The sequence below is a fragment of the Ruditapes philippinarum genome, unplaced genomic scaffold (genome assembly GCF_026571515.1).
Source record: "Ruditapes philippinarum isolate M1 unplaced genomic scaffold, ASM2657151v2 ctg1975_1_1_1_1, whole genome shotgun sequence".
Taxonomy (NCBI): Eukaryota; Metazoa; Mollusca; class Bivalvia; order Venerida; family Veneridae; genus Ruditapes; species Ruditapes philippinarum.
The window spans coordinates 7,171-135,415 of NW_026864515.1; the positions used below are offsets into that span (position 1 = coordinate 7,171).

Below are 128,245 nucleotides of genomic sequence, written 5' to 3' on the forward strand. Positions count from 1 at the left end.
AAATGTTTATTATGTAACTACTTAAGAAAATTTTCGGCTGGTATTTACTTTATCAATCAAAATTGATCTTCTCCAAACTTTTTTTTCCATGATTGTTGATATTATTTATATATGTTTATGTCATACACTGTTCGTTATTGTGCATGATTTATGTCCTCATGGGCTTTAAAGCCTATTGGAATAACATAAAATGTCTACTGTCTGTCTACTGTCGTATTCTGACGAATCTTGCACCATAATAAACTTCAGCTCTTCGATTTTCCGGTATCACCATAAAAGTTATATTTAGAAACATAACGGGTAATTTTGAGAGGCCCTGGAAGAGGTACGTAAAAAGGATATTTTTAACGCGCGCGAGTAGATAATTCCGGCTCTTTGTTTTTCTTCTTAAATGAGTAAGTTAAAACGTAAAATAACATGTTTAGACATTTTATTATTTCTTTGCTGTTCATTTATGTCAAATAAAAAATATTTGTAAATTTGTTTAGCATTACGTTAGTATAATAAATATTTATGATAACACGTGTTAATATGCAATGTACTATGTAACATATAAATCATTTTTACGTAAAAACACATGTATTATCATTTATTAATGTATAACGAAATATGAAGTTAAAGAATTAGTGATTCAAATTTATTTTTGCTTAGCTTAACAGAGTGAAGAAGAAATTAATTTAGTGGTATTCAACCTACAAAATAACATATAAAAGGAGCATATAACATCAGTCTTTCAATCCATTCTACATAAAGATTACAATTGTGTAATCAGCCTTTTAGACAAAAGTGAGTCTGAATTTCATCTACAAAATGTATACGTAAACGTCATCTGCTTTACCGGTAGTCGGTCAATATATAAAAGTACCCCTTTGCGGGCCTCAAAATGAGCACCTGCTGCACATGCACACAACAATGGGATTCCCGTACTTTTTATAGGCATGTTTTGTAAACAAACAGGTAAAAGTCTGTGTTATTTTTTAAATATGTTACCAAACTTGACAAAATTTCCAGATATTGTCGAATTCTAGCGATAGTACGAGATGGTGAGCTTGATTAAATTAAAAATTCCGATAACTCGATTTAATCATAAAAAGCCGAGTTTATCAACCAGCCGAAGTTATCTCCCCAACCAGTAGAAGTTATTTTCCTGAAGTCGTTTGGTTTATTGACGTCATATCTGACGTCATATGGCATGTTAGCATTCCGTCTCACACACGTATATTTGAAAGTTTTTTTATTCTAAAAACTCATTGTTTTTGAGGAACACAGGTATTACGTCGTTTTTCGGAAAGCCGTGACAACCGGTCGTATTTCATGTTTAAGAGTGGTAAAAGACAATGGTCAACTTATATCAGATTTTGTTACAGATATGGGCCTACTTGAACGTAAGTAAAATACGAAGTTGGGATATAAAAAATAATTATAAATAAGCTACTGAGTATTATTGAAAATGCGAATTGAGCGGTCAATATAAAATGTAGCAAAAGCAATTAATCAAAAGAACGAGATCGTTAGAAATTTTAAAATCAATACAATTGAAGATATTAGAATAGCGCTGTATGTGTTAAGGATTGATTATTTGACCTTCAGACGTACATTTTCCATCAAAATAAATACATTATTACTGCAATCAAATATTTACAAACTATCCTAATTTAAGGGTTAAATCTATCTTAAAACATGTGTAAAGTGACACACCTGTTCACATTATCGCATACTGTCTTTTATTATACAAACATAGATTGAAATGTTCTGTAATCTAACATTTTGCTTCATGGTTTACAGAGATAACATTAAAAATCAATATGAATTAAAAAAAAATAACTTCAATCTTATTACCTGTGACATCCGGTTATCGTTCTGTTACAAAATGAAATGACAAATCGATGATTTTTTTCATGCAAAATATTTACCTACTGTTTGTTATATAATTGACAAAAAGCATATTATTTTTAAATTACTGCATGTTTGTAACGTCTCTTTTCATTGGATAATCGTGACGTTTTTATATTTTCTATACACGATTTCTGTCCATTTATGAAGAAATCTCACTTCTGTCTCTAAAAATTGTTTTATTTCTTTTTTATAAATGTGTCCGTATATAAACGGTTGTTTGCCATGTAACACTTGCCTATCGGCTCGGGCTATATATCCAAAATACCATATATATAGGGCAAAATAACCTGTCAAAAATCTTTATAACTAATATAATAACCGTTACTGTAACAACAAAATGTTTCGGCGATAATGTAAATTTTTACAGTCCTCGTTGACCTGCAAAGTTGTTATATTTAATCAGTTCTAACAATATGCATGGAAAATGTTTTATATTAATGCTTGTGATTTGGCTTCTATAATATTACACTTCACCTATAACAATTTATTTCATTTACCAAATAAGAGTTAAATGGTGCTCTTGCATCGGTTGACCTTTTCTTCACTACCAGGATATTGGATATAACTTTCTCATAACAACAAAGGTTTCTCTCTTATAAACTTCACAAACAGTTTATCGGCTATTTTACACCTATTTGTCGTATGCTGATGGAAAAAAAACTCTTAAGTCCTACACATCCTCATTGATGTTAAACAACCGAACAACAACGCACAGAGTATCATTCACAGAGCGATATTATTGCTAAAAAAGTCATAAAAAACAACAGTTAGCTATATAGAGGAAGGGAGAGAACACTGGCCGACATATTTTTTTTTTTTTTTTTTTTTGTTTGTTTGAATATGTTCTCTATATTTGTGCATGGACATTTAATTAAGTAGTGGTGCATTTTACTGGTATATAACTATACATCTTTACATAGATGTAGATATTATTATTATATTCTTTATTATAGTCTCATCTATACACATATATACATATAAAACATTTAAAACATTAAAATTGTATATAGCCATTCTCGAAAGAATTACAAGAGACTTGTTATAGCTAATACTAAGAGGGATAACTCCACAATCCATATTATAGAAATGTATAATATGATTGTAGATTTACCTCCCTTATTTATGTATATTCACATTCTCAACATTTACATCATATAAATCAATTGCAATAGGATGACATAATTGCACATTGTCATTATTAAAAAGTTATTTGAGACATTTAATTACAAAATTATAATAGACTTTTTACATTCTAAAAGTTTGATAACCTCTACTGACCTTGTCTTAAAAACTTCCATAAGAAATTATATTGTAAAATACTAAATATTGTAATAAAAGCACTATCAAGCAATATAAAAAATGGTTTTACAAAATCATTTGTCACTCATGTTAAGACAATGGATGAACTGTTCAGTAGTGATTATCAAAACATAGGGATAAAACTTATTTATGGAATTAAAATATATCATATTCTATATTAAAATTTCTATGTGTTTAAAATTATATTAACTGTTCACTCCAGGCAGGAGGTGAGATACAGACATAACATCACATTCTTGTTTATGAATGAAGAAATGTTCTAAAGACTAACACTTATTTAACAAATAAAAATAGAATTGTCAGTGAAACAAACATACTAAACTGTCAGTATCTGTATGTATACCCCATCTCCTACATAGAATGAGATAATATAACTTTGCTTTACACTATTTACGCTACTAATACTTATAATAAAAATGATATATGAGTAATCCTGAAATGTAGTCTGTTAAACTATTTATATAAATGATTGTTTCTGGCTTTTAAAATCAAAAAGCACGTTTTGGAACTTACTTTTAACATATGTTCATTTGAGAGTACAAAGTTTAATTTATCCTGATCACATAAATTGTTAAATGAGGCATCAATCTCAATAGCTTTATTAACAATATCATTTCTGAGACTCTGATACAATGGGCAATGAAATAAAACATGAACTTCATTTTCCACTGCAAGTTCACAAATCGGACATAGACGCTGTTCTTCTGGGATATTTTCATATCTCCCCGTTTCTAAACGGAGGGGGGCAACTCCACATCTAAACTTAGCTAATGCACACTTGTATTTACTAGACAAAGTTGAACATTCAACATACTTTTCAGTTTCATAAACAGATTTAAACTGCGTATAAGTCCTAAGTTTATTTCTACCTCTACCAGAGGGACCCGTGACATTTTGAATACTGGTTCTCCAATCATGAATGAAAGTATCCATGGTACACTTACTTATCTTATCACAAAAATATTTGGAAGACATGTTAATACAATCGTTAGACAAATTCAATAAATTGTTTGACAATAGATGTTTCTTATACAGAAATTGCCAATTTTTGCAACTATTATTACTCTTACTGTCACAAAATCTAAAAATCTTGAAATTAATTCTCTCACTATCCATTGACTTTACTCTATGCCAGTGTTGAGACACAGATCTCCACTGTTTCACATGAGGGGGTTGCCAACCTAACTCACCATAAATGGCATTAATAGGGGTATATTTACCCAGCCCCAGAAAGAATCTCATTGCTCGACTCTGCACTGCATTTATGCAAGAATAGGATCTTGTTCCCCAAATAGATGCCCCATATGCAATAACAGGCCATACTGTACTATCGTAAAGTTTTGTGAATGCCTTATATGGCATGCCATCATAGGACTTGGACTTTAGCTATAAGGAGACCAAGGGCTCTACCAGCACTCTGAGCAACAGATTTCACCATGATATTAAAAATCAAGCATCTCGGTCAGTAACAGACCTAGGTAAGTGTAGTTGGCAACAACTTTCAGAATGTGGTCACCACATGTGAAACTGTATGAAGTTCTGGGAACAGAAACAGGTCTAAAATGCATGATATTACTCTTCATAGGATTCACAATCATAGTATTCTTGTTACACCAATTATTTAACATATCTAACATAAACTGTAAATCTTCTGCGTTTTCAGCTATAAGTACAATATCGTCTGCATATAAAAGGATGCATAGTTTTTCATTATCAATACAAATACCCTTTCCTGCTGCTTTTATAGATACTGCCAGATCATTTACGAATAAATTAAATAACAAAGGTGATAAAGAGCAGCCCTGTCTTAAGCCACATTTAACATCAAACCAATCTGTATAAAAACCGTTAACCCTAACACAAGATGTAACTTGACTATATAGAGATTTCATAGCATTCATCATTTTTCCATTAACACCAATTTCCGAATTCATCAATTTGTCCCATAAAATAGTCCTATTTATAAAATCAAAGGCTTTTTTGAAATCAATAAATGCACAAAAAGTAGATTTTTTGGCCTTTTTTCTAGTATCAATAATATTAGTTAATGAAGATATATGATCAATTGTACTTCTACCCTTTCTGAACCCATTCTGACATATTACGATAATTTCAAAAGTCTATAGATAATGATCGGCGTTCTATTTACACGTACTTATTGATTTTGATATTTTATTCTGTATTTATATATTTGCAGAATTACGTACATACTATTAATTGGACTTGCAGCAATATTTCTCACCTGCAGAAATTTAATAAATGAAAAAAAACTTTCTTTTTCAATATCATGAACATTTGAGCGATCTTCCAGTAACAGTTACCAGATTCATGTAGAGCAATATTGACTTGCTCCGTTCATTTCTATTTTTAAATTTAATTAATATTTAAAATTTTCAAACTAACAATAAATGAAAACACTGCCACTTCACAAATAAACTAGACAAATAGACTGGTAATACAGAAGAACCGTTAGTGAACATACAAAAACGTCATATAAACAAAACCTGCTGTTGATTTTCCTAGAAATGCGTAATTAATATAAACATTTAGGTACATGTTTGTCATATAAATATTTTAGAGACCCCCTCTCCTGGCTGCAAAGACTGGATTTGCTTCTACATATTTAAACATATGAACAAAAGTGCAAGAGGAGAAATATATCGTTATCCTATTTTAGAATACAAAATACATAGCAGAGAAAATGATAAACGCTCTAATTCATACATACAACATGACATACCAATGGTGTGTTAAAATTTCACTGTTTTGAATTGTCAAATACATTGAAATATCAAATGTTTGAAATAACAAATTAAAGAAAAATAGTCAAATGTATTGACATTTAATTATATATGTCAAGTGTAATAAAATGGCACAATGCTTAAGATTACCTATTTTTTAAATTTATAACTTTTCAAAGTATTAAAATAAAGAGAATGTCAAATGTTCCGGAATATCAAAATTAAAAACATAATATCGGTCCGATCGGTGTTTATCGACTATTAAACACCGGTTTGGAGTTTTAATGAGTAGAAATTAAGCACGAAGGCCCTAAGGCCAATAAAGAAAAATGAGGAGAAGATCACTTATGCTATTTTTTCAACGGAGACTACTTATGTCGATTTTCGTACAACCCTGTTTGAATTCGCAACCTGCTGTTGCTAAGATAAGCTTAAGCAAAACAAATAATAAGAAAAAAAGTTATTTTATCAAGTTTTCAACAATACAAAACTTACGTCATTAGACTGGATTGTATTGTGTTTACATCAGTGCTCAATTAATCATTCTAGGCGCTAGAATGACGTCATTTTCAACTAATATAAATGATCAATACACCGTATTGTATGCAAAAGAAGCAATAAATTATTAAGTTATCATTTATACAATCGTTTTTCTTTTCAAACACATATTATATATTAGCAATGACCTTATTACTACCAAACAACCTACAAACAAAATGTTAACCTATGTTTTCTTTTTTCGAGACGGTTTGCTACGCTTGCCTTTTATCTTTGGCCGTAGCCTTTTTCCTAAGGTAAGTAAATCCAGACATAACACAAAACTTCCTAAAGAACATAGGACTATTATAGCTACACTTCCCATTACTTTTGAGGAAGTTCTTAAGTCAGAGGCACACTTTGACTTTGATTGTTGAAGTGAAGTTGATTTTTCGTCAATTTTAATATCGTTTACAAGTAGTGTGATAATTTCTTCTTTCGTCATGTTAACAAATGTTTTATTAAAGTAGCAAATACACGGTGCAATAAACAGCTTTGGTAATGGGGCACGTATACTTGTTGTGGTCAACGAAGCTGTCGATGTGGTCTTTGATGTTGGTGTTGTTACCGACGAAGCTGTTGTTGGTGAAGTTGATGATGATGATGATGATGATGGCGACGACGATGATGATGATGGTGATGATGGAGATGATGGTGATGATGATGGAGACGATGGTGATGATGATGGTGTTGGTGATGTAATCGCTTTCGTTGTTGTTGGCGTCGTTGGTGTAGTCATTGCTGTAGACATCGTACCTTTAAAATAAATATTGTTGTTGTTGTTGTTGTATGCTAATTTGAATGATCATCATCAGTAGACAAGAAAAACAAAACTTTCATGTTCGTTTGTTTATTAATTATAGGTTTGTTTGTTCAAACGTGTGTCCGTCCTTTGTTTGATCATAAGTACCGTCTTTGTTTTGTATTTCCAGTTTATATACAGTTTTGTCATACATTTATTTCGATAATTTGGACAAGTTCAAAAGTCACCTGACTATCAATGGAACCGACCGTGTAAAAAGATTCCAAAAGAAAAGTATGCCGCAATAATATAATAAAACTACATGGCTCGAGTCAATAGAGTTGTAAATAGCAAAAGATTTTAACAACTTACCTTACAATGTTATAATTGAGCCGCGCCATGACAAAACCAACATAATGGGTTTGCGACCTGCATGGATCCGGACCAGCCTGCTGATCAGGATCCATGCTGTTCGCTTTCCAACTCTTTTACAAGTAGAGAAACTGATTGCGAACAGCATGGATCCTGATCAGACTGCGCGGACGCGCAGGCTGGTCTGGATCCATGCTGGTCGCTAACCCATTATGTTGGTTTTGTCGTGACGCGGCTCAAAATAATAAGCAACATATTTTGTTTTTGTTATTTTGTGCCCTCAAAAAAAGATGTTTTTGAAAAAGGTTGAAGTAGAGTAAACGGATGGGGTAATATGTTTTACATTACTTATTGTTATAAATGTTAAACTGTTTCTTTATTTACGTCGTGCATAATGAAATCGTTTTTTGTTTATCTCAAAAGTGTTTATTTAAAGTAAAAATAATAAATGTTACAATATATGTTAATAAAACAATAAATATCAATACATACTTGAAACATAATTACTATTTATAGATATTTGAAAAACCTGATCTATAACGAACCTGTAAGCTGGTTTCCGCAATACTTCTTATAAACGCTAAAAGTTTCTGTGGCTGGTTCCATACTACAATTATTCTGACAATCGGTGTACACATTACACACTTTGTCGACAGATTCATACGATATTGTACATCCCGAGCTGCTTAACAGACAGTGAGCCAAACATTCCCTCATTTTTGGGCCGTTATCACTAAAGAAAGTGGTTTCCAATGCTGATACCGTAGTATAGTTTGTTTTAGTGAGCGTGTAATCTGCACATGCTATGGAATTCGATAAGAAAAAGAAAATTTTGTAAAACTTTGTATCTTTTTCGACATTAAAGACAGAATTAATTTTTCTAAGCAGGCATTGATCTGAACTCGTGCAAATTTTTGTTTTATGTTATCATGTGAAGTTAATTAAATCAGTGAAATTATCAAACCAAATGCATAAGAATTGTTGCGAGAATTTAGCATAACTTGTGGTCAGCCAATTAAGGAAGCCCATAAGTGCCATTTTGTCTAAGGACTTTGGCTTTATGACTTATGTCTTATGTCACTAATGGACCTCCGTTACAATAGATAAGAAAATTTCATATGCTTGTTTAGATTTAAATTAAACTAACACTGTCAAGGCTATATGACGACTTTTCAGCTCCTCTGTTAGAGAAAGACTTCAGAATAACATTTGTGCAATAGCTCAGGCATAAACAGGCATCAAACATCACGCTAGCTGGCGTACACGTTACACACGTCATTGTGAAAATGAGGTAACTTCAGCAAATTTAGCTTCTCGGTCTGGGAGGCTCCTTATAAGAAATAGTCTGGTACTAAAACAATTACTTAATACACCGCTATGGAAAAGATTGAAACAATATCACAGTCTGAAATTTAGTTTTGTTCTTGTAAATACAAGTAAACCTGTATGCAAACATTGGTATATCCAGCGCGCTTCAAGTGGTACGTTAGTATAATTGGCATATGCTTTGCATCAAAGTAAGTGTTTAAATTTTAAACATGACACTCATTATCTCTGTGCAATAGCTACATATCGTGGAGCATTTGTTATTCTGTCGTTCTTGAACTTTGACAAAAACAAAAAACAAAACGAAAACAAAACAAACAAACAAAAATCAAACAAAATAAAGACAGGTAAATTATGCTTGCGACCTGTGAAGTCTTGTCATATACTAGATGTAGTTGTATATATTTACTTTTTCTGAAACAGATATTTCAATTCCGCCAAACAATCTTATTTTAACTAAATCTGAAAATATACAAATGTTACGTATTTTGGGAAGATTCGTAGTAAGTGTATTTACCGGAAGTGTCACAAGTTTTTCGATGAATAACCGATCCAGCTTTGTATTCAATTTCAATATCTCCGCAATTGCTCTGTCGACAATATCCCGTTGAATAGACATATTCTACCGACCATATAGTTACATGATTTGTGAGCTCTAGCAGGCAATCCTCCTCGGAAATGTTATTGTATTCATTTTGTGCACAACCTGGTACAACGGCGCAGTTGTAACACGTCTTGATGTTGCTCGGACATGTCGGATCACCGCCAAAAATCACGTGTGCTGAAACAAATTTAGGTCACTTATAATATAAAGTGTTTTCTACGTTTCTGCTACATAATGTTGGACAAAGTATTATGATGTAAATACTATTTTTGGAAGTGTTTTCAAAGGACATTTTTGTAGCAAATCTGTCTTTTTCTTCTCCAAAATTTGCTTTTGCAGTGGTTGTGTCTGTGCATTGATATTTCTATTTTTCATTCCCCAACCCACCTTACCTTATTTAACTTACGTTCCATCAAAATTTGATCAGCCTTTTCTTAACCTGTCCGCTTTAGATTTTTTCCTTTATGAGATGCCAAATAATCAGTCGGGAAAAACGAATAAATCCATCGGAGCCCCTAAGGTGACATTTTCGACACTTTTTTCTCGGCACTTACAATGTATTTTGTTTTTACGAAATATCAATTCGTAATTATGAGATATTACTTCGTTTTTACGAAATATTTATTCGTTTTGTACGAGATATTATTGAAGATCATTGTTAGCCTGACAAAGAAAATTCTAACCTCACAACCAAAAGGTTGATTAACATTGCAACCAAATATAACGATTATAAGCCTAATGGTTCTCAAGTTATTATAAGTAAAGTGAACAGGGGTTTGAGTGAGTAGTCATTCTTAATCCAGTCCAAAATATCATCTCTTTCCCATTTTCTGACATATTTCTTTAAAAAAGACACGAGCTATATTATTACTTTCTTTTATCATACACATTAGTAAAACTTAAAGGGACTGGCCTACAGATTTTCACTAAAAGTATATTTCCTTACAATTTATGTATGGGCACCGTGCGATCATAAAATATGATATTTTATTTCAAAATTCAATAAAATTAAAAAAAATAAACAGAAAACAATGTCCGTGTCTGGCACAATTTTTCTAGAACGTGTTCGCGGCAACTCACCAACAGTCGATTATTTCAATTTATATGCAGAACTGTTATACTGTCGCGTAAATGTATAATACTTAGTGAGGAAAAGTCGCATTTTATACTTTGTTTACACGCTTTACATTTAGTCAGAAGCCTTCTTTATAAATATTACTAAAACCCTCTAAAATATTAATTCGTTTATACGAATATTTCGTAATAACGAAATAATATTTCGTAATTATGAAATAATATTTTTTTAAAACGAATTAATATTTCGTAATTACAAATAAATATTTCGTAAAAATGAAATAATATATTCGTAATAACGAAATAATATTTCGTAATTATGAAATAATATTTTGTTAAAACGAATTAATATTTCGTAATTACAAATAAATATTTCGTAAAAATGAAATAATATATTCGTAATAACGAAATAATATTTCGTGATTATGAAATAATATTTTGTTAAAACGAATTAATATTTCGTAATTACGAATAAATATTTCGTAATAATGAAATAATATTTCCTAAAAACAAATTTATAATATTTCGTAATTACGAATTAATATTTCGTAATTACGAATTTATATTTCGTAAAAACAAATTAAGTCCCGGGAAAAAAGTTTGGAAAATGTCACCTTAAGGGCTCCGTAAAATTCCTTAGACAACTGTCAACATGTTCCATACTACATAATTTAAACACATGCATTTAGCAATATGTTAGGATATATAAAATTATCTTTTATAATTAGCTCATTTTATACTTTGCTTAATTTTTTTTTCAAATATTCTTGACACAATAAAATGTTCGATAACATTTTTTTTTGAATTTGGATTTCCTTCTTTTTTTATTCAAATTTACGTTTAAACCTACTTATAAGAAGTAAAGTCTAACCGATCTTTTTCAGTCGCTTTATCATATCATTCAATATTTGATATAAAACATTAAATTATCGACATACTTCGGCCTTATTGTAATTCGCTTTACTGAAACTAAGAATGTCGTGTACAAATATGCATTGCTATTTATTCAACAATTGATCTAATTGTCTTGTTACAGTTGAGGTATTGTCCTCGGTTCCATTATTTGATCTATCATTTAACCGAAATATTACGAAAAAAAGACCCTTCTATGTGTGATATTTCAGATTAAGGTAGAACGCGACACTTTGCGAACTTTCGAGTAGCGTTTTGAAAATTGGCATACGAAAAGTCGACCCTATTTCTGATTAGATTCCGTGGATTTTATTCCAATAGTTTCAGCTAATTTTTGGACACACGACGTCAAAGTTGACCATCAAAGCCCGTTTTTGAACATTACGTCGTTGGGTATCCTTGGCAACTGTAACGGGTATCACCACGCCACGAGCGAACAAAATATATTAAATTCTACAGCATCCGACGGAAATTAATTTTTCCTTTAAGCTAATATAAAATTGAGCGTTTTACGCCGAAAAATGTTTGAGAAATGGAAACAAATTGTCAATTTTGTGTAAAATTTGATGTTCAGTTTAGCCGCTTTTACACGGCTTATTAAAATATTTTTTAAATATATTTCTGATTTTTTTCTTTAATCGTCCTTTAAAATCTATACTTAGTCAAATCGACTAAAAAATAGGGGGTCACCGACTAAAATTTTTCGGTACACGATTTGACGCATGCAGATACGTTTGAAACTTCAAAGTACGGCAATAATACTGAGCTTATCAGTAGAATTGTTCTAGAGTTTTACTTTTCCTAAATATATAAAATTAACAACAACAATGTAGTGGCAAATGCTTAAAATTTAGAAATGAAACCTTACGATGTAAAAGCATATTTATATTTAAAGTCTTAGTCTGGGATTTCGGCGTTGATATTTTTTTATTCATAACATACGCGCTCTTTTGTACGAGCACGTCACATTTTCTGATAGATATATTATAGTCGATTTGCCGAACAGAAGCAAAGACTGGAACACGGGCTTGTAAAGTCTAAATACAGGAACATTTCAATATAACGTGTTACTTGAGCAAAAAAGAACTGTCAGTAGTGTGTGAAACTTACTAGATTTGCAATTTTATTGAATTTATTATCGCTTTTCCATTTTTTGACGTTAATGTTTGCTAAAAAACTTTTGTACGAAAAACAAACTTTCTAAAAGAAAAATGTTGAGTTGTACACAAATCCTACTCCACCCCCAAATAACTACTAGGCATGAACAGACGCGGTTTTTAATAAACATACTCTTTTGGATTTATCCTTTTAAGTATTTCTATTCCCTAACTCTACTCATGGGGACAGAGGTTTGCCCTTAACCGCCCGTGCGTGTGTTCGTTCTAAAGTGCTTGACACATTACAGGAATGTTGATCAGCACGTGAAGCTGCGCGCCTGAGGTTTGCTTGTAGTATTTATTAATATTTATTAAGTATTTATAAAGTTATTGCCCTTGATTAAGTAAAAAATTGCAATTTTCAATTTGTGTACCGCGTAGCTCAAAAATGTATTTGACCTAGAGTCATGTACTATTACAGAAATGATGGACATTGTATGACGTCATCATAAGTTTTCGTAAATCGTATTCATTACTCACTGTGAATTTATAATGTAAAATATGGGCCTGTTTGAACAGCAAGTAATGCGGGTAGCGGTGAATTTAAGCATCTCTGTAAAATATCTTATATGCAGACGTATAAAAATTTGCAAAATGTTGCGTATATACAGTAACTGAAGAGATCTACATTATAAAAGTGCGGTTAAACGTTTCAAATTTTAGCGATCAGCGTGTTTGACAATAAGTCTTACAGGTGTCTTTAAGCTTAAAAACCGACGTTAGTGATGCGTTAAAGAATTACATTACGTCGCCGCAATATCCGCTTCATTTACTCGCAAAAACACGGTATATGTCATATGGCAACTTTCCAGCTTTACCTCGGGTACCTTTGTGCATTATATCAGGCACAAACGGGCACTTGAGTAGAACCACCGATGTTCCGTCAGCTACCTGAATAGTTTTTTTTCACATGAAAGAATCGAAGACGGTGGCGCGAGGTGTTTATGTTATAAGAACAATTTTATTAACGTCCAGAACGACATTATTCAATAAGTCATGACCCGAGAAGCATAAATGCACACCCTACAGTGTTTGCTCAAAATATTTATGTCATCATAACAACATGACAAGTTTGAAGAATATCTATTGAACAATATAAGTCCTATAATATATCTATATGAAAACATCCGAACACGCAACTCCTTACACAAACATAGACAACCGCTTCATGTGCCATTTTCGATATTAATTATAATCATAATAAAAATATTAATCATAATACATGTAATAAAAATAATAATTAGTATTATTACGTACAAATTTGATAATACTTTTAAAACATTTAGCCATAATTACTTTTGTTTTAATTAACTAATTTAAAAGTAAATTTACCTAGTAAAATCAAAATATGTCCGTTAAGAAGAAAATATTTTAAGTCCATTCCGTCTTTTGCTCTTCCTTTTTTTAAATATTTGTAAAAGAATGTCTATAGATTATTATAGATTTGTGTGTTATTTTTCATTTCTATGACCTTGTGAAACATATGACGCTTGTTTTTATATAAATGGAGCTCTTTTTCGAATTCGATTGATATAAACGTGCTATAGTATTTCTTCAATGTCAACGGAGTCTGTAAAGGCCTCTATAATTGGATCAATGACCTTTTATTAAATTAATATATAGACATGTAGATCTACCCACGATGATTAAATTCATTGATCGGTAAATCTAATCAGACAAGTAATTATTCATCACAATTCCAGTTCAGATACAACTAATTTTATCATAAAACTAATCATTGATTAGAAAACAGATATCAACTCTGAGTGCATTGTTCTAGAATAATTCACGGGTTGAGTTCAAACGCCAAGGAATATCATCACGAAGGACGATAGGCCTGAGTAATTAATTACAAAGCATTTGAACAATAAACCGTGCATTTTTATACTAAAATGCACAAATAATTAATATATATTTCCATTTTAACATTCTAATAAAAAAGAGAATAAGTATTGATAAAAACAGGTTGAACTGCATTGAGCGTATAAGTAATTTTCCTGACGTTGTTTGGTTTATTGACGTCATATCTGACGTTTTAATAAACTCGATAGTATATATAGTGACAAAAATTGCCTAGTATTTCAACTGATTATGATTATATCACGTGGCCGATTATGAGGCCGAAACTGATAATCGTAATCGGCCGCTGAACACGAATACGTGCAGAAACTCAAACAATGACGTCACATTTAACTCATCAAAACAACTAAGTGAAAAAATGAAAGTAGGCTTTAAGCACGAATCATTTGATTTTATGATTAAGAATTTTAGCGTTATTTGTTTTATTGAAATTAAAAAAAAACAACTGTAGACTACAAGAATTTTTTTCTGAGAAAATAAATCGTGCTTTCTTAATTTCAGTGAACTTAAGGGAAACAACTCTGTAGAAGTCACTGTACCGTAGAAATCAACAGAGACAGGAATTTCAACGAAAGAAATAGCAAAGTAATTAAAAAAAATGTTTCTTTAAGATTCATCAAGTGTACACACGTCAATGACAGGCCGGAAAGAGATTAATACACGGCAGAGTAGGGCCGCAAGGTGATAACCTCGAGGGCATTATCACTTTTTAATATGGCTTGTTAGCATTCCGTTTTTATGCCTTTACAAAAAGATACACGTATTTGAAAGTTTTATTCTAAATGCCCATTGTTTTTGAAGAAACACATAGATTCTATATTACAGTACGTCGTTTTTCGGAAAGCCGTGAAAACCGGTCGTATTTTTATGTTTAAGAGTCGCAAAAGACATTGGTCATTTTATATCGGATTTTGTTACAGATATGGGCCTACTTGAATGTAAGTAAAATAATAAGTTAAGAAAAACGTTTTTAATGTAAAAAAAACAATTAAACTATTATTTTAACTGCGAATTGAGCGGTCAATATATAACAAATATTGTATTAAAAACAATTAATCAAAAGATCGAAATCGTCAGAAATTTTCAAATCAATTAAATTGAAACATAAGAATAGGACTATGTTCGCTAAGAATGGATTATTTGAACTTCATGTTTATTTTACATTAACATAGATACATTATTAGTGTTATCAAATATTTACAAACTACATTGTATCTAAATTTCAAGGTTAAATCTTTTATAAAAAAAAATTCAAGTGACATTCCAGTTAACAGTATCGCAAACTGTCTTTTTATTATACAAACATACATTAAAATGTTCTGAAATCTAATATTTTGTTTCATGGTGTACAGAGATCACGGTTAAAAACAATATGAATTGAAAAAACTAATAACTTCAATCTTGTAACCAGTGACATCCGGTAATCGTTCTGTTACAATCGTCGATTTTTGAATGTAACATCATCACAAAATATTTACCGATTGTTTGTTATAGAATTGACAAAAAGTATATTGTTATCATAATACTTCACATTAACTTGTTTTGTCGTTTTGATGCGACAAAATTAACCACTCAGGCCTACGGCCTTCGTGGTCAATTCCTACGCATCAAAACTCCAAACCGGTGTTAAATAGCCGATATACACCTCTCAGGCCGATGTTATTTCTTAATTATTGTACCAGTTTTTAAGAAAGGTGATCAAAATAATTTGAAGTTGACTTTTCTGCCAGCAATGCACTGTGTATTGGGCGTTGGGGGAGATTCCGATATACACGTTTTTTAAAATATATTTGTTTAAAATATTACAAACCGATTATTGTGTTCTGTAATATATGTGCTTATGTTCTTTTGAAGACTGTGAAAAGGGTGAAACAAGCTGGTCGTCGAACGTCAACATGATTTAAGACAAGTATGGTTTATACCATATGGGATAACCGTCATTTGCTAAAACGAGTGGCGGCGTGGCCGAGTGGTTAGTGCGTCGGGCTAGTAATCTAAGGATTGCTGTCAGAGGGCAAACCGTTGTTTCCTTGAAACAAGGAAACCGTTGTTTCCAAGAAACTTTACATTTATTGCTTAGTTCTGGTTGGTTCCAGGAACTGATTCGAGAGTGTTTCAATAAGCTTATAGGTTCCAACACTATCGAACTAATATAAATTTGTATAAACTAAAACAGAAACTTATTGATAATTTTATGAAAGAACGGCGCGAAAATGTTAAATGTAATCGTGATATGAGTATTTTTTACATATATCTTAAGCCTGCATTTGGATATGCTACTTATTTAAATCACAGGCACGAGTATCGGACCTGGGAAGAAAAAATATGACCAGATTGATAAAAAAAACCTGTGTTCATCTTAAAAGTGTCAAAAAACCAAAAAAAAATGTCTATAGATTATTATAGATTTGTGTGTTATTTTTCATTTCTATGACCTTGTGAAACATATGACGCTTGTTTTTATATAAATGGAGCTCTTTTTCGAATTCGATTGATATAAACGTGCTATAGTATTTCTTTAATGTCAACGGAGTCTGTAAAGGCCTCTATAATTGGATCAATGAACTTTTATTAAATTAATATATAGACATGTAGATCTACCCACGATGATTAAATTCATTGATCGGTAAATCTAATCAGACAAGTAATTATTCATCACAATTCCAGTTCAGATACAACTAATTTTATCACAAAACTAATCATTGATTAGAAAACAGATATCAACTCTGAGTGCATTGTTCTAGAATAATTCACGGGTTGAGTTCAAACGCCAAGGAATATCATCACGAAGGACGATAGGCCTGAGTAATTAATTACAAAGCATTTGAACAATAAACCGTGCATTTTTATACTAAAATGCACAAATAATTAATATATATTTCCATTTTAACATTCTAATAAAAAAGAGAATAAGTATTGATAAAAACAGGTTGAACTGCATTGAGCGTATAAGTAATTTTCCTGACGTTGTTTGGTTTATTGACGTCATATCTGACGTTTTAATAAACTCGATAGTATATATAGTGACAAAAATTGCCTAGTATTTCAACTGATTATGATTATATCAGTAATACACACGAGATTCGAGTTTCAAACATTTACACGGTCTTTCAATCGCTTTCTACGCCATTAGGCATCCTTGTGTGAAACGTTGCGGTTTTCGTTGCTATTGGCCAATCAGAAGACTCGTTACAAAATATCGAACAGCTGATTGACAATGGCGTAGAAAGTAATCTAAAGACCGTGGAAAGGTTTGAAATTTTGCGTGTATCAGATGCTTCTGACGGTTGTGAGTGGTCCAACTTAATGTATTTAGTAATATTATTTAGTAAATTCAAGTAATTTTGACCCGTAGTCAGCTGACATACATGTATTAGTCTATGTTTACGTACCAAATTGTTGTGCCGCAATTCTGTCTACCAAGGATTTTTAGCACGAATTCGCTCGTTTCCTGATAGATATTTCATGAACGGGAAGGCTAGAGACTTGGGGTTGGTCTCATTTTGAAGCTTAATATAAACGTGAAATAGTGATAAAAGTTTTTTTAATTGTCTGGCCAATTGTTTTCACAACGGCCCGGGAAATGAATCCCTTGCTCGTAGGCTCGAATCTGGAGTTTCCGGCCTTCTCTTAATATATAGTATATTTTTAAAGGGGGTCGTTATTTACATTTTTTTTGACACTTTTAAGATGAACACAGGTTTTTTTTTATCAATCTGGTCATATTTTTTCTTCCCAGGTCCGATACTCGTGCCTGTGATTTAAATCTGACAAAGAATAAACATTATCGATATACGCTTAATCAACTTGGTGAAGAGTAGCAACTGCCCGCTATGGAAAGAAAATAGCGGCAAAAGACGAGAGAGAAATGTCTAATTTGCTAAATTACGGCAACAATGAAAATAAATATTCGTTTGTTTTTATTTGTGAAATATATAACGTCATAAGGGTAGAGTTTATTTACCGAGAAACATATTATATTTTAAAAACTTATAAACCCAACTTTTCTCTCCGCAATACTTTCCCTCTGCATTTTGTTGTGCATTTTTTTCCAATCTAGCTTTATTTTTAAGATGGATTGTAATGTTTACAATTTCTTCGGATACTTTTTCAGTCCAAAAATTTAACAAATCACAATTAGGCTTCAATTCGTCTGACCGCGACGGGGTTTAAAACGTCACTGGTCTTTAGGGGTACATCAAACCGCAGTTTTATTGCAACATGAAAAGGAGTATTCTACGGTGAAAATTCCTCTCTTTTTTGGCTTTTTTTGTCTGAAGCATTGAAATCATTTGGTTTCAGAAATGATCGTAACATGGTGGTCGTTGTATAATATTAAAGCCGTTTTGTTTGATTTAAATTTACGCTGTTCAAATAAAACATCATCGTAGTGCCAACTGAGGAAGTCACTTTTATCCCACTAACAGTTATCCGCAAAGTTATATTAAATAAGGCACAATGACACAATAGGTTTAGAGAGCGTAAGCAATGTTTAACATAATTAATTATTAATAAATGTGAATGTGAATGTTTATTCTTGGAAAAGAGGACTTTGGGTTAGAGATATTTCTCAAGAAAGCAAAGGTTGAAAACAATAATTTTCATCCATTTAAATCTTTCCGGCAAATAAATCAAACATTTTACAATTTTAAAGAAGCAATCAAAAAACCATTATAGATTAACAGTTTACAAAACGCAAACAACGATCAAAGAACAAACTCTAATTATATTCTAACGCATGGAAGATAACCCCAGTAACAGCTTTTGTATTTTTTCTGAAATCATTTCTGACAAATTATCTAAGAAGACCTTTAAAACATAAGGGATTTAATAAAATCACGTACGAAAGTTTTTTTTTTTGTACTGCATTAAAAATAATTATCGTACCATAAGTTGTGTGAATATGTTTAAAAAAATGTAAATTGATTTTACATGTGTTCTTTTACAACATGTTTTAATATCTTGGAGTATTATACATTATTGATCAAGAGCGCTTGCAATACCATGTGCATGAGGGTTCCTTTGCCCGAAATACTACAGCAGCTGATACCCAATGGCAATTTGTGATATGTAGATAATGGTCTAGGGAATAATAATAAGGAATGTTAATGGTACCAAAAGGGTGTGAGGTTTTATCTCATTATTAATTTTTTGTCATTGACCCTTTTTGTTTTAAACAGGGGTTTTTTGGGAAATTTAAATTAAAACCCACGAAAATGGGAAAGTGTGTTTCTTTAAAAATGGGTTTCGATCTTCAAAATAATTTAGCGTGGGTTTGGGGAAAGGCGTATCGTAAAATTCCCCTTTTTAAACCCCAATCATTGGGGAAAAATTCAAAAACTGTTTTTTAAAATTTCCCAAGGGTTCCCCCTTTTACGCATTTTTTAAACCCCAATTTTTTCTTGTTTTTCAAAGGGTTTTTTTTAGTTTAAAAAGAATTGACATTTTTTAAAAAACTGGTTGTTTTTTTCCCTTCCCTTCGCCATTTTGAAAAAACATTTTATTTTAAAAAAAATTTGTCCCCCTTTTAATTTTCCTTTTGGGGCAAAAAATTTCCCGAAACCCCTAAATTTTTTGGGAAATTTAAAAAAACTTTTTTTTTTTTCAGTTTTTTTTTTACTCCATTTTTTAAAGGATTAGCAAGAATCTTCTATTTTGGGGTGGGCCCAAAAATTTTTTGGAAATTCCCTTATTTAAAAAATGTAATTTTTTGTACTATTTAAATAAAATTTGGAAAAAGGAAAAGATTTCCTTTAAAAGTTTCCTTTAACCGGGGTTTTGCTATAAAACCAAAATTTTTTTCTATATTAAATAAAAAAAAAGGGAAAAAATTTGGGCCCAAAAAAATTTTTCCCCCTTTTAACCGGAAAATTTGCTTTTAAACCGAGTTCGCTATAAGTGGGGGTTTTTATCTTTTATGGGGAAAAACTTGGGTTTTAGGAAAGGGTTTTTTATTTTTATCCGTTTTCTTTTTCAATGGGTTTTTTGATGCTTAAATTTAAAAAATAATTTCCCCAAAGGCCCAAAATTTGGCAAAAAAATACTTATTTCCGTTTGGGATTTTTAAAAAGGTATATTTAAATTTAAAGGGCATCAGCATCAGGTTTTTCCCCTGTCCTTGGGCCAAATTTTTACATACGAAAATGCTGATATTTTTTGGGCGTTGTTTTCAGAAAAGGGGTTCATTTTAAAAATAGTGAAAAAGGTACCTGGGAGGGGCCCGGGAAAAAATTTTTGCGCATTTTGTTTTATATTTATATTGTGAAAGATCCCAGGATTTGTTTATAGACGTAAACTGAAGCCGGGTTTATTAAAAATTAAGCATCTTGTTTTATTTCCCCGGTTATTGTCCTTTTGTCAGAAAAAAAAATTATCAATTTAAATTTCTAACCCCAATATGTTTTTTTTTCACAAAAAGTAAGCTTAAAAAGAAAAAGGGTAGAATTTTTTTAAATTAAAAGGTCGAAAGGAAAATTTTTCCCGTTAAATTTCATGTAAAAAAAAAAAAACAGGGTTTTTTTTTTTCTTTAGTTAATAATTTTTATATTAGGGAACCTGTTTTTGTTTTTTCTTTTTCACTGGGGAAAATGAAAAATATTTTCAAAACCAAACTGTTTTCATAATTTAAAAAATTTTTTTATTTGAATTTTTTGGGCCCGTAATTGAAAAATTGGGAAAATTGGGTCTAAGGGAAATTGGGTTTTTTTTAAAATATTATTTAACTTTTCTTTAAAGATTTTTTTAAGGGATTTTATTTTTATTCCCGTAAAATAGTTCCCCTTAAATGCATCCCCCTCCACATTAAATTTTCTGGTTTTAAAAATTGAATGTGGTTTCCCTTGAACTTGACCCCTTTTGGGTTTTTTATTAACTTTTTGCAACAAAATGGTTGGGGTGGAAAGGGTTAAAAGGGGTTTGTTGGGCCAAAAGCTGGTGGGCGTTTTTGCTACATTCCCTTTTTTCCTTTTTTAAAAGGGCAAAATTTCAAGGGTTTTGATTTTTAGGGCCCCATTTTTCCGAATTTAAATAAAGGGGCCATCTACAGGCGCCGTAAATTTAAACCCCAGATTAAATGTAGGCCCCCCTTTGTTTTATTAAAACTCGGAAAAAAACCAAATTTTTTTTTTTGGGCCCTTTCGCGGACGAGGGCAAATTTTTCGGTAAAGGGATTGAAGGAAAAATTTGGGGAAATGAAAATTTTTTAAAACCCAAAAGGTTCCCAAAAATTTTCCCAAAAATTTAAACCCCCTTTTTCGACTATTTTTGGGTGTTGCTTTCCCAAAATTTTTTTAAACATTGATTTTCCCTGAAATTATATTTCCCTTCGTGAACCCTTTCTTAATTTTAATTTTCATTTCAAATTTAAAAATTTTTTTCTATTTTTTTATAAAAATAAAATTCCCCTGTTCGCATGTTTTTCCCTTTAAAGACCCAAAATTCATTGCCACATGGGTTTAAAAACTTAATTTTATCGCCTGTAAGTCCCTTTCCCTTTGGTGGTGGGTTTTTTGGAAATTTTTACAGGCTCTTGATTTGAGTTTTATTTTCCCCACCCCAAAGGACAAACAAAGCTTCCAAAATTTCCCCCCCTGACCCAAACCCCCATCTAAATAGTCCCAAAAGTTTTTTGAAAAAAATTTTAAATTTTTGTATCTTTACCCCTTTTTCATAGGGAAAAATTGTTTGTTGAACTCACTTTTGGACATATTAAAATTCATCAGAAAGTCCATAGTATTCAGAATATAGATTTAAGGGAACAGACAGCCCTTTAATTTGAAAATTTTACTTTAATTAAGAGGTAAAAAATAACCAGTAGGGAGCCGGGGGGAAACAGTAAAATTGTTTATAATTAAAAAAAGAAAACAATTTAGTAAAGAAATGGGGAAAAATGTTTCCCCTTTTCCATTTTTTTACTTAAAATAAAGCAATTCCTTTTAAAGATGGGTTTCCTTTCTTTAAAGGGACCCTAGTGTTCCCCCCTCCCCTTCGGGTGGCTATTCCCTTTTTAAAAGATCCATAGTTTATTTGGTTTTTTCCCGCCTTCATTTTTTCTTTCAGAACGGGAGTTTTAAAGGGGGAAAGGAAAAACCCCCGGGCTGCCCTCATAATTTTCATGAATTTTTAAAATTTTCCGGTCCCCGTTTTCAGCCAATTTTTAAATTACGGGAAATGTTGTTAGTATTTACCCTGAAACGAAAAAAAAGTGGTTTTGTGGCGGTATTTAAATAAAATTTATTCTCTGAGACTTTTTCTAAGTTTTTTTTTCAATAAATTGGTGTTTTTTAAAAAAAAAATTGTAAACTAGTAATTGGGATTAATTGAAATGATTTTATTATATATATAAATTTTAAGCAAAAATAAAAAAAAGGGCTAACAACAACCAAATCTAAACAAAAATTTGTAGGGAGGAAAAAAAAAATTTTATTATTTCCCCATAAAGCAATATATTTTAAAATTTTCACATTTCTCCTGGAAAGCACAAGGGCGATTTACTCATTTTTGTCCCCGAAAAAAATGGTTTTCCATTTCCCCGTTCCCGGTGCTGGATTGGAAAATTTTTCCCCAAAAGTTTGTGCTGAAAATTCCCTATATCACACGAGCTTTAGGGAGGCCCCCCCCATTCCCAAACCCAAACCCGGGCCAACCCCCCGTTTTTATAACAGGGGAAAATGTTTTTGGGTTTTTTAATATAACAATGTTTTTCAAATCTCATTTATGAAACGGGAAATTTCAAACAAAATCTTTTTTTACAAAAAGCACTAAACCCGAAAATTTTAAAATTTGATATTTTTAAACTATTCAATATCTCTGTTTGGGGAGTTTGTTTTATAAAGGGTTTTTCCCCCCCAAAATTTAAAAAATTAATTTTTCTAATTTTTCATTAAGAGATTAAAAAAGAAAGGGTTTCCCTTTTAGTTTTTTTTTAAAAACCTTTAATTTAAAAATTAAAATTTTTTCGGGTTTTGGGCTCCCGTTTTCAAACCCTTTTTTACCCATTATAAAAACTGATTTTTTTAATGGGGTTTCTTTAAAAAACCCTTTTAAAAAAGATAAAACATTACTACTATTTTATTTTTGAGTTATTAAAAAACCCGGGGCCCAAAAAAGGGTCTTTGACTTTTCCCTTTTTTTCATTTTTTTTACCAACGGGAAAACCCAAAACCAAACCCTTTTTGCAGGGGGGTTTGTAAAATTTTTCCCATTTTCTTGATCCCTGACCCTTTTCCGGGAGTTTTACATCAAAAAACTTTACCAAGGAAACCCAAACTGCCCCAAATTCTCCGTCAAATAAAATTTTTTGATTTTTTAGGGGCCCGGTGTTTTGATAACCATATTTTTTTTGTTTTCGTTTTAATTTTCATTACCTCAAAATTTTATTCAAAAGAATGGGTAAAAGTTTTACAAAAACTTTTATTTTTTTTTTGCCCAAAAAATAAAAACGGGAAGCAAACACAAAAAATAAACCGTTTTTTCAAAAATCAAAACTTAAAGCAAAAAACCAGGTGAGTATTTAAAAGTTTTAAAATTGTATTTTTTCGGAAAACCCTTTAGCTTTGGAAAAATTTCGCTGGTTTTGGTTATGGAAACCAAAAGGAATATAATTCATTAACATTTGTTAATTTTTCTTGGGGTGCAACGACGTTTGCACGTATAATTTTTTAAAATCAGTGATTTTACTGAATACAAATTTTTTTTAAAAAACCGTTTTTTGTTCGAATTTCTTACCAAAGGGAAAAGATTTTCCAGAAACTTAAAGGACATTTTGTTTTTGATGTTTAATATCCTGGCCCCAAAATTTTTCTACCGTGTTTTTAAAAACGCCAGTCAAACCCTTTTCCCCTTCAACCAAAACGCAGCGGGTGAAAAAGTAACTAAAATGGGGTTTTTCTTCTCCCCATTTCTTGCAATTTTTCTTTCAAATTTTTCGGGTTTTTTAAAATATTTTTCAAACCATTTTTTTTATATATCTTTGTGTATAAATGGGATGGGTCTATTTATAAAACTTGGGATTATATAAATTTAATTGGGCCAAAGCTTGTTTGTGAACATCTTTGGGGCTAAAGGGAATTTCGTCATTTGTTTTAGTTTACTGTATCAGTGTGAGCTAAAAAGATGATAACAATTAAAAATAAAAAATAATAATAATTAAAAACATATATATTAAAAGTTAAAAAATTATCAATCGGGGAAAACTTAAAGTTTTAAATGTTCGGAAAAATTTTTTATTAAAAAGAACCCTTTTGCTTTCAAACACATGACATGTTTTGCCCTTTTCCGGGGTTTTTCAAATATCCCCCTTCCCCACCAACCCCGGTGCCAAAAGGGTTTACAAATACCCCTCCAATTTTTTTGAAGCCCTAAAATGTAGAATAAAATAAAGTTTCAATACTTACTACAGGGCTTGAAAGGGTTTAAAAGGTAAAATATTGATTTGATTGTGGTAAAAATGAGGATTTTATATGTTTTACCTTCATGAAATGCCTATTTCCAAAATTTTTTTTCTTAAAAAAAGAAAAGAAATAAAATATAAATTTGTTTCAAACATACTTTTCTTTACCTTTTAAAAAATCCCTGGCCCCGCAAATTTATGACAATTTTTAACCCCCTTGACAACTTTTGACGATTTTAAAAAAATAAAACCCCATCTGGTTTTCCGTTTAATTTTTAAAAAACGGTACACGTTTTTTTAAATTTTTGTTGAAATTTTTTTATTACCTGATTGTCCCAAAAGCGCCTAAAATTTAAAGAAATTTGGTTGCCCAAGTGTAAATAAATTTAAAAAAGGCATACTGAAAACAAATTGTTTTTAAACGTTTTTTAATTCTTTTTCCTCTTGGAATTTTTCATTTCCAATGAAAGTACCCAAACTTCTTTATCGTAAATCCCTTTGATTGCAGTACCTTTTAAAAATTTTAAAGGTTTTTTAATTTTTAATTAAAGGGGTTTTTTTGGGACGTGAGCCAAAGTTTTCCACTTTTTTTTCAAATTTTTCCAACCCCCTGGGAACGAACTTTTTCAAACCCAGTTTTCAAATTTCAATTTTAATTTTATTTTTCTTTACTTTTCAATGATTTTTTTCCAAATTTTTTTTAAAAACTTAAAAAAAAAAGTTTAATTTTCTTTTAAGCAGACTTGTTTAAAAAATTTTAGTTTTGTAAATTTTTGTAAATTTAAATTTTTTTTATTTTCAGCAATTTTTCCAAAGGGTATTTTTTTCAAAACTTTGGGGATTGATTGGTATTCCAAAAATACCCGGGTTATAATTTTTAGTTTTTTGCCCTTAAAAACAGTTTATATGATTTCAACAAACCCAAAAATTTTTTAGGGTTTGTGAACAAAATTATACTGGTTTTAAAAAAATTTTTAAAAATATATAAATAAATTTAAAAGAAAATTAAATTTTTTATGTTTTAAAGGGAAAATTTTCGCCCTTGGTTAATTTTTAACCTTTTCCCTTTTTTTGGGCATCATTAATGTTTTGTTTAAAAAAAGTTACTGACCCCCTTTTCAAACATCTTCCTTTTTCAGGTTTTAAAAACAAATCTAAGATTTTAAATTGAATTTGAAATGTTTTAAATTTTTTAATTAAGGAAAAACCTTTAATTACAAAAACGCAAAAATCGTGAAACCAAAATATTTTTTTTGCCTTAAAAAACCTGACTTTTTTGCAATTTTATAAAAAAAACATTATTTTCCCTTTTTTTGTATAGCTCCTTTTTTTAAAAATTTGGGGAGTTATGAAAAACCTTTTTCAGTAAATGATTAAGCCCCCACGCATATGCCCTTAGGTTGGGCCTTTTCCATTCATGAATGCCAATAAAAGTTGAGTTTTGGACCTTAAAAAGCTTAAATTTTCATTTATTAAAAAGTAAAGTATATATAAAAATTGAACTTAAAAAAAACTGTTCTTTGGCGGGGGAGGTTTAGTTCCTTTTTGTTTATAAGTACTAATGAATAAATCATAATTTTATCATAGTAAGTAATAATTTATCTGGGAAAAAACATATACAAAACTGACATTAATTCATTAAGCAACTAAAGTATAAATCCAAATTACAAGCAAATCCGCATTGGGGGTTATAGTATTAAACTTTCTTACCTACAAATGTTAAAACAGCCGGAAAAAAGCCCGTGTTTCTTTTTAATCTGAATAAAAAAAATAATCCTTTGTTTTATTTGTTTTTTTATGATTATTTTTATATTTTGAATAGAAATAACAAAAGGTGGGGGTCACCATTTTAAAGTTTTCTTTTAAATGTGTTCTTTGCGAACCTTTTTAATGTTATTTAAGATACCCAAATTTTTTTGAAACGGATTTTTGAAATGGGTTTTTAAAACTTTGTGGCGAGCTTAACAAATATCACCTGAAATACCATACATGCAGTTAGAAATGTATGTTTATAGCGCATGCTCAGTGACATGTCTAGTCATCTAATTTGTCTTGATGAAGGGAGTACATCTCCCTTCCGTTTTTTTTTAAATTCATATGATTGATACGAAACTTAAACAAATATAAATGACAATAATAGTAACACAATTTTTAAACAATCCTTATTCAAAATGATAGACGTAAAAATAACTTACAAAACATTGGAATGCTCTTCATTTCATTTTCTTCAATTTATGGATCGTATACACGTGTAATGCTCACAATCATTGAATGGCAATTGTGATAAGAATTCATGGAGTTCATATTTAGGTCAAACAATGAGATAAGGCTTACGTACCTTAGCATGCGTAATAATAGATGTTTAAAATGTTATCTTCAGGTAGTTATAAATAAAACAAGATGTGATGTGGCCGACTTGCCTGAAAATAATTTCAAATTTTTCAAATTTTGACAGATTATGAAATACTTACTTATTTACAATGTAGAATTACACAGAATTCACTACATTCCAACCATGTTACTATCGGAGTTATGATTCCTTCATATGATTCCTACTTACTGTTTATCACTACACTGGAAAATCTACGAATGATTTCATTTTCAAGTTATGGATGATATTGTCATTAAATATGCTTCTATAAAAGAAAAATGTCAACGAATTAAATAAACAGAAAAATATGATGCCTGTTGATTGCATAGATTTTGTATTTGATAGAGGTATGACGAACCAAACTCGGTCGGTTACTACATGTTTTGCAAAGAACATTAGATGTCGCATAAGGAAAGAGACAGAGACTCACAAAAGCACTCAAATACTCCTCAACATTATATCCAAAGGTTTCTGAAATATTCATGACCCTACCTCCAGTGATAGAGTGAAGCCTTTCATAAGAGATTAGATTTTCAAATGAGAAAGAAAATAACAGAAATTTAAAAAAAACGTTCCATACATAGCAGATCTCGCTTTAATCTCTAAACGAAGTTAGTTGTTTGTGAGTACTTATCTACATTTAGATTAACTATGGAACTAATAAACTAGTTGACTATTTTCGATACTGCGATAAATTGCGAGTATGCTGCGGACAGCAGATGTTTGCAAATTGGCGTAATCAACTTTCACCAAGCATTATCCTTACAGCACCACCTATCCTACATATGAAATGTTTAACATAGGTCAAGTGAAAAATCTTACGAGAAACACACATATTTTCAAATTGCACCCAAATTCAGCCTCACTTTACAACGTCATCGGAAACCGTTGCGCATGTACTTGAAATTACGACGAACGATGTAACATGGTTTTGTTCTGAATTCAATCCAAAGTGTGGTTAAGCAGAAACGTCTACTGGTATAATTTGGGTTAAAGAGGCGTTTGTATTATTATTCGTGCGCCATCAAAGCTTTTATGATGCTAAAATTTATATATAATAAATGGCAAATAATGCATTAGCATAACTAACAGAGTGTTGATCAGTACGTTTTTACAGTGTTAGGGCTTCCGATTCAGGATCTACAGATCCTTGCTTCCAGACATTACGTAACATCTCTTGATGTCCTTGAGCTATTTTTTTGAATGGCTTCATTTCAGCAAGACGTGAATAGGTACATGAAAGGCCGGTATTATTTGTGGTGGGATTAAGTGAGCTGCCATATGCGGAGTGAAAGCTTGAAGAATATCAAAAGACGTGAACAAGCAGCCGTTTTTTCATCTCTACGGTTATTGATAGTTTTCTGCTCGGAAAAAACTTATCATTTACTAAAAAAATATGACATTTTCAAAAATGTTTATTTAAAGGCTTTCAATGTTATATTGAATAGCACAGATCAAAGATGTTTCAGTTAAACACATGTTAATGAAAATAAAACGCAGTGTATTTTATAGATATAATTTTCATATTAGGAAAGGTTGTTTTGTCTGTTTAGTACATGAAGATAACTACATTTATTAGTTAATATGATGTTCATGATGAAAGTATTATCAAAACAATTCTGTTACATAATCTATAATAAATACATGTAGTCTGTCATTTATTGAAACTTGTACTAATAATTTGCGAAAGTGGTCTAAATAAATGGAATAATTGAAAGTATTTTGAAGCTTTTTTGAAATAAGTTATTTTAAGGCATGTATTAGTATTCCCGTAAAGTAGTTCCGTAATGCATCACTTTCCACTATTAAATTACTGGTATAACTTGTATGCGTCCATTGAACTATGACCTTTTGGTTCTTATTAACTTTAGCAACAGTGGTTGCTGTGGAGCAGGCCACAGCGCTGGTATCATATGCATACGACTGGGCGTATGTTACATCACCTACTTTAATGTCGAAGTATATATTTGAATTGTTAGCAAAACATATTTGTGCACTGAATGAGTAGGTGCCATCTAAGGGGCCTTTCGCCCCCTAATATTTTGTAGGTCCCCCCTCGTTTTATTTAACTTGGGAAAATACCTTGTCTGTCCCGCGCGGGGCTGAGGTCAATTAAACCCGTAGGGATTAAAAACAAAACTTGGCCTTGGGGAAATATTAACAATGTCAAATATTTTCAAAAGAGATTATGGCATGTTTTGTGGTTTATGTTTTAGCTGCATAAAATTTATTTAAATAATACACGAATATTGTTGAAAATCATATTGATCGTTATAATACTGCACGTTTGTAACGTCCTTTTTTATTGGATAAACGTTTTTGTAACGTTTTGCAGAAACGGTCACTCATTGTGTCATCAAAACACAATATTGGATTCCAGAATATACATATATATTCGGCTGATGTCGATTCATGAAGAAATTTCATTATTTTTTGTCTTATAAAGTTTGTTTACTGTACATGTATTATAAAATATTTACATCGGTTCCTGACAGGTTTTTTGGCCCTACATAAACGGCTCTAATTATATTTAATATAATATTGCAAACAGGTTGTATATGGCCTTATATAAACAGACTCGGATTATATATCATAAAAATCGTTTTTATAGGGCCAAATAAACTGTCAAAAACACTTTATAAGTAACAATTTTGCAATGCAGATACGATCTAAATTAGGTACTACATATTCAATGTTTTGCTGAATATTGTCAAAATATTGATATAACTCTAAACATTTTATCTAAACAATTTTTATTCCTTACATTTCTACAAATAAACGTAGAGTTTAGTTTTTTTGACAAATTTTTTCCTGTTTCGCGAAATTATTGACATAAAAAGTAACGATAATAGGATATATAGAACAGAAAGAAATGCAAACGTTGTGAACAATCTGTTTCATTGGGTTCATTCATGTTTTGAGTTAACGAATGAAATAGATATTAGAACACTTACAACAAACTTCATTGCCACATGATTCAACACTTATGGCATCGCCTATACAGTCCTTGCCTTGTGGTGATGGTTTTGGATTTGTACAGGCCCTTGAACGAGTCATTGTTCCACCACCACATGTGACAGTACAATTGCCCCAAGTCCCCCAATCTGACCAACCACCATCTGAAAAGGCACATAACTTGTTATCTGATCTGATAATTCATAATACGTTTTGAATTAGTGTAAACAGATGTTACGTAAAATGCATATTTCTTATATTTAACCGCGGCTAAAATCATAGTGATCATGATAAAACACGGATCGAAATTGAGCGAAGAGCGCAAACAGGGTTAAGCTAGTTTTGCATGTATGTGAGACATGTATATATCATAAGTCCAAAATAATTAAGATATATAAAAACAACAACCAAATTTAATCAAAGTTCAGAAGAATATATAAAAACCCTCAATTCTTATAAATCAATATATTTACTTGCACACGCTCCCGGAAAGCACAAACGGTCACTCATTGTGTCACCAAAACAGTGGTCGCCAAATCTTTCAGGTGCTGGATTCGTACATGTACGATGTCGCTGCTGAATTCCTATATCACACGTTGCTGAGCAGGCCTCCCATTCTGACCAATCTGACCAACCACCATTTACTAGAAATTAAAACAGTTCTTATTGTCAATATATAATAGTTTTATTTTTAAAATCTCAGTTTTGGTAATGAATAATTCACTGCACTGTATTAAGCCTTTACTAAAAGGAAAAATAGCCTTTGTGACTTTGATATCTAACTACTATTCAAACATTTCTATCGCAGCTGATTAAATCACAAAATAACAAAGTGTATGTCTATTCATTGCACAAAAAAACGACAATAAAGACATATATAAATGACATATAAATCCCTTTATTGTGCATATTTGCATATTCGACTGTGTGCTAATAGTATGTAAAAGTATAATTGCCTTGGACTTGAGTTAAGTTCCAATGTTTTTTTCTTTATAGAATCGATCACACTTTGCGCTTTTGCGGCTCGTTAAAAACATTTGAGTCGAATACCAGTTTAATATACTGTTATTATAGCTACTTCTCTTTTAAACAAATATTTGGTATGGAGAGAGACTAGTACAACAATATTATTACCCCTCACTTTTTTCGTAATGCTTATTTCCCATAGGCCTCTGGGAGTTATTTTACTGTTTATGCAAGTGTACCAAGTGACTAAGAATTTTGTACTGTTACATAGGTAACTGTATCTTTTAACAGTATAAAATCTGGTCACGTGGTCTATTTTCTAAATAAAATGAAATAAAATGGCCGCCATTTTTCTCTCGATTCATTCTTATTTTCGACTTTTAACCCCGAAAGGACATCAATTTCTTCTCTGGAGTAACTGTGACACTCATAAAATTAAGTTGTTTGCACCCTGGTGTGCTTTTCGTGTATAAAATATCTTTTTGTTGGATAGTCAAAAAGTAAACATCCGTTTTCGACGGAAGTAATTGCAATGTAAATAATTATGTGTCAAACTGGAACATGCAAAGGATAATTTAACAATTTTAATCAGTGAAACGTTACAGATATGGTGGACAGACATAGGATATCATCGTTATTTTGTCAAAAACCATGCTAAGAATATTCTGGAAACAGAAGGATCAGATTTAACAGATTATAACCGTGTAAATGGGTTAGTGTTTTGTTTTCTAAATAAAACCTAGCTTATTGTATGTTTATGATTTGTAGATATCATCACTTGCTTAAAGAATAAAAGAATAAGAAAACTTCTCAAGTAGGCCCAAAGTAAACTTAAAACTTAAAAGGTAAGGACAGTTTAGTTATTGTTACTCTTGGTTTATTTTTGTTACAGTTAGATTTAGTTTGACAATTTCAGATCATCACAGTATTTTCGTTCGGGTTAATAAAATAAATAACACATGGGTTTGTGAGTAACAGTCAAAAATCATCCCTCGTAAAAATACTGTTACCCTCGGCTACGCCTCGGGTAACAGTATTTTCCTCGGGATGATATTTTTACTGTTACCCACAAACCCATGTGTTATTTATATATTGTTATGCATACAAACCTGGACAAAGAGGTTCTTGGCATTCTTCGGTTTCATTTCTTTTACCAACACAATCCAATCCACCGTGTGCAGGAGCTGGGTTTGTACATGTTCTATATCTTGATCGTGTACCGTTACCGCACGTGACATCACAACTTTGACCAGGTAGACCAAGCTGCCCACTCTCCGTCAACTAGTTTCAATATAAGACAGATAATTCATACATACAATAAAATTGTGTCGTATTTTCAATATTGATCAAATACGAAGTCTATAAAAGTGTTAAAAGTTACCATGAAAAGAATAAATTAGTTTGTAAAAAAAAGGGAAATCACCGAAATAGAGCTGTATTTACTTATTATAATGAAGCAAAAGCGATTGAACATTCTAACAAAGCAACATTGAAATATTTTCCTGTCCCCTTGGTATAATTCAATAAAGATTAATGGCATGTTAAGAAAAACCGAAATGTCACAATTCTTACCAAGATCACAAAGGTTACAGAACTTAGGACATATTGTTTTTGCATGCTGCACATCGTGGCAAATGTTTGCCACCGTGTTCAAAAATGCACAGTCAACCTTCTCACTGTCAACACACGCAGCGGCTACAAAAATAATCAAAATTATTAGCTTATCTTTCTCCTATAATATTCTACTATCGTGTTTCGTTTTCATTATTGTTTGTGTATGTTTAATCAGAATAGTGACGATTTTGATCTTGTCACAAAGCAGTACGGACATAAGTAATATACTTAGGACTTGGATCGATGTAAATATGTTAAACATTATGTATTAACGTTACAGTGAGCTATGCCCGAATTCCAAAAGTAATAAACCACGGTTAACAAAACAAATCATGTTCTTTTTTTCAGAAACCTAAATAGCGATTCAGGATTTATTACTGTTGCACTTAAACCTGTTATGTCATGTCAAATACATACGTTTCAAATGCTTGCAGAGATTACTATTACAGTTATCGGTGCTGCAACATTCGTGACATGTTTCCGACTCTCGTTTTCTGACATCTCTTCCAATCAAACCAGGACCAGGATTTGCGGTTCCCCCACATTTCTGAAGCATATGTGCAGCAAAGATTTCAGATTTGATCACATCTTTATGACTACTGATTTTATAAAAATATGGGTCCATTAAAGTAGTAGTAGCAGTGTTGTGAAGAAGTGTATACCAAGTGTTAACACATTCTTCATCACAAAGAATTTAAAATAAATTCGTCATTATTTTTCAACCATACTTTAGTTACCTTAAAAGTCAACGTTATCATATAATTGATAGCAAAAAAAATCATGTTTATAATGCAAATGTTCTAATAAACCTTCATTCAATTTACGTATACATGTGGACTATTTTAGAAAGTAGATAAGTTTGTTATTACCTGATTTTCAATACAGCCTAAATTGACGACTTTAGTCTGCCCAGTTGCGACTAAATCGAGATAGCATGACTGCAAGTAAAGGTGCGAAATAAAGGATATTATAAACAATAAAATGTTCTAGATTGTAGAGTATAATATACCTTGTTTAAAAAGTTTTTGACGTTTATATTGTACACCTTTTTTGTTCTCTCGTTGAATAGATTCATTGTATTCCTTTTTTTGTCTCGTTGAATAGTTTCCATATTTCATATTTAACATTACTATAAAATCACATAGTTCTATACCGTGATGAAATATAACATTGAATAGAAACACACTTCCTTCTGTTTTTAAAACACTCATTTACGATAAAATGTACTATTGTCGTTGGTTGTAGCATATGTTTGTTTATGAAATTAAACGCTTTTAAAAAAGACCGATTAATCAATATATTTTGTATATAGTTATATTAAAAATAACAAGCACTTCTGTGTCGTTTAAATTCGGTACTGGTTTGTAAAATTGTCAATTTTGTTCAGTTTAACCAGGTAGCAAATTGTGTGAGACAGTAAAGCTAAATATCAACAACTTAAATATAAACATAAGTATGAAGCTTGCATAATATCATTAAATTATATTTACCTCTCCGATGTCACATTTCGCTGTGTTTGAACAGTTACTCACACTGTCCACATCTGTACAGTTATAGCATTCCAAACAATCTAAATAGATATTATGTTCATAATGTTCAAAATGTATATACAAACACACATATATCATCAAAACACTTATTCGTCAAATAATCATATGTGACTTTAATTTAAACTTTTTCATATAAAGAAAAACATATTCACGAAACAGATTTATTTTGTGTTTTCATATAAGGATGGGCACAGATCTTGTATTTAAGCATTTCTCCCTCATATTGTTGAGGACCTCCATTGCTTAAGATCATATCTAAAGACGTTAAACAAATAACCTGACCAAGACGTGCCATGAAATTCAGTGTTTTGAGAGATTTTGTTCGTTAAGTTTACGATAAAATATCGTTTACTTAATTATATTTAACATAAAATATAACTGAATTGTATAACGTTACATTTACAAATGCATATTCCAAACCTTACATTGTTTAGCGATGAAAATACGCACAAACAAATCATGTTATTGTATTAATTAAACTTCCATACCTACATATTTTACAGCAGCCGAAAGTAGCAGAGCGCTGTAATCTAAATAAAAAACAAAAATCCGTACATACGTATAATAATTCTATTTTTACATTTTAAATTATTAATTAAAATATGAATAAAATGATAACGTCATACATTGAAATGACCAAGTAATTTACCGTTCATATTTCTTAAGTTTATGCCATTAGATTGTAAAATTTAAAATCTTTTTTTGTTATATGTTTGTTGTTGTTGGATTTTAAGTTACACCAACACAGTATTGAAACATATGACGACTTTCCAGCTTTATGGGTACACAAAGATCAAATATGCCTGTTCGTACAATATTTAAGCCGGAAGCGGGCATTCAAATTCTTTAGTAAATACAAAAGCGACCGCGCATAAACTGTTCTTGTTCTTGTTTACCGAAATACCGGATAAACATCAGCATACCATGTTTAACATACATTATATGTCAATTCATCAATGGCATCAAAATCATCTTAAAATGCTTTACAAAATATTTGATTGTTAAGAAACTTAGACATATATAAGTTAAAATTAGAGTTAAACAATTTTCCTTAGCAAACAAACTTAGTTCTAAAAATGACTTACAAAACATCAGCATATTATAGCTCTTCATTTCATTATTTTTTCAACTAGTGATCTCGAAGGCCAAAGTCATTAAATGACAATTGTGATAAGATCATGACGTTTAAATCTAGGTCAAACAATAAGATTATGACCTTACATGAACATTTATAAAATGTTATCTACAGGAAGCAGCATTATATTAAAAACAGTAAGATATGATTTTTTTTATAATTTTACCAATCTAAAATGGCTCACCTCAATAAAAGTCAACTTATTGTTTATTGTAAAAAATTAACTCGTCAAATTATGATTTACATATACCAAAGTAATGCAGAATAAGAAAATATTATATTTTCTTTTTCATTATTCTTACCCCTTTACTCTCGGGGTAACAAATATACATGTATTTTATAATACTCGTATACATGTATTAATTGTATCGTGCTGTTAGTAATAACTTAATGTGATAAAATGCATTTGGCAGGATGAAATATTGCTATAACCAGAGTTATTTTAGCATACTGCATTTTGAAAAAGTGGAATACTTGTAATTCACAAAAAAGGGATTTGATACAATTTTTTTAAAGATCTATTTAAAATAGTTTTTATTTTAATGCAGGCCTTGCTTGTAAACGTTGTAGCTATTATGGTATGATCGATAATGTTGTTGAAAATAATGCAAACAATTAGAAAAAACATGAATATCATAAGATGTAAAAATTTAAAATTCATGTTCATATTCTGGTTTAGAGCTGATGGAATCGGATTTATTTTAGTAGTTTTAAAACTGGCGGACAATTAACGGTTGCCTGTAGGTAGTTTTCGGAAAGAATCGGAATTTGCTTATTTATTTGAATATCGGCATATTAGTCGGGCAATTCTGGAATTAAGAAAAAACAGATTTGATATTAAATTTTAATAGAGTTTACTTGAACTTGCAAAGACTATCTTGTGTTGGTGTAGTTGGGAAATTACCGAATCAGTTAGAACTTGTTTGGTACTGGTTCGAGTCACACAAGCGGAATTAATATTTCATATATGATATAACGTTGAATATATAACATATATTTTGGGGTGATAGGTATGCCATTTGAGCTTTCGGTTTCTAAAAACATTATACAATGTAATTAGCATTTACATTTTATCAATATACATATTTAAACATTGTCATAATTTGAGTCGATAAAATAACTAACTCAATAAAACCCAGAATTATTTAAAATTTGTTAACCAGTAAAACGCTTGAAGTCATAACGACTATTTCCTCGTAATAAGCGATTGATTATTATGGACAAAGCATTTCAAAAAATTGGAGATGTATGGTTATAGTGTTAGTGTAGTCATTCTTATAAACATGTTAACAGCAAAATATATCGTTGAAATATCACCAATTAAAGAAGTCACTTACAACCGTTGTATTTCTAATGCACATGCCAATATGAATATTTTGAATTAAGGCCAAAAAACTTGATAGATTGGCATATACCGTGTATTTTCCGTGTAAATCATATATACATGTATGTGTCTGTTCGGGGTCCTTATCCGAAGGTTTACGGTAAGGGCCGATAAGCTGCAGTTGAACAGGTCGGTCGCAAATTTGTCGTGTTGGCATATTCAACGTTTATTAAATGCGTTAAATAAAACTGGCCGTAATTGAAAACAAAATCTAGACCAGATGAAATACATAGACAGCATTGATGATGATAAACGTTTACCGGTCTAAAGCAGAATTCAACCTTGTATACGTATGGTCCTGAAAGAACAGAACAAATATAACACGATACCAGATATGTTACTGAGCGAACTTCAACAATATGTGGTATGGTAACTTCTTATCAGTTTGACTAGTTTGACAAATGTAAGGTGGTAAATGTAGATAAATTACAGCTGAAAAAGATAGCACAATGATTAAATTTGGTGAGTAATTTTTGAATAATTCAATTTTTATTTTAATTTTGATAATGCATTTAAATATTCACAGTTTTACAAGCGGTTTTGTTAACATCGAAACAGGTGATTTTATTTAAAGCATACATGCCTGCTATTTATTTATTTTATCTTTAATAAGTTGTATAGTTATAATTTAGTGCTGTCCGATATAAGTGACTTCATCATTGAACACTATATTATACATGTACATGAAATGTTTGCATTCATGGCACTTGCTTATTTGAAGATTATTTGTGTGGTTTTCTTGCCTGGATATTGATTTTCAACAGTGAGACAGTCACATGTAAGTATTCGTAAGTAATTATACATCGATTCAGAGATATTTGAAAATCAATTCAAGTTATCTATATAGTACCTTTCTATGTTCCCTGTCAACAAAGGGTCATATAATATAACTTATAATTTTGTTACATGCTGCAAAATCACATTTACACTCTGAACGAACATTTTCAAAGTTTGAATGTTTCAATATATTTTCAAAAGATACAATGAGTAACTAGATTAAAGGGTAAAAGGTTTATTATACATGTAGAATAATAGGAGAATCTTAATCTAAACAGGGTGGATTTTTCAACTTAGTATACAATAGCAGGAATTTAACAAGAGTCGGAATTACGCAAAAATATGTTTCTAGTTCGTGAAATTTTGACAGCGCGAAAATATTGGATTTACAATAATACAAAAAAACATCAGGGCAAGACTTCGAATCTGTTGTCACCTTCAGATAATCTATCAAGTTGCTCTTACAATGATGCTTTTTTATAACTTAAGATACTTTCCAGAAATTAAGCTAAACATGTATACATTGTATCAAACAAACAAATATGGCTTCATCAATGCTATTCGTTATCTCAATCTTATGTAAAAGAGATTTTCTATCTGGCGGGTTGTATTTGTATTTTACCTTAAGTGTGTACAGTTATTTAATTAAAAACAAATACAAATATTGTCCATGATACATTTATAAAAATTTGCTTAACAAATACATGCACTTAGACTAGATAAATTAAGTATTCAAACAACATTATACTGAGGGAAATATTAATTATGTTTTAAAAAAGTATTAGAGTCATTATCTGTTGACTTAATCTTTTTTCTTCTTTTTATTTTCGACGGAGAAACTTTCATCGTACTTGGATAATTGGAATTTCTACAATTGTTTAGTTACTCTGATTTGTTTATTACTTGTTATACCTAATTGAAGGTCACCAGAGGATAAAGAGGCTTCTATTGGATGATATCAATCACTGTCCTATAGGACACTTCTGCCCAAATGGTTCTTCTTATCCATTTCCTTGCCCAGTTGGGACGTTTAACAACTTAATACGACAGACGTCATGCCAAGTGTGCCTACCCGGTGTCTATTGTCCTTCGGAAGCTCTCTATGTTGGATTGATGTGTCCAGTTGGTCATTTCTGCCCTGTCGGATCATCTGCTCCAATCCAGTGTGCGGAGGGATCATTTAACCGTTTAACCGGGCAGTCATCATGTATCGTATGTCCTGTTGGGCATATGTGTCCTACTGGGGTATCTTCACCTATTATCTGCCCAGCTGGGTCCTACAATAATCTAACTGGACAGTCAGCTTGTTTTGATTGTCCAGCCGGCTATTACTGCACTCTATCATCAAACAAAACTGAGATAAACGTATGTCCATCAACAATGTATTGTCCACCTGGATCAGCTCAGCCAACAATTTGTCCTGCAGGAACGTTTAACAGCCTTATTGGACAAGGGTCTTGTAACATATGCCCTGTTGGTTTCTTTTGTCCATCTGGATCATCACAAGCTACTCTTTGCCCAGCCGGAACATTTTTTGATCAAACAAACGGGAAAGCTATCACCGATTGTATTCAGTGTCCGAAAGGACATTACTGTCCAATGGGCTCAGTCCAGTCAATTGCCTGCCCAGTAGGAACAATACTTTCTTTGACTGGTGCAGCTAGTGTTTCTGAATGCAAAGTTTGTCCATGTGGTTTCTATTGTGATTCGACTGGTCTTGAACAGCCAACGGGAAACTGTGACTCTGGTAAGTTTGTATCTTGGTTGCTGGTATCAGATCAATATATTAAGAATAAGAATTCATTACTATTAAAAACAACCTTTAACTTACAATTCATCAACAAACCGTTCATAATTACAAACGTTTATAATGCAAACTGCAGCATCAAATTGCTGATAATGCTGTTTACAAATAAGTTTAACAAACAAGGCACTAATTCTTAAAGGAGATAAAAAATAAAAACGATACCCAGCTTGCATCATTTAAGTCGTGTACCAATCTATATATGAAATATGCATTCATGTAATTTTATTGACTTTGAACTGAAACTGAATCATGAATTGTGTATTTTGATAATACTGGTTCTTTAAACAAGATTATTAAAATCAGGCAAAGGTATTGGTGAAAACAGTGGAGATCTCTGATAATATGTAAAGAAAGTAAGAAAAAAGGACAGTATAAAATTACCTCTAATGAAAAGGAAATAGCCAAGCAAGTGCAGTATTCTGGAGTAAATCGTTACATAAAAGGCTATCCTAATAAGGACAGAGAAGTTAGTTTATTCAATATGAAAGTGGTTTTCATTCATAAACATTCAGTTTGTGTTTTTTCTTGGCATTTTATGATATTTTCCAAGACGCTTGTGGTAACCTAAGCAACACTCATAGTTTCGATTTTTATTACAAATGTTCAATATAAAGTAATTCATCAGAATATTTTACTTATAACTAATATATCCATCCTACAGATATGATGAACATTCTCAAGTTACATACTCAAAAGTTTCTTTTTTAAGGTTATTACTGCAGTGGAGGTTCGAGCAGTCCCCGACCTACAGACGGAGTCACTGGCAATAGATGTTCAAAAGATTATGCTTGCCCCGAAGGTTCCTGCATGCAGATGTAAATCTTAAAATGTCGATAACTATCGTGCTTATTCGAAAAAGAGAACAAATATTTTAAAACAGTTTGAATGAAAGTTTAACATGTATATATGCTGTATACTTTCCAGTTTGAAATATATTTTCCAGATTAAGCACAATAAAAAACATAGTCTTGAAGAACTATAGTTTTCATTGCAAGCACATATAACCGTAAATATTATTACCTTTCACTTTTTTCTAATGTCAATTTCCCATAGACCTCTGGGAGTTATTCATACTGTTAGTGCAAGTGTACCACGTGGCAAAGAAATAAGTACTGTTACATAGATAACAGTACTTTTAACTGTTTCATAGATAACAGTACTCTTAAACAGTATAAGATCTGGTCATGTGGTTTATTTTCGAAAATGAATAAAATAGCCGCCTTTTTTCTCAAATCTTATAATTCGATTTTTACCACGCAGAGGCATCACAGGTCAGAGTGACTGTGAAGAACCTAGAAAATTTAGTTGTTTCACCTAATGTACAGTTTTTTTCGCGTCCTTAATACGTTTTGGTTGAATAGTCAAGAAGTCAACAATCGTTTTCTTCGGAAATTATTGAATGGGATGTATTATGATTGTGTCAAAATGGAACAAGCAGATGATTAAAGCATGCAACTTAGGATTATTTACTAATTTTAACAGTGTGGTAAACCGATGAAGGATACCGTCGTAATTTCGTTGATGCACATTGTCGAATTTGTGTACTTGAGAAGTATATTCTGGAGACAGTAGGAACAGATTCACAGATCATAACCGTATAAATTGGTTTGTGTTTTGATTTCAAATTGAAACATAGCTTATTGTATATAAATGACTGGTAGGCATCATCATTTGCTTAAAGAATTAAAGAAAAAAAACTTCTCATGTACACTTACAGCTTGAAAGGTAAAGATAGTTGAGTTAATGTTACTCTTGGTTCAGTTTTGTTACAGATAGAAGTTTTCAAATAATCATAGTACGTGTTCAGGGACATTAGTTAAAAAACACATGGGTTTGTGAGTAACAGTAAAAGTATCATCCCTCGTAAAAATACTTTTACCCTCGGCTTACGGTGTTTTCCTTGGGATTATTATTTTACTGTTACCCACAAATGTGTTGTTTATATAAAATTGTATGTCAACTGATAATCAGCCATGTAACTACGGCTGTATTTGGGTACGGATGTTACATATATTCTTGTAAATGTTATTTGCTCAGTATAGCAATTTACATTTTTTTTCAAAAAAATACAACATTGGTGGTCTCACCCACCTTTTCTTTACTTACGTTCCTCCTTTATTTATCCAAAATTATTGAACATGTGCAAGTAAATATGATATGGTAATTCAATATATAAATGCAATATTTAATATAGTTAGATTTGAAATATTATTGTATACATGTAGTTATATTGTACATTTGAAAGGTTGAGAAACATCATTGGAGCGTCTATAAGACGTTACTAGATACACCGTTGGCCTTCTCGTATACATGTAGTTAAAGCTGATCTTTTTAATTATTATTACGATAATGGTGATTTCCTTTCAAGTCATTTTAAGGTTTCTGTTGCCTTGCCCAAAGACGCAGTGAACTTCACAAAGGTTGTAATCTCTCAAGTTTGATTGTAATTTGTTTTCCTGACTGTAATTCACGTACAAGGTATATTAAATTGTATGTTGTTCATGGTTATATTTGCCTGACAACGTTCACAATAAGTTCCATTTAGCTCACCATCAGCTGTTGAAGGCTTTCCGATGACATGATGAAGTGAAATGATTTGAGAAAATGTCTGAAAGACGTAAGTTTTGAGCATCAAATTTTCGACCTGACTTATATTGTACATTTCACAAGCGGGGTAAGCCGGACTATGAGGATCATGATGTTGACTATAATTAGAAACTGGTGAAAGCTGATTCCTCCAGTCTGAAGACATTTGAACACCGCAGCATACTCGAAGTATTTCCCAGTATCGTAAATATTCCAAAAGGTATTCCATTTGTTTGTCAGACAACCCAAAAATATCCTGATACTCATAGACTATAAAATACCCACGTTTAGAGACAATATCAATTTCTGCTATGAAAGGTATTCTAATATGTCTTTCTATTGTTTTTCGTTTACTCCATTCATAAACAAGCTTTTTCTCAGGCTTTAGATTGTTGCTTGAAGTCATAAAAACCCAAGTGTCTGCTGGTAAATCCATAACGAAATTTTTCAGGGTATGCGTTTTAATAACAGAATACTTGTACACCATTTTCGTGAAGATTTTACTATAATAACAACCGACAGAGTTTATTTCATCCTCGTGCAACAGGGCCATTATCAAGCACAGAATTTGGAATTGAAAAGTTGTAGCGGTCCGCTGACCACCATACTGTATGATCAAATTTGGAACTTTGCTGGTGAAACAGGTCTGAAAATGAAAGATGATTGGTGTATGTCTATGGTATCTGATGACTTTCACATTGAATTCCAATTTGCAAACTTCAAATGTCTAAAAAGTATTACAATAGCTAAAATTGAAAGTTACAAATACAGTGATAGAGTTTCTTTGAATATGGCTGCTCGGTACATGATAGTTAATATCTTACACTAATGAAGATAATTGTTGCAAAAATGTTTAGTTAGATGTAATTTAAGGCTTTTATCTGAAGAGTAACATAACAAAACTGAATAAATGGAAATAAAAAATGAAGAAATGCAGATTCAGTTAGGATGAGTATGCTAATGATAGGTAACAAAAGTGTAGTATCTTTCAAATAATTCATTTTCACTATCTTGTTCTTATGTAACACTATACAGAAACTGATGCACGAGATCATATAAAACTTTACCTATATCTAAAAGTAAAATAAAGAAAGATTCCTACCTCGCAGTTTTCTGATTCCATTTGTATTTTCTCCAATACATACAAATCATGGTTAAAGTAATATATCCTTTTGATAACAAAGAAATATGTTGTCGCTGTTAATAAACACACAGCTACAAACACCTGCAACAAATTTAATGTTGAAACCATTTTTGTTAAGCAGAACAGTTCAGGGCTATTTCTAATAACTCCGTACAAACATGGCTTCCTTAACGTGTCTACAATTGCTATTTGTGTTGCAATACAGGCCTAAGTTATGATAATTATGAATAAAGATATTTCCATATTGAAACTCAAGAATATTATGCCGATGAATATAACTTTCCCCTGTACATTTGAAGCGTGGATTATTGCGTTGATATGGTAATAACAAAAGAGCTTACGGATAGGATACACATTCCTTTTTTCTAATGAAATCAAGATTAAAACAAAGAGCTTGACAAGTGTATTATGTGCCGTGTAACATGTTGATTTCATGTTATCATTATCTCACTCTTTTAAAACAGAACGTTCTATTGTAAATAACGCTATATCTTAATCCGTATCTGTTGTAACAATGCACAACAGAAGATGATTTTATCTTGTCAATGATCACAAACGCTGTTTTGCTTTCTTTTTCAGACAATAACCTCATGAAAAAGTAACAAGTATTTATAGGAAATAATTAAATTCTGCATAAGGTGCTAGGATGCGCGGAGTGTATTTTATCACTTTCGTCAATAAACTGGGTAAATCAAACCGAGCCTTCAAGATTTGTACAAATTTGCCATTTTGGGCGTTCTAAGGTGGCATCTCTCTCCTTCCCTATCTCTATCTCTCTCTCTCATTGGAAGTTTTCATTCTGTATTATTCAAACTAAATATTTTGTTATAATTATTTCTATTAAGAAAACATATTTGAGGAAATGTAGCATTTAAAATAACATAAAGGTTTTTCTTTAACCGAGTTATAGAAATAAAAATAAACTAATATTCAGAAAACATTCGTGTTGGCAACATCTCCTCATGATTTTATATTAAAAGTATGTATCGTTACTACCATAATGTAAAGCTTGAGTTGATAGAGGAGCACTCCATTATTAAAAAGAAAATAATTTCATGGTAAAACGTGTAAAGCAACATCTGGTAAAATATTTACACTTATAACGGCGATATAAACATGTATTGATATATTGCAAACATAATTACAAAGCAAAACAAACAATTTGAAATAAATGAATAAATAAATATATTTGTTAAAACTTTTCAAAGCACACCACATTTTGCGTCATCACTACCTATGTAGATTTCTTTCATACAGCAAGTATCTCGTTACATACAATAATAACAAATATAATAATTCTGTGGTCACATGACAAAAGCAAAGAAGAAAAATATAAAAAAAATTTAACTGATGACATTCTATAAAATTTGTCAATAATTGTATAATATTTTCTAATATCAAATTTGAGCATAGTATAACTTTAAAATATAAAACGTTTGCACACGTTGTAGATATTAAATTCTAAAAGTTATCAATTTACATATTCTTACGATTACTCCATCAGAGCAACCACGTGCTAGAGGTTTGTGAAACTAAGGTAGTTCGTATATACCAATACATAAATAGGCCAAATTAATTTGGACTTGCAACCTTTCAATTTTTGCTATGTTTGACAATTTTAAGTGTTTTCAAGATTTACTACAAACATGTTTTATTTATATTCTTTACTTAATATAAGTTACAACTGGCATTAATGATAAATTCATAACAAACTTTCATTAAATAACAATGATTGAAGCACGATTCACAAAACAAATGAAGTGTTTAATCACAGTTCTGATTAAACTTTAATTTCTTCTTGGCAATATTTTCGTTACATCGTGAACAATAAGTACCATCTAATACCACATTACTCATTTCAGGTTTTCCAATAAATCGACGTAAAGAATCGGCTTTAGAAAGTTTCATATAAACATGTGTGTTTATCATTCCCAACTCAACTTCACTGATATTGTACATTTCACACGCGGGATATGTTGGACTGTGTGGGTCGTGATGTGGTACGTAATATTTACTAGGAACAAGTTTATTGCGCCAATCGGCTGACATCTGTTTACCACAGCACACCCTGAGGACATCCCAATATCTTAAATATTCAGCAATCTTCTCCATTTTAGCATCAGAAAATCCGAAAATTCTTTGATATTCGTAAACAATGAAATGACTTCGTTTTGACACCAAACGTACATCGGCAATATATGGAACAGTAAAATTCTTATCCTTTATCAACTGTTTGTCACCGTTCAATTTCACTTTGTCGGCCTCCCTGGAAGTCATGAAAATCCATGAATCTGGCGGTATTTCATCAAGAAATGGCATAAGTTTATGTGTTTTTATTACGTTATATTTTAATCGATTGCCGGTTCTGTAGAAACAATTAACATTGTTTGCTTCGTCTTCATGGAGCATGGCCATCATTAAACACACAATTTGAAATTGAAGAGTCGTAGCTGTACGAGGTCTTCCGTATTGAAGAATTAAATTCGGAACTTGACTGATGTTTTTCTGAAACATTAGATGCAGAGGATATTGCAATTGTTAAAATGTAGATATATGTATGTTATTGCATCCATATTTTGCTTTCGTCACTATGAAATAAAGAATAAAATACAACTGTTTGGATACTTACAAAAATATACTAGTAACATAGAAAGAAATAATACAATGTACATTTTTATACGAAATGTTAAACCACTAAAAGGTAGACAAAATTAACAAATTAATCAATGAATAAACAATTCTAATTAAAAGATGTATTTTAAAAACTTATACCGCTAATCATATAACAAAAACCGTCACTAATGCACTCTCCGAGCAAAAAAAGACAAACGAAAAGAACAACATTATAATGTTCCTGGTCATTATGAAGCTTTAAATCTATTGTCTAAAATTTGGTGAGTATTGTCCCGTTACAGTAATTATAATATAGCAAATGTTTGCTAATATTGGACACGTTGGTAACTTTAGTAAAATAAAACAAATCGATTATTTCACAATTAATATGTTTCTATGTTACATATGTATCAAAACTCCAGTCTTAAATCAAGATAATCCAACTAAATCCCTTCATATTATGTAATGTTTTACGCTCGTATGAATTTCATAAGAACCTGACGACCGTATTATACTACAAATGAGGGCTATACATAGAACATTATCTCGTTTTTTAATAGCATGTCGACGATTTCGATTGTGTAATACCATTATAAGCAATATTATTTACGTTGGTTACAAAATATATCAATAAAAGAGATTGTTTCCAATCTTTCTTTCTTTCTTATTACTTAAAAAACAACAACAACAGGAAAATGGCTTATTTAAATGTAAATGTTTTCTGCTTCTAATAATAATATAAGTGATAAATCTGCGAAACGTATTTATAAATACAAATGCACACAAATATAACTTTTAAATTCCATGACATTGTCTTACCTGGCTTTTCTTAAATTCCATTATATTCTCGTCAATTTCCTCTGATCCAAAAGTATATTGTATTGGCTCCGTTGTATTGGACGATTTTGAAACTTGTGTATACATTGGATTCATATTATAAATACTATAAATAATGGTAGCCGCAAATGAGACCATGAATACAGCCTGGAACGAATTTTGTAGCGAAATCATCATTGACCTCCGTAAAATTTTTGAATCTCATCGAATTAAAAATGTAATAAATGTTATATATATCAGTATGTGATCACTGAATTTAAAACAGAGTTTGATAAATTATACATATCATAGAAATCCCCTCATAAATCTAACAACAGTATTCACAATCCAAATACATTTACACAGACGAAGCTAAAACTTTATTGCTATATTCATTTTTTATAGATTTATGGTGTGGGTTCAATCTGTTGCTATTCTAATCGCCTTAACGCGTTAACGTATATGTGAGTGCACTTGCAAGGAAAACGTATGCATAGGTCCATAAGTTAAGGCAGTATATTAAATAATGTAAGTAACATTGATCATGAATGCTTTTCAGGCATTTTAGTAGCTCCTTTTAATGAAGTTCGCCCTGCCTAAGCGCGTTTCATCGAATAAGTATCAAGGAACATCCAGGGTGCTCCGAGTAATTCAGTGAAACATAACAACATTCAAAATCATATGAACTTCATACATGTGTTGTCATTCATGTCATACCATCTATACAGCCAATATCTTCTACAAAGCTTTTAAATACAATCAATAAAACACAAATTTGACAATTTTTTCTTGTTTTATTTTCATATTTTACAATACTAGACATGCAAATATATTGACTACAGCCCCTGTGAAAAATATTATAATGCTGAAAATTATACATAAATACATAAGACGAAAACAATTGAACAAGTAAAGTTCAGTAAACAAAGTAAACTAAAAAAGACGTTTCTTTAAAGATAAGAGGTTCATCCTTTTAGTTGCCGAATAAACATTTGCAAATTTAAGATCATATAGATGCGAAACTGTGATCATATTTTATATGTCATGTAAGTGACTGAGTAATATGGAATATATTTCACTGATGAATTCCTGTATTTCACTTAAAAAATGAAATGCTGTAAATTCGTTTAATCTCATGGGCATGAAATTTCCTCTGTGTGTGTGTGTGTGTGCGTGTGTGTGTGTGTGTGTGTTATTGTTGTTTTGTGTGTGTGTTTTTTTGGGTTTTTTCGGCACGAATTCTACTTCTTGGGTTTTTTTATTTTAAACATGGATTTATGTAGGAAAAAATGCAAATTACTAAGCAATAAAAAGATTCTACAGCAGACGAAATGTACTCTCGTTAGAAATTAAATGCTTAGATTGACCTATCCACAAAAAAGCATGAATCGTAGTGTCCTACGAATAATAATGATTTTGAAGTATGTCCAGGTATATACTTTTTATTGAGGATTGTTACAATTATCACCTGAATCGGCTTTCAATTTGACAAAACCTGAGTAAACATCTGTTACATAACATATATGAGCCGCGCCATGACAAAACCAACATAATGGGTGTGCGACCAGCATGGATCCAGACCAGCCTGCGCATCCGCGCAGTCTGATCAGGATCCATGCTGTTCGCTTTCAGTTTCTCTACTTGTTATGGAGTATGTAAGCGAACAGCATGGGTCCTGATCAGACTGCGCGGATGCACAGGCTGGTCTGGATCCATGCTGGTCGCAAACCCATTATGTTGGTTTTGTCGTGACGCGGCTCATATGTCTCATTAATAAACTATAAATCAGGTAAATCTTATCATAATAAAAAACTTAACCCGTATGTACAATGATTAATTATGATTATTTCAAAACACAGTAACATTCAAATACTAAACAAAGTCTAAATACTGAATAGAATTCAGCAAAGACTGAGATAAAGAAATCATAACCTTCAAAGTAAAAACATATCATGTGAATAACAATGTGAAGTTAATGTTTTTCCCCATAGTAATGTCTTGAATCAATTCTCCTCCTAAAGTAACAGCACATTTTTACGTTTTTAAGTCATAAAGCCTATCATGTCATTCGGCTCACATATGTAATAAATGAATTATTCGTTCTACGGACCAATTTTACATATTTAGGCCAAAAGATTGTCGGATAAAATGTGATGCATTTCGAGGTAGTATATTGTTACAAGAAATAATAAAAAACTAATACAAATCTTGACAAAAACACCTGTCGTAACACACATGAAAAAGGAGACGACAACCAAACAAAGCTGACCATAGATAAGATCGAGATCATAATATAAGTAAATATATTAATTGGCATGGAACAGTAACCTGGCAACGACAAGGCATCGCAATAAACTGAAACAGAAACACTATGTAAAGAAATGAAATGAATCATTGGGCTGAGAATGTGCAGGAACGATGAAATCATAACTTTAACTAACAAACGTAAACATATTATCAACGATAAATCCACAAGAACAAAGGTCAGGAGCAAACAAATTTTGTTTAATAACGGTGGACCTGAATTTCAACTTAAACGTCAATAAATGCTATGAAAAGTACAAAAAATAATAGAATGATGAAAATGCAATGTCTCAAAAATGCAACGATCAATATCATGAAATATACATATAGTTTGCATACATTTTGTTATTACTTTACGATAAGGTAAACAATGTATGACTATGAAAATAACATGGTTATAATTCACTAAACAAAACAAAAACAAAATTGATAAACTATATGAATTTTTTGATAAAACAAGTCCTACTGTTTTCATATATTCATATAAGTATAAAAAGTAAGAAGCAATATAAAATTCAAATACCTTGGTTCTTGACTCTGATTATCATAATTTAGGCCATATCAAAACTTTAACATGGTTTCCCTCTTTTTTAAAGAGTATCTTTACAATTAACATCAAACTCACTATTCATCTATTTTACAAAACAAAGAACTAGTCTGTGCATAGTATGTTAGAAAAAAGACATAATGCAACCTTACACCTAAATACAGACTTCCTTAAGTAGACTTCTTAACCATCATAAATGCAACGAGAATAAGATACTACATATATTGGACTACGTTGTGAAAGATTATTTACAAATGAATCATACACTTAGTTGACTAACATTCCTTCAAAATTACTTCAATGTAATCACATTCGCATTTGTTTCTCTATTGTTTCCAATAGTTTCCTCATTACCAACATATGAGCTTTAAAATCATCTTTAAAATCATCAAGTTTCTCTATTGTTTCCCGTAGTTTCCTCATCTCCAACGTAAGATCTTTAAAATCATCACTTGTTGGTCCATTTTGGCCTTCGGTATTGCCGAGCATTGACAACTTAAAAGAGACGTTGTCGAATTCCATGAAGTATCGATAGCGCCAGTCCATTTCGATATTGCTCTTGCTTCGTATATCCTTTCTTGTTCGTTTCTTCGTACCTATCATTAAATAATTGATCAGTTTGCATATTTTTGAAGAAAAAAATTCTTGTCCGATCCGATAAAAACGTGCTTTTTCGGATACATATGTAATACATATACATGTACAAGATGCAGAATCTTAAAATGGATATGCAAAACAGAACATTTATGAAGTATTTCTATTTTCCACTGTTTGATACTGTACAAAAAATAAGAATACACGCAAATAATTAAGAATTTAAAGACATATCTCTGTCAAATAAGTTCATAATTAATACCTTCAAGTTGCGTAATTTAATACTTATTTACTTTTTTCTTGTTAAAATACATTCATCAAAATTAAATATAAACAAGAGGGCCATGATGGCCCTGAAGTCGCTCACCTGTATATAGGTACCCGGAGCGGGGCCAGTTTAAACCCCAGGGCTTTTATTTGAACAAACTTGGTAAACACTCATTGAAAGAGGTTTCATGCTTAATATCTAAGCTCTAGGTCTTTGAGTTTTTTTAAAAACGATGTTAAGTTTTTAATACACACATATAATGAAAAACAATGACCCCCGCCCCGGCGAGTCCAATTTTTACCCCAGGGTTTTTATTGAACAAATTTAGTAGACACTCACGCAATAGTGTCTAAACTCTAGCTCTTAAGATTTTTTAAAAGATTTTTTTAAAGTTTTTACTATACACATATAAAAGGAAAATCAATGATCCCCCGCAAGGCCAATTTTAACCCAAAGGCTTTAATTTGAACAAACTTGGTAGACAACCATTAGAAGATGTTTCATGCTAAACATCTAAGCTCTAGCTTGTTAGGTTTTTTAAAAGAAATTTTTTAAAGTTTTTATTACACACATATAGTTAAAAATAATGACACCCCTGGGGCGGGGCCAGTTTTGACCCGATGGCTTTTATTTGAACAATCTTTGTAGACACTTACTAGAAGATGTTTCATGCTTAATATTTAATCTCAAACTATTCGGGTTTTTTCAAAGAAGATTTTTAAATTTTTGCTTGATACATATAAGGAAAATCAGTGTTCCCCGGGGTAGGGCCAATTGTGACCCTAGGGCTTTTATTTGAACAAACTTTGTAGACACTCACTAGAAGATGTTTTATGCTTAATATCTAAACTCTAGCTATTTGAGTTTTTTAAAGACGGTTTTTTAAGTTTTTGCTATACACATATAAGGAAAATGAATGACCCCCGGGGCGGCACCAATTTTGTCCCCAGGGCTTTTATTTGAACAAACTTTGTAGACACTGACTAGAAGATGTTTCATGCTTAGTATCTAAACTCTAGCTATTTGGGTTTTTTCAAAGAAGATTTTTTAAGTTTTTGCTATACACATATAAGGAAAATGAATGACCCCCGGGGTGGCACCAATTTTGACCCCAGGGCTCTAATTTGAACAAACTTTGTAGACATCTATTAGAAAATGTTTCATGCAAAATATCTCAGCTCTAGCTCTTTAGGTTTTTTAAAAGAAGATATTTAAAGTTTTTTCTTTTGGTTGCCATGGCAACCAGAGTTCTGCATGGAATTGAATTATTTGAACAATTTTCAAAGGTGACCACCAAAGGAACATTCATGTGAAGTTGGCTTATTGGTTTATGAGGAGATGTCATGTAAAGTAAAAGTTTACGGACGGACGGACGCCGGACGAAAAGCGATCACTTAAGCTCACCCTGTCACTTTGTGACAGGTAAGCTAAAAATCGCCTATTGTAAATGTTTTATGGCGACTTCCCAGCTTAACTGCTGCTGGAAGACCTCAAGTTGCACTCCGTGCATTATTTCAGTTACAAAAGGGCATATGAGTAAAACCAATGACGTTCAGTAAGCTAGCTGGATAGCTTCCTCACATGACAAAATCCAAAGTCGATCCCATGGCGGTGAGGGGCAAGTGGTTTAAAGTCAATGACAACGATTGGTTTTAAGTAGCACACCAATAGAAAATATGGTTACCTTTAGCTGACGGTTTTTGTTCCTTCATTTCAATATCTTTAAATAGCTCAGCAATGTCTCCAAGGCAGAATTTCTCCATTTGAAGGATTTCAATTAGTATAGTGTTCCAATCTTTTTTATGTGTGTGGATCTTGTCTAATATTACTTCAACTGCTGCACTTTCCCCGTGTTCTCTCAACTGCGCATCCACAAGACATTTGTCATCATCTGTCAAAAGCTCTTTTTCAAAAGCTATGTCAAGAAAACTTTGCACATCTATGCGTTTCGCTAGCTCCGGCTTAACAAGCTTAAGCAGTCGCCTATTACAGGTATGATCCATCTCTGTTTTCCCATCAATTAGAAGTTTTATGTGCTGAAACTCTGCAAATATGAAAGACGATGAGATAACACCTGTTTAGAGACCAAAATATATAAATGTTGACCAACAATCATAATGTTTGATTTACGTCAAATTTGCTTTTGATTGGTCGCATTGTACTCTTCATACCGTAAAGCCATAAAATATTGGTTTCTAATAATCGACGGTTAAAATAAACGCCATGTTTCATGACGGTACAAATCAATGAACATAAAACGAAAGTTATTGTTGTACCTTTAATATCAAGCGCGTTTCGGAATGTCTGCCACTTTCCTTTGAACTCATTCTTCTTAATCATTTCTATTAGAAGCTCAAATGCATCAGACTGACAGAAATTGTGCTTACTAAGAACAATATCTTTTTCTCGGTCGCCTGAAATATAAACTTTAATTATAATACATAAAATGCATTAATATTTTGCATTAATATACAAATTATAATCAGAGATAAGATATTGTATGTTTGTTATTTTTTTGGTTTTTTTGTTGAGCATTAAAACAATTACGTTCAAAAGCACTATTTTGAGGTTTTTCTAATGTAAGTAAAGAATGTGAACCCCACCACATGAGACCCTTCTTTATGTGATTTTAAACCCAAACAATCTGTAATGACAGTTATGTCATCTTCTGGTATTTAATTTAACTTGCCGATGTTCACAGTCTTTGTAGTGACGGTATGGAACAAATCTGCTCATTGATTAGCAAGTAAGTCAATCAGTCAATGTCACTTGGAAGTAAACAACAGTTGAATTGCCAATTAATAAAAAAATATGAACAACGTTACAGAATTCGTGCGGCAACGACAGCGGGCAGAGCAACAACAATGGAAACGTCAACGGCAACATGACTGTAGCAAAAGCTTGAAATTTATCTTCGAAAATGTCAAGCTAATATGAAATCAAATAAGCGCATACTTACTAAGGAAATGCAGGTGATCAATTACATCAGTTACTTTGACCTGATGCTTAATGAACTGCATATATACGTCTAACATATACTCAATTCTAGAGTGATCAATATCTGACGATCCCGATGAAGACTCGAAAACACCTGACTCATTCTGGGAAACGGAGCTCATTCTATCAATTGTCTGCAATCAATGTGCAAAAATGTATAACAACATTTCTATAAGGTTTCTTAGTTTCAAAGGTGTACTTCAAAGGTCAAGAAAAAAGACCATGTTATCAAAATCTAGGTCAGCTGATATCATTCAAGTTCATGCAAAACTGTGAACATGGGCTAAATTTCATAGCTGTACATCAAAGGACAGGAAAAAAGGTCTCTTCGACAACTTATTTAGGTCAGCTGATTTTACATCTAAAACAGTGCACATGGTAATAGGATAAAATAAAATAATTTCATTGATTTGACCTTGACGGGCAAAGTGATTTAAAGTTCAAGGTCACACCTGAATTTTCCAATATGTTTGTTTGGTAGAAAGTTTAAGTCAAATCATAATTTGAACTTGATGATCACGGTCATTTAAAGGTCAATGTCAGATCTGAATTATTCAATTTGTTTGTTTGGTAAAATGTCTTGTCTTGTCCACGTATAAATCAGATCATATTTTGAACTTGATGGTCAGGGTCAGTTTAAGGTCAAGAAAACATCTTATTTATTCAACTTGTTTGTTTGGAAAAAAGTCTTGTTTTGTCCAGGTATAAATCACATCGAACTCATTTATAGCAAAATCAACAAAATTCAAGTAAAAACAAGATTGCATTTGAGAAAAATGCTATGCCACCGCATTAATACAACACTAAATAGTAGTGTAGGAGCAGATTTTTTTTGTTTCTACACAATTGAAGATTGTCATAATGCATATCTAATTCTTATTATCAGATTAGTGGTTAAATCTATTGTTAACTCAATAAAAGATCAGAGTAGGAATATATCAATGCACTTGAGTCTAGTGAATTTGGTGGTGAAGGTCATATTTCACACAGCCTAAAATTTCATGACTGCATCAAAGGACAACATGTAATACACTTTGTCAAAATCTAGGTCAGCTGATATCAAAGTTCACTTTTAATTTTGACACTAGAGGCAAAATTTGAACAACTTTGGTAGAGTACCTATAGATGATATCATTTAACAAATATTAAAGCTCTAAGCCTTGTACCTTCAGACAATAAGATTTTTTTTATTTTTTACTATATGTATATATTGAAAATCAATGACCCCGGGGCGGGGGCAATTTTGACCCCCAGGGCTATTATTTGAACATTCTTGCTAGAGGTTCACTTCACAATGTTTCGTGCAAAGTATCTAACCTCTAGCATTTGTCAATTGCTAGAAGAAATTTGTTTCAAGTTTTTACTATAAGTTTTTACTATGTAAATATGAGGAAAATCAATGACCCCCCGGGCCGGGCCGATTTTGACCCCAGGGCTATAATTTGAACAATCTGGGTAGAGGTCTATCAGACAATGCCTTATGCAAAATATCTAAGCTCTAGGTCTTTTGGGTCTTTACAAGAAGGTATTTTAAATTTTTACTATATGTACATATAGTGAAAATCCATGACCCCCGGGGCAGGGCTGATTTTGACCCCAGGGCTATAATTTGAATAATATTGGTAGAGGTCTACCAGACAATGCCTTATGCAAAATATCTAAGCTCTAGGCCTATGGATCTTTACAAAAAGGTATTTTAAGTTTTTACTATATGTACATATAGTGAAAATCAATGACCCCTGGGGCGGGGCCGATTTTGACCCCAGGGCTATAATTTGAACAATCTTGGTAGAGGTCTACCAAGATAATGCCTTATGCAAAATATCTAAGCTCTAGGCCTTTTGGGTCTTTACAAGAAGATTTTTTAAATTTATTCTTATAATTCCTTTTGGTTGCCATGGCAACCAGATTTCTGCATGGAATTAAATTCTTTGAACAACTTTGGAAGCCCTTCACCCAAGGATCAATCCTGCCAAGTTTGGTTGAAATTGGACTAGTGGTTTTTCACAAGAAGATTTTTTAAGTTCACTATATAATCTATATAACACACACACACACAAACAAAACACACACACACACACACACACACACACACAGGTGAATCGCTATATGCCACCGCATCGCAGATGCTGCGGTGGCATAAAAAGGGACATTTGACCTTAAAGGTGGTCAATATTATTTATGAAAGAAGGTCAATTTTAGTCTAGCCTACTTGAAGATTTTCTCCCAAGGGTGGTTGTGGCTAAATATGATAACAATACACTGAGAACTTAAAAACTTACGATAAACATTAGAGTTTTGGGGACGCTGAAGGCCATGGTAATACCGACAGGACTGTAACACTAGCTCTATTTTTTATTATTTCTTGTTTTAAAAACAACATCGAGTTGATAAAAGTTTATTTTTTTTTACCCCAGATGACCCATATTTAAACTTGACTTAGAAATCAAACAAACAACCTTTCTAACCAATTCCAGGGCATTTGGGCTAAAATGTGATCTCTAGAGTGTCAACAAGCTTTTTCTTTCATTTTTGGTCTTACGACCTACAGTACATGTCGTTTTTGACCGCGTATAACCCATATTGAAGTTTCAGCTAGAAATTATCGAAACAACCTTCATGTTAAAATTTAAGGACATTTGGGGTGAAGTTATTATCTCTCGGATGAGGATGTAAATAATGTTTATTTCCATAATTGGGGTTTGGACTAGATTTTTCCCCCAAAATGACCCCAAATTTAAAATGGCATAGAAATCCCTTTAAAAACTTTCTGAGGTTTCCCGGGCATTCGGCGAAAAACAGTACCTCTAGAGTATTAACCGTTTTCTCAATTGGGTGTGTGACCCAATTTTTTTTCAAGACCATTTTTTAAAAAAATGAAAAAACCTTTTTTCCCGATTTTCAAGGATAATTTGAATCTAAAACAGAAGCCTCTTTTAGTGTTAAGAAGGTTTTCCATACTGGGCTGTGTGACCAAGTAATATGACCACAGATTACCCATTTAGGAACATGACCGAAAAATCAGCTACTTAACAACCTTCCTGACCAATTTCCAGGATATTTGGACTGAAACAGTAGCATCTACCGTGTTAACAAGAATTTTCCATAGTTGGGCAAAGTGACCTAGTTTTCGACTCCAGGTGAGCCATATTCGAACATGAGCAAAACATCATCTAGTGAACAACCTTTCTGACCAATTTCCAAGATATTAGGAACAAAAAATTTACCACTATAGTGTTAACAAGATTTTTTTCTACTTTTAGCTCATGTAAGCCTAGTTTTTCATCCGAGATTAAACATGTTCAAACTCATTCAAGCAAAAACTTGTACAAACATCCTGACAACGTTTGATGACATCTGGGCCAAGAATGTGACTACGGCAGTGTTAGCGAACTAGATGTGGATGGACGACGAACGACAAACGACGAAATTAACGATCCTACAAGCTCACCCTGAGACGGCTCAGGGTAGCTGAAAAGAATACGTAATCAAAACATATATGAAAATTGCATAGGTCAAAACTATATATTCTTAAAAGACAACATCTTGAAATACATTTTCAGTATGAATTATTTACAGGAGGAAGGTTATACAATTAATGACATGTACATACAGAATATCCGTCTGAATCTGCACCGTCTTCTTCTATTTCCTACAGATAAATAAAATAAGGATGGAACAGTTTCAAATAATAGTATATGCTACAAAAGTAGTTGTTTTCAACTGCCTTACGGACTAGCAAAAGATGCTTTCAATGAAAAGATTAAATAACGACATTTTATGATTTCTATCTTAAAGTGAGGTTGTTTTACGCAGATTCAACAAGCAAATTCGTTGAATTTATATACCCGCCGAGTACTGTTTATTACTATCACAACAACTGAAGACATAAGGCTTTATTTATATATATATATCTATCATGGTGTAAACAGTAATATTCTTTGTACACGAAAAATATTTAGGGCAATAACAGTTTTGTTGAAATCAATACAGTAGTTGCAAAGAAATAGCAATATTGCTCTATCTGCATACTACATAAATAATCAAGGGCCATAACTCTGTAATGAAGGGTCTTGTCTGAACAAGGCAACAAATTATGCACATCTCCTCGTAGTATTTATGGTTCCCATAAAGCTAAATTGAATTCCAGCCAGTAGTTGCAGAGAAGTAGCGGGGAAACAATTATTTCTCTATATGCATAATGCATAACTAATCAAGGGCCATAACTCTGAGTTAAAGTGTCTGATCGGAACAAGGAGGAGATATGCTCATCTCTTGGTATTGAAGGTTCCCATAAAGTTTCGTTGAATTCCAGCCAGTAGTTTCAGAGAAGTAGCGCGGAAACAATTTTTGCTCTATAAGCATAATGCATAACTTATTAAGGACCATGGCTCTGAGTTAAAAGGTCTCACTTAAACAAGCCGACAATATGCGCATCTCCTCTTGATATTGATGCTACCCATAACGTTTCGTTGAATTCCAGCCAGTAGTCATGGAGAAGAAGCGTGGAAACGATTATTGCTGTCTATGCATAACTAATCATAACTCTGAGTTGAAGTGTCTGACTGGAACAAGCCGACGATATGCGCATCTTCTCTTGATATTGTTGATTCCAATAAAGTTTCGTTGAATTCCAGCCAGTAGTTGCAGAGAACTAGCGCGGAAACGAAATTCGGACGGACGGAGGGGAGGACGGACGGACGGACAACGCCAAAACATTATCCCTCTCCTGATTCCAACGACAGCGGAAAATTTAGGTGAGGTTCGGTTCCCAGGCGAGGCGTGATATCTATGTAACAAATGATCCCGGACATTAAGTCTTCTTATCAATATTCCCTCACTGCTGATTCGGAAATCATATGGGATATGTATTCGGTAAGTTATCCAGGTGGATCTCACATATAACACGTTTGATATTTTCTGGTTATTCTTGATATACTATAGTCTTAACAATTTGTTTAACTTAATTCTCCGTATAAAGTAAGGTTAAAAAATCAAACTATTAAAACTGAAATTCAAGCATTAAAATTTTTATCACTATATTTATATATCTGACCATCTGATAATCCAGACCTACCTACCTACCTACGTTGTAACTTTAATTAGTTAATAAGCTTGTTTTCTCCATTGATTATTTCCGCTACTTTTGCCATTAACTGATCGTGACACTCTGATACATGTCAACAACTTAAACACAACAATCAAATGGTCGCAAAGGCTTTACAAGTTTGAATTAAATTAATTGCATACTGAATAACTGAATAAAATACACTTACCAGAAGAAGGTCCTTTGGCTTTGGGGGTAAAGTCGGCTTATTTTGAGGCACATCTGCCTAATAAGAAAAAAGGAAAGGAAATTTTATCAATAATTTAACTACCACTTTTCCAAGCAATTTACATAACTGAAGTCATAAGAGTTAAATAAATGAGTGTTTAATAATTATATAATAATTATGTATACTGAGGTCATAAACATACTCCAGATATTTCTCAACCTCATATGTCATACCTCCACAGATTATAGTCGTATCAAAATTATACTAGAAAAAAAAATGAACGGCAATAACTTAAAAAACAATGAAGCGAAGAGTTATGGAATTTGTGTATTGCACTTCTTTTTAATAAGATCTCTTCACCTGTCTTTCAATCCGAAAAGTTTCGGGGCTTTCCCCAGACAAAGTTAAGCATGAAAAGTAAAAAAGAGCTATACATAAAACATTATGTAAACATATAACAAAACGGCAAAATAGGAAAGGTAGAGTTAACAATCATGTTTCTGTTTAATAACATATTAAACATATATGTATAAAAATCAAATCTTTCATATTAAGAACATCATAACTTATACGGCTCTAGATAATGCAATTAAATATTTTAGTCCCACTAATGTTTATAAATGAGGTGTTTATTTTCAAACCTGACTTTAAAATTATTCTATTCGCACCAGTAACCTTTCCATACATGACATGATCATTAATGAAAGGGAATATTCACCTTGTCTGTGTCTTAAGAGATATACATTTAAGAAACATGTTGCCTTCAAAACTACTTCCGACATAAAATAAAGATAAAAAAAATAAAGCATAAAAGTGTAACAAAAACATACCTTTCCAGGCTTATTATCATCATTAAAGTCTGTTTTCTTCCCAGGCACCTGTCTAATGTCAGGTATCTGCTGTTGATTCCTAGAATTGCCTTTTACTTCCTTGCTCCACTTACACCTCATTTCCTATGAAAATACTTTTTTTATTCAAAATTTTATCAACGTCACTATAATAATATTTCTAGCATGTTTAATCGTTATTTGCAAGTATATAAATATGTGACAAAGGAAAGTATTAACAACTTGTTAATCAATACTGGCCCCTTTGGGTTATAAAAAAGTAAGATTTAAAATTTAAGTTTTATTGAAAAAAATAAATTTTTTTCATTTCCCTTTCCAGAGAGAACATGACCATTTTTTAAATTTTTTTCACTTGCCAAAATTCAGGAAAATGGGTTTACTATTTAAAGGGGAAAAACATTTTAAGCGGGGCCCGGGTAGCCCCCAGTCGGTAAAAACTCGAAACGGAAATTTTTCCCAGGGCCCCCGTTTAGATCCCGGCGGGGGCCCCCCATTTTTTTTACCGTGTGACCTTTTTGGGACCCAAAAAGGGGGGAATGCCTGCATATAGCTTCGGAGCTTTAAATTTACATTTCTCTGTTTTCAAACGAGACATCGAGGAAAAAATTCCAAAAAATAAAAGGGGGGGAGTATGTCCAAAAAGTTTAGAACTGATTTTACTATTTTGGGGAGATGTGTAAGCGGTCGGATAGCTCAGTCGGTAGATTTGCGAAACGGTATTCCGAGGAGAGTCCCGGGTTCGAGTCGCGGTCAGGCTGCACATTTTTCTCACCCGAAGACACACTTTTAGGAATAATTCATATCATGTCTTTGAATTGAAAATCGTGACCTTGACAGTATTATGTATGCTTTGGACAGTAAGATAATCACGTATCAACATGTCGCCACCATGTGCAAAGACATTTTAAATTTCATTTAGAAATGAACAGTATTTAGTTTTTATTACACATCACTATACATTTATATTTGATTACAAAGATTTTAGAGTGTAATCTTTGAGACTAACTCCCTGGGTCTTAGCATTTAAATAATATCAGGTCAATTCTCCGGGTGTTAATCCAATTGTTATTAACATCGAACGAGTATAATGCATGACATATTAGGTTAAAGAATCCCCACGAGTATGATTCCACACAAAATTAGTATCACACCAAATCGAGAACTGTTCTGATCCCAATCATATCACTTCATTTGACATTCAAGTGTGGCCTTAACCTCCTCATGTCTACAAGATTTATGCTAATAAACTTTTTTAAGAATACATTCAAAATGATCCGATACTATGTCCAATAATTTAAACTTACCTTCACTGAATCAATCACTGCAGACTCAGTTTTCTCTTCTGGCAACTGATCAATTTCAGGTGCCGTTTTTCTCTCATCGACAAAATCTTGGTAGGCTGATGTACAACCTGTTACCTATGATTAATCAGAATCAGTTTCAATATTTATTTCAGATATTTGTTAATACCATAAAAATAAGATGAACTAACTGGTTAAAATATACTTTTAAAATAAAGAAATACTAATTTAAAATCTAGTGAATAAAATTCCTTATCTCGAAGTTTAGAACATTTAAACATAATAACTGGTATAAATCAGATGGAACTCAGTTTAGATTACCAAATATAACAAGTAAAATGGATAAATTCTAAAAACATCCTATTTAGGTAGAAACATAAGACTTTTAAATCGTTACCTTGTAGCTTTCAATTTTGGACGAGTTAAAAGTATTTGAAAATAATAGAATTTTGAATCAGTTCTTAAGTGCTTACGTAGGAAGAGAATTAAAAAGCTAATGCGTTATAATCTTAATCATATTTTAAAACAAAAACGTTTTATTCAGATCATAGAATATAAAACATTTTCAAATATGTAAGTAAATAAGAGCACTGAAGTGCCTTAAACCTAATAATTACAGGTCATTCCATCAAATTTTCTCGATATGATACAATGGTTCTTATGCAAACTAACCTTTCCCGGTGAATTGTTTACATCATGGTATGTTTTTCCTCCTGGTTGATCAACTTGATTAATTTTAGGTGCCGTTTGTTGATCATTAAAACCAGTCTCATCTTGCTTGCTTGGTGTACATTCCGGTACCTATAGAACATTAATTCAACAATTTTAACTACACATGTGATCCAGATCCATTTATAACATTTATCACGTTCGTATTGTCTCCAACCCAAGGATCTACATACCATCTTGCCTCACATACCAGTTAATTGCTTCCCAAATTTAAACAAAATCTAGTAGATACTATATTATTTGATGTAATATTAATCTAGAGGTATGATCTATACATAGAAGTATTTTCATATTCCTATATATACGTAAAATATGAAATATGTTTAATGACTTATAGTACCATGTTGGGGGAGCAAAGATTTTCACTTATTGGTAAATGAAACAATCATGATATTTTATTTAGGAAATAAATATCAATTTTGAGTGCATTGTTGTAGAATAATGCAAGGTTCGAATTTAAAAGCGTAGGAATATTATCACGAAAGCCTTTAGGCCTGAGTGATTAATTGCAAAGCATTGAACTATAAATCGTGTTTTTTATATTATAATGCAAGATAAAAATATATCTATCTCCATTCTTACATGCTAATAAAAAGACAGTCAACGTGTCTGCAGACCATAATGAATTTACATTTTCGTAAAGAATCATTTAATGATAAGTTATAATTATTTCTTTCTTAGCTATGGCAGCAATCTTATTCAGAAGACAGTAACAATTCTAGCAGTATCGGTAGAGCACGACAAAATGGTCATTCCTCTAGTGTTTATTAAATGTAAGTATTTATGTAGGAGATGCAGTTTCGGAGATGCAGTTTCAGTCTTATTTCTCGTTCCTCTTGTTCGATATCATACCTCATATACCACATCAGCAACATGTTCGGTTTTCTGACTTGAAAGTTTTGAATCTTTTGTATTTGTTTGTTCGTTGGTTGTATCTGCCTTTTTTTGATTGGCCAGAGCTTTCTGTAATAAATGTGTATGCATATATTATTTACTTTGAATAGAAAATCATTAATTGCAAATTATTTTAATTCAGATTATGCATTGTTTCACGTATAAAATGTTATGAAATTATGTTTAAAGAGACCCTTGTCGATATTAAATCGTTCATCTGAGATGTGTTGCTAGATAAGTTGAAAATTTGTAACAAAACAAAAGTACGTAAATGAAACACCTAAACCAAAAGTCACCCTATGTCAACTTCTTATTCATCTTTATTAGTTTGTTAGCTTTAATCCAATTAGTACATGTATCATTAAATAAAAGCTTGTCTTTTATAAATAAGAAAATAAATCGTTTCTAAAGCATATTATGCCGTTTCTAAAGGCTTCCCTTCGCTCTAATAATCTACTTATTAATCGGACACGAAACATTTATATAATTTTGAAGAGTGATTTCAGAGAATAATTTTTATGAAGTTTGATCAAGAAGGAAGTATAGCAACTTTGGACACACGAGTGATCAGCCCTTAAAAGGCTCGCCTTAAAGCATTTTGTGTTAAGATGTTAAGGTAGACGTGTATGATATATCTATTTAACGAAAACCGTAAAAACTTTTTTGTAACCCGGTTAGCTCAATCGGAAAAGCATCGGATTATTAATTCAGGGGTCGCTGATATGATCCCAGGCCTAGGCGAAAGTTTCCTTGTGGCAATTGATCAAGGACATTAAGTCAGTTGTCCATTCGTCTCTCACAGCTGATTCAGAAAGACTTATCACGAATAAATTTGTAATTTCACCTACCTCTAGATCTTTGACATCAAGGCATTTTCTGCGTTGACTCTCTCCTCGGCTCTTTGGCAAAAAAATAATAGTTGGATGTTAGTAAGGAACACACTTTTATGTACACACTGAATATAATTTCACCACTTAAAACATTTAACAATACACAAAATTAAAACAAAATTGTAAACAGTATAATAAAATACATGAAAAATAGTTTTTAATTTGAATTTATAAAGCCAAGCCTTTCCTCAGAAATTTTGCAAGGCACATCGGCAAGTTCTGCGCAGGAATTGGAATGGGCGTGGGAGGGGGGTAAGACCCCCGTAGCACGTTCGAAAATATTTGCTATTTTTATGTTTGCTACTTCAAAATCTTCGAAAAAAAGATATCAGATAAATGTAACAATTTATCCATTAATCACACTATTATCATAAAATTAAGAAAATACCACAAAGAAAATAAATCATTTTATATCCAATATATACATTAACTGTTTATCTTCAAAGTAACTCTTCAGTGTCTAAAACTAATAGTCTTTCTTTGAATTAGTGATAACATCAATGTAGACACAAAACAAGATGCTGAACCATTGAAATAAACAAGGATCTCACTAATATTTTCAAAATAGGAGTCCCAAAGCATGTTGAATAATTATATCCTACACATATTTTTGTTATATTTATAATTTTTATATACATGTATGCAACTGATAAAAAGAGTAAGGGGTCAGGGTCTAAGTCAGAGTTTGAACACAGAAAAAAGCTTATTTAGGAAAATGGTTATATGTCCCTAATGGGAAAAACTGCATCATAAAAAATTGATTGAAAAGATCTGAAAAATAATTTCTTAAACCCTAAACCATCAGACCATTTCGCTGTTTTCTTCTTAATTCACTCCACACTCCCCCCTCCCATAAGTATGTGATACTGGCAAATATCTCCATCTCAACTCACACCAACATTTAATTTATCATAATTATTATGGCGACTTTTTAGTTTTACTTGTGTGTTGATGACCAGATTAAGTACGAGCGGACATCTGAGTTGAGAACTCAGCTCTTTGAACTATGGTAAGCTAAACCATCATGATCGTGTAACAGAACAATTTTGTAAAAGCTGCCTTCAAACAAAAACTATTTTTGAAGAGAATAGAATAAAATTTTGATTTTGAACTTCTAATGTTACGTTACATATAACTGGTATGAGGTATTAATTAAAAGGATATTACACATGCTTGATAATTATATAAAATAAAACAGCTCTACCTTATTTTTCTCATTCTTCACTTCTACTTTCTCACTGTTTTTCTCCTTTTCCTTTTCATCTTTCCTTTGCTCCTAGAATTCATAAAAATGTACTATATAATTATCATGAGAGACAGTGCCAAATCAATTTTTCTTAAAATGTCAGTCACGTATATAATTGATAAAAATAATATGCATAAGTTCTTTATAGTACTCATACGATGATATTCCAGACTTAGCAAAAATCTAAATTAATTTTTAGAATGCAAGTCTAAAACAATTGTTACCTCTTCTTGTTTCTTTATATCAATAGAATCTTCCTTCAACTCTGTCACCTGTTTAATTTCAAGAGCCGCTTGTTGATCAACAGAATCGTCTTTTACATGTACTTCTTTCTTGATCCATGTACCATCAGTATAGCTCCATCTATTCTTAGTTCCCTGTGATAACACAGTAAGTTTTAATTTCATGCCAATATTATAACATTTACATTATTAACATATGTTTCGTCATTACATAAAAGTTTATTTACACTTTACAAGAAAAATGGATTCTTTTATATTCTAAGAAATCTATACAAAAAGAAATAACAATTAAGATTCTTCTTGTACTGCTACTTATTACAGGTGAAAGTTTCGATCATCCTTTACTTTCATATGTCAATTTGTCATGGTGTTTTCTGTTTGGGCGATTTACATACTTATGGTTAACTGATACCAAGCCTAGCTACGCTAAATCCTTACTACCGCATAAGCCTCAATACGGTTTTACCACTTAAAACAGTTGCCATTGTGCAAGACAAGCAGCCACGTAGGATTCGTACATAACAATATTCGGAAAAGCCTAAACCAAATCAAATAATCATTATTATCAATACTTCATATATTTTAGAGCCTTATATTTGTATATTAACATTTAGAGTTCTAAAATCAAATAGTCTACCTTCGTGGGAGTGGAAGCCTTATCATCTTTCTGTATTGGAGTTTTGACACCATCCAATGACTTTGTTCGTCTAATCGGAATTGTCTAAAAACAAAGAATCAAAATTTAATTTTCATAAATCAAAACATTCTAGTATCTTAAATGAAATTATTACAAAGCAGACGCCAAGATTTGAGGATCGCTGTTATATTAATGTAAGAAAAAAATTAGAAATAAGAATAGATAGTATGAAAGAAAATAAGATGAGAAAATAAGAGAATAACCCATTTACTTATCGAATAACACTAACTAGTATGCCTAGTATACAGATCAACCAATTTTTTACAGTGAACTGTTTGATATCATTGACAGAATAGGAAACGATTCTTATATCCTGTGTGGAGATTTTAACTTAGTTCTAGATCCTGACAAAGATTATTACAACTATAAATTTGTATATTACAAAATATTGATCAGCGAAATCTTGTTGATCCATTCAGAGAATTTTTTCCAAATCTGAACAGATACACTTGGCGTAAACCGACTCCACTCCAACAAGCACGCCTTGATTTTTTCCTGGTAACTGAAACAATTTTCCCTCATGTAGAAAATATTAAAATTGAGACAAACTATCAGTCAGATCATTCAATTCTTATAATGAAGATAAAGTTTAATGACTTTATACACGGAAAAGGTCTATGGAAACATAATAATTCCCTTTTAAAAGATATAGATTATTTGAATAAAATACAGACAAAAATAGTTGATATTAAAAAACAGTATGCTTTACCTATATATAACCTTGAAAATATATCGGAAATACCAAATGATGAAATTCAGTTTACGACAAACGATCAGTTGTTTTTAGAAACACTTTTAATGGAACTGAGAGGGACAGCTATATCTTACAGCAGTTATCTTAAGAAAAAAGAAAGAAATGATGAAAAAAGAATAATAAATGAAATACATGAAATCGAATCAAACTTGTCAGACGATAAACTTAACCGATTGCAAGAATTGCAAAATAATCTAAAAGAACTTAATAATATTCAGCTTCAGGGTTATCTTATAAGGTCAAGAGCAAAATGGACGTTAGAAGGAGAAAAACCTTCAAATTTTTTTTGCGGTTTAGAAAAACATAGTTACATAACTAAGACTATACATAAGATTCAAAAAGACGACGGTAGTATTCTTAATGATCAAAAGTTAATATTAAAAGAAATTGAAGATTTTTATAGAACTCTTTTCAGCAAAAAATCAGCATATGATGCAAATGATCAATTTTTACAATTTGTGGAAAATATAGATGCACCGGTTTTAAGTGAATCGGAATCCAATGTATTAGAAGGCTATATAAATTATGAAGAAGCTAGTAAAGTTTTACAAAATATGGCAAATAATAAAAGCCCGGGGACATCAGGCTTTAGTGCAGATTTTTATAAGGTATTCTGGAAAAATTTAGGTCCTTTTGTGGTAAGAGCTATCAATGATGCTTATACTTCAAATAAATTGTCAGTGACCCAAACACAAGGTGTAATAACATGTATTCCAAAAGAAAATAAACCTAAACAATTCGTGAAAAATTGGAGACCTATAACACTTCTAAATACCGTATACAAAATTGCTGCAGGTTGCATAGCGAATCGAATAAAACTTACTCTAGATAAACTAATAAATAAAGATCAAACAGGTTTCATCAAAGGAAGATATATTGGAGAAAATACCCGTCTTATCTATGATATCATGCAGTATACTGAAGAAAATAACATTCCTGGACTTTTCCTTTTAATAGATTTTGAAAAAGCTTTTGATTCACTCTCTTGGTCATTTGTACAGAATACTCTGTCTTTTTTTAACTTTGGTCCGTCTATAAAAAAATGGTTTGATATTTTATATAAGGATGCAACTTCTGCTGTTAATCAATGTGGGTTTTTATCAAATTTTGTAAAAATAGGTAGAGGCTGCCGACAAGGAGATCCTCTTTCATGTTATATTTTTATATTATGTGCTGAAGTTCTAGCTTTAAAAATAAGAAATGATAAGATTATTAAAGGAATAAACATTAACAATGTAGAACATAAATTGTCACAATTTGCAGATGACACAACAATGATTTTAGATGGATCAAGTGCGTCTTTAAATAAATCTTTGGAAATCTTGTCAGATTTTGCACAACTATCGGGACTTAATGTTAATTTTGATAAAACTAAGGTTGTGTGGATAGGAAAAATGAAATATTCTCAAAACAGTATAAAAACAAGATGGAAATTGTCTTGGAATCAACATCAATTTAAAATGTTAGGCATAAATTTTCATGTTGACTTAAGTAAAATAATAGATTTAAATTATAGCGAAAGAATAGAAAATATCCGAAAGGTTATTCAAAATTGGAAAAGAAGAATTCTCACACCAATAGGTAAAATTGCTGTCATTAAATCTCTTTTGATTTCATCTCTTAATCATTTATTCATTTCACTACCAAACCCTTCTGAAAATGTAATCAGTGTATTAAATAAAATGTTTTATGACTTTATTTGGCAAGGAAATGTAAAAATTAAGTCTTCCGTTATTGTAAAAAACTATGATGAGGGCGGCTTGCAGATGATAAATATTTCTGCCTTTATCATGTCATTAAAAATAACATGGTTTAAAAGAATAATCTCAAATGCTAGTTGGAAAAGTATTCTTTACGACAAAATAGATATGCAAAAGTTTTTTCACTGCGGAAACCATTATTTTGATAAACTTGCAAAAGAAACAAACAATCTTTTTTGGAAGGACACTTTTACAGCATTTTCACGCTATATTGAATTAATTCCAATCGAAAATCATTCTTTCGGAAAACATCCTTTATTTTATAACAATAACATATTAATTGGTTCAAAAAGCGTATATTTAAAATCATGGTTCGATGCTGGAGTTTGTAACATAGAACACCTTATATCTGATGGAAAGTTTTTATCTTATAATGAATTTATAAAAAGATACAATGTCCAATCTAATATCTTAATTTTCAACGGTATGATTCTATCAGTAAAGCAATTTTTAAATAAATATAATATAATCTATAACATCCAACAGAAAAGCATTGGCCCAGACATACCGCTATACTTTAAAGATATTATATCAGACATAAATGGAGCAAAACCTTTCTATAATATATTAAATAAAAACAAATCAAAGCCAACAAGTATCGAAAAATGGACAAATAACCTTAATTTAGCTTTTAGTGAAAACGAATGGAAAATTATATTCGAAATGCCTTTTAGAATTACAAAATGTGCTAAGTTGCAATGGTTCCAAACAAGAATTTTACACAGGATTATTGGAACCAATCATCTTTTATACAAAATTAAGTATAAAGAAAGTCCTTTATGTTCTTTTTGTAGTAATGATGTTGAAAGCATTGAGCATCTATTCTGGATGTGTCCCATTGTCAAAAAATTTATAAAGGAATTTCTTAAAATAAATGAAGCACCTTTTTTATCTTTGGGTATAAAAGAAATGATGTTTGGCTATAATGCAAAGGATGATTTATCTAACGCAAAAAACTTATTTTTAGTATACTTTAAAATGTATATTTATCAGTGTAAAATGCTTGATCTTTCTTTATCAATGATTGCAGCCAAAAACTTTATAACACAAAAGCTCAAGACTGATAAAGAGGTAGCAATCATAAATAATAGATTACCGAAATTTGAAAATGTTTGGAGTCTTTTTAGAAAATTTATTTTTATATTTTAAAAAAGAAAAATGTCAGCTGAGAAAATATTATTTCTACACTGAAAAGTACTGTTTTTGAGTTTAAGTAATTAAGAAATAATTCAAGCCAAAATAGCATGCTTTAGATTTTATATACTGTTGATGCTTTTGAAACTATTTCTTAAAAAAATACGGTTATGAGTGCGAGTATGAATGCATGTGTCGTCCCTGTCTCTTTGTGTTTTTTGTTGTTGTTGTTGTTATTGTGTGTGTGTGTGTGTGTGTGTGTGTGTTGGTGTGTGTGTGCGTGTGTGTGTGTGTGTGTTTTCTTTGATTTTTTTTTTTGTAATTGTTGTTTTTTTTTCTTTCATTACATTGGTTCCACATCTGGTATAACCGTTCATATGCATGAAAACAAATAATTGTAAAACCACTGTGGGATGTGCTTCGACCCACAAATGGTTATATGACGAAGCGAATAAATGGGGTTACCCCATGTGGGGCCTGAAAAAAAAAAAAAAAAAAAAAAAAACTAGTATGCCTTTAGATGAATAAAATTTTATGCAGTTCATGAAAATTTAAATACATGTAATTACATATACTGAAGCTATTACTCATTGAAGATAAATTCTGTTTACAAAAAGAAAGCAGCTATTAAAAATCCGGTTCGGAAGCACTAATCACAACAAAATTACACGTGGGGATATAAGAATCTTACACTGGCTGCCGGTACAGACCGGAATATCTAGCTCGAGGGTAACTGTTTACGGCGGTAACGAGGCTCTGCCGAGTTTCCGCTAAACAGTTACCCGAGAGCTGGATATTCCCGTCTGTACCAACAGCCGGTGTTTGATTCTTTTTCGTGCATATTACATGTCAATTATTTTCGGAACAGAAATTATGAAAACTGATATTATCATTACGCACTTTTTTTCTTATAGTAGCGTATGAACATACAACTTCATTTATAACAGAAAAATGACGTCATCCTAAGAACGCAATTCATTCATAAAAGGTGCGCGTCAATGAAGTCATTTAAAGCACGCGACTTGTTGGGTGTAAGACAGAGTTTTCTAGCACCGGTGTAAGCAGTAGATAATCCTGTCTGAGGTGCAAGAAAAAGATATCTTATATGAGGTGCCACTACTATCCGAAACGAAATATTCACGAAAGCATTGTAAAACTTATTCAGTTGCTCAGTACTTGCCTTATCTGATATAGTAGAATCATTTTCAGTTTTCTGATCTGTTTGCGTCACAGTTTTCTGATCTGTTGGCGTCGCAGTTTTCTGCTCTGTTTGCGCCACAGTTTTCTGATCTGAAGACGTCACAGTCTTCTGATCGGTTGGCGTCACGGTTTTCTGCTCTGTTTTCGTCACAGTTTTCTGCTTTGTTTGCGTCACATTTTTCTGATCTGATGACGTCACAGTCTTCTGATCTGAAGACGTCGCAATTTTCTGATTTGTTGGCGTCACGGTTTTCTGATCTGTTTGCATCACAGTTTTCTGCTTTGTTTGCGTCACAGTTTTCTGATCTGATGACGTCACAGTCTTCTGATCGGTTGGCGTCGCGGTTTTCTGATCGGTTAGCGTCACGGTTTTCTTCTCTGTTTGAGTCACAGTTTTCTGCTTTGTTTGCGTCACAGTTTTCTGATGTGATGACGTCACAGTCTTCTGATCGGTTGGCGTCGCAGTTTTCTGATCGGTTGGCGTCACAGTTTTCTGCTCTGTTTGCGTCACAGGTTTCTGATCTGAAGACGTCGCAATTTTCTGATCTGTTGGCGTCACGGTTTTCTGCTCTGTTTGCGTCACAGTTTTCTGCTTTGTTTGCGTCACAGTTTTCTGATCTGATGACGTCACAGTCTTCTGATCGGTTGGCATCACAGTTTTCTGATCGGTTGGCGTAACAGTTTTCTGATCTGTTGGCGTCGGTCCTCCAATATGTGACTTTCCGTTTGTTTCATCTTCTTCTATTAAGTTGGCTCTTTCAGTCAATTTTTTCTATAATATAATTTTTATACATATACTGTATCTTGAAAATATTTGTATTCCTATGTTTTGCAATATCTCTTCAATTTAAAAGTCTAGGAATAGCTATACTTTCTCTTAACTATTCTTCATTCAACATATTACTAGTACTGTAATCAAATCTATCAATATAAAATTAAACGAGGACTTTAAATTTTGGAAAAGTATAAAAAAAGAGATTTTTATGGAATTAGAACATGTACCTGTAACTCATCACAAAGCTCAGCATAACCTTTTTGTCTCTTTATTGTATCTATCGAACCATTTGAGCTCATATGTACCCCATTGTCATGGACCTGGTGATAAAAACAAACACAAGTTACAAACTGATATAACAAACACAGGTTCATGACTTACACAGAATACTAATTAAGGTTTCATTATAGTGTGTCGGTGAAACTCATACTTTATTCTCCATGTCCGAGTGATCGCATTAATCAATTGAGCAACGTTCAGCAATTATATATCTTTTCACTTACCCATAAACTGATTTATAAACAAAGATCTAGTAAGCTATGCAGTTTGTAGATAAACTTTGCAATGTGAGCCCTTAATGATCTGTTCCTTGCCTTTATGTAGACAAGACTTATCTTAAAGACAATAGTCAGTAGCGATAGTTTGGAGAAGTTGCCCTTTCGTAGTAATGCCTATAAAGTTTATGAATTCACACGCATGTTCACGTAGAAAATTTACCTTATTTTCATTCATAGTCACAGGTCTTATTACCTTATCTGGAAGTTTCTTGTCTTTGTTATCCGTTTGTATGTCGATTGTTTTAGCTCTTTGTGCCACAGCTTTCTGTAATAAAAGCGTATGCACATATAACATCATGATCATTTTATGATTCTCAAATGTTATGAATTCATTTAATGTAAATCATATTCTATATATTCTATATATTACATGATAAGCATCCATATAACAAGTGGGTCGGGCTTGACCTGTATCACTCATCTCAAATACTTTGCTAGACATATCTGTAACATAAGAGAAATTTCTCACTGCAGGGTCAAGTTTAAGATCACCCTTAGTAAGATATTAATTTCTCAAACGAAACAAGTGGTCAAAATTCTCCAAATAAAAGCACAAAAGGGGCACTAGGTTTCTGACAATCAGTTTTTCTTGATCATGAATAGAGTCTACTCTAGAGCTCTAATGGCCACTTTATGGATCAGGCAAGGCATGAAAACATATTTTATGATATAGGTGACAGACACCTTATCACTCCTTATCACTCCTATCAAGTTCGAAGAAAAATGGTAGAAAATTGTATACGTAAAATTTGGGATCATGAGATCATCATGAAACTAACAATGACTCATTTTGTGCTCAAGAGAATAGATGTATACGTTCTCCATTACACCGGTGAAACAAAATGATAATGAATTGAATTTAGAAACAAGAACGTGTTTATTAAACACAAATGCCCCCGGCTCAGATTCTTTTCAGTAACAATATTTAAAATAAAGGCTGTATGGGCAAAAGTGTAAAAAATCTATTTTAGCACTGGTGACCTTGACCCAACTGACCTCTACATCAATCCAAAGGAAGAATATCATGCAACTTATTTTCCTACCAAATATGAAATAAATCTGTCAATATATAAAGGCTTTATGGGCAAAAGTGTAAAAATCTATTTTTAGCACTGTTGACCTTGACCCAACTGACCCCTTACTCCATCCAAAGGAAGAATACCATGTAAGTTATCTTTCTACCAATTATAATACAAATCTGTCAATAAATAAAGGCTGTATGAGCAAAAGTGTAAAAATCTGTTTTTAGCACTGGTGACATTGACCCAACTGACCCCTACCTCCATCCGAATGAGATTTTCTCAATTTTATGTTCCTACAAATATACAAGACATCTGTCGATAGAATAAGGTTAATACACCTGTAAAAGTGTAAAAAATCTATTTTTGACATTGGTGACCTTGACCCAAATGACCCCTTACTAAAGGAAAAGGAAGAGGACCTCCCTTGGTATGACTATTATAAACATGAAAGACATTAACTTAAAAATAAAGGTTGTATGAGCAGAAATGTTTAGATTTATTTTTTGCACAAGTGACCTTGACCTTGACCTAGAGATGCCTAACGTCACAAAAAATTAGGGGACCGTTAAAGGTATCCAGCTACCAAATATGAAAGATATCATTAAATAAATTAAGTAATTAGGTGAATTTTTTTTGATAAATCCAACTTGGCGGAATAGGTTAACCATACAAGGCCCTATTTTCAAAGTGATAAAAAGGAAAATTACTGGGAAAATGGATGGCACATTTATATAACTTGGCAATATCATGTACATTGTATTGATAAGTAAGTGTGAAAATTATTAAGCCATTACTTCAGATAGAACATAAGTTATTTCCATCTTGCCGGTTTAGGTTAACCATTATTCATTTTCTAAGTGCTGAAAAGGGCCATAACTTGGTGCAAATAAAAGCCATAGTTATGTAACTTGCCCAGATCATATACTTTGTATGCATTAGTAAGTGTGTAAATTATGAAGCCATTGGTACAGGTAGAACTTAAGAAAAATCCAACTTGCCATTCTAGGTTAACCTCGTACGGACAGAGGGACGTTCCAACATTTTTGGTATAGGGGCTTTTTTCTTTGTTATTTTCTTTGTTTACTTAAGGGCTACTATGGGCTACTAGCCCATAAACCCTAGTAGCCCTTAGTAACCCTTGATCACGGAATGAACCTATTGTTCTCTTTTGTTCTCTTTATTATATAGCCCCTTAACCCAAAATGTTTGTTCGGACGGACGGACGAACAGACGGACGGACGGTTCAATTACTATATGCCCGGGGCATAAAAACATCAGTATATTCTTGTAGTATAAAGCAGATATAAGTGTGGTGTTTAGTCAGAACTTCCTTATCATTTGAAGAACCGCTGACGTACTTTGATACCAAATAATCTAATTAGTCCGTGTTTTGTATAGGCTCATTCTTAGACAGTAAAATTCGTAAATATGGCAAGTAATGAAGTATTATTATTAATTTATCATGGTTGCAACTTCATCTACCTCAAGCTCTTGAGTAAGATCACTCTTACTGCGTCTGTTCATATGGTCTGGCCTCTTCTGAAAGGGACAAAGTAAAATAGAAATATGGATCGTATAATTGAATTCATACTTCTCAGTAAGTGTTACAAATCTTTCAATTAGTTGACCAACATGTTTTTTTTTAAGTTTAAATACATGTACTTTCTATTGTTATTCAAATAAATGTCAGAAATTTTCTTCGTACACATGCACTTGAATTACCTTGTTTGACCTGGCAAAGTCCGTGCTGGTTTTTAATTCTGAGAGTTCAATGATTGGATTACTTGTTTGTCCTTTGGTTGTATCGTCAAACTCTTCATTGGCCTTTTTGCCCAAAATATTCTACAAAATATTTTTGAAAATATTTGATTAAACAGATGAAATGGCACCGGTTTATAGAGTTATAAGATTATATATTTTACACAGATAATCATTATCAAAGACCGTCAGGTGAGGGTCATCAGGCTCTTAAACGCTCACCAAAACAGATTGCTAGAAACGGTATTGAGCTAAAATGTGGCTATGAATGGTATAACTTTTAAGAGATAGGTGAGGCAGACAATAAATTATTGTACAAATTGTTAAATACCTAGGTTTTAGGCCGCGTATTTTAAACAACGAGATAACTGTTTAAAAATGACAGAGAGTTAGAAAATGTCTACTTTTCAGTTCAGCCAGCAAAGATTAAAATGTATTTTCTATGTAACGTCTAAAGAAGTCTCAGTTAATAAATGGTGCTAAGGGCGGATCCATTTTAACCAACAGGGCAATATCTTAACTTTATTAAACCTCCACAATACCAAACAAGTAAAGGTTTTGATGCTAAAGCATCAAGTCGCCGGATAGAAAAATGATTGTATTATAATAAATATAATGAAATATCAGTTAAATTAATGGTTCAAGTATAAAGAAGAAAGGAACAATATGTTGAGTACCTGTTTATTCACAATAAACATCACATTTGAAGCAAACTTGCTTAGCAATACTGTCAAGGAACTGTAATAATTATTAAATAAGCAAGTATTGTTTGGCAATATTGACCTGAGAGTCATTAATTTTCGGGAGGTGTTTCGTTAGTTTACGTAACTTATGATTAATGCTAAAAATGTTATTGATAGTATAGATCTCGATATTAAATCAATTAATATTGCTCGATTGCCTAGTGGTAAGTATGACGAAGTTGTGACCTAGTAGGCCAAGTTCGAATCTTTGAAAATCCTTTTTGTAGTTTTCATAAAAATATTTTTTATTATTTCTTTTAACTTTATGAAACATAAGTTGATAAATCGAGATGACTCTGAAAATATATATGTTTTAATTATTGCATGAAACAATGCAATTCTACCATAAAAGTGGTATATGCATAAAAGAAATTATTCTTATGCGCTATCGTAAAAATCTATAATTTAGTTGAAATCAATATTCCTGTCGTTACCTACAATATAGTTAACGTTTAATTTCCTTTAAAAAGATATTTTATTAGGTTTTTTTCTATATATCTAATACGATTCCGGATCCCTACCGTCATACCGTTTTGAAACCGACGGAATATAACGAAGACGGTGATTTCCACTATTTATTTCAATACATGTGTCTCTTTAGAAAATATCTATTTTGTGATGTTCAACCTAAACTAAACTATTGAACGTTGACAGAAAGGGCCAAGTTTAACCTTACCAAGAAAAAATATAAAGGTTTTGAAAATTTATTCCTTATAAGTATATACAGACCTTTCTAATGATATAAAATATGAAACTGATTAATGAAAAATAACTTTGTAATTATTTATACAAAATTACTATGGTTTGCATCTTATCAGCCGCCAGTCCTTTTGCCAGCTACACACAAGATACCTGTATGTCTTATCAGCAATCTGTCACTGTTAATAGATAACATACGACGTGTAGTCACGTGATTCTTACAAAAGAACAGGGAGAATCTGTGTATAATTAGATAAAATAATGAAATATAATAGGTCCCAACAGCCAAATAATTTAAAAGTGTCATTTCAAATATCATTCATGATTTATCTATCATAAAATAGCAACGCTTGACACTAAAAAAGTGGAAGTATCCCTAAATTCAATGACTGGTCCATAGGGATACATTATTAATTCATTTTATGAAAATTGTAATGTTGCTTTTAAAGATGTCAATATTTGTATATTTCATTTCAGTGAGCAACGTTATTTTATGTTTGGATTTTGAGGATTATGAAAATTAATTGTAGTCCTTAATTGTTCAATAATTGTTTTGTTTTTATATTCAAATTTTAAGGACTTCTCCTACCATAGATATAATATTAAACTGTTACAAATATAGTCGCCGGTTTCTACCGGCGACTAATGAGCCACATCACGACAAAACTAACGTAATGCGTTTGCGACCAGCATGGATCCAGACCAGCATGCGCATCCGCGCAGTCTGATCAGGATCCATGCTGTTCGCTTACAAACCCTTTTACAAGTAGAAAACAGCATGGATCCTGATTAGACTGTGCGGATGCGCAGGCTTGTCTTGATTCGTGCTTGTCGCAAACGCATTATGTTGGTTTTGTCGTGACGCGACTCAAATATGAAACACTTTGCATTGTAGTTTTCGATGGACGACGCATTACGCAAGACTGCACAAATGTAATAAAAGAGAAGTAATATCAGTTTCAGTGGGTTTTCAAAATGTAGAACTATTTCTTATGCCACCAAATTAGAGAAATGTTACATATAAACTTTCCATTTTTTTAAAAAATCAGATGTTGTAAAAAGGAAAAACCTACCTCAAAAGTTTGTAAAAACTCATTTTCTGCACTTTTTGTCTTGTCTGTGGACTCATATCTACTTCCAATGTCTTTGAAGTTTTCAGGTTTCTGTAAAAGAGAAATACCTTTTTTTTAAAAGACACATTATGCCACAGAAACGAAAATTGTTTACTTCTTTAGAAAGGGCAAATATAAATTTAATAACACTTTAAATAACGGTTTTAGGGCATGTAAGAGGCTACTAACCTAAAGAAATTAAAGATAAATGTGAAACGAAACAAAATGTAAACAAAGTAGTATTTTGAATTCCATACAAAATATTAAATCACTATTACTGCGTTAATAGTTGCCAAAAAGCAATAGATAAAAAAGATGGTTAAGATAATTGGACAATGGGTATCTTTTTGGAAACTATGAAAGTACGCCAATATAAAAATCTTTTGTGGAATAAGAAGCATTTCTGAGGCAAAATGGACCTTTAAGCACAGCTCTATATAAAAATAAGATAAAACATATTTAAAAGAATATACTAGTAATTTCTTAAGAACCGGATAAATATAATAATTATTGTACCTCAGATGCTATCTGTAGATTCCTGTCTGTGAAATGACCTCTTTTAAACATCTGAAAAAAAACGAGATTTTTTATATAGAAGTACAAACATGTAATAGTTAGCGGACATTTGCTTAATCAGCCAAGTGTTAAATATCCTCAGTTTTTTTTTTTTTCGATGGTTCTACTCTAGTCAGGGGCTAGTACGGGCCTGGAATAATGCACATAATGAGGTCTTCCACCACCATTAAAGCTGGAAAGTCGCCATATGACCTATATTATATTGGTGCGACTTAAACCCTCACCAAAAAAAAAAAGATCGAATGATCCTTATTTCATTTTCATTGCTTTATAAAGCTAGCATCATTCATATTATAAAAGTCTAAAATGATATGGTACATGGGAAAAGTGTAACAAATTACAGATTTGCAAAGAAACAAACTTATTATATGATATATATGATATATATGATGAAAAGCAATACAGAATACAAAAAAACGGGTCAAAGCACGAATTTTTTTAAGGATCAAGATTAATATTTGGATCAACTGTTAAATGCGCAGATCTTGTAATGTAATAAAGTAATAGCATAGGAATTTGAACATGTGCCATCAGTATGACAAATACTAAGTAAAAGACTTGTGGGTGTTTAAAGGGACTCCACTCAGGTTTAAAAGCCTAAAAAGCATAACATTTGAATTTCTTACATAAATGAACTGTGGCACTTTAAACAGAAATATATGCAGAGATAGTTAAGAAATATACTTTGAAATAAATTGGAAATCGCTTTTCATTTTTGGGCATTTTTTACAATTTGAATAATTATTCTGGAAAAAAACGAAGTGTGCGAATGATCTGAAATTTTGCACAAAGATTAGTGGTCTAAATCTGCATCAAATAGTACAGTTATCTGGAAAAAATATTTTCAGTCCCATCCAAAAAACTTCAGTCGAGTCCCCTTAATGTGAGTAGCCTCGGTGACCTTATTCTATAAACTGTTTGCCGGTTAATTATTTTTTAAAGTCGTTAAAGTTACAAAATAATTGAAAATTCCTTCAAACCACGCGTTACTGCCTTCGTTATTATACAAGCTGGACTGTAATAAATGTACACGACGATCAATTATATATATATATATATAAGTGTTGTAATTATGAGTCATACACAAAAGTATTCCCCTAAACATAATAACAGACGATGTACAATTATTTATAGATGTACTTGTTTTTGTATGAGAGTATGTTTTAGCCATCACTATAACCTTAATCTAGCCAAAAGGTTATAAAAAATTTTCCTTAGTTCCGTCTCAAATATCAGGATTTTCATTGGTCAGTATATATACTGTGGCAATTTCAAATAACTTGATTGATCAAATGCCTGAGCTCTGAGTTTGAGCTAAATGAAATTCTTCACAACCTTAGACCATAATGTAATCAGCGTCCGTGGACGAGTGGTTAAGGTCGTTGACTTCAAACCACTTGCCTCTCACCACTGTGGGTTCGAATCCCGACAGGAACTTTGGATTCTTTCATGTGAGGAAGCTATCCAGCTAGCTCACGGAACGTCAGTGGAACTCAGGTGCCTGTTCGTGCCTAAAAAAATGCACGGAAGGGCACCTGAGGTCTTCCTCCACCAGTAAAGCTGGAACGTCGCCAAATGACATATACTGTGTCGGTGTGACGTAAAACCCAATCAAACAAACAAATTTAATTAAACAATGTATCATTGACACTTTTATTAGTTTTAGTTCTGTGTTATCAACATCTTTTTTTCAGCATTTTGTAAGTGTATTATAAAACCTAAAGTTATCAGCATTTTCATTTAATTAACACTCATTACATCAGCATTCTTTATGTTATCAGCATTTTTTATTTCAAGTTAAACGTTATTTAAGAAATTATATATCCAGTTCGGATGCGACGAATTATATCACGAGGGCGTAGCCCGAGTGATATAATGATGCGCATCCGAACGACAAACAGTGATGTTATCAACCGATTTGGATATATTATTTCGATTCTTAACACGACTTCAACAAATAAATGCTGCCTTATTTGATAGTAAAGCAAAATTACGCCTGATTTGTTTCCGTGCTTATTTTCAGCGCGTCGGATTCTTTTAGAGATACGTCACATGTATAATGATTACGTCACATACTTAAATATAGAACGTCAAATGCATAATAACACACACTTTCGGTTCTTCTATATTCAAAAGTGAAAAATGCGGGTGATGTTAGAATAAACCATATTGCTGTTATATATAACTTTCCACTCCCGTGTTATCGCCATTTTTATTATATCTTGTGTTATCAGCATTTTCAAATATCTTTTGTTATCAGCATATTTAGTTTTTTAATAACCTATATGTTATCAGATTTAATAACATCTAATGTTATCAGTATTTTTAACATATCTATTGTTATCAGAATATTAAGTTTTTTAATAACCTATATGTTATCAGCATTTTAATAACATCTAATGTTACCAGTATTTTAACATATCTATTGTTTTTTAAATAACCTTTATGTTATCAGCATTTTAACACTCTTATGTAAAAAGCATTGTTTATATTTCATTTTTCTCCCGTCTTTTTTACTAAAATCAAAATTAAAAACTACTACTCTGAGCGATTACAAAACTACGCTGTCTTATTTCTTTCGCTCTTTTTTTCAAATCATTATTATTCTTATTTTTGTATTTTATTTTATTTTATTTTATTTCATTTTATTTATTTGTTTGTACTCAAACAATAAAACGTTAAAATGCCTCGGCCCTCAGTCGACACATTATTAGTCAACACTTCAGTATGTAGCATGTTGTAAAAGAAGTATAAACATATACGTCTGAATTGAATTTTTTTGCTTGGATTTATGAGACAATTGACCTAAATTGATAAAACAAAATTGTTGCAAGGGGATTTTCTTTTCTTTTCTTTTTTTTTTTTTTTTTTGGGGGGGGGGGGGGGGTGAAATCCCAGTTTTCCTATTCTATGAGAAATAGATTGTAAACGTAGGCGTAACGATAATAAATTTGCGAAATAACAGATTCAAGTATGTAACAACGCTAAGTTTGACCTCCGTGTGAACCCGTTAAAGGACAGGTTATCAACATTTATATGTATATGTGTGTACAAGTTTTAATAAAAATATCTGTTCTGTCACACAGTTCATATATACAAGAAACTAACACATTTTATTTAACTGTACTGTACATATATTTTTGTAAATAATAAATTGAATCATATAACATATTTAAAGCAAAGCATATGTATGTTTATAATGCATACCAAGCGTTTTTTTAAAGATGTAATTCGACTTAGAAGATTACGGTATTTTTTTATTTTCATAGGGCAGTTCGCACGTGTTTCATATGACATTTATGTCATTTAACTGCACATATTACTATTTATATGTCATTACAATTTCTATGTCTTTACTATTTCTATGTCATTGCACTACACATATGTCATGTTACACAACACATATGTCATTACACTACACACATGTCTTAAAGCAGCATGCCTCCAGATGAGCAAAAATATTTCGATAAATTCAAACTTGAGAAAAGTGTACTCAGAGTTTAGGAAAAGTAGAAAGATTCAAGATTCGAGTAATAATTCACATGCTATGGGCAATTAATCGTTATTTAAGAAAAAATATATCCCAAACTGTGATTTTATTGCTGAATAACATCACTGTTTGGAGTTCGGATGCGGGGAATTACATCACGAGGGCGTAGCCCGAGTGATATAATGATGCGCATCCGAACGACAATTTAAACAGTGATGTTATCAAGCAATAAAATCACCGATTTGGATATATTATTTCGATTCTAACACTACATCAACAAATAAATGCTGCCGTACATTATGTTAGCTTAATTGCGCGTACTTATTGTCAGCGCGTCACATTTTTAGTGGTTACGTCACGTGTCCACATAATGATTACCTCACATGTCTAAATATAGAACGTCAAACAGTGATTTTGTAGCATAATAACACACACTTTCGGTTCTTCTATGTTCAATAGGGAAAAATGCGGGTCGTTTTAGAATTTTTCATCATGTGTGACTATATTTCTACTGCGTTGCTAACGCAGTAAGGGCAATTTTTGCATATTTTGTCCTTTTTTTGTAATTAACGTGGGTTGTAAGTGCCATTTGTAATGTGTTAATTGCCTCCTTTTGGTTAACATACAATATTATGCTTTTAATTACATTTTCAAAATTTTCATGAAAATAAGCATTAATCAGGAGGCGTGCTGCTTTAACGACACATACATGTATGACACCACCTGGAAAAGTTCACACACATATAAATTGGCCAAGAGCGGCACAAGTAGGCTTGATTAGCAACGATGAGATAACAAAATAAATATGTACATCTTAGATAGAAAAAAAATGAATAAAACAATGCAGCTACGAGTTAACTCGCTTTCAACCACACGCTAACAGCATCATAATTATGAAAATGTAAATTATACAAAATAGGTCATACGCTTAAATTATGTAAAAAGTCAAGAATAAAATAAAAAATAAAATGTATTTACCTTTAATCGTGACAAAATCCGGTCTATATGCAGACTTGACACTTAATTGTATCGATTTAAACAGGAAACAGTAAAAGCAAGCGTGCAATAACACAGAAAAGCAGAGCGAAATAAAGACAGGTCAGAGATGAATAGACTGCGGCTTGGAAAATTTGGAAAACCAGATATTCTAAAAATACACATTGGTTATAATTAGCGTTACTATAAATAACTTAATTGTAACTGTAGTAAAAACTAGGTACTTTCCCTAGGAAGTTTTGCTAAACAAAAAAAAACACAAAAACAAAAAGACAAAATCATGCTTTTATTTTTTTTTTATCTTTAAGTTATTGATTCACGGGGGTGTAGTGTATTTTAACCGATTTTCGACATGTTTTGATTAGAACAGGGGTGAAACAAGAAATATCTTTAAAAAAGATAATCGGCGTAAATTCAGTGCAAAATGTCTCATAGCTTTAGAATATTTTCAAAATTAATGATATTTATACTTTATAACAATATAAATGTCTAAATTGAAATATATTTGGTGGTTACTAGTATAATCTATGACAGTTGTCTAAACTTAGCTGAAACATGTATGCTCCTATAATGTCAACAAATTAGTCATGTTATTATAGATGCTAGAAGCTTTTTTGTCACCGTGACTTTTGACTACTGGTTTCAAAGTCAATACCAGATAATAACCAACCACACTACCAAATTTAGAGACTGCAAAGGCCACAATCAGCTGACAACTTGAATTTTATTGTTAAATAATATTAACTTATATGTATCAGACCTTCATTTTGTAAAAGCACTTCTGTGCATAAAATGCTGCAATTATTAGGTCATGATAATAACACCAAAATCTTTTGTTGTTTATATCTTTTATTTATGAAAGAAGACAAACTGTAATAAACAATCAATGGAACATATCAACTCTGAACTATACTATTTATAATGCCTTCTTATCTATCTGGCAATGAAAATGAATAATTGAAGACTTAAATCAAAAGTTAAACATAACCTTTCTAGTAAAAGTTATATTTATGTATTTTATAAAAAAAGGATTGCTATTAAAAATTGCACAGCTTGACTAGTATTTTGTATATACTAGGGGTATGAGGTGGAGGTACTAGTTAAGCCTACTGGCATGGCTACGTGTCGTACACCTACACAGGTTATATATTACAATGTACTTTAAATGTGGAATGTAAAATATAAATGTTGTTCAATATATACAGAAATATATCTAATTATCTTATAATAAGTACTAAACTCAATTGTGTATAACCCATCAATGACACTGATTATCAAGTGAGACAGTTTCAGATTGTGGTAGTCAATTGGGGTGTATTTCGGTAAATTTACCTACCGGTGTAAACAAACGCCGAATAACTATGAATAAATTAATTTGTTCTTATTACGCACAAAAAATAATACTTAAAGTTTTGCGATTCTTTATGATAATGTTGCATTTTAAATATATTAATTTTCGCAATTCATATCAGCTCTGGAGAATCTTTTTGTTGATCAAAAATATCGTTCATTTTCATAGAAAAAAGAAAAGCTACGGCAAATAAAGTACGAGTGATGTTATGCGCTAATTTTGTAGTTCTACTGAAGGTGGATTGATTCTCAACACAATGTTCCGTTTTATATTTTAATGTTTCTTTCTTAGTGGAATACCACAGATAATAATATAACATATACACAGGTTATCCTGATGTTAACAAATTGATATTAAAAACAGTAACGATTATTTTTAGTGGAAAGCCACAATACAATGTTATCACTTGGAAATCCAAAATCTAACTGACCCTAAATTTTCTACATGTATCTTTACAATAATTCTAAAATTGATTTCGTTTTAACTGACCAATAGAATGTTTAACATTTTTGTGTCTTAAATAACAAAATGACCAATCAGGTTTCAATACAAATAATGAAACATAGCAACATAGAATTTATAACAACAATCATCACCTGGATATTTTATCAGTCATAAGGTTTAACAACATGATAAGTACAGACAGCTTAATTGACCTTATCACCTATATATTATAAAACTTTTAGCACAGTTGATTGGACAAAGAGGAAAAGCCGCATTTTAATCTTCCAGTTACATAATTTTAAATTTGACATCTGTTATTGAAACATATACTATTTGTAACGTATTTTTGAAATTTCACAAATTTTGTTTTGAAAATATGACCTTTTTTTTTGTAAATGAATTTTATCATTTTTCGGCTGCACAACACTTCTCCCTCCTTCAAGACTGTTTCACTCCTGTGAAATGAAGCATAAATACTATATAACAAAAATAAATATCATTAAATTAGAATACTGTTTACATAAGATATTCAGTTTCAGAAATATATACTTGAATATAAAGCACCGATTTTGCTGAAGAGCGTAAGTACCATTCACTAATAATAAATATCCTAATCACTGTCTTATTGTAAACAACACAGTTTTAATGATGTCTATTTCTGTTGTATTGTCCCCTCTGTCCTTGTTGTCTTCCATGATGATATTGACCTCTCCATTCATGTGCGAACCCGGTTTCGCATGTACTTGAAAGATCTTGATTTCTGTTTCCTCTTTTTCGACATAGATATTTAGTTTTGTCTTTCAACTGGGCAATTTCATCTTTCAAAGTGTGGTTTTCATCTTTCAAGTCATCTATTTGATCGTTTTTTCTTGATTCCATCATCATAATTTCATAGGCTTTCTGGTTGTGCTTCAATCTCAGTTGTTCATAGTCGTCATTTAGTTTCTTAAATTCTAATATAAGTTTGTCCATTATCTCTAGTTTTGAAGAGTCAGTCCGAATTTTTTCCTTTAGCGAGTTGTTGTTTTGAAAAAATGTTTCTTTAAGTTGACTTATTTCTAATTTCTTTATGGAAACCTCATCCTGTAGTTTTTCATTAAAATCCTTAAGTCTTTGATTTTTAAAAACAAGGGCAATATTTTCTGCTTTTAAACCGTAAATAGTTTTAGTCATTGAATCGGTCAAAGATTTCAACTTCTGAAATTCTGCTGTTGAAACATTACTTACAGAATTGTTTGTTTGGTTCTTCTTAAAGTAGGCATCGTCTTCATTGTAAAACGGAAATGTGTATTCAGCTGTCTTGCGTCTGATGAAAGTTGTCATGCGTTCCTGATCGCGTAGTTTTGAGTGGTTTGACTTTTGCCTAACTGCTGGACGTAGACAAACTCGTGCAAAATGTCCAATTCTATTACATTTGTTGCATCTTGCCATTTTTGCACAACACTTCTCCTGTCTGTTATTATGATAAAGTCCACATTGTCCACATGATTTTTCACTTTTGAATGGTATTCCATATGTGAAACTCATTGTTGTTCTTCTTGGGGAATTTGAATTCGTAGTCTCGCTTGCTAAATTGAGAGGTTGGGAAAGACACTGATTCCCGCCACGTGTTATGCGCTAAATTTAAAGTTCTACTGAAGGTGGATTGATTCTCAACACAATGTTCCGTTTTATATTTTAATGTTTCTTTCTTAGTGGAATACCACAGATAATAATATAACATATACACAGGTTATCCTGATGTTAACAAATTGATATTAAAAACAGTAACGATTATTTTTAGTGGAAAGCCACAATACAATGTTATCACTTGGAAATCCAAAATCTAACTGACCCTAAATTTTCTACATGTATCTTTACAATAATTCTAAAATTGATTTCGTTTTAACTGACCAATAGAATGTTTAACATTTTTGTGTCTTAAATAACAAAATGACCAATCAGGTTTCAATACAAATAATGAAACATAGCAACATAGAATTTATAACAACAATCATCACCTGGATATTTTATCAGTCATAAGGTTTAACAACATGATAAGTACAGACAGCTTAATTGACCTTATCACCTATATATTATAAAACTTTTAGCACAGTTGATTGGACAAAGAGGAAAAGCCGCATTTTAATCTTCCAGTTACATAATTTTAAATTTGACATCTGTTATTGAAACATATACTATTTGTAACGTATTTTTGAAATTTCACAAATTTTGTTTTGAAAATATGACCTTTTTTTTTGTAAATGAATTTTATCATTTTTCGGCTGCACAACACTAGTAATCGAATGTTTAAGTAAAGGCTGAAAAACAAAAAGTTGGGATAGTTGTTAATATTATCAACAAAATAAATTGTACATGAAATCATTTGTACTGTATATTTTTGTATTTTGATATATCTTTGTTTTGGTCATAACGTTGTGATATTTAGTTTACGATTGTATAAATATTTTTAATACAACTTTATTCTTAGAGACAAGTAAACTAAAGATTACGAATTTGTCCTTAAATTTCATAACAGCCAGTCTTTCCACCAATGAAAAACACCCTCTTTTAGCTGAAGATTTTGTAACTAACAATTTCATTTGTTACAAATCTAGGTCAAAATCCATTTTAATACAGCTACGCCGAAAAAAATATATACATATTGCTGTTGTTAATTTTAAGAAATTGTGGCGCAGAGAACCCCCCCCCCCCCCCCCCCCAAATCACTTTAACGCTGGTATTAATGTAAATAAGCAGAAAGGTACATATTTAAAGTGAAAATAAAGTTTCCTTTTAACGAAGGCTTTCTAAGGAAAGGCTTGCTCAGTGTGTCATCATCCCTTCCCTTTAAAATTGTGGGGGTTTTTTTGTTTGTTTTTTTGTTTCAATTTATTATCACAATTTTTTTTTGAATTACGGTATTTGTATATCATAAACGGTTTAGGCCTACATGGTTTTTTCTCGAAAAAAAAGTTTCACTTTTAAAGGGATAGGTAGAGTAAGCCCAAGACTGGACGACCACCTGAGCCCATTTGTTTGAGCACCAGTGGTTATGTGTGCAAATACATGGACCAAATAGGGACCAGAGGTCCACTGTTTATAACTGAACGGGAACATGCAGGCGATAACAGTTGCAACTTTTTTTGTAAAAATGAATATTTTTTTGTCAAAAACGATTCGAAATCTATTCTCTATTAAAATAATCAATCGTAAAAATACTAACATTGGCTCTCACGTGGAGATCAATCTATCGTACTGAAGGACATTTCATTTCCACTTTTTTCGCAGAGAGAGTCATTCGTTTTGGCAGTTGCTAATTTCATTTCTATAGCAGCTTTAGAGACAAGTGAATGCACTAAAAGACTTCGTTACGTGGTACCAATTAATAAGCATGTATCAACTATGTTACACCTAAAATATCTATGGACAGGAGATCAGCACGTGGTAAGGTTAATGATATGCATTGGCTAGTTTTAGATTACCTCACCAAGACGTTTAAACTATGTCAGTAGATCTAAATATAACTTGACCATGCACTAAAATTCTGCGTGATACGGTCACGATATTTTGGTAAGCAGGACCGCCCTTTGGAGACGGCATAATACTACACTCTACAGTAACCATTCTCTATTGTATAACATTAATAAAGACAAAAACCAATTATAAAAGAAACTAACTTTTGCGTCTTGAAAAAGAATTTAAACGGAATCAAGCAAAAATAGAAAATCAAACTGGGATTTCCAAAGTAACTAAAATAGCTTAGATTTCCGTAATATTACTTCGTCTTATTCCGCAGTATGACGGAATCGCCCGAATTGTCACGATTGCAATCGGAACAACCTCGGCTATTATAATTAATTTCGAAGAGTGACGGAAAGGGCCGAAAAGTTGCGATTGGCATGATTGCAGCTGGTTTCCCGTTCAATCATGCACTAACAAATGTAAGCAGGAAACCACCTAACCGGAACAACTTTTCCAAAACAAATAGGCTGCAAGCCAAAAACAATGAGTAACAAGGTTGGTAGTGATTAGAAGTCATATAAAAATTAGACATAACAACAAAACACGAAATAACTATATATGGAAGCTATATATATATCCACATGATTATAGCAGAAAATAAAATGTTCTAAAATAAAAATTATATTATTCATCATAGTAATATTCATTTTATGTCATTTTGAACATTTTTGTTTCAAACAACATTTTTATCAGAATATCCAAACATGGATTTCTTTTTTTTTTCTTTTGCTTTTTTCAGAGAGTAAATAGAACTTTAATCAAAATAGTTTTGACCATTGACCTTGCACTTAAACTGCCGGTATTTTAAGCATTAACGTAGAACGGTCGGTATTCGGCGTCAAGTATGGTGTAATGGCAATTTGATAAAGGTTACAACTTTATATCTCATCTTGAAATCTCCTCATTTTTAACTGGCGCCATCCTATTCTATTCAATCTACTTTAAAGTAAGAAGCCAGTTATTTGGAAATCACCACATCTGATATATTTGCATATATCTTCGCATCAGTATATATCAACATAAAAATGCTATACTAAATGTACTTTGAAAATAAGTACAGACACTCTTGTTAATTTACATGCTTCTCAGAAAAAAAGGAATTTTCACCATGTATATATATTTGCATATTTGAAATTGTTGTTCGGTGTGTGCCCATATAAATTTCATTTACATGTACATTGACCAAAGGTCTGTACTTGCTGATTTGCAGGGGGAAAAAGTAACCCGAATAATACTACCAACCACAGAAAAGATCATGACTACCAACCACAGAAAATATCATGAAAGGATGAAAACATAGAAAATTATATGTATATATTAAATGTAAGTAACGTACCTTTGTAATGTGGAGAAAAGATATTCATCATATACACATCATTTAATGATAAATTACAATGTTATGTTCGGTCATGAAATCAATTATATGAAGTATTCAGAAGTATTCAGCCAGCATTACAAAAACAACAGATCTTCGATTGTAAAATTAAAATTTCTATAAAAATACAATTACATATCTGATGAAACAATTTATATAAAACTGTCTTTTTTCTTTCTAAAACATGTCTCTATAATTTAGAATGAATTGTTTTCTAAATACCGTAAGTGTTATTATTTAGCAATTGATGTTGAATAACAAAATGTACACTGAAAATCGTCATATTGTGGAGTTGCAATACATGTTAAAGCTAAATGATTGTTGAAAATATATTATTCATGTCACTGCTCAGCTATTTCTGTGCTACTGCTACTGATGTGCTTTTGCTAACTGCTGTGCTACTGTTACTGCCAATTTCACGTTTTTATTTGTTTGGGTCGTCAGACCAAACAAATAATGGTAGCGAAATTTCAGACCCTGATGCTGTTAATTGAAAATGCCGAAAGTAGTCCGCGAATGGTCGAAGATTTCTAATATTGTTTTATTCTTTATAGATATACATGTTTATAGTAAGCTCCTTGATTATTTACATCTGTGTTAGCGTCGAAATAATAAGTTACAAACCCTAATTAAGAATAATATGGTTTTCTTCATGCCAATTGTATATAACTTCACCGTGGCCGAGGGGTTTACACGCTCGCTTAGGAATCGAGAGGTCTGAAGTTCAAATCCCAGTTGAGGCAACTCATTTTTTTTTAATTTTTAAGTCAAATAAACATTGAATTGAATATCAGTGTTGCAATCAGTCTTATAGCCAATTTACTACAGTTAAAACACTGGAAAGCATTGGTGGCACTATACAAAAACCACGAATTTATATTACATGTAATATAAATCCGTGACAAAAACAAATTGGTTTATAATCTCACTGACATTCTGAGACCCAAACAAATTCAGCGCCTTCTGTGCTTTGATTTTTAATCTTTAAGGAAAGTGAAATAAACTCCTTTTATTAGGTTCCTCGTAACACATGTTAATATTTTTTTAATGCAAGTCACACTAATTGTCACTTCACATATCAATAAACATTGATGAGATCGGTATATATAAAAGTTACGATTTTTATAAGTGTACGTGATTAATTAAATATGTCATGGATCTAAAACGCCCCGGTTGAATACAATATCTAGCTGGAAACAAACAACCACGGTCGCGTGTCAATCCGTTTGACACTTACCGCCTGGCAAATCTAAAGGAAGTGTACAATACACATTGTGTAATATTATGTAATACAGGGGTAATAAAATTTAATCTTTAACACCCTGCTGTTTAAATTTAAATTATGGATGAAAAAGTCGTCTAATGAAACCTTAAACAGACGTCTTTTGTATGCGCCTTTTGACCATTGGATTATTAGTCCTGCATATAGATTATTATATCTGTTATGAATATCAATTGATGTTTTAAGTACTTATCGCTTAAAGTCATCCCAAAATTACTGTTTTCTGGTTGATATAACATCGAATCACGACTATTAAAGCCTTAAAGTATCATACACTGTTGTCAATTTTATTGAGCTTTTGCCCTACGCAGAATCACGGATTTATATTACAAATATTATATAATATAAATCCGTGGCAGAATGCACATGCGCGAAATGCAACATTGATTGCTATGGAAAACTCGTATTGAAAAAAAGGTCTATAAACTCTACCTATTTTCGCCTGCGAAATTCGTTCTATCGCATTCGTCGAAAAGTCGTGCATTCATGTCTTTGAGACATAAAAGTAAGCATTTAGTTAAAAAATTATGGAATGTGTTGGTTAGGAATGGTTGCGACTGCATTGTTTTGTTGTCGTCGTTTTTTTGTTTGGGGTTTTGTTGTTGTTGTTTTTTTAGTATTTTTTTCCTTTATCTATTTATTATTATTTTTTTAAATATTTTTTATGCAAAAAATTTAAAAATAAATGATTTATATTCTGTTAACGTACTGATTAAGTATAATGGTGGTTTCAAAATATTCTGAATATTGTGGTGGCTGATTTCTGCCACTTCGTGTCGTCGCCGACACGATAAATTGGCCAATTATCGATCGTGCATTCGCCTTCCGCTTTTTGAGGCGAAGACACGAAGGCACTGCAAAAACAGGGCGCCGATACAAATATTTCTACCCGCCGACATGATAATTCTGCAGATCTCGTGTCTTCTTCTATTGAAATATCGTTGTTTTTTTTTCGCCTGAAATGTATCGTGTCTTCGTGTCGGCGCACTCAAAAGTCAAAGGCGATGACCGATAAGTGAGCATATTTTTGTGTCTTCGTGTCTTCTTCTTCGACAATTGTGGGCAGAAGACACAAAGACGCGAAATGGCAGAAATCAGCCACCATAGAATGTAACACCCACCAGGAGAGCATTTCTAGATCTGGAAATAATGTTTTCTCTATTAGTTAGTATAGACTCTGTTTGAAAGGATCAACTTACTGAGTATGGGAAAATTGCAAGTGCTGTGTTAAATATAGCATGTTTACATATATGTATGTAATATAATAAGAGTTGATCGGCCAGTAAAGCCACGAAACGCAACTTTCGATGTCGAGTACGGACCCGGACATGTCACCTGTCATACCCCGGATATGTCACTTAATTTTAAAGCACAAAGTGTTGATAATTTACCTCCGTGTTAGCCAAAGACGTGAACTCTGAGTCAAAGGGGGATTAGTTGGTCCTTGGACTTTTTCAAGCCATCAATGCGTACTAGGCTCATTCACCTTAGTGCCCTTCTTCGTCGCCCCTGTCTACTTTTTAGGATCAGTCACCTTGACTTCAGTCAGGACATCGACAGCTGGTCTCGACGGTATAGTGTACCGAAAAACGAAAATAAAGGAAAGTAGGACAAAACCCCACTCGTCAAAACCCCACACCTCAAAATTTTACAGAGTGGACAAAACCCCACACATGAATTGTATAGAGTGGACAAAACCCGACACCATTACCTTTACAGAGTGGACATAACCCCCAACTTTTTTAATTATTTACTATAAAACCATACAAGTCATATGATTTTGATCTTTTAAGAAAAGTACAAAACAGAGAATTTACTAAATAGTTACTTTAATTATTTTACGGTTCCTTTGATCATGATAATTAATGGTATAATATATTTTATTTCAATATACAATATAATATGATTGAATGATAATAGACTGTACAAATATTCCAAAATAAAGTATTTGTTCCAATCGCTAAGTCGCAAATCTTTGCCGATTCCCTCATGCCTCATCACGATATGCACGTACCGAGATAATACTTACAGAAATTTTCTTGGGGCATGTGAATTATTTATCTTTCATTCGAATCATATTATAAAATTGAAAGAAACTATGGCAAAATGTAAACTTAAATGTTGACTTTCACCTGTTCACTCAATATATACCCTTGAATGGACACAGTGTCACATTGAAAGTAGCAAATAATATGTTCCGCTAATTAGAACCCATTGATATATAGAGGATATTGAATGAGTGAAAGTTCAATACTGAATTTATTGCACAAGTTGAATAAAATTATATTATGCGAGCCTCTGGCGAGCATAATATTATTTTATTCAACGAGTGCAATAAATTCAGTGATGAACTTACACGAATTTAATATTCTATTTATCACATACCCAATATAAACACCGTTTAAAGTGAAAAAAGAGTCATTATTCATTGACGCGCCTAAAGAATAACGCTAACATTTAGCGCGTCTGTATAACGCTAATGACGTCACGTCAAAATATATGCACGGCCGTGCAATACCATATTTACGGAGTCGCAAAATCGGCACGGGTGTGTGATAAAGTTTAGTAAAACTATATTTTTAGGTTTATGCACGACAATGATAAATTCATTGTAAATCTTTTTTTATTTGTTTAGGTTTTATGTAGAATGCATTTTTTCTTTATTTTTTTTTTCAAGCTTTACTGTCAATGGAAGAAAGAAAAACAACAGACGAGTTTAAATTACCTAAAAAGTTTCGCCTTGGTTTTATTACTTTAAGTTTTCTTTAATATTGTATCCATATATTATCACTATGATCTAGAACATAACGATTTTTACGTCATTTTATTCAACAAATAACCTATTAAGTACTGTAGTTAATTTAAATTTTATAGTGATAAAATAAACATGAAACCATATATGTGTAAATATAGAAGACTATGAAATATGCTTTATATATAGGACAATTTAACTTTCTGTTTATTTCTGCTGTTTAATTGGAAATCTCATCTGTATGTGTTTAAGGTAACAGTTTCCTTTTTCTTTCTTCTTTTTTCCAGTTAAACTGCGTAATTTTATTAAATAATATTAAACTGTGTTAAAATGTTAAATAAATGCGTGCTTTAATGTGGTTACGTTGCATAATTCTTTTGGCAAAGTTTCAACATTAGGTCAAGGGTTATAGGTTCGAGTCTTGGTCAATACCATGGTTCCTATAATGGGACACCAGTACTGGTAGGCTCCAGAAAGTTGGACTCGATACTAATTATAAAGCTACAAACTTTTAAAGTCGAGCTTTAATAGAATTTTCGAATAACGTTTACTAAAGTCAATTTACTATTTAAAGCTGGTTATTGATCCTTCTAAACTCTGTCTTAAGGTTTTATAAATCAATTAATAAATCAGTCATGAAGTTAATGGCGTTACGTTGTGCGGGGGGGGGGGGGCTATTTATGTACTCGGATGTAATTTAAACCCTTTTATGACATTTATATTTTATCTGTGTCAAGTTATACCGACTATCAATATATATTTAGAATATATGTCATTTGTAGGATATTAAAAATTTTCGTTTAAGTGAACATTTTAAGCAATAAGTAAGAAATATTAAGGATAGAGCATTTATTTACTCCTTTAAAACTACATGCATCCGATTGAGCCAAAATACTTCAAGAGATTAAAAATTGAAAAAATTTACCTAGATTTTAAGAAAAGTAAGAAGTTTCAAGATTCAGGTAAAATTTTGCATGTTTACTTGCGTTTAATTTTGCAGTATATATATATCACAATATTTTACTGCGTTACTTTCATTAAAATCTATTTTGTGACCTGTTTTGGTAATTTACATGGAAGTGCCGTTTGCAATGTGTAAATCACTTTCTTTGTTCACTTTAAAAATATTTTATTTTTGAAAAAAAATTTTTTTAATGTTTATGAAAATTATTATGAATCTAAAGGCATACTACATATTTGTGCTTTAATTGTTTTATACACAAAAGCATATGTCTTTCAGATGTCAAAAGAAAAACAATCAGTTGCTAATCTTCGCAAAAGATTTGAGGTAAATTTCCCTTTCAAGTTCTGTTTATCTTTTGAAATAATTCACGAGATCAATATCTTTGTTTTTTTTTAACTTTCAACTTTTAAACTTTAAATGTTAAATCTGAACTTTAAAAAAGGTAAAGAGAATGCATACTTCTTTAAATAAGAAAAAAAGGTCGATGTTGATTGTTTATAATTAGTCTAAAAAAAGGTGCAAAATCAGAGATGCCCCTTCATGACTTATTTCAGACTTAGTAGGCACATAGATCGTCAATTCTTGCATAACTGTGCACACAAATATACATTAACGGAGAAATATACATGCATCAATGGATATATTTTCGTGACCACTGTAAATGTACTTCAAAAGATGGTTAATGCCTTTTTGTTCGGGCTTATAAAATCCCTCGGTCTGTGTTACTTTAAATGCGTCGCCCTCGTGCTTCTTCATATATAAATGCAGGAACAAAATGTACATGAACCATCTTGAACCATCTACAGGGGCGGAAACAGAACATGGATTCCTGGGGGGGGGAGGGGTTGGGGGGGCTGACATATGGGTGGAAGATTTTGACAAAAATAACGCAACAGGCGAAATGTGTGCATGTTTGAATGAAGGGGCCTATATCTTGTTCAAGTGACAAAAAATTGTAATTGATGTGAGGGCCAATATATTTTCACTTATACATGTGTACATTAATATATTTGTAAATATTAAGATGATATGAAATTAAGAAAAACATATGTCATTGGGGTGGGCCTGGGAGGGGTGTCCCCTCCCATAGACTGAGAAAAATTTGAAATATGAGGTTGAAAATGGTGTTATATCCTTGACATTCTAGTGCTGCTTATGGTACCTTTTGGATGGTTTAACATCACATTGTATTTTGTATAGGCTAGTGTTTGCAGGGTATTTCAAATAGAATGCCCTGGTGTTTAGTATTAAGAAGTTACAAAATAACAGCACACTAACCAATGTATGCGCGACAGTTGATAAAAATAATATTAAACACTTGATCAAAGTACTCATCTGAATAATAGACGCTTTTCTAAATAAAGTGTTATTAAAATACTGCATTTCAATTTTACAAAAATAATTTCAAACACTTATATTCAATAAGAAATTTTTCCATTAATGAATCCATTTTAGATACTAAAGAGGTTAGTACAGTTCAATTAAAAAAAATATAACTGCTATAAAAAAAGTTATTAAATGCAAATGACCAATCAGTTCATCTGAATAAAAATCTTAGAAAAACCAGTTATTAAAATGCGATTCAATTAATATTATCTTCATAAAACTCGCCATCTTTTTAATTTACAAATAATAATTTTTCAATTTCTTAATCAAAGAAAATTGAAAAACAAAGATAGTAAAACATGGTGTACAATGTAACACATCTATTTGCCACTATCTTTGACTATTAATTTCATTAGACCTTTGGGAAATAATAAAACCAATCAATTATGCAGTTTAAACGTTGAAGTCATTCAAGCATGTTGATAGATAAAGATCTCTTCCAAGCCCCCAGGCAGGAGATTAATAACTGGATGACAGCAATTAATGTTTTGATAAGGGAGTGCACTACAGCAAATAAAGTTTGAAACTGACAAAAATATTTTCCAGCCCAGTTGGTTAACGTATCTTTGAGCCAAGCTGGGGGGGGGGCTGCAGCCCTGAAGCCCGGGCCTGAATCCGCCACTGATCTATTGCAGTACATTTACAGTAACTTTCAAATAAGTCTAAGTACCCATTAGCGTTCTAAACTCGATTACAATAACCTTTGTTAACAGTTTGGTATATCATCAACCCAATTCTGTCATCCGATTAAAATTACTAGAAAACTAAATGAAATGAAATACTGAAGCAGATGACATTATAAGAAAGCGACAATTTTTCCAGCATTAAAAAGGGTAAAATTATCGTTATAATTTAACTAAAATCAGCACATTGGGAGGTATTGCACGTTTTGTGCGTACAGAAGTACGTAGACGTATATGAAGCCAAAGCCAGCAGGGCGAGGGATTTATAAAAATCTAGGGGCTTCTGCAAGCCTGTGTTAGGTTATATGTATTTCGTGTAAAGAAACCATTGCGTGCGCTTTGCTTTCCACCTGCATGTACAATGACATTTGACAATTTTATTCTGATAATAAAACTATAGGACCGTCATCGTTAACAGCTTTGTGATGCATGTTTAAAACGGGCAAAAACGGCAAGATGTAACGAGAATCTATCCGTTAATGCATGTGTTCTTTTCTGGTTATCTATACCTGAATGTAGAGTGCTTATGCAAGAATCTTGTTTAATTGTGCTATAATATCATATCAGCTTCTATTACAATGTATAAGAAAATACAAATTTTGGTGAACTATAAAAACGGTTTGGCTTATAAAGAATTTGGTTACAATGTGGGATTATTTCAATTTATTTGTCAACTCAAAAGAAAATTACTTATATATGTTATTTGCGCAAACATTCGTCTCTACATGCATTCATATTTAATTTGAATTTGTAAATAAAATTCGGCTATGAATTCCTTTGAATACCCTTGTACTCAATAATTCTTGCAGAGTACAAGCGACGACACTGTTGACAAACCAGTTGAAAATTTGAGACATCAAGTTTCAGTTATTGAAAAAGAATCTTCCCAACAAAAAACAAATACGTCTCAAGAACAGGCTAGTGCAATTCATTCTATTCTTTGTACAAGTTCTTCCATAGTATTTACCAATTAATAATGAAGAAATAACCTTTGGATAGTTTATGTTATTTGAAAAAATCATTTCTGGTATTGGTACTTCGATAATGAATTAAAATGCCGTTAAAATAAGTGTACACGTTTTAATATTCTTTTTACCATGATTAATTAGCATGACAACCAATCTTTATCATCGACACAATCACCTTTATCACCCAAACGGCCACCGTTATCACCCAAACAGCCACCTGTATCACCCAAACAGCCACCTTTATCACCCAAACGGCCACCTTTACCACCGAAACCGAAACCACAGCCGAAACCAACAAAACAACCACCTAAAGAAGAACCCGCCAGTCAGCGTTTCAATGCAGTAAGTAAAATTATTGCTTTTTATGGTTTAAATTGATTTTTTACTGACTTTTCACTTCACTCCAATTTAATTGCATAAACAAAATAAATAAGAAATTAGTTATGATTAAAGGTAATTTGGGTTCCTTTGACTGATCAGTGCCTTTTGAATAATCGACCTTATTTTTAACTTTTTGTTTAAATCCTTCAGTCAATTTCTAACCAAGAATTGATCATATAAGTAAGTGCCACATTGGAACTACTTATAGCTACAATATTATTGTGTATTCATTTATATTTCTTTTACTGAATAAGATAATTAAGGACTAGTGTCCAAAATGTCATAGTTCATGGCAGTAACGAATGTATTTTTTTTTCATCAAAAAGTTGTTGTTTTCGAAAGATAGCGACAACAATGTGAGTATTTTGTCTAAGGAACAATTGCATAGATCTATTTAAATCTTATTATCTAATAATGTTGCTTTTTTCTTCAAAAGAATTAGTTTGTGATGAATTTGGTTGGCTTTTGTTAAGAGTTATAACTGTACTAATTAATTTCATACATTTTAGAAAACAAGGTTGTCGGCGGATAAAGAACAAGATTCCGAAGTTAGTTTGAAAGTTTAAGTTATTTCTCAGAAACGAATGATCTTTAGAATGGACAAGAGTATGTTTAGATAATATGTTAGAGCATGTCAGATGATTGTTGTCTGAAGAAAGTGGAGTCTTATTTGATATCATTTATCATAAATATGGCAAAATTTAAACAAAGTATTATTGATTTTTGACTTCCATACCAAATACTAAATAATCTTAATTGTACTAATTTCCGAACTAAACGAAATAGAAGATAAGATGGTCCAGGCGACTGGCAAATGAGGATCTCTTTCGATCTTTTAAAATAAACCGAAAATAAGAAAACCTTTGAGTAAAAAAAAGGCATTAATGGTGCATAATTGGTCTTTTACTTATGAAGTTGCCAAATGTGTCAAATGAAAATGCTATTTTTTCTTTAATGTTTAACGTTTCTTTCATATTTTTGTTTATTAGGGGCGTCAGTGGCCGAGTGGTTAAGGTCGTTGACTTCAAACCACTTGCCTCTCACCGTTGTGGGTTCGGATCCCGACACGGACTTTGGATTCTTTCATGTGAGGAAGCTATCTAGCTAGCTTACTGAACGTCGGTGGTTCTACTCAGATGCCCGTTCGTGCCTGAAATAATGCAAGGAAGGGCACCTAAGGTCTTCCTCCATCAGTAAGGCTGGAACGTCGCAATATGACCTATACTGCGTCGATGTGACGTCCCCCCCCCCCCCAAAAAAAAAAAAAAAAAAAATATTAATCACATTTCAGAAAACATTTTTATTGGCTGATACAGAACAGGACAAATCTCATGTTAGTTTAAAAGTAAGAAAGTTGCTGAATATATGCAATATGAATAAGGAAAAGAGAAAAAATAAAGAAAAAGAAGAAAAAACGGATACATATTACACCTCTTTTGTCATTAAATTACCTCAGTTTTAAAAGCAAAACTCATTAAAATGATTCATAAAGATATATCATAATATTTTATTTTACCCTTAACTTTTAATTTTTTTAATAAAGGTGATGCGTGAGGGAAACAAAAGGCAACTACCAGACGAAGTGAATGTTAATACTGGTACGCCGGACAAAGTAAGTTTATAAATACATTTTATTGCTAGATGTGACAATGTTCTTTAATACTGTTTTAACGTTTTCATGATTTGCGTGAATTAACCTGGATAGATATAATAATTTTCCCACTGTCGGAGTGGTTAATTTTTTGTAATATTTATTTTCATTGAAAACATTCAAATGTGATTTGTTAATTGATTATATTTATTTTTCTGGAATACGGTTAGGACATATGAGTGGTCTTTTTTACAGAGTGAAACTTATTTAAAGGCAATAATGAAGGGTAATAGTGAAAGTCATATAGGATCAATTCATGACAAATGTACTGATAAAGCTGATGATGATGCAAGAAAACATTCCATAAATGAATTAAATGATTAAACAATCCAGTTTCAAAACTAAAACTTGTCTTTACTTTCTTAGGCAAGCAAACATGCACATTTGTACGGAAGCCCTGGAGGGACCTTTTTTTTATTTAAAACTTATTACTTATTACCTATTATTTATAACTTATCACTTATTATTTACAGATTATTACTTATTGGCGTCCGCGCCGAAGCGCGGCGCCTATTGGAATGAAATGAGATTTTGTGAAAGGGCGACAGCAACTTCTCGAGCCTTTTATAGTTGCCAATAATAAAAGCCGATCATTCCGATCGGTATGAGGGTGCTTGATTGTTAATTAGTCGCGATATTAATCTGGTTCCCTGTCCTATTATGGTTCCCATACTTTTTAGAAGTTCGCAGGGGACCAGTCTAGTCGCGATATGTACAATGAATGGCGAACTGGAGAATTTCGCAATGCAAACATTTTCAAATGAAATAACCTTTTCCGTCAATAAATCGCGCTCTTCGGGGTATTTTTGCTTATCATTTTGTAGTACACAGTGGGTTATTATGGTATGTTATTCCGAAAGCTGTTAATAGAATGATGAGTTGATGACCTTAATATTCCGAAAATCTATTTATAGAGGGATGTACTCCTAGGTAATTCCCGGTCTCTCCCGGGATTTACTAATGACCGGCGAATAGTACCACACGTTTATTGTCCGGTCTCTCCCGGTTTTGGAGTAGATATCGTTACAGAACAGAACAAATATTTTACAGATAAATAAGCTTTTTTTTCAAAATGAATGTTTTGTCACTTAGTTTGGTTACAATAATTAATAAAACACAGATCAACTCTCGAATTGATTGATTATTATTATACATAAACATACAATTCGAAAAAAAAAAACCAACAACACAAATCGCATGTTTATATTTTATCTATATGAGATAAAAACAATAAATATGTACAATAATTGAGAAAAAATGTACATTTTTATGGCATTAATATGACACTATCAACTTTAAAACATTTTATATAATTTGTTATTCGTGTTTAGTAAAGATTCCGAGGAATTATTCAAAGTTACAAATCAGATTTTATGAATTATTCAATTGATTGATAATTTAAAAAATGATAGAGAAAAATACAAATGTACATGTGTATGGTTTAAGAATAAACAATATTATAAATTGAAAGATTAACCATGATTTACTGACTTTTTCCAGTTAAGTTTTGACTTATAATCGTCGATCATTATGACAATTGAATTCTTAAAATAGTAGTAAACGTAAAAACTCAGTATTAAATAGCGCATAAAACACACACAAAAAAAAGAAAAGAAAACAATATTCATAAAATCTGTATTTTTTTTTATTAAAATAGAAATTACATTTATTGTATAATAAACAATTATGCTCAACATGATCAACATGGTAATATAACAAGTGTCATATTGTTACTTAGTGTGAACAGATACCGTAAGAGGGGGTCCTCGTTAATAGCAATAACATAATAAGGGACAATTACACAAGTATGGTGCCGATCAAAGTTATAAATAATGAACAATGTCTTTCGTCCGTTCATTCAAAAGTGATATACAATTCTGGTAAAACCCAATGAACCATTGAAAAGTTTATAAGAATATCTTGTCATCATATATCTACTAGTTCATCTGCACCTGCTGTTTGGACGCCCATTGATGCTTTGCATCAATGCTTTTCTTGTATTTATTATTGAAACGCGCCATGTTTGGCAGGGAAAAGCTCTGTTTACCTCAAAACAAATACCGGAAAAGATGAAGGAGAACCGTAAGAACATCATTTATTTAAGGCCATATATTACGGAAGCCCTGGAAAGAAAATAATTATTTATTACTTATTATTTATTATTTACTACTTAATATGTTTAACATCATTATCAATTATAATATATTACTTATTATTTATAACTTATTATTTATCACTTATTATTTATTACTTATTACTTATTTCAGTCGAATATGTCATTTAAAACCTGTATATGTTGTAGTCTGATTACGTATGTATCTGATTCTATAATGTATGCAATAAATATGTTACAACTAAATACTTATTAAATTATTATGTAACTAAAAATATTCGACTGAAATAAGAAATAAATTGATAAATAGTAAGTTATAAAATAATAAGTAATAGATAATAATTGATAATTATATAAAACATATTAAGTCATAAATAAAAAGTAATCAATAATAATCTTCCTTCCAGGGCTTCCGCATAACATGACCTTCTATAAATGATGTTCTCCTTCATCTTTTCCAGTAACTGTCTTTATGTAAACAGTTTTTTTCCTGCCAAACATGCCGTTGTTGAATACTAAATATAAGTTATAGTCTGTAAATAATAAGTGATAAGTAATAAAAAAAATAGGAAATAAGTTATAATTTTTAAATAATAAATGTCCCTCCAAGGCTTCCATACATTTGTCTTAGTAATACTTATTTTATTTTTTTGTCTTACAGAATGGTAGTTTGTACACTCTAAATTCTAAGGGTTTTTGTTTGTTTGTTTGTTTGTTTTGTGCTCATGTGTTTTGGGGTTTTTCTTCCTTTGTAATTATTTGTAAATATACCAGGAATTTAACAAAATTATTTAAAGCTTTTCAATATGTATCATTTAATTCAAAATACGTCTTTCTTCTCACAGGTAGAACTACGACCTTTATTTACATCGCCTCTTAACAGCGAAAGTGAAGATAAGACAGAATCACTACTTGACATTGACAACAAACTTTCTGAAAATACGGAAATGGTAAGACATCTTCAATATCAGTAGTTCTTTAATGGTTGTTTTTCTTCTACGAATTCCTGCTTGGGTCTGGCGAATTTTGATTGATAAGTGTCGAGTATAAGGTCTAAACTATCAGGTACTGTCATGTGTCAAATATATGACATACATCAGGGGACCAAGTAAAGAGCCATGTTGAAGTAAGTTAACCGTACAAAACCAAAAAATATAAATAATATCATTTTTACCTAATTAAAAACAGACATATTTGTTTAATATTAGTTGTTTATAAAATTCAAATGTTTAAGAAATATAAATGAAATCTCAAATTGCTTTTTCCAGGGAGTTATAAACCTTTAAAGTAAAACCAATTATAAATATTTTAAGAACAATTGTGTTTTCCAACATACTTGGAGGAAAGTTGGTATCATTTAAAGATTCTCTTAGCTATATTAGATATAATAAAACTGCTTATAAAAGTTGTTGAAATATACTAAATGTATACGATGATATGAAATTGATAATAAAACAAGTGTTTTACTTTTACTTATGCCTGTTGTTTAAAAGATCACAAATAAGATTGTAAAATGGAAAAACGTCAAACAAAGAAATAAAAAACCAATATACATCAAAGCTTCTCTATGTTTTAATCTATTTCAGAATAAAAGCAAAATTTTATATAATTGATCTATAAATATGTATTATTTCAACATAAATATTTCCCCTTGATTTTGTTGATAACTATTAAGGTCATTAAAGTGGACAATAAAGAACAATTACTTGACGAAGTCAATGTTAAATCTGGTGAAGCAGACAAAGTAAGTCGAATTTTAACTTAAGTCATTTACTGTGAATTAAAAGAGAATACCTTTTGACAAGACGAAAAATAATATTTAATGGTGTTTTTCTTTTTTAGATTTTTCATGATTTGCAAGGACGAATTAATTTAACATCAATGAATAGATTGTATCTGACTGATGTGCACTTTTTTGTAACATTTTAACATTTTTGTCTTTTTCATTGACAATGTCAAAATATGACAATATATTTTCTTGTGACTAGTTAACTGATTTTATTGACCTTTCCAACGTACGGTTGACACATGCTTATCAAGTTGTGACTTTTACAGAGTAGAAGCTCATTCCAGGCGTCAAAAAAGAATGATAATCACAAAGAATCAATTCATGACAAAAATGTTGATGTATCAGATGCTGGCGTAAGTAGAGATTCTCTAAATGCATTAAATAATTAAAAATTTAAGTTTAAAAGAAAACAAAAACGTATTTTTAATTTCTTTGCGAAGCAGGCATTTGTCTTTGTTTTACAGAAAAGAAAAGTTCTGGATTATGAAGATGGTGAAATGCTATAAGTACAAATAGAAGCATAATAATAATGAATTATGGTCTTATAATAATGTACATTCAAAATATAAATGATTTATATTTTGAATGTACATTATTATAAGACCATAATTCCAGGTTTTTAAAGTTCTTTTTTTTTTAAAACATACCAGTATTTTTATGCTATGTATTATGGTTTTTAAATGTGTATCAGTTATACGTCTTATATGACTAGTTTCTGTCTCTTGATAGACAGGAGTACGATCTTTTTTAACATCGCCTCTTAACAGTGAAGATAACAAAGAAACACTAGATGACATTAACACTAATAATTCTGAGAATACGGAAATGGTAAGGCTTCTTCAATATCAGTATTGCTTTATTTATGCAAAACACAATGATTTGTAAATGAAAGCAAAACTGTAAGTACTGTTTTCTTCTTATTTTTCTTTTTACATATTCGTGCTGTAGACTTTTAAATTGACATCACATATGAAATCATTGTTTTCCACAGTTTTAAGATAATAATGTTCATTCATATTAGAAGGCAAGTGCATCGGGGGATAAAGAACAGGGAACTTTCGAAGTATGTTGAAATCAATCAAAATCTTTCAAATATATAAATAAAATGCACATATGTATTTGTCAGATATGAGTTGTTAATAAGAAGAAATCTAATGTTATAAAATAATAAATAAAATTTCAAATAAACGCTTTTTTAAATATTTACCCTTGATTTTGTTGATAATTTTAAAGGTTTTTGAAGTGGACAGTAAAGAACAATTTCTTGACGAAGTCAATGTTAAACCTGGTGAAACAGACAAAGTAAGTCGGGTTTTAACTTCTCGATGATATGAAATTGATAATAACTTATACTTGTTGTTTAAAAGATAACAAATGAGATTGTAAAATGAAAATCAAAAACAAAACAAAAACTAATTAAAAACAAACAAAAATTCTGACACACATTGAAGCTTCATTGTGTTTTAAAAGCAAAATTAATGTTATTAATCTATACTAGTAAATATGTATTATTTCAACATAAATCTTTATTTAATTTTCACAATTATATAGGCCATTGAAGTGGACAATAAAGAACAATTACTGAACAAAGTCAATGTTAAACCTGGTGATACAGACAAAGTAAGTCAGGTTTTTACATTAATTTAGAGTTTTATAATTGAAACTATCAAAATATTACAATTTCTTTTCCTGTGCTTAGTTAAGTTATTTTGTTGACCTTTCCGACGTAAGTTTTACGACGTAAATTTTTCTCAAGTTTGTCAAGTGGTGACTTTTACGGAGTGGAAGTCCATTCAAGAAAGAAGATCATAAAAAATCAAGTCTTGAAAAAATGGCTGATAAATCTGATCCTGTTGTTCTACAAATGAATTGAATAGTTAAAAAATTAAGTTTAAAAAATAAAACTTATCTTTACTTTCTTGGACAAGAATACATGTCTTTGTTTTATGCAGAAAAGAAAACTTTCGGATAATGAAGATGGCGAAATGTTATAAATACAAATGAAAGAATTTATCTTTTGAATGTATAATATTCTTTTTAGACCATTATTCTAGGTTTTTTAAGTTCTTAAGTATTTTATACCATCAATTTTATGCTATGTATTATAAAAAAAATAAATGTGTATTAGTTATAATCGAAATAAGACCAGTTTCATTTCATCCAATAGGCAGGGGTACGACCTTTATTAACATCGTCTCAAAACAGCGAAAGTGAATCTAACAAAGAATCACCATTACATGAACATAACACGAACAATTCTGAAAATACAGAAATGGTAAGACAGTATCAGTATTTTCATTATTTGTGCAAAACATAATGGTTTGTAATTAAAAGCAAAATTGTAAGTACTGTTTTCTTGTTGTTTTTCATTTACAAATTCGTGTTGCATTCTTTTCAATTGCTAAGATATGCGTATCACGTCTTAACCGTAAAAAATAATAACATGTCTATATAGCTTTATACTAAAACTTCATATTATATAAAATAATTGTTTTTCAAAGTTTAGATTAGAAAAAACAATTTCCATTCATTTTAGAAGACAACTGTATCGGCGGATAAAGTACAGAGAACTCTTATATGTAAAATAGCCAATAAAACATATAAACTTGTTTAATATGAGTTCTTTATAAAAGTTAAATGCTATTGTAATATTAATGAAAATTAAATAAAAACTAATTCAAAGTATAACTTTTTCTGCCAGGGAAATATAAACACCCAAAATTTTAAAATGTTAAATCAACAACAAAACGAATATTTCTTTTTACAACGATTATGTTTACCCATACTTTGACATTAAAGTTGGTATCAATAAAGGATGTTTCTTAGCATTGTATCAAATATCATTAAAAATGATTAATTCCTCCGTTTTCACGCTTTTATGTTTTGCCGGGACTGGAAATACTGCACTTTTATAATTTTTCTTCAGTTCGGAGTAGCATATATTTATTTGCAACATTTTTAGCAAATGTAGCGAACTATTAAAGATATGTCGATTTCTGTGATTAGTTCGTTGATATTCTAAAAGATAGTCAACTGTTTCGTCTATTGGTCTTTTTATTGCAGAATGACAATTCAAATGAGGCAGAAATACAGAATGTTAGTGAAAATCATAAAGAATCAATCCTTGACAAAATGAATGATGAATTGGATGTTCCTGGAACGGTAAGTAAAATATAACATTCTTCAAATAAAATCTTCAAATTGAAACTTAAGCCTTATAAAAATTAACCTACTATTTTCAGTTATTATTAAAATGAAATATTACTGATTTTTTGACTCACTTCAGCTTTTATCTCTAGTTGCGGCAACCACTGAAAAAGAAAATGAGGATCGTAAAGAACCTTTTCATTATAAATCCACGGTTAGGTGCAACAAAATAAGAAAAAAAAACAGAAATGTTAAAGACCTCTGAATATTCTTATATCAACTTGATATTTTGGACCAGTATTTCTTTATTTCTGCAAAACATTATGATTTGTAATAAAGTGTGTTTTTGATAATCTGGAAAGTTATGGCATCAACGTCATCGTCAGACGCAAATATCTTAGATATTTAAACTCATCAAAATGCAGAAGGACCAGAAAATATGACACTTCTGAGATGAAATACTAGTAACATGCAAAGTTTTAAATAACTTATCATCTTCTTTGAGTGAAATAAACTAAACTCTTAATCCATCTGTAAACTTCAGGAGATAGATAATAAGTTTACATTATTCTTTTTGCGGCTTTGTTTCAGAATTTGGTAGAAACAGATACAAAATTCAAAGTCCAGTCTCAAAATCATGACCAATTTCCACAACATGGTGAAAGTAAGATTCAATCTCGTACCAACAGATTTACAAATGAAGAAGGTTTTAAAGGTGACAGTTATGTAAAGGAGATTAAACATGAAGAAAGTCTTAATTTTGATACACAATTGCTATCAGCAGCTGGGATGGTACGTTCTGAATAATTGTATCAAATACATTGTATTACATGTAGTTTTCTTTTCGTAGTCCTTGTCAATTAAGTACCTAATGCAACAATGAACATGTAACTTGCGTTCTGACAATTTCTTTTAATAACAAGTACAGATATACGAAATAATATGAAATTAAATATATATTTCTAATTAGTGCTAAAAGGAATAAAATATTAGATTATGAAATATTACCCTATATACTACCCTATTAATATTACACTGATTTTCTAGGAATACAGTGTAACTTATATGAGACTCAAAATATGCATGAACAAGTTCCATTGTAAACTGTCTAGTATTTCGTTTTTGGTCACTCATGCTAGTGTTTATTTTTTATTTTTATTTTTTTTGGGGGGGGGGGGGGGGGGGGTTGTTGGTTTTTTAATTATTATTATTATTTATTATTATAAATATCATTATCATTATTATTATTATTATTTTTTAGATCGCCGACGCTTTTGGGATGACTGCCAATGACGTAAGTGAAAAAAGGGGCAGAATATTTCGCTTAAAATCATTAATTAAGTTATAAATTAATATTTTGTCGGTATCGACTTACATTGGGTTTGCATCTTTAACATAACTAGTTATGTTTTGTAATAATAATATTTTTATTTTGTAACGTGTTTGAAAGATATAGTTTTACTTTATTTTTAGAGTTCAACAGATGAGCATTCAGATATAGAAACGGAAAGTTCTTCCACTGTAAGTTTTGGGAAATTACTTTAATTACCTTTAAGCGTTCAAAGCACGTTGGAATGTTTAAACAAATAGTAAAAACTCGTAGATATGGGTTCATTGATTCTGTTCATAGAAGATAGTCGAAACCAGACTACAAATGTATCATGCTCCTATCATCGACTTAAACGATATAAATGCTCATGAATAAAAGTATCGCAATCGATGACCCTGAAAAACAAAATATATTGTCGACTACATACAATGTTGATTTTTCTTTACCACAAGTCAAACCAAACTATATCTCAAGTTTTGGAATAGCATTGTCAATAGTTTATATATTTCATTTACATTGTCAGAGATCTAGCAGAAATGGAAACAGTGATGCTTCCAAATCTGATTCAGGGTTATCAGATGATCACACACAATCAGATGACGACAGCGAGGGCTCAGGAACAGTTGTAGAAATAGATCGGACTGAATTCATGATTGAAGTTTATATGCCGTTTATTAAGCATCAAATTATTGTAACTGACATTCTAGAACATATAGATTTTATAGGTTATTATTTTTGTCTATACAAAATTGAATATATTGTATATTTTATGACAGTTAGGAAATGATTTAATTGTTATTTCTCTGTAATGCCATACAAAACCCACTAAGATATTGAAAATGCTTTTAGAAATTTTGAATCTGCAAATAATCAAAGCTTCAAGAGTTCTTTCAAAAAATTCAGAATATAAAAATTATGTAAGGGGATACTTGTCGTTTCTTGTAGATAGAATTAGCATTACTTCAAAAGATCTTTTCGCACAAATGACTTGAAAATGATAATTGTTAAATAATTGATATACTCATCTTTTTAGAAGACCGTGCACGTGAAATAATTAAAAGTAAACACAAATATTGTGCCCCGGATGCGTTTGAGCGTCTCATTTCTGAAATTAAGAAAAGCAGAGCTGAAGGCAAATGGCAAACATTTCTCCAAGCTCTCAAATCAGAAGGTATGTTATGTTTGCGGATGCATCGCTTAAAACTTATTTCAGGGTATACTTAGATACTTGATATAAAACAATTCACCTTAAAAGTCATTTGTTGGATATCATCTTACCGAAATATTCAAAACTATAGGTTGATCTGGCAGGACAATAGATAATACGTGTGAAAATGTATTCGTAAAATATCTTATGCTGTTAACACTTGACAACGAAACGGTTAACCTTTGTCAGATCAATGTATAGCCGAGTAAGTAAGCACATGTTTTTTTGTTGTTTTTTTTTTGTTTTTTTTTTTCTTTTATCAGGGTGTTGACGAACTTTCTTACGAAAACTGAATAATTCCTATATATATATATACAAGGAGGGATAAACTGCGAGCAATTAAAATAGTTAAGGTGAAAAGAATATTTTTAAAATAATTTCAAGAACATTTATGTTAAGATGGTTCATTCTCATTCTTCGGATTAAGTTATTTCCTTATACGAAAACATGTATATCTCTTTTTAGAATACAAATACATAAAACTCCTGATTGAGGGGAAAACCGAGAAACACCATGACGGCAACAGAGCACTGCTAAGGCTTCTTACACCAGAACTTGTTAGAAGATTACACTTACCAACATTCCTTGATAAAATTTACGAAAATGAACTGTTGAATGAAAGGGACAAATCCGTAGTACAAGCAAAATTTGGATCGAGTGGGGAGTATGAAGCAATTAAGGATGCACTAGATTATGTCGGTAAACAAAAACAAAAAGAAGATTGGAATAAAATTCTTATACAAATATTTGAAGAGCTCGGACTATGGGATATAGCGGATCTTTTTGAATTTATCAAGCCAACGGAACAAAACCTGCCGGTTCAAGGTCTTGTTTTCATTTCATAATCACTGGCATAAATGTTCATTTGTGGCGTATAATTTTGCCATACTGAACGATTTTTTAAAGCTTATACTAATACTACTATTTTCTATTGTAACAGTTGATTAAATATACTATATAATTATGTGACAATGTTACAATGCCTCAATATTGTAGTAGACATAAATTTTGCCATACTCCACAAATTTTCTTATGTACCTATTTTTATTCTCGCACTGAATGTTTTTTTGAGAAAATTGCTTGCAGACAGAACATTGAATTCTATGGTGGCTGATTTGTGCCACTCGTGTTTTCGCTACGCGACCCCGCAAAGCGAATAGACGAGAATTTACAACTTAAAACGGCGGGGTCGCAGGACGAAAACATGCTAATATGTGAGGGCGCGCGGCGAAATTTAATAAATAAAACTTCGCTCCCGATATTTAAGAAATAAAACGGCGGGCCGCGGAGCGAAAACACACAAAATAGCGCCCCCGGTAATATGCGTGTTTTCGCTCCGCGCTCCGCCATTTTAACTTGTTAATTATCGATTTTTCGCTTGGCGGGTTCGCGTGACGAAAACACGCTAATTAGCGGGGGCGCGCGGCAAAGTTTTATTTATTAAACTTCGCCCCGCGCCCTCGCTATTTAGCGTGGTTTTGCTCCGCGCCCAGGCCATTTTAAAGTGTGAATTTTCGACTTTTTGCTTGGCGGGGTCGCGGGGCACAAATCAACGACCGCTGTAGAAATGTCAAAAAGAAATTATGCACGTCCGTTTAATTTATATGCTTTTTACCTGACTGTTAACAAACGTTGAACATATAACACTGAACTAATATTATGGCTAATGGTTCAAAGTTAAAAGCAAACAATCGAAATTCAGATAAATTCTCAAAGATTTTTAACGAAAAAGAATTGGTATTTTAAGTTGAAAATAAGTTTCACAAACATAATTTAAACATTTTATTGTTATTATTAATCTATATTATTCATAGTACTAAAATGATATTCAAACAAAAATATTTTATTCAGAGACAACAACCCTGCCAACAAAGGGGCGGAATACCAAAAGGAAAGAACGTGAATGGCGACTAAAGTATCTTTCAACTAGAAAAAGTCAACATTCAACTGCTGACGGAACTGACGATTCAATGCAATTGGCAGAAGTACACGAATTCCCACCGCTCGACCAAAGTTTGCCTACTCGCCAAGACATCATCAAACTAACATCGGAGATCAGAAAACTCCGTAAAACAGCAGAAAGACAAATAATTCTTAGAGGTCAAGCTGTAAATTAATGAACATTTGTCGAACATTTTAAAACAAATTTTGATCTCTCTTCAAGGTTCATCTTTGATTTTCATGGCTTTCTCTATACATTTATGCTTTATACAATTTATTGAAAAACTTATCGAAGTAAAAACAATACAAAAACTAAAATATATATTTTGTATCTATATACTTAAGACTCGTTACGTTCCTCTAATATGTGATTTCAATAGCCGGGATCGTGCATTTGTTGGAGACTTTCATTGAAACAGCTTACTACGAAGAACTTATGTTGTACGGTAAATAAAAGAAAGTAAGGTTCCAATATTTTTGCGATTAAACTTCCAAACACAGAAAATGCGTGCATGCATCGTTTTGCTCATCTTAGATAGAATGGAAATGATAATTTGCAAAAATAGTTATGTCAGTAACTTTAATATTATAAAACAGACGCCTTATGTGTGAACATATGATTGTTTTACCTGAAGCCCTATGCTTAAATCTGCATGCCGCCAGATGAGCCTAAATATATCAAGAAAATCAAAGTTGAAAAAAATGTACTAAGATTTAAGAACTTTAGTAATGGCTGTATTCTGCATATCTTGTTTTTTGTTTGTTTGTTTGTTTTTTTGGTGTTGTTTTTTTCTGTTTTTTTTTGTGTGTGTGTGAATTGTAAGTGTCATTTGCATTGCGTATAATACTTTCTTTGTTCCCTCCACAATATTTTACTTTTAAAAAACACTTTAAACTTCTTAATGAAAATTAAATGTGTTTTCCAATTAACAAAAAGTTATCCTTTTCCGATAATTCGTTTATTTCATTTAATTAATAATAATTAGTGTTTTACAATCAACAAAAAGTTATCTTTCAGCGGTTATTCGTAGTTTCAAAATATAGATTAGTTATTTGTCAGTTATGCACAATTTCAATTTAAGTTAAATATCAACATGTTAACATACATGACTGGTTGTCTGAGACGTACTAAAGAATAATGTAAAAATGTTGATGGACAACGGTATGTGATTGCAGGGATCTTCGTTATTTGAAAGTTTGGGATTATTGATGACAGTACTATCAAGTGTTGAGAATTGAGTACCGCTCTAGCCGGTGCTAGGGGGCGTGAGGGATGTTGCACATATTGATGACAGTACTATCAAGTGTTGAGAATTGAGTACCGCTCAAGCCGGTGCTAGGGGGCATGAGGGATGTTGCACATATTGATGACAGCACTATAAAAGTGTTGAGAATTGAGTACCGCTCAAGCCGGTGCTAGGGGGCGTAAGGGATGTTGCACATATTGATGACAGCACTATCAAGTGTTGAGAATTGAGTACCGCTCTAGCCGGTGCTAGGGGGTGTGAGGGATGTTGCACATATTGATGACAGCACTTTTAAGTGTTGAGAATTGAGTACCGCTCAAGTCGGTGCTAGGGGGCGTGAGTAATGCTGCACATATTGATGACAGCACTATTAAGTGTTGAGAATCGAGTACCGCTCAAGTCGGTGCTAGGGGGCGTGAGGGATGTTGCACAAATTCATTATCCCTCATGTACAGTCTCAATTAAACCGATTCTGCAATGCTATTGTAATTGTGTTGTTATTAATGCTTAGTTTCCAGAATTTTATACTTCACAACAGGTGTCAAGTGCTGTGTGGCAGCTGTAAAAGGTTGCCCCGTACTTCACTTTAGTGTTGTTATATTTTTCTGGTCCTTCGGGATCATTGATGCCAGCACTATTAAGTGTTGAGAATTGAGTACCGTTCAAGTCGGTGCAAGAGGGCGTGAGGGTTGTTGCATATATTCATTATCCCTCATGTACAGACTCAATTAAACCGAGTCTGCAATGCTATTGTAATTTTGTTGTGATTAATGCTTCATAGAGATCACTTAGTTTCCAGATTTTTATACTTCACAACGGCAGGTGTGATGTGTTGTGTGGCAGCTATAAAAAGTTGCCCCGTACTCACTTTAGTGTTGTTATTTTTTCTGGTTCTTCGGGATCATTGATGCCAGCACTATTAAGTGTTGAGAATTGAGTACCGCTCCAGCCGGTGCTACGGGGAATGAGGAATGTTGCACATATTCATTATCCTTCATGTACAGACTCAATCAAAGCGAGTCTGCAATTCTCTTGTAATTTTGTTGTGATAAATGCTTCCGAGGAATCGCTATGTTTCCAGATTTTTATGCTTCACAACAGCAGGTGTAAAGTGCTGTGTGGCAGCTGTAAAAAGTTGCCCCGTACTTCACTTCAGTGTTGTTATATTTTTCAAGGCAAAGAATTAAGTCCAATAATATATTAATGCAATGATGCACTCTATTGGGGCATGCTAATAAGCAGATAAATCTTACACGCAAATTTTTTTTTAATAAAGAATATTACCATCTTTGTAATCATAGCAGGCCATTTACTTAATATTACTTTTGATTCAAAGAATTACAATTAAACACTAACTTTAACACAAGTGAGTTTCGTTATTGTTTTAATTTTTGGGATGAAATCGACTTATAGTAAAACAAAGACCAAAATAAGATTCAATTTTAGGATCAATATTTTGATCAACTGTAAAATGGTCATATCTGGCAAAAGTAACAATAAATTTATTCTAAAATCTTCCTAAACATGTTATTTCAAGTCCAGTTTTATCAATTAAATATTAAATCTATATGAGGATAAACAATGGAAAATGTTTGAGATTTTAAATTTGATCCACGGGCCTAATGCTCTCTGTCTCTCCTGCCTTAAGGACTGAGGAACTGGATACAATTTTGTGTACCATTTGATGTAAGTCTGAGCGAATAACTTGTGTGCAACTTTTCAGATTATTTCCTCACCCAATTTCTCAAGAATATCATTAAAATTGTGCAACATGAATGTAAACATTTCACCGCTTGTGATTCAAGTCGAGCTAAATATTATAGTATAATCTATCGATTGTCAATTAAATTCAATTTAGTATATTTCTTCACTTTCCTTTGCAGGTATTTCCATTTCATGTTTTATTTGATCTATGTTATAAAAATAAATTTATATTTCATACTTCTTCTCCTATAATATTATATGAAATACGCTTTTGATTATTAAATTACATTAATCTTTATATAACTGTGATTAAAATATTTTCACTCTGTGTTTGTGACCTCGATGACCTTTAAGTTAAGTTCAAAATAACACAGATAATGTAAATATGTCTCTGAATAACAAACAGTCTATAAATTATATCTATTTTTCTTTATTTTGTTTTCGTGGCATTGATTTTCCTTTATCCAGATTTGATTGGCTGGTCAATACGGTCTAAGCTATATATCACGAAAAGACTCGAGATATTCCGATTGGAAAGTTATGTTACTAAATGTAAATATAGATTTATTCGTTCATAACTTAAAATAGATTCAGGTTTTCCCATTTCTGATACACGTAAACAAGGGTTGTTAAGTGATTAATACAGTTTTATAATAAAAACAAAATTGTAACATGTAATGCAATGATCTATTTGTAACACATCATTTTAATGTATATACATGATATATTAGCCATAAAATATGAGTAAACATTTTAATGATTTACAATGATGTATTGAATTTGTCGTCTGCACAATGATGATATTTGAAATACACTACGAGTAGCAAGTTTATGAACAACCCTTTCACTACCTGAATAACCTTCCTCTCACCTCGAAACCAATTGAACTTAAACATAACTATGAAAATAGATTAAGATAAGTTGTAAAGATTAAAAATATAAAAGTATCTGATAATAAAAAATACTCATTTGTAGGAAATATTTGATGTAGATCTAATGATAATTCTAGAATGGGAAATTCACTCGGACGCTTATTTTCATGTACACAGTTCCGTGGTAAAAGAGACAAGAGAAAAGGCGTGAGTAGTTTTTTTTTTGTATGGTATTTGTTTTATATTTGTAATAAAAAATGAAAAACTTTACTCCGACACAAAGAATGAACTGAACACTAACTACAAGGTCTACATCCTAGCGTAATTTATTACATCCATTAAGTTACATTATGTCAAATTAGAAAACATTCAACTGGGGTAAACATTAGATCTAACAACCCAAATACTGACTAAACATGCTATTGCTTGGCTTTTAGATGCTACAGATTTTTTCTATTCATAAGCATTGGTTCTTTATTTATTCTTTTACTGACGGAAACATTCATTCTGACTAAATTTGTTGAAAGTGGCTAGTTGGACTGTTTGAGAAAATGATTTGACGTCTACATATTACATTTTTCATTCATTATCGTATATAAATCGGTGTGAAGAGATACATTAAACGTTTTAAAGTGAATTTCGGCGGATGAAAAAGCAAGATTTGAATTATTCAAGCGCCTTGTCCGGTATATTAAGTGTGGTGCTTCAAAACTTTTTTTTATCAAATATAATATTAAAGATCACCCCTTGTCATAATTTGCATACTCACTTCAGCATATAATCTGTGTTGTCTGGGAGCTGTAAAAAATAGTCATTGTTTCAACTTGAGACTTAAATAGTTGTAGGGACGGGGGGAGGGGTATAAGAGAAATAGCACAAACCATTAATCTTAGATTCATATAAAGACTCAATACAACCGTGTCCCCGATTTTCAGCTACATGTTTTTGTTTCCAGTGGTCTTAACATCTGACTATTTAACAAGACAATCAGTTACACTAACAAAGTTACCCTTAACTGGTAAAAAATCACTTAAATTCAAAAATAAAGAACAAAACATAAATAACCTAAGTCAATATAGGACTTAAAACTATGTCGGTTTAAATGGAAAAATTGTATTTTTGAAGGCAAAAATATCATTTTTATTTTAATTGAAAAAGAACCATCATTTCATCAGACTTGATATGTCAACACAACCCCAATGTAAACAAATAATGTTTTGAATTACAAAATATGTTGTGTATTATGTTTAAATGTCAGGTTTCGGTTCTTCTCGCCCAACTTCAAATATAATTCTTTTTATAAAATTCATTGGACCGATATACGGGAGATAATAACAAAGATAAACACGCTTTGTCAGATAAACACAATAAATTTAAATACACTCAACAGAAACTGAAATAAATCTCCACGTTATTTACGTTACATGATATGATAACGGTTTTATTTTAAGGTAAATTGACATACTTTCTTCAGAAACTTGCATCTTCTCGGCCCTTTCCGAGCTAACACAATAATAAGAATCACAAAACAAAAACAGTATTTCGGTCTAAACTACAGTGTTCACTAAAGAACTAAACAAACGCTGGGGGTTGTTGAGTAAGTTTATTCCACTGCATTAATTAAGTTAATTCATAAAATAGGTGATGGTACTTTTCACACCCGATCACAGCACTAAGCCGCATTGAATTTACCAGATCACAATTCAGACACCTCATCGTTCCTTGGCAGGCTGTCAAGCAGTTTACCAGTATTATTTGCTTTCAGAGCAGATGTACCGTGCGAATGATAGAAAAAAGTGACCTTCACGGTCCGAGAATCGAACCCCGGTCGCCCGATTCACAGTCCAACTCTACCTGTTAGGATAACCGGACGGCATGAATAACATCAGTAGGCATTTTTAAATTGATTATGACTGTAAGACATATTTCAATCATAACTTTACCGAAATAGACCTTATTTTCCTTTTGATGTCAAATACATACATTCGTTATACATTATATAAAGATAACACCTAACATCTAAAAACTACGTGATTTAAGGTCGATATTACTTTGAATAATAGTTAAGGAGTGCGCAAGCTGTTCCTTAATTTACATAAATGCTTCACATCGCAATAGTTAAGGAGTGCGCAAGCTGTTCCTTATTTTACATAAATGATTCACAGCACAATCGGTCTCACGTGACTTTGCATGGCCTATCAAGTTTTTTATTGGTAGTTAAAAGAGAGTGGTGGTGACTGTTGAAACACTTATCAACGAGAAACACATGTTTCCATCTAAACGCCTTTGTGAACAATTATGAAGACATGTTCGTTAAGTGTTCTACATTTTTTTTTCATATATGAGAATTTTAAATAGCGTATGATGAACGGAAAGGGGGGCCAGAAAGCTGAAATAACCGACACAGTGGTCTGTTTGATTAAAACTTTAAAACATTCTTTTGTGTTATCCTTGTAATAGAAATAGCATCGAAACACGAGATTATCTGATTTGTACAAGGTGGCGTAGCCCCCGAGTATAAATCAGATTCCCGAGTGTTTTGATGTTCTTTCTCTTTTGTATCTGGGGCAAAAATAAAAATACGTTCCCTGTTGTCACAATATGAAACCCCAGAAAAAGGTAACCAATGAACGAGCATCTAAATATGATATTTCTATCGATTTCCCTTTCTCTGCCGTCACAATAAGTAAACCCCATCAAGAATGAGCCAATTAATGAGCATGCTCTGGAGTGCGGGTAACTAATACCTGCACTCCAGTTAACGCACTGTGCACGTTTATGTATACGATTTAACTCTGACACATATTAAAGAGAAAGGTCCCCAAACTATGGTACAAACATATGTTGATTCACAAGACTTTGCCTTAACTTGTTTATTGTATATTCTATTTTATAGCGTATACGGCTGTCATGTGCATTTACATATATGTTGAAATAAATATATTTATTTATGATAAATTAAGCATTCTATATACTCTTTACTTCATAATGTCTAAAATTGAAAAACGAAATGTTAATTTCAGAACATTGATTAACAACTTTTATGTATCAACAAAATATATTTAGTTTCAAACACCAAATTATTATAAATGTGTAAATTATTTTTAAATTTGAACAATATGTTTCATTTCAAGCTGTCGCTCAGAAGAAAATGTCGGTTCAAGAAGAAACGTAAGGAGGTGATTTCTGAAGTATCAAACAATGTAAGTAAAAACAATAGTTGTTATTTTAGACTCGAGTTTTTGTATCGTGTTATTTTTGGATGGGTTTCGTCTGACAAAAATTGATTTATAGTTTATTTAGTAATTATGCTCTTATGTTTCAAACTGTATGGTTCTTGATATTAAACACTTCAGAAATTTAAAAGAACATTACATCTTAAATTTATATTTAAATCATCTAGACATATACATCAGATTTTTTACTTTATGTCTAAGAATTATCAGCAAGACCCGAATTATCTAGTTGATCACTTTATTTGAGTTGAGAAAAAGTGTAGGTCAAAGTAAATGCTTAAAAACTCACAAAGTATTGACTGTTGACTCACATGTCGCTGTTGGTGCAAGGCCACCAGAATCTTTGTATTCTTTCATGTGTTACCTTCCGGAAAGTAGGTGGTCCTCACTCTTGCTTGAAATAATGTACGGAGGAGCACCCGAGGTATTTCTCAACTAGTAAAATTGAAAGTTTCCATGTCAGTATGAATTTTAAAAAAACTAAAACCCAAATGATATATAAGATCATCATCATTGTACATTGAAGGAAATCGCTACAAGTGTGAAACATGCAGAAGAAACCAGTGATAGCAAAGGAGATTTTGTCCAAGAAAAGAAGGAAAACACTGAGAAATTCAAAGAGGAAATCATTATTGAAGTGCCACAACTACATGACGTAAGTAGTTAATGCGAATCATTTCTCATGCGTGCTTGCACGTGCGTTGGTGGGTGCGCGCAAGTGTGTGTGTGTGCTATTTTGTTTGGTGAAAGGGTTCTTTACATTGATACCTTTTACTGAACATGTTACATACGACTTTGTTTGAATTAGTTGGACGCATTGAAAGGAAGCATTGAAAGGACATTCTGTAAATAAATGCAAATAGTATTGGCAAAAATATCTATTGACTAATTTCGGGATTCTAATAATGACTTCTATTATTGGTACATGTACTTGCATGAATTTGAATTGATTTATGAAAAATGTCAATTCTTTAAACGATACATTATACTGTTTACAGGGATACATGAAAGTGTCTGATTTTAAACGATGTGAGGTATTCTTGAACCAACCACACGCGGTCATCCCTGATTCAGGAAGAACTATTAGAAAACCGGACGCTGTTTATGGTTACATCACAGAAGATGAGAATTCTGACAACACTGCGAGAAAAGAAACGGTTAATTCAGTTAATGAAAAAAACACAATGAATAAAGAAAAAACAATAAACAAAACAATTATTAAATCAAAACACCTAAGTATTAAAATTAGTCATATTTGCTATCATGGTGTCCAAATATTTTCCTTGCAAACTTAAATATATTTGAAAAAAAAAGTAAGAAATACTTTAGTGTTCAATTAGTTTTACACATCAATTAACATACTTTAGAAAATTCGTTTTTGCTGTGATAATTTTAATAGTTTTGATATTATATATCTTTAGTTATTTGTATTTGAAAAATTACGTTGCAGAAAAAATCAACTGACGAAATGAATGGAGCACATTTTGAAGCCAAACGAGAAAGCATGTTACATGAGGACACTGGGACGATTAAATCCAATAACAGTGATTATCAACAAAGAATAGATATTGAAGAGGTAGATTTTTCACTTCACTTCTCATAATTCGTATATGATAAACAGTCAAATGTAAGTATAGAAAAATAGGAAAAATTCATCATATATTTGAAAAAAATAACAAAGAATTTAGTAAATAACTGTTGCTTATGTCTGAAATTATAAGTTATGATTTCAGTATTTTGCCAAAAATCGTGTTTTAATATTCAAACACATTGCATAATTTTTATTACACGTGGCAATCTTCAAATAATTGAAAGACAGTTGTTCATTTCTGTGTTTAAACTGTTATTTCAGAAAAGTTTATCTATACAAGCCTATGCAAACGACGCCAAAACGTTCACAATGTCCCGACTGGAGAAAAGGAAAAAGCGAGCTACATTTATGTCCTTACCTAATCTTAGTGACATAAAACAAAACCCCGAATACCAGAGTCAGAAAATATGCTCAACAAAATCCAGCAAATACCATAGATTATCTGCTTTAGTAAGTACAAATATGTACCTTCATTAAGGGACTAGATCAGACACTGTATACACAGTTAAAAAGCAAATTACAAAAATATGGCTCATTATAAACAAAATTTCATTAGAGCATCCACAGTCCTTAAAGTTTTCTGTTTTGATATCGGCAAATTAATTTAAATCTTTAAACATTTTGTCATGTTCCTATGCGATGGTCATTCCGGTGTGTTTATAGTTGCTAATATATATTGTAGGGAATGTGCTCAGTGGAAGTTTGCTTTCATGTGTTTGTTGTGGTGTCTGAGTTAAATTTATCTCAATCTTTGGATCTTGCTCTTCATTTTTTTGTTGTGGTGTTTGAGTTAAATATATTTCTATCTTAGGATCTTGCTCTTCATTTTTTGTTGTGGTGTTTGAGTTAAATATATTTCTATCTTTGGATCTTGCTCTTCATTTTTTGTTGTGGTGTTTGAGTTAAATATATTTCTATCTTTGGATCTTGCTCTTCATTTTTTCCTGTGGTGTCTGAGTTAAATATATTTTAATCTTTAGATCTTGCTCTTCACTCGTTTGTTTATTGTGGTGTCTGAGTTCAATTTATTGACTGAGTACAATTTATGTCATAGAGTTTACTTAATATTGCTCATTTTCTATCCTATTTCAGGAGGTTTCATTCACAGAAATCGATGAAATAAATGAGCTCGAGGTATAAGCATCTTATTATTTGTATTGTATTGATCAAATTCGTTGGAATAAATTGGTTTAGTAAATTGCTATCTAACCATTTTCTTAAACAGATCAAAAATATGTACCTTATTCTTTATAACATTAGTCTTATATAACACAATTGTTAGAGCAATATACCATTTTCAAATTCTTGTTTCAGGTTATTGATGTTGTGGGTCAGAAGGAAGAACATCAAATGAAAGAACTTAAGGTATGAATTAATTTGTCTTTTCATTTGCAAGAAACGAAACATCTTGTAATTGTTATCATTTATAAGTAAACATAAGACATTCATGTACATATTAGATCGTTAAAAATGTGCGATGCGGATAGCAAATGTTTTTTTTTATCAAAAGTTCATTTTAAATCGGTAAAAATAATGTACGATGCGGATATCAAACTATAATTCTTGACATTATAACATAAGAAACAATTTTGGCGGACATTTTATGTCTACTTATACTTTTAAAACGTTTCACAATATGCTCCATTCATTTTGATTTGTTAGAATTATAATATTAGCTTTCATAAAAAAAGGTTACAAAATTTCTGCATTTAGCATCACTTTAAATAAATTGGTCGTATAATTTCTTCATATATACATTAATTCTCTTTAATCCGTTAATCCTGGTATTAACTGAAATCACCTTCTTCTTAGCAATGTACTTAAATATCTGTCACATTGAACTTGTATACTTATCAGCTCATTATTGGTAGAAGAAACAGTGGACTAACTGAAACATCAACAGATTCTGGGCAGGCCTCAAGCGCAACTAGTTCCTCAGAAACAAGACTGAAACAAACTCAAAATGACCGTTACCGTTACTTCTGTTCCAAAGATTGTTCGAAATGTCGGGCAGTCAATATGGCATACATGGTAGAAGTGTATGAACCGTTGATAGTCCGTCAAATCCGTGTCACTGACATTCTGGCACTGTTACCATTTCTTGGTATGTCACCTTTTTAAAACAGATCTTATGTTTGGTACTGTTATATCTTTTGTGTATGTATTTGAGATTATTTATACTCGCCATCGGTTGCCCATATGAGAAGAGTATTAGTCGTTTCCTATTTTTGGAGGATAGTACAAGATACAGATGCAGAAAGATGCCCCAATGCCAGAAGCTTATCCTGGTTCTTTAGCCAGCTAGGTGTTTAAGCATTCATACGAGGGACAGACTGTTTGGCCAGTCCGGGAATGAAACCCACAATGTCGAGATTACAAGTCATGCGCTCTATCCGATTGAGCTATGCAGGCTGGCTAATTAATGTATCTTGTTATATCATATTAACATGATTGTTGGTCCCAAAATAAGATAATTATTCTTGAAAAATATCATTTCGGCTGTACATATATTTCAATTTGTAGACGACAGAAATAAAGAAATCCTACGAAACAAACATATGCAGTCGCCACATGGCGCCATGGAATTGCTGATAAAGATGGTAAAACGAAGTGAAGTACCTGGAAAATGGCAATGTTTTTATGACGCAGTGGCAGAAACTGGTAATATATGTTAAGTCAATAAGTACAAAGCGAGAAAGATATTAAAGAAAGGCGATCAATATACATTTAGATATTCATCTTTTAACTACACACAAATAACTATTCTGCAAAGCAGATGGAATGTGAAGGTAGGAGTGATCTTTGCAGCCTAGTACACTAGTATTTTTGTATGATTATGAGATCAGTATTAAATACATTGTTGGGTCTATGCAAATGGTTACGTAGCTTTGCAGAAGGCGAACTATCCATCCATAACTATGAGCATCACGGCAATTCCCCCTGTAATTTACTTCTACTAAAATCAAAGCTTTATAATGTTGTAAATGTATGTATATCCAATTTCAGAATTTACTTACATAAGCATGCTTCTAAAGGAAGAGACAGAAACCCAGTACGACTACAGTAGCACTGTTTTGACACTTATCAAACCCGAAATTATGAGCAGAATTTACCTTCCTGATTTCCTGGACAAAATCTTTGAGAGAGAACTTGTAACGGAGGCAGAGAAAGACGAGGCAGAATCTTTAAATGAGATAGGCGCGAAAACATATATCCTAGACCGGGTGGACAAGCACCTACCAAACTGGGATCACGTGTTTATTGAAGTTCTTAATGAATCTTGTATGGGTGATTTGGCTGAACTGTTTAAACTAGTGTCACAAATAGCTGGAGGTAAATTCCATGAACAATACTTTAATTCATTTCCTTAAAGAATGATTTCTTAGTGAACTATAAAATGTCGCTCAAGCTGAATTAATGTAAGATCTCCGTCTGTTTTAAATTTTCACATGTTATAGTGATATACATGTAGAGAAATGTCAAAATTGTTTTAACACAAAATCATCCTTCTAAAAAAGTTAACAACCTAAAAGGGAAATCGGGCTAAATTTAGAAAAAAATAAGCATTCCTAAAGTAAGCCAAAAACGGCAAAATTGAAAATGTTGCAGGCTCGGTTTGATTGAGCATGTTCATGGACGGTACTGTCAAGTGCAAACTATACCGTCCACGCCCCAAGCACCGGCTTAAGCAGAATTCAACATTTAAACATGAAATGGAAAACTTTTGAATTTAGAAACATCCGTAGATGTGTTCATACGCCGGTTATCAAACCTATTAAAGTGACAGTAGAATATTTTGTTTGGGGCAGCTCAACAGTATCTTAAATTCATGTGCGTCCAATATCACAAACAAATTTGGTTAAATGTCGCTCCAGATATAAAGGAATATGAAAATATCAAGTATGAAAAATATTGTTTAGATTTTAGTTCGACTTCGAACAATTGGGAGAGCTTTTGTGCTGACCAAGGCGTTTGCGTCACTCTTTGGTTAAGTTTTTTTATGCAAGCTGGTCTCTCTAAAACTACTGAAGGGTTTGGATCGAAACTTTGAAACTTCGCAAATTTTTTATGAGAGCATAATAGAAGGTCATTGTTCAAGGTCAATGACTCTAAGATCGTTTTTGGAGAATAATAGCCCTTTTGAACTCGGAAAATTCTTCATTATTCAGGCTCTTGTCTTACTATCAAGCACTGAGAATAGTCGAGCACGCTATCATATCGACAGCTCTTGTTTATATTATACTTATCCCCGTCATTTTTGCAGACCATGATCCAAATCAAAAGATGGAGGAAACCAGACATCACAGACGTACAATAAAACGCAGACGACAACATATCATGAAAATTGCTCACGGAAATGCAGAAAATCAGACTGAACCGAATCAAACACAGATGATACCATCATTTACTAATGATTTCAGTAATAATACAGAAAACTTTAGTGAAGTTAGAATGGTCATGGAGAAATCGGTAACTGATTTGGCAACTGCTGTTGATGAGCTTAAAGCTCGTTTATGTAACAGTGATTCAGAATTGTGTACGACATTGTTGCAAAAGGTTGTATTTGAACAAATGAGATTAAGTAATCAACAAAAATCTATATGCAATTACATAGAAAGCATGAGAAACGAGATGATTGAGATGAAAACATGCATAAATAAAATATTCCTATCTGTTGTAAGATAGAAGATACGTAAATCTTATTACTCACTTGAAATACACACACACACACACGTGTACATTCGGGTAATAGTATTAGATATTAACCATGACATATCAGTGTTCCTTTTTTAATAGTTTCAATTATTTTTCAGTTGTTTTATTACCACATGTTTTACTGAAAAGAAGTGTTTATTGAAATATTTTATGATAATGATAATTGTGTTATTTATTATTTAGAATGCTTATTCAAATAGTTTATGTTTTTAGTTTTTTTTAAAGGCGATGGAAAATGGACTAAAAGGTTTTTCTCACTCAAACATAATACAATATGTAGGGCAAGCTTAATTATCAAAGTTTAATTTAGCACATCAAAGTCGCCATTTAAAGGTAAAAATGACCATTTTTCACGTCAGTTCTCCAAGTATATAGAAAAGTTTTCCACAGAAATCCGTAACGTTTTCCAGGAACTTCGTGACAGTTATCATAAGAACTCCAAGCAAGTCATCATAAGAACTTCATCATTCGTGTAACAGGTCCTCTCCCGTGCATTAAATCTCACACACTTAAAACCAGTACAAGAAAGACAACCTCTGTAGAAAAATTTGAGGTACGTGCTAGAGTTGTCTCTCATTGTATATGCAGTGAGAATGCTAATTTTACTGACTGTAATTATCGCTTTTGGTTTTAAATAAAATTTTAATCCTTATTCGACTGAATTTGTATAATTGAATTTGAAACAGTCCATTCAAATTTAAAAGGATTTGTTTATCAAAATACCAAAAAATCAGGCCGGTTTGCATTACTATAATCCTCCAGGAACTTTTGTTACTGGGCAACGCTACGTTTTATTTTCAGAATATTCACTCGTTACCAAAACATTTTCCACTTCAAAAAAGGAAGATAGAATTTGATATACAAGATACAAGAAACTTTATTTTAAGTCGGTTTACATATTACAAGAAACATTAGCTAATAAGCTATTTACCGAAGATCTATGACCAAGGATAAACTAATATTCAACAGTACAAAGAAAACTATGAGGCCGTCTTTCCACGAAATGAGTGAGCTTTGCTAATATAAAGACACAATACTCACAAGGTGGATAGGGCAGAGTGTATACAACTACCACCTTTTCAGAAGCCCGAAAAGACTGAAGGACAGACACCACACTTGTCAGAGAAGTCGTCCATGTGTGTAAGTTGGTGTAAGTTGGTCCATTCTTGGACACCTTGTATTTTATTATAAGATTCAATACAAATTATATGCAGACAATGCATTTTCCTAGTCGTTAATGTTCGTATAAGAAGGTAGAAGCGCCAAAAACGATGTATTTCAAAAGATTATTTTTTTTTTCTCTGAAATACAAAAATTGCACCAAACTTTATTGTCACGCGCATATTTTTATTTCTGTTATGGGCAGCGACGAAATAAGATTGTCGCCTTTCAAAAATGAGACCGGGCAGAGTTAGATATTTTGACACATCACTTTTCCTCAAACATCACTTTTCCTAGTCGCCATTTATCAAATTTTTAAGTTTCAAATAAATTCCATAAGTAAATTTAGAGTTGTACTCCAGAAAAGAAAATTGCAAAAAAAGAGATACGCATGGAAAAATGTAGATTATATTTTGTAGTTATTGCATACATGCATTTAGATCATGATAAGACATATAGAGTAGAGGTCCCCGACATATCACCCCATGCCTTGAAAGAGTTAATTTTGAAGCACAAATTATTTGATGATTAGACAGCCGTTAATGAATTTTAGAACGTACACTATCCTGTGACGATAATGGAAAAGTTAGCCCCAATAAGGGCTACTATGTTGGCACTGGGAGTCGGCATCCATCAGTGGTTTTGTCTTAGGCAAGCCAGCACCTTTTCTAGTTCTCCCCGCCGCTTCATAAGGACACTCCTTTAGGTGTCAAGCAGGACAGCGGCAGTCCAACTTTAGATTTCCAGTCAATAACTTAAACAATTTTGAAATTATTTTTGCCGGACATGAAAATTGCAAAAGGGAGCAATTAGAGCTAACGTTCAATCAAATTCCTTGAACAATTTCAAATGTTGTACTAAAAGCAAGGGAGATAATAAAAGAATGTCACTCCTTTTAAATATTTTTGGATTTTATTTCATGAAGAAAAGTATAGCAAAAATGGAAAAAGTGGAGATAAATATGGGACCAGGTATAGTTACAGTTCTTTGACATCGCACTTCTCGTAATAGCCATTATTTTATCAAGATCCTATAAATTCCCTTCAGTAATTAACAATATTGCAAAGAGCGAGAGATTATAGAATTGGACCAATGAAAGTTCAATTCTCCATGTATCTATATATCAAGTTAATTGTTCTGGAGTTGTGCTGAACTAACAAAAGTCGACAGATCGACTCGTATATATTTGTTTGTCAAGGGATTGAGAACTTTTCATAGAATAGTAAATGGTAGACATTTTGCACACCATTCTTAAAGTGCAGCCATGTGTTTTCAAAAATACCAAGGACCAGTGTGGCATGGCATTTTGTAGGACCATTATATAAAGGGACATTTTGAAGCTTTGACACTTTGAAACAGGGTCAAAGACCAAATGTTATCAAGGATCAATCAAATAGAACACGCATACACTATAGAGATACATTAATACACCATTTCAGGTCTCTTGACTGCTGGGCACTATCACAGAGTGGACCATAACTAATATAAACACCACTATTGTCACATATATAAACAGTCTTTAAATCTAACAAATGTTTGACCTTTAATCTGTATTTATACAATAAACTTGCTGGATTTGAATTTGTAACTGTTCATTTGAATATTAAGGGAAATTATCTACAAAACACAGTGATTGAGCTGTCAACAATATAGAGCATGTGTGAGGCTTATCACTTCCGGTCATAACAGGTTATGTTTTAATTTCAGTGAAGCTGCTTACTTAAGGTTATTGCAACCACTTATCAAAGTTTTGCAGCTGACAAAAACGTTTGCGGATATATTGATGAATAATGTATGTATTGATGTACAAAATGAATAACTGCGGATGAAAAATTTACACCAACGTCTTCTGCACGTCTTCTATCTATATTGAATGAAATAAGCAGTTCTAAAACGAGGGAATATTAAACAAAGAACACAATAATATAATGTTTATCAACAATTTTATTCATTTTATTTGATTCTTTAACATTATAATAATAATATATTCATCTGTCAAGATATATAACAAATACTGAATGCATTTAAAGCACTTGAAAATGAAATTGATATTATATACATGTATATATACATAACAAAAAATGATTCATCATTAACATATACATATGTAAGACACAAGAAAGGCAAATAGTTTTTTTTTAATATCACAAAGTAAACGCTCAATGTTGTACTTTATCTTTTTTTGTAAAATGGACTCGTCCATCTTTGAATCTGGAAGAATCCACTGTTAATTTGTTAGGGTTCAGGAACAAAAATTGAGAAAAATTATCAGCCAAAAGTATGGAGCCTGGTCAAAAAGCAGGGGTACATGGACTAACTTTTATACTGGTAGAATAAGTAAGTGATAATCACCACTAACATTCAAATATTTGTCTATGCTTCTTGGACATCTTTCCTTAATAATTAACCCTTAACCTAAAGAGTAAAGACCATGTGTAAATGATTTAGTTTACAATTATCTATTTGATTTAGTTTGATTGTATAGGAAACTTTATTGAAACACTCTAGAAAATGATTCGCCTAAAAGCTGATTATTTCCGGATTAATGGATTCCAAGAAAATACTACAAATATTGAGCTATCAACAGTTACAAGCCTGCTTAGATTCAAACTGATTAAAATCAGCTCTAAATAATGCTCCACATTTGTAAGAAATAAATAGATCTGAACTTTTAATAGTTAGATTGGGTCAGACTTCACCTAGGTACAGCCTAGGGACTTAAAATAACATTGTCATCCCATAAAACACTTAATACAAGAAGAATTATTATTAATATAGAAATTTAAGAAATACCAGTATTCACCCAAATAAGAAGTCTACTTTAACAAAATATGTACTATCCTTGCGGGTGAATTATTTTTTAGTTAAATAATATGTATTAAGTTAACAACTGCATACTGCTCACTCTGTATATAATTTTGAAATCAGTTTTGGCAGGTTTGTTATATTATATCATAACTATAACATAAAACTGTACAAATAAATAAACACAATTATTTACATGGCAAGATTTAAATACACTTTTCTTTTTTTAACATGTCAACTTCATAGAAATTCACAACAAATTACAGACATATATAAAAAACAACTTATTTCTAAAGGCCCTCCATGACATTTTTTGCTGATAGTTTATTATACCATATGTAGAAAAGAAATTTGAATTTAAAATCATTAAAGTTTTATTGAAATAACTTTTGATTTAAAAAAATCTACATGCTGTACATGAAAACTAAAAATTTACATCAAGATTTCTTAGTATCTAAATATAGGGACAAAATTCTTGAATATCTTTGAAAATCCTTAAATATTTTTATAAAAAAATATCATTGAATTTTTTTGGAAAATCCTTGAATAGTTTTATAAAAAATTTCAATGAATATCTTTAAAAAATC

General features: G+C 31.7%; 8 protein-coding genes and 1 long non-coding RNA gene across 10 annotated transcripts; 4 read left to right on the plus strand and 5 right to left on the minus strand.

Moving 5' to 3' along the window:
* Positions 1-5,704: 5,704 nt before the first annotated feature.
* Positions 5,705-14,140, minus strand: LOC132725859 (uncharacterized). Its single transcript, XM_060711044.1, has 4 exons — positions 14,014-14,140; positions 9,452-9,715; positions 8,154-8,411; positions 5,705-7,250 (listed from the first exon to the last, which is right to left on the minus strand). Exons 1-4 carry the CDS (start codon positions 14,060-14,062, stop codon positions 6,682-6,684), a joined length of 1,140 nt encoding a protein of 379 aa, XP_060567027.1. The 5' UTR covers positions 14,063-14,140; the 3' UTR covers positions 5,705-6,681.
* A 16,122-nt stretch (positions 14,141-30,262) lies between these two features.
* LOC132725854 (uncharacterized) lies at positions 30,263-35,537 on the minus strand. Its single transcript, XM_060711039.1, has 9 exons — positions 35,473-35,537; positions 34,876-34,917; positions 34,328-34,407; positions 33,707-33,775; positions 33,255-33,384; positions 32,796-32,918; positions 32,333-32,504; positions 30,731-30,901; positions 30,263-30,421 (listed from the first exon to the last, which is right to left on the minus strand). The coding sequence occupies exons 1-7, from the start codon at positions 35,498-35,500 to the stop codon at positions 32,461-32,463; spliced, it is 516 nt and encodes a 171-aa protein (XP_060567022.1). The 5' UTR covers positions 35,501-35,537; the 3' UTR covers positions 30,263-30,421; positions 30,731-30,901; positions 32,333-32,460.
* Positions 35,538-37,268: 1,731 nt separating this feature from the next.
* LOC132725855 (signal peptide, CUB and EGF-like domain-containing protein 2) lies at positions 37,269-40,474 on the plus strand. The gene is made up of 4 exons (XM_060711040.1): positions 37,269-37,368; positions 37,628-37,684; positions 38,606-39,430; positions 40,200-40,474. The coding sequence occupies exons 1-4, from the start codon at positions 37,356-37,358 to the stop codon at positions 40,307-40,309; spliced, it is 1,005 nt and encodes a 334-aa protein (XP_060567023.1). The 5' UTR covers positions 37,269-37,355; the 3' UTR covers positions 40,310-40,474.
* Positions 40,475-40,922: 448 nt separating this feature from the next.
* On the minus strand, positions 40,923-43,604 carry LOC132725856 (uncharacterized). The gene is made up of 2 exons (XM_060711041.1): positions 43,179-43,604; positions 40,923-42,722 (listed from the first exon to the last, which is right to left on the minus strand). Exons 1-2 carry the CDS (start codon positions 43,326-43,328, stop codon positions 41,958-41,960), a joined length of 915 nt encoding a protein of 304 aa, XP_060567024.1. The 5' UTR covers positions 43,329-43,604; the 3' UTR covers positions 40,923-41,957.
* Positions 43,605-44,839: 1,235 nt separating this feature from the next.
* LOC132725858 (uncharacterized) lies at positions 44,840-47,289 on the minus strand. The gene is made up of 2 exons (XM_060711043.1): positions 46,653-47,289; positions 44,840-45,725 (listed from the first exon to the last, which is right to left on the minus strand). The coding sequence occupies exons 1-2, from the start codon at positions 46,845-46,847 to the stop codon at positions 44,985-44,987; spliced, it is 936 nt and encodes a 311-aa protein (XP_060567026.1). The 5' UTR covers positions 46,848-47,289; the 3' UTR covers positions 44,840-44,984.
* Positions 47,290-48,352: 1,063 nt separating this feature from the next.
* Positions 48,353-82,176, minus strand: LOC132725850 (caldesmon-like). Of its 2 annotated transcripts, none has more exons than XM_060711034.1 (22): positions 82,041-82,176; positions 77,513-77,563; positions 76,958-77,047; positions 74,407-74,526; positions 74,167-74,223; positions 71,856-71,927; positions 71,333-71,425; positions 70,311-71,102; positions 65,423-65,506; positions 64,768-64,920; positions 64,502-64,573; positions 63,256-63,306; positions 62,366-62,476; positions 61,457-61,585; positions 60,788-60,901; positions 59,466-59,588; positions 58,636-58,692; positions 56,973-57,011; positions 53,322-53,493; positions 52,639-52,776; positions 52,047-52,406; positions 48,353-50,096 (listed from the first exon to the last, which is right to left on the minus strand). In XM_060711034.1, exons 2-22 carry the CDS (start codon positions 77,561-77,563, stop codon positions 49,807-49,809), a joined length of 3,168 nt encoding a protein of 1,055 aa, XP_060567017.1. In that variant the 5' UTR covers positions 82,041-82,176; the 3' UTR covers positions 48,353-49,806. The 2 variants fall into 2 exon arrangements, with proteins under 2 accessions (XP_060567017.1, XP_060567016.1); XM_060711033.1 differs by having other exon boundaries at positions 71,823-71,927.
* A 10,725-nt stretch (positions 82,177-92,901) lies between these two features.
* On the plus strand, positions 92,902-101,903 carry LOC132725857 (uncharacterized). Its single transcript, XR_009625120.1, has 6 exons — positions 92,902-93,018; positions 94,007-94,054; positions 96,609-97,109; positions 97,658-97,696; positions 98,692-98,760; positions 101,758-101,903. It is a non-coding gene; the product is annotated as an uncharacterized LOC132725857 (long non-coding RNA).
* A 109-nt stretch (positions 101,904-102,012) lies between these two features.
* Positions 102,013-110,753, plus strand: LOC132725853 (uncharacterized). Its single transcript, XM_060711037.1, has 15 exons — positions 102,013-102,038; positions 102,588-102,656; positions 102,968-103,054; positions 103,431-103,529; positions 103,935-104,003; positions 104,253-104,321; positions 104,869-104,976; positions 105,765-105,863; positions 106,440-106,640; positions 107,110-107,142; positions 107,322-107,369; positions 107,702-107,903; positions 108,212-108,349; positions 108,851-109,210; positions 110,237-110,753. Exons 4-15 carry the CDS (start codon positions 103,527-103,529, stop codon positions 110,500-110,502), a joined length of 1,596 nt encoding a protein of 531 aa, XP_060567020.1. The 5' UTR covers positions 102,013-102,038; positions 102,588-102,656; positions 102,968-103,054; positions 103,431-103,526; the 3' UTR covers positions 110,503-110,753.
* A 10,198-nt stretch (positions 110,754-120,951) lies between these two features.
* On the plus strand, positions 120,952-123,696 carry LOC132725852 (uncharacterized). The gene is made up of 4 exons (XM_060711036.1): positions 120,952-121,080; positions 121,500-121,637; positions 121,983-122,309; positions 123,241-123,696. The coding sequence occupies exons 1-4, from the start codon at positions 120,996-120,998 to the stop codon at positions 123,660-123,662; spliced, it is 972 nt and encodes a 323-aa protein (XP_060567019.1). The 5' UTR covers positions 120,952-120,995; the 3' UTR covers positions 123,663-123,696.
* Positions 123,697-128,245: the final 4,549 nt, after the last annotated feature.

Coding starts and splice junctions, on each gene's coding strand:
- LOC132725852 (XM_060711036.1), top strand. CDS start 120,996: ATGGCATACATGGTAGAAGTGTATGAACCGTTGATAGTCCGTCAAATC. Junction 121,081..121,499: donor GGCACTGTTACCATTTCTTG/GTATGTCACCTT, acceptor TTCAATTTGTAG/ACGACAGAAATAAAGAAATC. Junction 122,310..123,240: donor AGTGTCACAAATAGCTGGAG/GTAAATTCCATG, acceptor TCATTTTTGCAG/ACCATGATCCAAATCAAAAG.
- LOC132725859 (XM_060711044.1), bottom strand. CDS start 14,062: ATGGACTTAAAATATTTTCTTCTTAACGGACATATTTTGATTTTACTA. Junction 9,716..14,013: donor ACATATTTTGATTTTACTAG/GTAAATTTACTT, acceptor AATTTGTTTCAG/CACACGTGATTTTTGGCGGT. Junction 7,251..8,153: donor TTGCGGAAACCAGCTTACAG/GTTCGTTATAGA, acceptor TTTATTTTAAAG/GTACGATGTCTACAGCAATG.
- LOC132725858 (XM_060711043.1), bottom strand. CDS start 46,847: ATGATGATTTCGCTACAAAATTCGTTCCAGGCTGTATTCATGGTCTCA. Junction 45,726..46,652: donor TGGAATTTAAGAAAAGCCAG/GTAAGACAATGT, acceptor CTAATGTTTCAG/AAAAACATCAGTCAAGTTCC.
- LOC132725855 (XM_060711040.1), top strand. Junction 37,685..38,605: donor CAACAGTGAGACAGTCACAT/GTAAGTATTCGT, acceptor ACCTAATTGAAG/GTCACCAGAGGATAAAGAGG. Junction 39,431..40,199: donor AACGGGAAACTGTGACTCTG/GTAAGTTTGTAT, acceptor TTCTTTTTTAAG/GTTATTACTGCAGTGGAGGT.
- LOC132725856 (XM_060711041.1), bottom strand. CDS start 43,328: ATGGTTTCAACATTAAATTTGTTGCAGGTGTTTGTAGCTGTGTGTTTA. Junction 42,723..43,178: donor TGGAATCAGAAAACTGCGAG/GTAGGAATCTTT, acceptor TTTCATTTTCAG/ACCTGTTTCACCAGCAAAGT.
- LOC132725853 (XM_060711037.1), top strand. Junction 105,864..106,439: donor AATTGGATGTTCCTGGAACG/GTAAGTAAAATA, acceptor GCTTTGTTTCAG/AATTTGGTAGAAACAGATAC. Junction 107,143..107,321: donor TTGGGATGACTGCCAATGAC/GTAAGTGAAAAA, acceptor CTTTATTTTTAG/AGTTCAACAGATGAGCATTC.
- LOC132725850 (XM_060711033.1), bottom strand. CDS start 77,563: ATGTTTAAAAGAGGTCATTTCACAGACAGGAATCTACAGATAGCATCT. Junction 64,574..64,767: donor ATATAAAGAAACAAGAAGAG/GTAACAATTGTT, acceptor TATGAATTCTAG/GAGCAAAGGAAAGATGAAAA. Junction 62,477..63,255: donor TTGATGTCAAAGATCTAGAG/GTAGGTGAAATT, acceptor CATTTATTACAG/AAAGCTCTGGCCAATCAAAA.
- LOC132725854 (XM_060711039.1), bottom strand. CDS start 35,500: ATGAAGAGCTATAATATGCTGATGTTTT. Junction 34,918..35,472: donor CTATAATATGCTGATGTTTT/GTAAGTCATTTT, acceptor TTTTTTATTTAG/ATTACAGCGCTCTGCTACTT. Junction 34,408..34,875: donor GGCTGCTGTAAAATATGTAG/GTATGGAAGTTT, acceptor ATATCTATTTAG/ATTGTTTGGAATGCTATAAC.